This window comes from Mastacembelus armatus, chromosome 2 (genome assembly GCF_900324485.2).
Source record: "Mastacembelus armatus chromosome 2, fMasArm1.2, whole genome shotgun sequence".
Classification (NCBI taxonomy): Eukaryota; Metazoa; Chordata; class Actinopteri; order Synbranchiformes; family Mastacembelidae; genus Mastacembelus; species Mastacembelus armatus.
In genome coordinates this window covers 7,490,695-7,633,383 of record NC_046634.1, presented here as the reverse complement: position 1 = coordinate 7,633,383, position 142,689 = coordinate 7,490,695, and the positions used below count along the sequence as shown (strand labels likewise).

General features: G+C 42.2%; 8 protein-coding genes and 2 long non-coding RNA genes across 15 annotated transcripts; 4 read left to right on the top strand and 6 right to left on the bottom strand.

The window, feature by feature from the left end:
- Positions 1–23,394: 23,394 nt before the first annotated feature.
- Positions 23,395–25,262, bottom strand: atp5pf (ATP synthase peripheral stalk subunit F6). The gene is made up of 4 exons (XM_026301764.1): positions 25,145–25,262; positions 24,377–24,546; positions 24,120–24,244; positions 23,395–23,499 (listed from the first exon to the last, which is right to left on the bottom strand). Exons 1-4 carry the CDS (start codon positions 25,247–25,249, stop codon positions 23,471–23,473), a joined length of 429 nt encoding a protein of 142 aa, XP_026157549.1. The 5' UTR covers positions 25,250–25,262; the 3' UTR covers positions 23,395–23,470.
- A 1,334-nt stretch (positions 25,263–26,596) lies between these two features.
- appa (amyloid beta (A4) precursor protein a) lies at positions 26,597–54,984 on the bottom strand. The gene is made up of 17 exons (XM_026301413.2): positions 54,790–54,984; positions 41,045–41,212; positions 39,600–39,729; positions 39,310–39,422; positions 39,006–39,196; positions 38,428–38,750; positions 37,715–37,882; positions 34,757–34,890; positions 33,555–33,629; positions 33,308–33,466; positions 32,645–32,773; positions 32,350–32,449; positions 30,961–31,173; positions 30,735–30,788; positions 30,227–30,318; positions 28,492–28,638; positions 26,597–28,108 (listed from the first exon to the last, which is right to left on the bottom strand). The coding sequence occupies exons 1-17, from the start codon at positions 54,847–54,849 to the stop codon at positions 28,007–28,009; spliced, it is 2,358 nt and encodes a 785-aa protein (XP_026157198.1). The 5' UTR covers positions 54,850–54,984; the 3' UTR covers positions 26,597–28,006.
- A 114-nt stretch (positions 54,985–55,098) lies between these two features.
- On the bottom strand, positions 55,099–61,560 carry cyyr1 (cysteine/tyrosine-rich 1). The gene is made up of 4 exons (XM_026301414.1): positions 61,214–61,560; positions 59,107–59,206; positions 57,941–58,101; positions 55,099–56,121 (listed from the first exon to the last, which is right to left on the bottom strand). Exons 1-4 carry the CDS (start codon positions 61,296–61,298, stop codon positions 55,988–55,990), a joined length of 480 nt encoding a protein of 159 aa, XP_026157199.1. The 5' UTR covers positions 61,299–61,560; the 3' UTR covers positions 55,099–55,987.
- Positions 61,561–63,932: 2,372 nt separating this feature from the next.
- LOC113127212 (peripheral plasma membrane protein CASK-like) lies at positions 63,933–95,862 on the bottom strand. 3 transcript variants are annotated; one of them, XM_026301596.1, is made up of 26 exons: positions 94,953–95,026; positions 87,753–87,865; positions 83,801–83,906; positions 82,745–82,822; positions 82,553–82,625; positions 78,749–78,851; positions 78,152–78,327; positions 77,873–77,995; positions 77,439–77,522; positions 77,160–77,259; positions 73,365–73,486; positions 73,036–73,113; positions 72,691–72,771; positions 71,254–71,442; positions 70,900–70,978; positions 70,595–70,680; positions 70,267–70,335; positions 70,111–70,179; positions 69,835–69,870; positions 69,366–69,562; positions 68,909–69,024; positions 67,883–67,963; positions 67,495–67,575; positions 67,136–67,338; positions 66,925–67,044; positions 63,933–65,795 (listed from the first exon to the last, which is right to left on the bottom strand). In XM_026301596.1, the coding sequence occupies exons 1-26, from the start codon at positions 95,009–95,011 to the stop codon at positions 65,619–65,621; spliced, it is 2,799 nt and encodes a 932-aa protein (XP_026157381.1). In that variant the 5' UTR covers positions 95,012–95,026; the 3' UTR covers positions 63,933–65,618. The 3 variants fall into 3 exon arrangements, with proteins under 3 accessions (XP_026157381.1, XP_026157379.1, XP_026157380.1); XM_026301594.1 differs by having other exon boundaries at positions 63,934–65,795; positions 66,925–67,032; positions 94,953–95,862; XM_026301595.1 differs by having other exon boundaries at positions 63,937–65,795; positions 66,925–67,008; positions 94,953–95,859.
- Positions 79,956–82,088, top strand: gpr34a (G protein-coupled receptor 34a). The gene is made up of 2 exons (XM_026301597.2): positions 79,956–80,219; positions 80,632–82,088. The coding sequence occupies exon 2, from the start codon at positions 80,679–80,681 to the stop codon at positions 81,921–81,923; it is 1,245 nt and encodes a 414-aa protein (XP_026157382.1). The 5' UTR covers positions 79,956–80,219; positions 80,632–80,678; the 3' UTR covers positions 81,924–82,088.
- On the top strand, positions 89,618–91,488 carry LOC113127218 (uncharacterized). Its single transcript, XR_003295403.1, has 3 exons — positions 89,618–90,107; positions 90,202–90,249; positions 91,120–91,488. It is a non-coding gene; the product is annotated as an uncharacterized LOC113127218 (long non-coding RNA).
- Positions 95,863–97,855: 1,993 nt separating the features above from the next.
- On the top strand, positions 97,856–100,857 carry cenpl (centromere protein L). Its single transcript, XM_026301598.2, has 5 exons — positions 97,856–97,948; positions 98,832–99,006; positions 99,126–99,380; positions 99,849–100,415; positions 100,525–100,857. Exons 1-5 carry the CDS (start codon positions 97,929–97,931, stop codon positions 100,597–100,599), a joined length of 1,092 nt encoding a protein of 363 aa, XP_026157383.1. The 5' UTR covers positions 97,856–97,928; the 3' UTR covers positions 100,600–100,857.
- Positions 100,858–100,915: 58 nt separating this feature from the next.
- On the bottom strand, positions 100,916–105,709 carry LOC113127215 (FUN14 domain-containing protein 1). Of its 4 annotated transcripts, none has more exons than XM_026301599.1 (5): positions 105,311–105,709; positions 104,055–104,220; positions 103,742–103,817; positions 103,130–103,264; positions 100,916–102,493 (listed from the first exon to the last, which is right to left on the bottom strand). In XM_026301599.1, the coding sequence occupies exons 1-5, from the start codon at positions 105,648–105,650 to the stop codon at positions 102,416–102,418; spliced, it is 795 nt and encodes a 264-aa protein (XP_026157384.1). In that variant the 5' UTR covers positions 105,651–105,709; the 3' UTR covers positions 100,916–102,415. The 4 variants fall into 4 exon arrangements, with proteins under 4 accessions (XP_026157384.1, XP_026157385.1, XP_026157386.1 ...); XM_026301600.1 differs by having other exon boundaries at positions 103,136–103,264; XM_026301601.2 differs by having other exon boundaries at positions 102,416–102,493; positions 104,055–104,223; positions 104,504–105,453.
- Positions 105,710–106,569: 860 nt separating this feature from the next.
- On the top strand, positions 106,570–127,052 carry kdm6al (lysine (K)-specific demethylase 6A, like). Its single transcript, XM_026302306.1, has 29 exons — positions 106,570–106,587; positions 110,362–110,470; positions 110,743–110,798; positions 111,473–111,531; positions 112,540–112,660; positions 113,082–113,136; positions 113,897–113,931; positions 114,709–114,802; positions 115,169–115,295; positions 115,463–115,561; positions 115,804–116,023; positions 117,322–117,459; positions 119,427–119,558; positions 119,682–119,753; positions 119,862–119,969; positions 120,363–120,746; positions 121,110–121,978; positions 122,822–122,951; positions 123,096–123,201; positions 123,309–123,514; positions 123,681–123,742; positions 124,001–124,075; positions 124,171–124,319; positions 124,439–124,553; positions 124,669–124,856; positions 125,377–125,518; positions 125,619–125,745; positions 126,611–126,781; positions 127,023–127,052. Exons 1-29 carry the CDS (start codon positions 106,570–106,572, stop codon positions 127,050–127,052), a joined length of 4,197 nt encoding a protein of 1,398 aa, XP_026158091.1.
- Positions 127,053–128,170: 1,118 nt separating this feature from the next.
- Positions 128,171–135,626, bottom strand: LOC113127217 (uncharacterized). The gene is made up of 2 exons (XR_003295402.1): positions 135,396–135,626; positions 128,171–129,534 (listed from the first exon to the last, which is right to left on the bottom strand). It is a non-coding gene; the product is annotated as an uncharacterized LOC113127217 (long non-coding RNA).
- Positions 135,627–142,689: the final 7,063 nt, after the last annotated feature.

The window sequence follows — 142,689 nt, the reverse complement described above, 5'->3', positions numbered from 1 at the left end:
CGGCCTGGCCTTCTGGGACTTCGTTGACTTCAATGTCCGAACCCACATCCCTGTCTTTGTCCCGCTGAGACCATTCATACAGAGCAAGGTAAAGGAGTCAAATATCGACGTTAGAACCTGTTAATCGACAGGTTCTAACATCACCATAAATGCAGCAATCCCCGGGCCGGTCTCAGAAATGTCATGCGTTTTGCAGTTGTTGACCCAGCCTGCCGACTCCCGTCACCACATCGCCGACCAGCTGTAGCGACGTTTCATTCCACGGCCTCTCTGCAAGAGCTCCCTGTTTGCAGAGCCCAACAATGAACTGAAGATCCTTAAGGAGGCTGTGCTCTGGTCAGACATCAGACACAAAATAAAAGACCTCAGTCCTTTTTCGCATTTTTAGTTGAGGGTCGGCCGATTCCTCGCTTACATTATTAAAACCCCAGCTGGCATCATAGTGAAGATTGTACATTTTGAATTCAGACTGAGATGGACATACTGAATTACAGTTTGTGTTTATTTTCCATTTTACCTACCACCACCCAACAGCTTACCAAGGCAAACATCTATCAGCACCGTGGGCACCTCTACGTCAGCATATCGCCTCAGTTTGGCCACGATGTCACGCTCCAACACAGGCACTGGCACAGTTTGGGAGCAGGACAGCCAACCGTCACGACAGCCCTCCCAGGACACGCTCAGTCGCACTGACGAGGACGACGAATAGAGTCAATATCCTTCCCCGTTTTATTTGCCGTTTCTTTTGGTCCATATTCGGTTGGAACAGAACTCACTGCCTACTCAGTACCTGGACAAGGTTAGACGTCTGGAAAACTGGTGCCAGAGGAACAACCTCCTCCTCAACGTCAGCAAGACAAAAGAGCTGATAGTGGATTTTAGTACAAAGCAGGAGAGAAACTACCGGACTCCACTCATCAACGAGAGCCCAGTAGAGAGAGTGGACAGTTTCAAGTACCTCGGTGTCAACATCGCGCAAGACCTGTCTTGGACCTGTCACACCAATACGGTGGTGAAGAAAGCCCAGCAGCGTCTCTACCACCTCAGGCGCCTGAGAGACTTTAGATTGCCCTCCAAGGTGCTCAGGAACTTTTACTCCTGCACCATAGAGAGCATCCTGACGGGAAACATCACGACCTGGTTCGGGAACGGCACCATGCAGGACAGACGAGCTCTACAGAGGGTGATGCGATCAGCTGAGCGCATCATCCGCACAGAGTTCCCTGACCTGCACTCAATCTACAACAAGCGGTGCTGGACCAAGGCCAAGAAGATCACGAAAGACCTCAGCCATCCCAACAATAGACTGTTCTCTCTATTGCAGTCAGGGAAGCGCTTTCGCTGTCTGAAGACCAACACAGAGAGACTGAGGAGAAGCTTCTTCCCGAAGGCTATTCGGTCTCTGGACGAGAACACCACTTAGACCTACCTGCTCTCTCGTACAACACTCTCCCCACTCACAGACCACAACACCTGCACATTTGCACATGAGACTGGACATTGCACATTGCACTTTTGCACACTCAAGCACATAATACTGGACTCATTGTACATTTGCACAGCACAACAGGGGTGCACTGGACATTGCACTCATCACTCCCATCCCTTCCAATACTGTACCCTTATCGTGCCCTTATTTCTATAAAAAAAAATGTGTACGTTAACTGAGGTCATGGGCAGTTGTGCAAGCATTTCACTGCATATCATACTGTATGACTGTGTTTCAATGATCCCTCGATCCTCCTGTGTCTAGATGACTCCATGAGCATTCCCAGTGTGGTGAGCGAGCATGAGGCTTTCCTTCTTTGCGTTTGTGTCCATCTCTGTGATTGAACCAGGGTGACCAGCGTGCAGAGTGAACCTGGCCAGCAGAACCTCCTGATACAACCCCCCCCCCCCCCCCCCCCCCCCCCCCATGTTGAGTCACAGGTAATATTAGTCAAACCGCTTTTTCAAATGTTTTCTTCAGTAATTCACAAACAATTTATGAAACAATGTTTTGATATGATGGCCTGGATCTGTTTGTTCTATAGTTGATGATTTTGTACCTGGTGTTCAGGCAGAGCCCAAAGTGGAGCCAGAGGTTTCACACCAAGTATGAAATGCGATCATACAAAGATATGTAGCCTGACAGTTATAAGTGTTGATCGTGGTGCGAGAATATTAGTTTTTCTTTCTTGAAATGTTAACGTACAATTCTGATCTTGACTTGTTTATGGAATATGTGCAATTAATATTTTGAAAAGGATCAAGCAGCTGTATCCCACAGCCACAGACATTTTTTCCTGTGTATTTCTCTGTTGATTTATAGTGTTTGTTTGTTTGTTTGTTTTAAATAGTAAGAATAGTGGGATGTGAAAAATATGCTGCAGGTTTGCTAGCTGAGGTCAGAGGGAATACTCTGGCTTCCTACCCTCATAAGAAAGGTGCTCAGCGTGGTGACGCTTTCTGTGTGGGTCCAATGTCTCTGTCCCACCAACCCCCACCCTCCCACTTCCTTTTGAGCACTGACCCTCATCGTCTCAGCTCATCTGCTGTGCTATCTAACCAGCCCCCTTCCTAAAAATCTAAAGAGGGCCCTTCAGCCCCAGGGCCAGGGAGCTCTGTCTCTTCTTCTGTGTTAGCTGTGAGTCTTTACAGCTGATGTGCCATCACCAAAGTCAGCCTCTCTCCCATAGTGTTTCATACTGTTTACATGTCTCTCAGGCTTCTCACTAATCAAATTGGGCGTCCTACTGTGGATACCAATCTGTAGGCACAAGGGGGAACTGGGTTGGCAACCATAATGATACTTTTGTTGAATTTTTTCTTTTTGGTCCTGTTTTATGAAATTGTACTTTTGAGAAATGGATGTCAAATCTGTTAAATGTTACCAATAGGCAGAGCTGGGGATGCGGTGGCCTTGTGGTTCCTTTCTGCGTCTTTGCGTTTGTGTCCATCTCTGTGATTGAACCAGGGTGACTAGCGTGCAGAGCGAACCGGGCCAGCAGAACCTCCTGATACAACCTCCATTAGGAAGAAAGCGTGGCCTCAGACAGGTGAGACGCCATCATCGTCCGTCATCTTTTATACAAGCACAAACACGCATACATGCATTGAGGATAATATGGTGGATTTATAGATGTATCATGGTCATCGAGCAAGTGCAAAGGCTTTGGAATAATTGTGTTTGTGTAAACGTGGTAGTGTGGAAACAATTCTCTATACCTAGTTGCTGTTACTTGTGAGTTCTCTGCAGATACGACGCCCCCTGCTGTCGATTCCAAAGAATGAACCACGAGGTCGATCTAGAGCGAGGCTTTCCACAACCCGCAGGAGCATCCAGCCCAAAAACAAACCACTGGGTAACAACCTTCACATGTGTCTGAGAGTTAGCGACAGTAAGGATCGGTGAAAATCTGAAACGATTTTGTTTTACATTTTAAAAAGGGATGAGGCTACACTTATCCCACACTTCAGATCGAGCGCACAGGCCAAATGTGGACTGATAAAAATTGATATTTAGTGTCTGTGTGCAGATTTGAACTGACCTGCTTCATCCCTACACAACCTCTGTGTTTGTTCCTGTGCTATTTGTTGTATCACCTGTCTTCAAAGTGACTCTTCTCACTCTGTTCTGTCTCATGCCCTGTTTCGAAAAAAAGAAACTTTATTGGACTGTGAAGGTGAGACGCAATCCTTACCTTTCCTCTCAACCCTGCAACGGTCCACCCCTTTTATCTGCAACCTCACCCGATAAGGCGCTCTGCATGTCTGTCTTGCATCCCCTCCTAGTCCTTGCCTAGCCCTCCTGTCCCATCCCCGCCTCCATTCTCTTTGGTGGTGCTGATGTGTTAACGAGTTGCGAGATGACGCTGTCATCTCTGTTTTGACCACTCGTGCATGTGTGCCCACAGCGCACGGAGACCAAAAGAGGTTGGTGACCTTTACAGAGAATCAAGCCCAGCAGGCGTCCGTGGGGAAAGGCAAGCCCCTGACTGCCAGCGTCGCGGCCCCTTCAAAGTCTCCCACGCCGGAGGTCACGTCCACTCCCACAGTCAGCGCCGACCTCCACGGCCCTGCAAACAAGCAGGTAGGAGACAATATAAGGGGTACGCTCACTTGAATTTGATGCATTTTCCAGTATCTTAAACCTGTTAATATGGAGACGAAAAGCACTCCTGAAAAAATGTAAATCTTTAGTTGGATAACTAAAGACAATATGCAGTGTGATCCATTGACACTATTTTCTTTAAACAAACTGAACAAGGAACAGGAGAAGAGAGAGAGCAGTGGGGCCTCCGCAGCAGCCTCTCCCCTCCACCCTCCATCTCCAGGCCCTCCACTCCAACACCCCCATCCGGGACGTGCTCCCCGCTGCCTCTTTCCCGAACCTGCTCCCCTGTCCCTTTATCCCCCACCTCCTCCCCTCTCCCTCCACCGCTCCCGGTGCTGGGTACTGCGCCCGCCCCGGGCCCTCCGCCACCACCAGCGCTGCCGTCGACCCCGCTTCTTCCTCCGCCTCCTCCGGGGCCATCCAGGATCAGAGAAAGCCCCGGGGATGAGGACACAGCAGCACTCCATCCACGCAGTGACGCCCTGCTGCGGTTCAGCGAGGACGATGGCACAGAGAATCCCCTTCTCGCCCCCCTGCTGTCTTCTCCCTCACCCCGCAGGACACCCCTGCCCCTCTCCCCTGTTGACCTGGACCTGGATGAGTCCCATGTTTGATGAGGCGACAGGTAGATTGATTCTCTAGCAATTCTATTCTCAGGCAATGACCTGAATGTATAACATCGTTTATTTTTCTGTTATGTTATGTCATCAGTGGTGTTAATGATGACATAAATAAAGATCAGACATTATCAAGTGATTAATATATTGAAGTTAAACATATGTATAGTGAGAGTAGAGTATATACATCTAAGAAGAAGATGCAAAGTTTTATTATATGATATACATGTAGTGTATATTGTATACATTATATACAACAGTCTGGAGATTAGTCATCCAAAGAATGGATTTTTATAAGAAAATATAAGATTTAATTATCGATAATCAAATCAATCAGTATTAATTGAAGTTTATTGTACTTGAATTTAAGTACTATATTAAAGTTTGTATTAGTGATGTTGTCTTATTCCTTATAACTCATTTCACCGGTGAAGCAATGTGTCATCATTAGCTGTGTTTAACATTATGTGAAGATACAATCATATCTTGTGTGTAGTCTTTACAATAGTAAAGTGAACTTATGCATATGGGTTGAGTTTTTCACGCTTTTTTGAAGAAGCGTTACTGTTCCCTTTAAATGTGCCATTTCTGTGTCTAATTATGTAAATGTGTTTGTGTGTAGCTACAGGAATATATGATATACAATAAACGTGATATTTACGATATCAGCGTTGGGTGCATTTTTTGTTATTTTTTAAAATCATGACTTCAATAACTAAACCATGAGTGTTTTTTTCCAGATCATTTATAGCTTCTCAAAGTGTCCAAATTGATCCAAACAGAGGTGTTTGATTTGACAGCCAAACAAAGTCTTCGTATTGTCTCTGCCATAGACATTAAATGTGGTTTGGAAAGTTCCAATATCACATAGACGTGTAATCTTAGACGTCGACCAGCAGATGTCGCCATAGTTGATTTGTCCAGCAGATGGCGCCCTTGTTGACCGGCCAACGCTTGGAAACCGTGAGCTTCTTTGTATCCTTAAAAAGGAAGAGGCCCTTCCTTAAAAAAAGAGTTTCATTTTATAAACCATGAATGTTTTTTTGCCAGATCATTTATAGCTTCTCAAAGTGTCCAAATTGATCCAAACAGAGGTGTTTGATTTGACAGCCAAACAAAGTCTTCGTATTGTCTCTGCCATAGACATTAAATGTGGTTTGGAAATTTCCAATATCACATAGACGTGTAATCTTAGACGTCGACCAGCAGATGTCGCCATAGTTGATTTGTCCAGCAGGTGGCGCCCTTGTTGACCGGCCAACGCTTGGAAACCGTGAACTTCTTTGTATCCTTAAAAAAAGTTTCATTTTATCATAATTCTTGTACATAGAGAGAGCTTAGTGAACCGGAGTCAAATCTCAATCTTGGCCCATAAAGCGGAATGTGATAATAACAGGCTACGGACAGGACCATTGGATCTTTAGTATGAATGGCGTCTGGAAATGTATGTTAGTCGGATAAAAGGAGAGACGGAGGGAGTGACAGCCAGTGACATGGAAGGTGTTTTAGACAAAGAGTGAACACAGCGAGTCATAATAAATATTAGAAATCGGATCTAAATATAGATAATAAGAATAATGTTGAATGAAGTTCACACCGCGGGTCAGTAGGCGGCGGTAAAGCAACATTGGCGAGGCTGCAAGCTGCCATGAGAAAATGGCTGAGGAAGAGAGGATCCACTTCCTCCCATAAATCCCTTCGGAAAGCGTCGCTTCCTCTTTGACATTCGGCGGAGCCAGGCGGAAGAGCCGCAGCGACCCGCGTTTGGCTCAGTAACGGCGGAGATTCGGTGTCGGCGGCGGCTCGTCGTGTGGCGGAGACAGAGGAGACACACTCGGCTTTAGTTGGACGGTCGGACCGCGTAGATGGACGTTTGGGGACAAGGTCGTGGCGGCGGAGGATGGCGGCTAGCTAACCAGCTAACCGGCTAACCGGCTGGGCAGTTGGCAGACGGACGCCACGTGTGAGAGTCGCGGTCACGTCAGGGCGAATTGTCCAACATGTATATGAAAGAAAACGACTCTCTGTACCTTTGTCGTTGTCACGACAATAACAAGAAAGGTCTAGAGAGGCCGGGGGGGAAGACACGGGGTTCATAGTCACGTGCAGTAATTGTTTTCGTGTTTTTCATGTTTTGATGAAGGTACGGAGCACGGGGGACGGAGGGACACCCGGGGCCCGATCCAGACGGAGTCGTCGACCTCCAGGAAAGGACGTCGCTGAGCGGTGAGTGTTAGAGTAAAGGACAGCGTATATCGTAAGGTGTGGGTTTGTAGTTCTGAATGTTTTTGTTCAAACTAGTTTAGGTCAATGCATTGGAATATTTGAGCAGCACATACATGTTATACCTTTATCTGCAGTCATCTCCTAGCGTTAGTCATGTCAGTAGCCCAGTCAGTTAACTATGTCAGTGGTTGTTTCTTTCCAAATCATATGCAGTCAATGTATTTCAGTAGATGTGATAGATGAGCAAAGGTTTGGAAAAGTGTTAAGACTCCAGGGAAAGAACAGTGTAGGAGAGGGTGTGAATAGATGTGCTACTTGTGATGTTTGTTCTTTCTAATAAAGTGACATGTAAAATCTGACTCTTTTGTCCTCATCATTGTAACCAACTGTAGCATGAGACAGCCCTTTACTCTTTCATACTCACATTGCTAATTGTCTAGTTATGTGGGAAAGGTTATGTAGTGGTGGTAGAGGACAGAAATGTGTTATTGAGCACATTGTGTGTATATTAAGTGTTTTTCATTGATTGTGAGCATCATGTGCCCCTCATATTTATATCACACAAACAAAGAATAAAAACCTTAATTTGAAGAAACAGTAATTAGATAAGCAGATGGGATAAGTATAAATCATCTTTATTGGTGGAACAAATGTTAACAGTTTGTGTTGTCCTTGCAGGATCCACTCAGAGGCCTTTTGGTTCCTGCTGCTGCCCCAGAGGAAAAAAAGCATCAAGGTATCCTGAATATGGAACATTGAAAAAATAACTTTAATAAAAACTGAAGTGTCTAAAAATGGAAGAAGTTTGTTTTTTTGTGTTTGGACAAGAAAAATGAAGTTAAATGTTAAACTTAAGTTTAGCATTTACTTAACTTTATTTACTTAAAAAGTGCTTTTTGAAGTGTCACATTCAAGTCAAATCACTTCACAACAACACACAGACCTTTAAGGCCAAAAGTTGCAAAGTCATTTCACTTCAATGCACAAAGCTGCTTCATCCAAATCAAACTCATCTTTGCTCTGGACTGCAACACTGACAAAGTAGCAAACATCCAAGTCAAGTCACTTTGCAACCACAGGTACACTTCCTGGTCTTTGTGTCGCAAAAATGACTTCACTTCGATGGCTGTTCCTTTGTCATCCAAAGCAAACTTTTTTTTTTTTTTTGTAAGGCAAGCATGAAGAGTCCAGGAAACCTGAAATGGAGAAAAAAGAAAGTTTAATTTTACTATGATTGGGGTTGATAAGGGTGAAATGTTTACTTTTTCTGTGATATTGACAATTATCTCTACATGTAATAAAATACAAAACATGTTTCTAAACACTGCTCGTCTTGTACTCACTTTAATAAAAGTTACCTTGCAAACAAGCAGTTCACAAGGTAGCCAACAGCTTCTCCAGGCCTCGTTGTTTCACCTGAAAAACAAAAACAGTATTTCCGGAAGAGGAAGCCTCAGCTACAATCCTGAGACAAAGGAAACTAAACAGCTACGTCGCACGTCTCTGAAATTAAAAACAATTAATTAAATTAACATTATTAAGCTGCTCCAAACACTCGTCTTTCTTTGCCCACGGCTGCGGAACCTGCGACCTTCCGCCACCTCCTGTAGAGAGGACACCAACACTTTACACACACCGATCTCCTTTTTACTTCCTCCGTTTTCCGACACCACCTGTCAAAACACCTGCACAGTTCGTGAGGCTGCTGTCGGAAGTTCAGACTACATTCATTCCTTCCGCCCGTGACGGACACATCCGGTGCCATATCACGTTCCCGACACAAACCCCGCCCTCCTCTACAGCAAAAAAGAAAAACCACGTTATTTCTGCTTCTCTTGTCTGTAAAACAAACAAAGATCTTCGTCCACAACCGCCATTAAAAACATGCGGGGACTCCGGGTCTGCTGCGCGACTCCAACCCGCTTCAGCACCTGAAACAAACTCCGTTAACACCTGCTACAAACATTTAGCTCCGACGACAAACACACACTCTGCCTTCTCCGCCGACCTGTAGGAAACAAACACATTAAACAAAGAAACACTCCCCACAAACCGCCAGCCCCGGACTCCAAAACTGACGCTGTTTGCCGTCGTCCCGCAGTCACACCTGCAAACCAAAAACCAAACCAAACTTTCATGCCGGTTTCGTCCTCAGAGGAACGAACAGCTCGAACTCTGCAAACAAAACACAACATGTCAGAAACAAGTTCAACTGAGCGTCGACTCGTCAAACGATCGACCAGCTCACGCCGAACGTACCGCAACCGTCTGAACCTGGACCTTAAATGAGGCCCGGCCCCGCCCGCAGACGCTTAAATACACGCTCAGCCACGTGATATAGCCGCCGTCCAATCGCACGCGAATCCTTTCTACGCATGCGCCGAAGTGATGTGTCGTTCGTGAACGAAACGGCTCTGAGAGCAGGCTGTTTGACGTGAACTTCCACATTACTGATTATCTCTCGGCCACGCCCCGGCTCCTGATTGGGAGCCGCTTTGTTTCTCTCTCTCTCTCTCTCTCTCTCTCTCTGTCGCGTTTCTCTTCATCGCTTTTCTCTTCAATCCACATTTGATTGACATGTGTGGCGTCTCTGTCTGCGCTGAGCAGAGAGGGGAGGGGCGGAGTTACACACACAGCAAATACACGAACAGGAGGGAGGGACCAAAACACAAACGGACTGGAAAGGTAGAAAAAAGTCGAGAAAATGAGTGACAACAGAAAACGCAGAAAAATCTGGACACATTTCAATTACATTGACCAAACTAAGGCAGAACGTAGAGTTTGCAAGACTAAAATCTCACATAGATCTGGCTTCTACATAGTTAAACGTTTGTTTTTGCACTTTCTAATTCATTTTTTTATCGCTCTGTAGAGTGTATAAATAAAGGTGGATTTATATAATGAATTGTGCATTTTTTTGACATTATTGTTGGTAATAAATGAATTTAAGCACCAAAAAATCTGAAGAGCCACGGAAAGACCCGGCTCTTTTGATGAGCTGAGCCAAAGTAACCAGTTCTCTACAAACAGCCGGAAATCACATGACTAATGCGCCGCAAGTTTTCCACATTACTGATTATCTCTCGGCCACGCCCCCTCAAGAGCCTCATTGCACCTGACCCTATGACCTTCATACGTCTACAGATGACGCCATCTCACTGAGTCTATGGTCACAGGTGTAGTCCGAAATAAACCGACCTATTATTTCTCAGCACATCTACACTAAACCATTTCTTTAACTTTATTTCACATTAAACACCTCATTTTAGTCCTTTATACCAGCTCTTCATTCCTCATCGGATTTTTAGCACTTCTGATACTGATGCTTCAGTTTTACCACACTTTCAGTACATGACCCAAAAATGTTTATCATTCACGTTTCACTTTTCACCACAACTTCTCCACATATTACATTATTGTGTTATTTTCCTGACACATATTAAACTCCCATCCTCCTCATATATATGTATTGATTGTCACTAACTTTGTTTCTCTCTCTCTCTCTCTCTCTCTCTCTCTCTCTCTCTCTCTCTCTCTCTCTCTCTGTACCTTCTGCAGGTGTCCCTGGTCCTGGAGCTGTATATTGCTGATGTGCAGTTACTGGCCCCACCAACCTGCAGTGTCTATTTGTTGTTTATTGTTGTTGTTCTCTTCTCTCTCCTCTGTCCACTCACCCCAACCGGTCGAGGCAGATGGCCGCCCAGACTGAGCCCGGTTCTGCTGGAGGTTTCTGCTGTCGCCAAGTGCTTGCTCATAAGGGATTTGTTGGGTTTTTAGTTTTTGTAAAGTGCCTTGAGATGATTTGTATTGTGATTTGGTGCTATACAAATAAAATTGAATTGAACTGAATATGTCATTTCAATGAAATATTCCCCTTCTGTTCCTTTGCTGATGTTACTGTGAAGCACCGTATTAGTGCCCAAGATCTGTTAGTGTACTTCATTCAGCTTAGCTTTGGACAGGACTTGAACCTACCACATGCAAGTTTCTAGCACCTGACTCTAGTCTCTGACCAGCAGAAGTCAGCAGATGTTACTACAAAACCTGATGAAACAAACCACCTTGTCTTAAGGAAATAAAAGCCTGTATCACTAACACATAACACACAAGTTATTGTACTTTGCATTGATAAACATCTGACATACTTCGTCTTATAATATGCCTACTTTACCCTCTCTCTTCTCTCTATAGTCTTGGCCCCCACTATGACTGTAAAAATCCAGTAAGGTGAAGGAAGTCGGTCGTAGCACAGAAGAGGAATATTTCATTGAAATGACATATTCAGTTCAATTCAATTTTATTTGTATAGCACCAAATCACAATACAAATCATCTCAAGGCACTTTACAAAAACTAAAAACCCAACAAATCCCTTATGAGCAAGCACTTGGCGACAGCAGAAACCTCCAGCAGAACTGGGCTCAGTCTGGGCGGCCCTCTGCCTCGACCGGTTGGGGTGAGTGGACAGAGGAGAGAGAAGAGAACAGCAACAATAAACAACAAATAGACACTGCAGGTTGGTGGGGCCAGTAACTGCACATCAGCAATATACAGCTCCAGGACCAGGGACACCTGCAGAAGGTACAGAGAGAGAGAGAGAGAGAGAGAGAGAGAGAGAGAGAGAAACAAAGCGGCTCCCAATCAGGAGCCGGGGCGTGGCCGAGAGATAATCAGTAATGTGGAAAACCTGCGGCGCATTAGTCATGTGATTTCCGGCTGTTTTTGGAGAACTGGTTACTTTGGCTCAGCTCATCAAAAGAGCCGGGTCTTTCCGTGCCTCTTCAGATTTTTTGGTGCTTAAATTCATTTATTACCAACAATAATGTAAAAAAACAAAAAAAATGCACAGTTTATTATATAAATCCACCTTTATTTATACACTCTACAGAGCGATAAAAATGTGAATTAGAAAGTGCAAAAACAAACGTTTAACTATTTAGAAGCCAGATCTATATGAGATTTTAGTCTTGCAGACTCTACGTTCTGCCTTAGTTTGGTCAATGTAATTGAAATGTGTCCAGATTTTGCTGCGTTTTCTGTTGTCACTCATTTTCTCGACTTTTTTCTACCTTTCCAGTCCGTTTGTGTTTTGGTCCCTCCCTCCTGTTCGTGTGTTTGCTGTGTGTGTAACTCCGCCCCTCCCCTCTCTGCTCAGCGCAGACAGAGACGCCACACATGTCAATCAAATGTGGATTGAAGAGAAAAGCGATGAAGAGAAACGCGACAGAGAGAGAGAGAGAGAGAGAGAGAGAGAAACAAAGCGGCTCCCAATCAGGAGCCGGGGCGTGGCCGAGAGATAATCAGTAATGTGGAAGTTCACGTCAAACAGCCTGCTCTCAGAGCCGTTTCGTTCACGAACGACACATCACTTCGGCGCATGCGTAGAAAGGATTCGCGTGCGATTGGACGGCGGCTATATCACGTGGCTGAGCGTGTATTTAAGCGTCTGCGGGCGGGGCCGGGCCTCATTTAAGGTCCAGGTTCAGACGGTTGCGGTACGTTCGGCGTGAGCTGGTCGATCGTTTGACGAGTCGACGCTCAGTTGAACTTGTTTCTGACATGTTGTGTTTTGTTTGCAGAGTTCGAGCTGTTCGTTCCTCTGAGGACGAAACCGGCATGAAAGTTTGGTTTGGTTTTTGGTTTGCAGGTGTGACTGCGGGACGACGGCAAACAGCGTCAGTTTTGGAGTCCGGGGCTGGCGGTTTGTGGGGAGTGTTTCTTTGTTTAATGTGTTTGTTTCCTACAGGTCGGCGGAGAAGGCAGAGTGTGTGTTTGTCGTCGGAGCTAAATGTTTGTAGCAGGTGTTAACGGAGTTTGTTTCAGGTGCTGAAGCGGGTTGGAGTCGCGCAGCAGACCCGGAGTCCCCGCATGTTTTTAATGGCGGTTGTGGACGAAGATCTTTGTTTGTTTTACAGACAAGAGAAGCAGAAATAACGTGGTTTTTCTTTTTTGCTGTAGAGGAGGGCGGGGTTTGTGTCGGGAACGTGATATGGCACCGGATGTGTCCGTCACGGGCGGAAGGAATGAATGTAGTCTGAACTTCCGACAGCAGCCTCACGAACTGTGCAGGTGTTTTGACAGGTGGTGTCGGAAAACGGAGGAAGTAAAAAGGAGATCGGTGTGTGTAAAGTGTTGGTGTCCTCTCTACAGGAGGTGGCGGAAGGTCGCAGGTTCCGCAGCCGTGGGCAAAGAAAGACGAGTGTTTGGAGCAGCTTAATAATGTTAATTTAATTAATTGTTTTTAATTTCAGAGACGTGCGACGTAGCTGTTTAGTTTCCTTTGTCTCAGGATTGTAGCTGAGGCTTCCTCTTCCGGAAATACTGTTTTTGTTTTTCAGGTGAAACAACGAGGCCTGGAGAAGCTGTTGGCTACCTTGTGAACTGCTTGTTTGCAAGGTAACTTTTATTAAAGTGAGTACAAGACGAGCAGTGTTTAGAAACATGTTTTGTATTTTATTACATGTAGAGATAATTGTCAATATCACAGAAAAAGTAAACATTTCACCCTTATCAACCCCAATCATAGTAAAATTAAACTTTCTTTTTCTCCATTTCAGGTTTCCTGGACTCTTCATGCTTGCCTTACAAAAAAAAAAAAAAGTTTGCTTTGGATGACAAAGGAACAGCCATCGAAGTGAAGTCATTTTTGCGACACAAAGACCAGGAAGTGTACCTGTGGTTGCAAAGTGACTTGACTTGGATGTTTGCTACTTTGTCAGTGTTGCAGTCCAGAGCAAAGATGAGTTTGATTTGGATGAAGCAGCTTTGTGCATTGAAGTGAAATGACTTTGCAACTTTTGGCCTTAAAGGTCTGTGTGTTGTTGTGAAGTGATTTGACTTGAATGTGACACTTCAAAAAGCACTTTTTAAGTAAATAAAGTTAAGTAAATGCTAAACTTAAGTTTAACATTTAACTTCATTTTTCTTGTCCAAACACAAAAAAACAAACTTCTTCCATTTTTAGACACTTCAGTTTTTATTAAAGTTATTTTTTCAATGTTCCATATTCAGGATACCTTGATGCTTTTTTTCCTCTGGGGCAGCAGCAGGAACCAAAAGGCCTCTGAGTGGATCCTGCAAGGACAACACAAACTGTTAACATTTGTTCCACCAATAAAGATGATTTATACTTATCCCATCTGCTTATCTAATTACTGTTTCTTCAAATTAAGGTTTTTATTCTTTGTTTGTGTGATATAAATATGAGGGGCACATGATGCTCACAATCAATGAAAAACACTTAATATACACACAATGTGCTCAATAACACATTTCTGTCCTCTACCACCACTACATAACCTTTCCCACATAACTAGACAATTAGCAATGTGAGTATGAAAGAGTAAAGGGCTGTCTCATGCTACAGTTGGTTACAATGATGAGGACAAAAGAGTCAGATTTTACATGTCACTTTATTAGAAAGAACAAACATCACAAGTAGCACATCTATTCACACCCTCTCCTACACTGTTCTTTCCCTGGAGTCTTAACACTTTTCCAAACCTTTGCTCATCTATCACATCTACTGAAATACATTGACTGCATATGATTTGGAAAGAAACAACCACTGACATAGTTAACTGACTGGGCTACTGACATGACTAACGCTAGGAGATGACTGCAGATAAAGGTATAACATGTATGTGCTGCTCAAATATTCCAATGCATTGACCTAAACTAGTTTGAACAAAAACATTCAGAACTACAAACCCACACCTTACGATATACGCTGTCCTTTACTCTAACACTCACCGCTCAGCGACGTCCTTTCCTGGAGGTCGACGACTCCGTCTGGATCGGGCCCCGGGTGTCCCTCCGTCCCCCGTGCTCCGTACCTTCATCAAAACATGAAAAACACGAAAACAATTACTGCACCTGACTATGAACCCCGTGTCTTCCCCCCCGGCCTCTCTAGACCTTTCTTGTTATTGTCGTGACAACGACAAAGGTACAGAGAGTCGTTTTCTTTCATATACATGTTGGACAATTCGCCCTGACGTGACCGCGACTCTCACACGTGGCGTCCGTCTGCCAACTGCCCAGCCGGTTAGCCGGTTAGCTGGTTAGCTAGCCGCCATCCTCCGCCGCCACGACCTTGTCCCCAAACGTCCATCTACGCGGTCCGACCGTCCAACTAAAGCCGAGTGTGTCTCCTCTGTCTCCGCCACACGACGAGCCGCCGCCGACACCGAATCTCCGCCGTTACTGAGCCAAACGCGGGTCGCTGCGGCTCTTCCGCCTGGCTCCGCCGAATGTCAAAGAGGAAGCGACGCTTTCCGAAGGGATTTATGGGAGGAAGTGGATCCTCTCTTCCTCAGCCATTTTCTCATGGCAGCTTGCAGCCTCGCCAATGTTGCTTTACCGCCGCCTACTGACCCGCGGTGTGAACTTCATTCAACATTATTCTTATTATCTATATTTAGATCCGATTTTTAATATTTATTATGACTCGCTGTGTTCACTCTTTGTCTAAAACACCTTCCATGTCACTGGCTGTCACTCCCTCCGTCTCTCCTTTTATCCGACTAACATACATTTCCAGACGCCATTCATACTAAAGATCCAATGGTCCTGTCCGTAGCCTGTTATTATCACATTCCGCTTTATGGGCCAAGATTGAGATTTGACTCCGGTTCACTAAGCTCTCTCTATGTACAAGAATTATGATAAAATGAAACTTTTTTTTAAGGATACAAAGAAGTTCACGGTTTCCAAGCGTTGGCCGGTCAACAAGGGCGCCACCTGCTGGACAAATCAACTATGGCGACATCTGCTGGTCGACGTCTAAGATTACACGTCTATGTGATATTGGAAATTTCCAAACCACATTTAATGTCTATGGCAGAGACAATACGAAGACTTTGTTTGGCTGTCAAATCAAACACCTCTGTTTGGATCAATTTGGACACTTTGAGAAGCTATAAATGATCTGGAAAAAAACACTCATGGTTTATTTATTGAAGTCATGATTTTAAAAAATAACAAAAAATGCACCCAACGCTGATATCGTAAATATCACGTTTATTGTATATCATATATTCCTGTAGCTACACACAAACACATTTACATAATTAGACACAGAAATGGCACCTTTAAAGGGAACAGTAACGCTTCTTCAAAAAAGCGTGAAAAACTCAACCCATATGCATAAGTTCACTTTACTATTGTAAAGACTACACACAAGATATGATTGTATCTTCACAAACTTGGACACATAATGTTAAACACAGCTAATGATGACACATTGCTTCACCGGTGAAATGAGTTATAAGGAATAAGACAACATCACTAATACAAACTTTAATATAGTACTTAAATTCAAGTACAATAAAGTTTAATAATGAGCCACTTTAATTAATACTGATTGATTTGATTATCGATAATTAAATCTTATATTTTCTTATAAAAATCCATTCTTTGGATGACTAATCTCCAGACTGTTGTATATAATGTATACAATATACACTACATGTATATCATATAATAAACTTTGCATCTTCTTCTTAGATGTATATACTCTACTCTCACTATACATATGTTTAACTTCAATATATTAATCACTTGATAATGTCTGATCTTTATTTATGTCATCATTAACACCACTGATGACATAACATAACAGAAAAATAAACTATGTTATACATTCAGGTCATTGCCTGAGAAAAGAATAGATAGAGAATCAATCTACCTGTCGCCTCATCAAACATGGGACTCATCCAGGTCCAGGTCAACAGGGGGGTGAGAATGGGATTCTCTGTGCCATCGTCCGCACTGAAACGCAGCAGGGCGTCACTGCGTGGAAGGAGTGCCGTTGTGTCCTCGTCCCCGGGGCTTTCTCTGATCCTGGATGGCCCCGGAGGAGGCGGAGGAAGAAGCGGGGTCGACGGCAGGTGGTGGTGGCGGAGGGCCCGGGGCGGGCGCAGTACCCAGCACTGGGAGCGGTGGAGGGTAGAGGGGAGGAGGTGCGGGATAGAGGCAGCGGGGAGCACGTCCTAGATGGGGGTGTTGGGGTGGAGGGCCGGGAGATGGAGGGTGGAAGAGAGAGGCTGCTGCGGAGGCCCCACTGCTCTCTCTCTTCTCCTGTTCCTTGTTCAGTTTGTTTAAAGAAAATAGTGTCAGTGGATCGCACTGCATATTGTCTGTAGTTATCCAACTAAAGATTTACATTTTTTCATGAGTGCTTTTTGTCTCCATATTAACAGGTTTAAGATATTGGAAAATGCATCAAATTCAAGTGAGCGTACCCCTTATATTGTCTCCTACCTGCCACTGTCACTGACTTCTTTTGGTCTCCGTGAGCTGTGGGCACACGTGCACGTGTGGTCAAAACAGAGATGACGGTGTGATCTCGCAACTCGTTAACACATCAGCACCACCAAAGAGAATGGAGGCGGGGATGGGACAGGAGGGCTAGGCAAAGACTAGGGGGTCACAGTCCAATAAAGTTTCTTTTCTTCGAAACAGGGCATGAGACAGAACAGAGTGAGAAGAGTCAGTTTGAAGACAGGTGATACAACAAACAGCACAGGAACAAACACAGAGGTTGTGGAGGGGTGAAGCAGGTCAGTTCAAATCTGCGCACAGACACTAAATATCAATTTCTATCAGTCCACATTTGGCCTGTGTGCTCGATCTGAAGTGTGGGATAAGTGTAGCCTCATCCCTTTTTAAAATGTAAAACAAAATCGTTTCAGATTTTCACCGATCCTTACTGTCGCTAACTCTCAGACACACGTGAAAGGTTGTTACCCAGTGGTTTGTTTTTGGGCTGGAAGCTCCTGCGGGTTGTGGAAAGCCTCGCTCCAGATCGACCTCGTGGTTCATTCTTTGGAATCGGCAGCAGGGGGCGTCGTATCTGCAGAGAACTCGCAAGTAACAGCAACTAGGTATAGAGAATTGTTTCCACACTACCACTTTTACACAAACACAATTGTTCCAAAGCCTTTGCACTTTCTTGATGACCATGATACATCTATAAATTAACCATATTATCCTGTCGTGTGTTGACGACCTTGATACTTTCCGTGAAAATTTCAATCTGACTATACTATAACTGAGTCAATTTTCCTAAGTATAGCTGGCAATGCTCTTCTATAGGATCACAAACAGCAGAGACACAACTGGATCCAAGTTCACAGGTGTTTATTCACAAATCATAGTACAGACAATGAGCTACCCCAGGGTATACTACCCGTGTTCTCCTAAACTCTCTACCTTTATACTTTTAGTCAGAGGGATGGATTCCACCCCCTTAGACCATCTTTCTTCATTTTAAGGTTACACAGGTTTGTCACACAGGTTTTTCCATTATTAGTTTCCCATGCCATTGATCCCTTACATACATGCCATTACATGCCATTGATCCCACCTGTTCCCGTAGAGCATTTTGGGACTTACATGAACACGTCTTCAATCACATGTACACAGAACCCAGTCTACTCATGGCCTTAGATTTCTGGCACAATACACAACAATCCTCAATGCATGTATGCGTGTTTGTGCGTGTATAAAAGATGACAGACGATGATGGGGTCTCACCTGTCTGAGGCCACGCTTTCTTCCTAATGGAGGTTGTATCAGGAGGTTCTGCTGGCCCGGTTCGCTCTGCACGCTGGCCACCCTGGTTCAATCACAGAGATGGACACAAACGCAAAGACGCAGAAATACGTAACGGCGAAGGAACCAAAAGGCCACCGCATCCCCAGCTCTGCCTATTGACGACATTTAACTTCAACGTATACCCATACACAACACAAACACTATGCTACAAGATGCCCGGTCGGGGCAGATTGCCATGATTCATACACCGAAAACACAACAGGGGACAGTAGGGGCTGGAGTAGCAACGCAGAGAAAAGAAACTTTTGTACTAATAACTGGAGGTGTCTAGCTTTTTAAATCCCCCCTTCATTCCTTTTGAAGTGTGTAGGATAGGGGTTAAAAAGATTTGACATCCATTTCTCAAAAGTACAATTAGTTAGATAGCACAGCAGATGAGCTGAGACAATGAGGATCAGTGCTCAAAAGGAAGTGGGAGGGTGGGGGTTGGTGGGACAGAGACAATCACATTGGACTCACACAGAAAAAGATAGACAGGAAAGTGTGGGGGGGGGGTGAAGGGCCAAGGCGATTTGGATGCGGATGAGTGATCGACGGCGAGGCGGCCTGATATAATAGGCCGTCCCGAGGCGATGCCCCTCCCCCTGGCAAACAGATGCAGAACGCAGACAGAGAGAGAGAGGACCACTGTACCTAGAGAGGTTACCCTCCTGCAGAACTGGGACTGGGACTCATCTAGCACATTGGGTTCACTGTAAAAAGAGGGGCGAAGGGGGAGAACGGGAGTTTAGGGCGTGTAGTCGAGATGCGTCACCACGCTGAGCACCTTTCTTATGAGGGTAGGAAGCGTAGTGATGTGTCGTTCGTGAACGATTCAGTCAATATGAACTAATCTTTTATATGACTCAGGAGTAATGAGTCCTCTCAGTGAGCGATTCGTTCATTGTCATGCAGTACCTTCTCTCGCCACATGGCGGCAGCTGCACAAGCTCAGTCAGCAGGACAGGAAACAGAAATGATGAGTTCACGACTCACTCAACTGCGCGTCCGTCCTCAGGTCCTCTTCTTTTGTCACGTGACAGCCAGGCCGCTCAGGCTCTGTGGCGAGCAGCAAGCACTACAGTTCTTTCACGAGTCGTTCATACGGATCGTTACGGATCGTTCTTTCGTTCGTTTGTCACGTGACAGCTGTAGCTCAGCTACGGGGCTGTGGACTGAGAAACAAGGAAATGGATGATGTCTGATATCTGACGTTCAGTTTGAATTGCTTGTGGCATTTTGTGTATTATAATATGTCAGCTGAAGCAAACCATGTTGTCTTCAGTCTATAGTGTTTGAGAACCGCGGCCATTTTTACAACGCCCACAAGAGGGCTACAGCTGTAAAATGAACGAAATGACTCAAAATGATTCGTTCAATTTACTGTTCAAGAGTTAAAGATCTGAGTCAGTTAAAAGAATCGAATTTCCCATCTCTACCAGGCCCGCCTGCCCGCAGACACTTAAAAAGACGCTCAGCTGCGTGATTGAGCCGCCGTCCAATCACACGTGAATCCTTTCTACGCATGCGCCGCAGTGATGTGTCGGTCGTGAACGAAACGGCTCTGAGAGCCGGCTCTTCGACGTGAACGACGCACTCTCTCTCTCTCTCTCTCTCTCTCTCTCTGTCGCTTTTCTCTTCAATCCGCATTTGATTGACATGTGTGGCGTCTCTGTCTGCGCTGAGCAGAGAGGGGAAGGGCGGAGTTACACACACAGCAAACACACGAACAGGAGGGAGGGACCAAAACACAAACGGACTGGAAAGGTAAAAAAACGTTGAGAAAATGAGTGACAACAGAAAACGCAGCAAAATCTGGACACATTTCAATTATATTGACCAAACTAAGGCAGAACGTAGAGTCTGCAAGACTAAAATCTCATATAGATCATCTCAAGGCACTTTACAAAAAACCCCCAACAAATCCCTTATGACCAAGCACTTGGTGACAGTGGAGAGGAAAAACTCCCTTTAACGGAAGAAAAAAACCTCCACCAGAACCAGGCTCAGTTTGGGTGACCAACTGCACATCAGAAATATACAGCTCCAGGACCAAGGACACCTGCAGAAGGTACAGAGAGAGACAGAGAGAGGGAGAGAGGACAAACCAGGGGAGCGATATATAACCTGCATGTCTTCCCTTGCTCCCTCCCCTAATTTCCTGTCTTTCTCCACTGTCCTATCAAACAAAGGCAAAACCTGCCCAAAAAAAAAAAAAAAAAGTAGGGGTGAGAGAGAGCAATTCAAAGGACATAGATTCGACCCCAGGTGGAGACAACAATTTTATTAGTGCAACTAAAATAGATGTTTGTCTGTTGCCCGTCCTGTGTATATCAGTGTGTGGACTAAATAAATAATACATCACGACAAAGTGCAGCATTTATGACGGATTGGATTAGAAAGTGTTAGGTCTTTAACAGAATAGCTCATGGTTCGTATGTGTTTAAAGTTTGAGGTTGTGGTTTAGGTCCCCACTAAGATACTGCATTTTGTTTGCCTGTTTCCCATATAGCAGAGTAGCTTCGTTGGTTACAAAGTGGTTTTTCATACGTGAAGGTTAGGGGTTCAATTCCAGGTGAAAATAACAGCTGATGCTGGAATGTTTTTGTTATATCAGACATGAGATGACATCCTGAGTTAAAAAAAACAGAACGAAAAAAGCTAATAAATAAATAAATAAAATAAAACATTACATAAAATAATATCAAAGGCTAGGAGAAATGCTAATAAAATATAATAAAAATTATATAAAATTCACCACATATTATATTTAGATTCATCACGTATTAAACTAAGACATCAGATTCACCACATAGTTATTTCCTTCTAATATGCATATGTAACATTTAACTGGTATAAAAGCCAAACAGCAGTGTTCTCGTTTATAGCTTGATGTACAAAAATGTAATGTTCGGGTTTGACCAGCAGGGGTCATCATTGAACCAGTATCAACAAAGCTGCTGCACATTGATTTAGCGCCTCAATAAGCTTCGTTTTACCCTCCACTATGTTACACCACTTTCCACATTTAACTCCACGCTGAAACGTTCATCCCACTCATCCGTGTCTTTGTTTTGCTCCTCTGCTGCAGAAAATCCCCTCAGTTTAACTTTTAAATCCACCATCGCGGTTTGTTTACATATCGTCATGTGCTCTCGTTATTTCTTCCGGTCGGGGACTACACTTCTGTACAATTGGTCCCTCCCACAGGTGCGTTTTATGCCAAGTCCTCCAGAGTAATCATTCCTGGTCTGTTCGGATTCAAGCTGGGCTTCATTCCAGACTGTAGAACAACCAGTGAATCCAGAATGAACCTGGTACAGGTTTCATCGGAGACGTGCACATCAGTTAATTCGACATTACTTTAGTCATGGCCTAGGATAGGGAGTCGCACGTAACCCAAAGGCTTCGGGTTCGAGGCTCAAGCAGGAATTGTCGGTGGGGCGGGTGAATAGCCACCGCTCTCTCCACAGAGCACAAATTCCGTGTATGGGTCACCATACTTGGCCACAGTCATCAGTCATTATCTGATCATTTGCTGACAGTCAAAGTGGCGACATCTGCTGGTCAGACCTTTGCATTACACTTCCATCTAATTTCAGAGCATAGTGCCATGTAATTGTGATGCAGTCCTCAGGGATGTTCTTGCAAGCAGTTCATGAACAGCCTAAGCCATTTGGTCAGTAAATGAACTAATAAAGGAAGAGACAGCAAATACATGGACTTGATATTTGTTGTTCTTATACATCTACCTTTGGCTTTATAAATCCTGAAATGGTTTAGTGTAGTAATAAAAAATAGATATTAATGCTTTTATGCAGATATTTGAAATTCACAGGTAAATTAGTGAGTCAGATGTTGGCTGACTTAAATGGGAATGGGCTGTCATACTGAATTGGACCTCAGAGTGCTGTATTATGACAAGGTCACAGATGCATTTAAGCTTCCCCAGGATAAATATTTCAAACTCAAAATAGCACCACAAAGACTAAGTTCCTGCTTTGAAGATGCTACAACCAAGCTTTAATACAGAGTTCAGAAAATGTACCAGTCTTGGCTCATTGGGATGTAAATTTAAAGTTTTGCCATACTGTAGAAAGACAGTAACACAGTCCTATTGTCTGCAAACGCTGGAGTGTTTATTTATGTAAGCAAATAGTATTAAGTCCTATTTTTAAACTAGGAGAAATGACATTTTTTAAAATACTGGGTCCACAAATTGTTTCATGGTATTAAACCAATGGAAATAAACCATAAGATTTGTTTGTTCACTGACTAAAATGTTCTCTCATTTTCACCTTTACTATTTCCTGACTCGACTTTTTTCAGTACTGGTCACCACGCACGTGAATCCTTTCTACGCATGCGCCGTAGTGATGTGTCAATTCGCATTTGATTGATTTGATTGACATGTGGCGTCTCTGTCTGCGCTGAGCAGGGGGGGCGGAGTTACACACACAGCAAACACACGAACATGAGGGAGGGACCAAAACACAAACGGACTGGAAAGGTAGAAAAAAGTTGAGAAAATGAGTGACAACAGAAAACGCAGCAAAATCTGGACACATTTCAATTATATTGACCAAATTAAGGCAGAACGTAGAGTCTGCAAGACTAAAATCTCACATAGTTCTGGCTTGTAAATAGTTAAACGTTTGTTTTTGCACTTTCTAATTGATTTTTTTTATCACTGAAGAGTGTATAAATAAAGGTGGACTTATATAATAAACAGTGCATTTTTGTGCATTGAATCAGACTTCATGCTCTCTCTCACCCCTATGGTTTCCAGATAAATATTAATATCTGACATAATGTAGTAATCACCAGAATTACTGAATTAATCACCAGTCAAACATTTTTCACTCCACTTTAGTTTTTTATTAAATATGACAGATTTGTGACATGAAGCAGATATACAGCTTGGCCATCATTCACTTGGCCCCTTCATCAAACTTCGGCTCTGGAAAAAACAGAATAGTAAAGAGAATCAGTAGTAATTCTGAGATTTGCAAGGACACATAGGCAAGACAACACAAGGTAAGGCAAAGTTATTGGTATAGCACAATTCATACACTGTAATTTAAAGTGCTTTACAGAAATAAAAGACAAGTTAAAAGTACATAGGCAAAAATGTAAATAAAAGCAAATAGCCCAGAAAAGGTGTCTGGTGTAGAGCAGACATAAAGGACACTGTGGATCTTAACCATTTTCAGACATTTGCACCCTGCAGTTTGTACTAAAACAATTAAGGAGTACACTGTCTGGGTCACTTTGTCCTTCAAAAGCTGGGCACTTCATCAGTAAGCCAGGGTCAATGTTAAAAATTAGACTATATGTGATCTGCCAGCTGTGTTTACTATGTGTATAATATTAATTTCAGTAATCCTTTTACTTCTTTTGAAAATTTTTAAAATACAAAAAGCCAGAAAGCCTTTAAACCTTCACAGAGCCTTTGACTCTTCCTTTTAGAAAGAGCCTTCAAAAATGCAATATCTTATTGGGGACTCAAACCCACAACCCCAAAATTTAAAAAAAGGTGTTGGAGCACTGTGAGCTAAACACAGATCAGCCCAAACCCACCTGGAAATTTGAAATCAGGGAACTTGGTCATGTCTCCTCCACCATATAGCCTCTGTAGTTTGGTGACCTCTTCAGCCAGATTCTTCTGGTAAGCAGGACCCGCATCCACGATGGCACCAGAAGATCTACAACATCCAAGGCATCAAAACATAGTTGACAAATAAGCATGATGGGGTTTAGCAGAGGACGTGCCAGTTGAATATAAAAGACGTGAAGAGAAAAACAGGCTTTTCCATATTTCACTGTTTTCAACTGACTTGCTCTTGGTGTTGTAGTCACGGATCTTGTCCAGGAACAGTTTCTGGACAGGGTCCAGTTCCTTGGCGCGGTTGAAGAGGACAGCAGAGATGCCAATGTTCCTGCGCAGGGTCAGGCTCACAGCAGACCGCAGCACAGAGGACAGCTGGAATAACCTGTGAAGTGCCATCTGAAAGACAAAAACACAGGCAGTTAGGTTCTTATCAAGACAAGGGGCTTTGGTTCTGTACCAGACAGCAGGACATGCACAGTGGGAAGTCACATTGGAAGAAAACATCTCCTTCAATGGGAAAAATCTATTCAATCACATGGCGTTGTATTTAAACGTGAATTATAATCGTTTTATTTATAGGAGCATTTGTATGATCTGGGAATAAAGTGACAAATAGGTCAAAGGTTTTATAGTGACTTATAAACACAATACTTTAACATCGACATGTAGGACAGCCCTTCTCATATCTGACACAATACAACACCGCATATATTGTTTCATTCAGCGGCTCAACAGTAACTCGGTGAACTCTGCAGGATTATTCATTTACCAACGATGCTGCTCTGAGACGTTTTTCAGTCCGTGAGACTGAAATGTCACTTAGAAACAAAACATAAATGCTAATGCCAATGCTAACATGCTAACAGCTTCAACGCGACTTTGCTTTGTGCCGTGGCTCATGTTAACGTCATACAAAGGCACGAACGCGCAATTACCAACACACGATGGAGTTAAAGGTCGCGTTACGGTGTTTCTTTTAAAACACAGGTCTCACCTTGGGTTTGACACTCAGAACCGAGCCAAATGTGGAGGACCGCGGTGACTTCTGGGAACGTCCGGGTGACGTCAGTGAGGTCAAAGTATCGCTTCCTCTGCGCATTGGGTTCGTTCGTTCTCTCTCTCTCTCTCTCTCTCTCCTCTCTCTCTCTCTTTATATCTATATCTTGTCTTTATATGTGTATATATATATATAGTTATTGTTGTTATTGTCACAGTACAGTGTGTACTATAGGTGTTTTACAGCTGCCACTTGAACACTGACTATCTTTTATTTTTTAACTACAATTTTAGCTTCCAAGACAAGTTATCATTTATTTCATTAGCCTCATTATGGTTCTTACTCGTGTCATTAAATACTGAAGTCTCCAGCTATAATCTATTTCATCTGCTAAAATAATGGGCCATATGTGGTTTGGATGTAACGATGGACTGGTTTCAGTGTAATGCAAAATAATGAAGCTTCAGTAAGAAGGCCTGTGTTCATCCATGTCATGGAGGTTCACAGTATCATTTTCTGATAGATAATCACAAACATGAAAGATGAAAGATGCATGAAGGTCAAACCACATTTAAAAACACACAAAACACAACATTTGTATGTACATTGAAAACTTTATTATGGAATACAATGTAGAAAGCGTTTTCCCAGTCAATGCAAATGACTTGCACAATATTACACAGTGGAAAACAAAACCAGTATATAACCCACAGAAAAAAGAAAGATAATCCTGCTTCTTCTTCTACTCTACTGCCCTCTGCTGGGTTTTTAATGAAAACTATGGACCCACTCCACCGCAGCCTCCATATGTACATTTCAATCACATTTCCTCACAGATCTTACTCACCATTAACAGTGAGAGGTCACACTGTAGTTCGTTTATCATTTTGAGGTGGATTATTGACTATTGGATTCTTTCACATCCTCGCCCCCTTGACTTGCTCTCAGATCTCTTGATGGTGAATGCCTGTCATTCATATACAGACTACAGTGCTCTGCCTCTGAGGAGTCAAGGGTGTGTTGATGACAGCGAGGTGAGTAAGTAAAGGAGGCTGAAGAGGGAGGAAGGGATAGGGAGGTGCATATATATATATAAATACATATACATACACAGGCTGTCTACTTCTCTGGCTATCCATCAAAAACCACAAAAGTCATTTCCTCTCTACCTCGCCCTCCTTTTTCCTCCTCCTCTTAGCCTTTCAGCAGAAAGAAACTTAAAAAAGGTGACGTCAGCTTACAACTGGACCAAACAGCACACTGAATAAGACAAAACATATACATGGATATTGCTAACCCATCCCGCATGCCAGGGTTCATACATCTTCAGCTCCCTTCATGCTCTCTGTATATCCCCACAGCGTGCCCTTTTAAAAAAAAGACAGTAACATGATCAAACACAAAAGCAAAAAGGAAATGGGGTGATTTCTGAGAACCCCTACACAGAAGGTTTTTTTAACACAATTTATTTCAATGAAGTGGAATTAAATACAGACGGATGAAGCCAGTTCCCCTCTTGTAGCTTCAGCAAGGTAGCATGGTTAAAAAAATTAAAGAAACACACTTAAATTCCAAAATCACAGATCTCTTTTAAATGTGTATTTTACATATCAATGCAGATCCCATTCATATAGATTTATATATATTTTTCATCAATTTGAAGTCACGTTATCACGAGAAGATACTCAATGTACAATCCTGCTAGAATGACAATCTATATGTGAGAAAGGATCTGAAAAGAGCAGCTTTAAGATTTAGTTTTTTAGTTTCTCCAAATCCTGTTGTCATGCACTACAAAGAAACAGCTAAGACTTCAGCATTACTTCATTAACAATTACACGCGATTTTAAAAAAAGCTTTACATTGGTTGATTTTTTCTCAGTTTTCATTCTTTTTTGAAAAACAAAACTGGATAGAGAAAAACTCTAAAATAAAAACAGATCATTCAGAATACAGAATTACTACCATCATCATTAATATATTCATTATCATCAGCATCTCCAGATATCCTTTAGAGCCCTGTGTGATTTAACACAGCCCAGCTGTCATAAGAATGCACAAAGAAAATAGGATGGAGGGAGGGATGGAGGAGGAGGGACAGGAGGCTCACTTATACTCCAGTGTAAACTGTAGAGTGAGTGCAGTAGTGGTGCAGTAAGTAGGGAAACACTGGGCTTCACTTATAAAAACTGTGCTGCTTAATTTAAACCTGTTTCGGTATGAAATAATTAGGAAGAATATCATAGAAACAAATGAATATGTCCAAATGCTGAAGTGATTGATTGACACACATGAATGCAACCAGTTTTTATAAATGAGGTCCAGATCAGCATGCATCTCTTCCTTCTGATCAGTGGTCAGATTTAGCTTCACAAGTCGACACCAAATCTTTCCTAAATAGAAAACAATCCAACCATTTGCTGGCCCTCAATCAGTGTGGAGAGAGCACGCTTCTTTCCCCTATGGGTGTGTTGGTTTTGATGCACTGGGCGGGGCCTTCTTTCATACATCAGCAGGCCCAGACGGAGCAAAACATAAAACCTCTTGTCTTCAATTAATAGAGGTTTTGCTCTAATAAAGTGAACATACTTTGTGCAAACTGCTGTGGCCAGTGTCCGCCCAGGCAAAAATGAAAAGAACCCTTGCTACAGGCGCCCCATAGGCTTGTACTTGACTGTTTCAGTCAGTGATCTAAGCCACACTGCTGAGACACGGGAGTAGTCAGATGGGGGTGGGGGTGGGGGTGGTGGTGGGGAGGAGGAGGTGTGTGAGATGTGTGGGGGGAGATGTTTTCTGTGTGTTTATGTTGGTGTGTGTATGTGTGTGTGTGTGTGTGTATGTGTACATGTGACATTCTCCTCAGTTCTGCATCTGCTCAAAGAACTTGTAGGTTGGGTTCTCATAACCATTCTGCTGCATCTTAGAGAGGTGGCGCTCCTCAGGGGTGACAGCAGCATCCACCTGGACAGGAGCATGAGAGAGGGGGAAGAGGTTACACTTCAATAGACACACACACACACACACACACACACACACACACACACACACACACACACTTGGATCTGATTGTTTTGCTAACTGACAAAAAATAGAGAAATAAGGCTGCCCCATCGACTGTCTTCTTTAATTAAATGGCAAAAGACATTTCTGAAATGATAGATGAGGATAACTAGAAAAGAAGAGCTGGAGATGAATTAACAGCATGAATCTAATTATATTCATTAAGTAGATGCAATTTAAAGTATCATCCCTGGTCTACAGTTTTAAGTCTTAAGCTAATAACAGATATATACCATGACACACATGTATGGGACACACACAAACACAAGGCCGCCGTTTCTCACCTCAATGACTCCATGGTGGATTGACGTGTACTGCTTCTTCCTCAGCATCACCAAAGTGATAACTATCACAGTTGCTATGACGACACCTCCGACCATCAGGCCGATGATAGCCCCCTTGTTGGAGCCTACATCCTCTGCGAAGAAGACCTGTGGGAGATGAGAGATGAGCGGTGGTCAGGTGACCTGTCTGTCACACAGCAGCACCCAAACACTAATGAGGACAATTGAGTAAAGTGCTTGCATTTCTGCAAACTCCACCGAGGTTTTCTGTGCACAGCTCTTTTTCTCCCAGCATGTGTGAAGGAAATGACTTGTCATTATGTTTTTGTGACACTTCTCAGTAATGAGTGTGGCTTCAGTTTCCAGCTCAGCAGGCAGAGAGTTAACTGTGCCTAAAAATTGTTTTGATGTCATTTCCTTCAGGGAGCCAGTGGTCCCTTGTAGATGCTACTACCAAAAGCTCATTTACTTCTGTTTCTTCCCAGTTTTCATTTACTCAAGTGGTTTTGCAGCGCATGCTATGTGCAGTTACATGCACTATCATTACAGAGTCAAATTTAGCTTGAAAATAACTGCCATGTTGCTGAAGAACAAGAACTAGATATGTTGTTTTTTTGTTTTGTTTTTTTTTTTTGATGGGTTAATATCCTGGTGGAAACTCTCATTTCTTCCTGGAGGTCTCAGGTGAGAAAAACGGAGCGTAACATAAGGGAGCGCTGCTGCAGCATGACTCAGCTCCAACACAACACAATACACAATTTAGAGAAATTCCCCAAACCAAAAGCAGACTTTATTTTCTCTGTGATGTTTCGTGCTGCTCTGTGGAGCTCATTTTTCATAAAGCGCAGGAATAAATCCAAGCAAAGTTCTTTCAAGGGAGAAAAACAAATTCTGCTGTTTTCACCTACACCAGCAGGAAGAATGGGACAGAAACCTAGTCAACTGGCACAGACGTCAACAAAACACTTAACCACAGAATAATATAACGCAATATATCTTATGAACACAACAATTAGTGGGGACTTTCAGGCTCCGGCGCCTCCTCCAGAACTATCCTCCAAATGCTGAGTGGGGTTACACTGAATATCAAATTAATAAGTTACGGTTAAGGAGGCAGCCTGACACAATGACCGCTCACTGTACATCCAAGAAATGTGATATGTAATAACATGTAGGGATTAGCAGGTTTAAGTCTTCAGGTGAGCAGAATAAAGGCATGTGGATTTGGATTTGAGGCTGGACAGAGATTTTTGAGCTGGTGTTACAGTACTGGATGAGATTAATGAACGCAGGACTGGTTTGGAGCCTTATTATGTTTAGTACAATAACTGGTTGAATACTGACAGATACACACAAAACTGAACTCTGATCAGAGTACAGTGGATTTTAGAGAAGACCAGGCAAGCGTGACGCAAGCATTACTGTGGTTGTCTCCATGGACACCTGTCTCCATGGTGACAACCTTGGGACTTTACCAGGAGGACAAAGTGGAGACATGGGCCGACTGTGTGCACTTGAGGGCTGCAGGAAGCAGAGGGCAAGCGTGCAGCTTGAACGCGTCAGGAAATGCATCTTTTATGTGTGTGTGTGTGTGTGTGTGTGTGTGTGTGTGTGTGTGTGTGTGTGTGTGTGTGTGTGTGCACTTCTCTGTTTAACTAGTCTGCATATTTATAGTGAATTTCAAATTAGGCTGCATGTTTGTGAGCATGTTGTCCTTAAGTGTGTGTGTGTTTACCAGTTTCTGGTGGTGAACTTCATATTCAGTGCTCTGTCTGTCCTCTGTCTCCATCCGCAGCTCAGGAATAGCTTCCATCTTCATTCCAGTCACTGACAAGGGAAGGGAAAAGTAATATCTATTATGGATGGTGCCACTTTTTCTTTCTCCCCTCACACACACTTGGGACAGACAGCAGAGTTGGATGTTACAGCAGCATGAACTGAATACAGTACATATAGCACAGCATATTCTGTACAGTCTGCATAGACCCTGCAGCTGCATCACAAATTTTGTAACAACCACAGCTGGACGCCAGAGAGAAGGACAGACACCATCCTGACTTTACAGAATGTCTTTGTCAGATCTCCACTTTTGCTGTCCCTTATACATTAAACACATATATTTACCTCTAGCAGTTTATTTTAGAATTGAATCAGTTGTTTAGAGCTACTTCAGTTCACCAAACTGAACAGCAGGCTTTAAACTCAGGGCATCTGATTTTCTACAGACCCTACATAGCACCTACCTGGTCGTGTGGGGATGCCTCTGTCAACACTGGGGCGAGAATCCACTGGCTCAACTAGAGGGAGACATAGAAATGATTCTCATACTGTTTTGTAGCACAATCTGAGGATAAGCAATATGTTTCATGCCACACAATCCTAAACTGTAACATATGTAATGCATGCTGCCTGACGGACATTTTCTAATCTTAGATTGTGTTATCAACAACCCAGTGCATCCATAGTTACCCTGGTTCTCAGTGTTGGGCTGATTGAAGCTCTCAGGGTGAATGAATCCGACTCCTCCCAGGCCCATGGTATCTTCCTGGGGCAAAAGGTCAGTCTGGCCATCTCCCATCTCCTGGTCGGGCATCAGGGCATCATTGCCGTAACTCACCCTCACATCTGTCTGCAGGTTGGCCAGTTGCTGGGCCATCTCCGCCTGCTCCCTCTGCAGAAGCTCTGGATGGACATGATGAGGAAGCAGGAAAAATGGTGATCAGAGGAGACAAGATGAGGGAGGACAGAAGAGAGACAGAAGGGGCGGGAGGAGGGGAGATTTATCCAACTATTATTAAACTACTTCAATGTTGTTTCATTTGATTCAGCATATAAAGTTCTGTACAGTAAATATAGTGCTGTGAATTAGAATCAATAATCTGCTCGTGCTTGTGTATAAGTCTCTTCAAGGCTCAGCTCCGCAGTACATCTCTGACATGTTGGTGTCATATGAACCATGTCGGACTCTGAGAACATCAGGGACAGGCCTTCTGCTCGTGCTCAGAGTCAGGACTAAACAGGGAGAAGCAGCGTTTCAGTTTTAACTGGTCTTTTATTTCTGTAAAGCACTTTCAATTACCCTGTGTGTGACTTGTGCTATATAAATAAACTTATTCGTAGGTAATTAGAATCAATTTTCAAAACTGTCAATGTGTATATGCTCCAACGTAAAGGAAATATTACATCCCACACAATGACTCACAAATGCTTCTGTATCACAGCAGACAAACAGCATCCAAGAAACATAGTTTAGCTCAGTATTTTTAATAGACTTGGTGCCTTGCACGAATGGTGCTGTTTCTTCTGTGTATGTTCCTGTGTGTGTGTGTGTGTGTGTGTGTGTGTGTGTGTGTGTTTTGCTGGGCAGCACAGGCTGTGACAGTCTCTGAGACACAGATGGCTGTGTGACGCACACAACTCCAATAAACCCAAAAACCCTAGAACATGCAGGCAGGGAGGAAAAGGGAAAGGAGGGAGGCAGGGGATTTATATTATTAACAAACAGTGTCATTTAACTCTGAACAGAACAATCAGGCCAAAAGGCTCCAACGCTCTTATCAGCAAAAAATGCTTTTTTGAGAGACTGTGACATCTGGCTCAGTCCGAACAGTGTCTCTTCCCTCATACCTGTTTCATGCAATATGAGCAGGAAAAACAATTAAAATTCATAGAAGAAGTAGTGTCATGTGATTCTGAAAGATTTTTTTTTTGTTGATCAACTCTCCTGTGAAAAAAAACGCTCTGTTTCTACAATGAAGTGGATTTTATTTTGGAGCTATTTTAGGTCACTGGCAGAACCAGATAAAAATAATTCTTCACTGTAAAAGTTTGTCTTAAGTGTCAAAATGACAAACTCACCAACTTGGTCCTGAATGTCATCAGCCACACCAGGCACCTTATAGAGAAGTCCCAGAGACTGGTTCATACGCTCCTCAATGACACGCAGGTGGGTCAGCACCTAATGCAAAACCACACACGCACGCACGCACACACACACGCACACACACACACAAAACATACATTAGCTTGGCATCATTAAAAAATCATTATATTTATGTTGTTTTTTCTATTACACATTTATGTAAAAAACTGCTTTATATCACATTAAAACAGTGAAGAGTTCATTGTCTGTGAACTGTGTTTCTGACGCTACCTGAGGTCGAATCTGTGCTGCCTTCTTAGGATCCACCATACGGACGTGTTCAAAGTGTTTCAGGGTGTGCTGTCTGTCCTTCTGCTCAGCGCGCACGTACCTCTTCAGCAGGCTGAAGACATGGCGAGGCTACAAAGGACAGGAAAGGAGTGTAATGCACATATACATAGACTGGTTCAAAAAACACATTAATCTCTATGAAGCTATTTATCATGATCCAAAATCCATAATCCATCAGTCAGTTACGTCATTTTGCTCTAGTTCCCTGCTGCCTATCAGAAGATGAGGTTATAATCATATGATTGTTACATTAACTGATAGCCAGTGTACATGTTTGGCCTTTAGATAATTTGAGCATTTGTCTGATTTTTCCAGGGCATGTGCTGTTTAAAACACTGTAATCACACCATGAACATTGTAGAGATGAAGGATGAACAAAACAGATCATAAACAGAAGAATTATTCATGTTTTACAGTAGGTCAGATGAAAATATCTCACTTCAAACATAACATGACAGATTTGTGGACAGGAATGCAGGAAATGGCAGGACAACAACAAGCTAAAAAAATACTACAAATGCCACATTAATTGACTTATAATATTTTTAATATTTAATATTAGTGTAATATTTTATAAGACAGAAATACAGCCTGTGTGTGTACCCTGGGTGGGTCCTGCTGCAGGGCAGTCAGGTAGCTCTCCAGAGCCAGACGTCGGCGGTCGTTGAGCAAAGCCTCCACTCGGGCCATGTGGGTCTCCACCAGCTGCTGGCGCTCGCTGGCTGCCTCCTGCTCCAGCGCCTCCACCTTCTCCTGGAAACGCTGCATGGATAACAAGATAGACAGCAATGAGAGGACACCAAAAACCTTGAGGGGTCTTGTGTTCATGTCCAGTCAGTGCATGCGTTACCTGGATGACAGCCTTCTTGTCAGCACGTGGAAGATTTTTGGCTTCTTTCTCAGCCTCCTCCCACTCTCTCATCACCTAAGGAGAAGAAAAGCAAGGAAAGGCATTAATTGAACCCATTTGTCAATCTACTTTCTCTTCTCGTATGTTCCATGATGCTTCATATGAGTGACACACGGCACTGCTCTTTGTGACACAGATCTTCACAGCTGTACAAATGGAGAAAATCCAACACTTTACACAGCCATGAAACGCTAACATTTGGTTTGCAGAGTGTAAATATCAGCTTGTTTTGTTCTGGGTAATTAATCAAACTGAGAATGTTGATATTTTCTTTTTAAATCGGGGGGGGGGTTTGTTATTTTCTAAGTCAAACTGAAGTACGATAAAGTCAGAGGATGTTCAAAATCAGTTTCTCTTCCCTTTTGGACAGTCTCATCCTCTTTAGAAAGAAGATTTACATCCTGCCTGAGCTTCACACTCTGACTCACTGGGGGATTTTTGATTCAACTCGGGCCTTTACCGGACCTGACCTAACAGCATGTGTAAGGGTGCAGTCGACTGTATGAAATTAGATGATGGCCGGTAGCTACCTGCACAAAACAGAGTTATCCAGAGCAGAGAGCAAACTGGCACAAAAACATGTTGCTTTATGTGCCATGCAGGATTGTTAGCGTTCTTGTCTGATGCTTTGAAAATGTGCTATTGCTGTGGACCATCTGGCTCTCTGCTGGAGACCGACAGTCGGCTGATTAAAGCAGGGGTCACCAATCCTGGTCCTCGAGGCCCGCTGTCCTACTTGTTTTACAGATATCCCTGCCCTACATGCTGCTGATTACCTGGATCAGGTGTGTTCAGCCAATCAGAAACTGAAAGAGCAGAGATAGTTGGAAAACCAGTAGGACAGTGGGCCTTGAGGACCAGGATTGGTGAACCCTGGATTAAAGAATACAACTAAAGTTGAATTGGCTCAGTTGGCTCACATAGATTTATTTCACACAACTTTTTTCCTTATAATTTCTACTCAGAGAAATATTTCCTCTCCCTGCTAGAAAGACAGTCCTTTTCTCTGTTCTCTCTACACAGCAACAGTTTCTCACTGATGTTTATCTGTGGACTGCTGATCAACCTTTAGTCTACTAACCATCAGCAGTAAAAACAAACTCCTTCCTCCTTTTTACTCTGTTCTTCTTCTCTGCCAGTACCTGAGACATCCTCTCGCGGTGCTTGGCCTCCAGGCTCTCTTTGGCCTTCTGGAAATGGGCATGTTCATTTTCGTCAGCAGGTGTCTCCAGGTAATGGTCCACGGCATCGGGGGAGCTGGGTGTTGCTGTGGGTACTGCGTGAAATAGAAGATGAGAGAGGAGGGGAAGAGTCAGTGAGGCGAAAAGATCTCAGCTGAAGCATCTTGTTATTTGCAGACTTTAATTTGCTTGATCTGGGACGAGCTGTGTCACCTCAGCAGATTTAGACACAAAACGCAGAGCCCGAGATGGGTTAATAGGGTTAGTGTGAAAACAAGAGGGAAAGAAAACAAGTCAGCAGCTACGGCTGGAAACAAGCACCTTCCAATAGCAAACAAATAAATGGCTCAGATGACCCGCAGCCCTTGTAGAAGACAGATAAACGCCTCTCTCATTTAAATAACTTGATTCAGAGCTTTCCTGCTAAAACACTACAGTGCAATTCATCCTGTAGGCTTAGCACAGACTGAATTGTGGCCAATTTACCAATGAGACATATAAGTGGATCATATTATTATTATGTTCTAGGAAGATTGTAAATGCCCATTAAAGCAACATTGATATATTTTATTTGAAACCTTCAAAAGCAACATCTATTATCAGAGAACCTGCTGTTTTCACACAGAAACTATTTATTTGGTGGAAAGTGGCTCCAACAAACATCAACTGAGTCTCTGTAGATTATCCAGAGCAACAGGGACACATCTGCTTTTATCTCCATTGTGTTGGGGCAAAGGCAGGAAACTCAGACAGTGATAGCAAACCTGGAGAAATGCATAATCAGCAGGGCTTCAATCCATTAGAGGTAAATGTGAAAAACTAAATCTTTAATCCCTGTCCACTGTATTTGAAGTGACAGTCCACTAATTCCCTGTTTTAACTTTTCATATTATTGATTTCTTCTGTCATTGCTGTCAAATATTCATTACTGTAGTGTTTCTACAGTTACTTTACTACTCACACAATTTGACACTATGTCCCACTGATGTTTTTAGGTTACAGTTTTGTGAGGCTATAACCTGTCAGTAAAATCTATTAACTTCCAACTGGAGTCACTTCACATGGTTTATTATATAGCGGATTATTATAGCTTATGCCATCTATCCAGTCACTCAGTTTATTCCACACAAACTACCTTTGTTGATGACTGAAAATATCAAAAACCAACCTTTTAGAAAAGCACGGGCTTTCATTACCTGGACAAATGTTGAATCAATATAACACAGAGAGCAGCCGGAGAGAGGAATGACATTTGCTGAATAAATGTCACTTGGACAGTCACTGTAATTATCAGATGCTTTATATAAACTATACTTATAAAAAACTGCCATTTGCCAGCTGCTTTGAAAGTGAATGATTGATAAGTGACTACATGTACATTTACAGAGCATGTGTATGTGCTGGTGGTGGGGGGGACGGTGGGTGGGGGGGGGGGGACGACGACACTGCAGCACTTTTTCACCACCCCCATGCTCAGCACAGCAGAAATCCTATATCAAACCACATGCATTTACTCAATCTCTCTCTCTCTCTCTCTCTCACAGACACACACACACACACACACACACACACACATATATATATATACAGACAGTAGATAAAATCAAATCAAAATATAGGGAGATGGAAGTACCATGCCTCCCTTTTGCTGCAAGGCAAACATGCTCTTTGCAGCTGAGATGCACGTTCACATATGGAGCAAGGTCACTGAACCTTATACAACACTTCAACCGCCTTCCACTGCACATCTATGACAAACAACTCTCATCAGCACACACTATTTGAAATCCAATCAGTGCAGTTTGTGACTGAACGATCACGTCTGGCTCAACAAAGAGAGACGACAAATGCTCAAAGTCTCCATTATAATGAAATTGTAATGGACAAATGTAAACAAGGTGAAAGAAATCCCCCTGCAATCATCCCTATTTTCAGTGCTGCCACTGATAATCATCACAATGTAATGTAATGGCGGGTCCTGTGTGCTTTGGGAGTATGTAATGGTGTATTAATGGGTCTCTCCTAACAGCTGTGCAGGAAATACATCACATTTTCAAAATTACAGCGGGATAGTTTGACATCCAATTTTAGTAAATTGAATGAATTAACGAGAAGATTTTTCCTTAGTGATAAGGGGAATAATGTAAGTAAGCCTGCAGTATGCCAGGGACCCAAAGGATAATGTGCAGTGAGGTGAGGATTATTGCAAAAATAACACCTGCTTGGATGATTATACAGCTCATATTCATGCTAAAGTGATAAAAAGATGATGCAAAACAGAACAGCATCTATGTAAAGAAAAAGCTAGAAAATGTCATACAGCTTCGAAAGCAAATTGTCCGTAAAAAGGAGCCCTACAAATGGAGTATGCAGCTTTTAACATGTTTCACTGCTACATTCAACAGAAATCAATAAATCCATATACAGAAGTACCAAACCTAGGAGTCTAAGAGAGAGTGAAGTCCTCAGTGAAGAGATAATATCTTTTTGTTATAAACAGAACATAGGAGCTATTAAAACCCCTTACCAACTCTTAAAGGCTTTTCAAAACAAAACTAATACAGAAGAAAAGTGCAATATAAATGGTCAATACTTCATCAAACTAGATGTTTCACCTCCACCAACTAAGCCGAGTGTGAAAAAACACGAAACAAGCGATCAGGTTTAAGGGAAAGATAAAGTCTGTTTTCAGTGCAGCATTTGTTTGAGTGAAATACATTCAGAGACAAACAGGAGGAAACAAGTGTTAGCCAGGAATGGAGTGGGCAGGTAGGGAAGGTCTAGAAGAGCAACACACCAAGCACGAAACCTTTGAGCAGCTGTTAATAGCACACAGCTCGGACAGACCATAAGTAAGCGAGGAGATGAAAACAGCTGGCACTCAGATCAGCTGCTGGTTGAGCTGCTGTCAGGACTTACTGACTCTTCTGCAGACAGACAGGCAGTACTCCTCTGACTCAAAATTATTCCTGTTGCCGCCGCAGCCCCCGTAGATAAACTGAGCACAGCGGCCCTCCTGTCGGTCAAAATACCAGCGGGGCAGCATGGCCCGGCATGGACCAGTCTCAGCACTTGCCCAGCACACATCTTGAAGGACACACACTTGTCATCATCCACAATTTTTGTAGTACTAAAAAACTACAAAATATGTAGTACTTATAATGAAGGAAAGTATTTTACCAAAGTAAAATACTTTGTGTGACATAACAGGGTATGTGAAGAACGCCAGGTTTAAACATTTTAATGCTGTGGGAATTCATTTCAAAATGAAGAAACAACCATTTCTGATTCCAATGAAACGTAGCTAACAAAAGCTGCGACATGATAAATGTGCCCAATATGAAACATGACAGGAGGAAATTAATTGCTGAGGAATAGGATGATCAATTGTTTGGCAAAGCATAAAAAACAGGAAGAAAAACACATTTTAGATGTTGTACTACTAAGTTTGTCGCACACCACTCCAATTAAGATCAAATCTGATTATTGCATTTTAGATGTCAACATTTCTTTAAAATAAATTTAGAAAATGCTGCAGTTTTTTCACGGGCCTTCAGATACCCTGTTGATGAATTCTAACAACATAATGATGTATAGCTCAATACAAACGCTCAACATTAAATGTTCCTCACCCCTGACAACTTCTTCCACAGACTCCGTGGTTGTGGTGGTGGTGGTGGTTGTCATGGCAACGTTGGTGGTGGGCTCATCGGCGTCATCGTCATCGAGCGTGTCAACAATGTCGTCATCTCCCTCCTCCTCCTCTTCCTCCGCCACCTCATCATCCTCCTCTCCATCTCCGTCCTGGTCGTTGTCTAACACGTCCTCTTCCTCCTCCTCTTCCTCGTCATCTTCCTCAGCCACCTCGTCTTCCTCCTCCTCTTCCTCGTCCCCCTCTACCACAGATGGCTTGTATTCCTCTTGCTGCTCTGCTGGCTCTGGCTCCCGCACCATACTAGGAGAGAAAGTGGGAGAGAGAGAGGGAAGGAAGACAGATGAGACATATGGAGATGGGTGGAGCAATTGGGGGAGGAAAGGTGACAGAGAAGGGGGGATAAGAAAATGAGGAGGATGTATGAGGCAGAAAAACAGACTTTCAGTTACCATCAGCCTTTAATTTCAAAGGGAGAAATTTGAACCTTGGGGCTAAAAATGTAAAGTGGCAGTATGTTCGATCATCTGCTGCTGCCTTGCCCTTATTTGTGTGTACCTGTTGTCAGAGTAGTCAGTCTCCGCTCCACCCCACCACACATCAGAATCATCAGGGTTCTGCTCGGTGCTGTCGGCCTCATGCTCCGCCTCAGCGGGGCAGCACACAAACTCCACTCCTCGGAAACGGTCGATGCCGCATGGCAACAGCATCCCGTAGTCATGGAGATTCATGGTACGATCTCCACAGGACTGCAGAGAAACACAGCGGCACACAGAAAGATAGAACATATGAGTACATACTTCTGCTCATCATTACATCAGTGAATATGTGTGTGTGTGTGTGTGTGTGTGTGTGTAATAACCTCCTTGGCCACAGTGTGCCAGTGCAGGTGGCTCTCACACTGATCCATGCGTTCCTGGTGCAGGAACTTGCACTTATCAGGAACGAGCAGGGCGTCGCTCACAAACTCTCCCACTGCCACAAAGAAAAAAAAAACCTCTGTACTCCTTGGTTGCTATGATAACGCATGTAATCATCAGAGTAAGCTCTTGTTGTTACTTCTCCTGCATTTAACTCGTAAAAACGACTTCACAGAAGTGCTTTGACAGGGGCCCTGAAAACTGACTCAGTAAAAACACACGGTGGACTCACCCAGGCAGCGATAGGGCACCACGATGTGCATGTGACTGCGACACTGCTTGCGTCCCTTCTTGCACCAGTTCTGGATGTTCACTGGTTGGTTGGCCTCCACCACATTGGTGATCTGGAGCTCTGGGTACACCTACACGCAACCGCACACCCAGCATCATATATTATAATGAGGTTAAAGCATGACAAAGCTGACAAAGAGCAGAAAGTTCCTTCAGTATTTCACGCAGTACCCAATACTTTTTCATTTTCTCTCTCACAACACAGAGGAAAGAAAAATGCCATGGTCTCCTGTTGGTCTCGCCTTTGCCAAGTCGGCTTTTCTGTTTCTCAATCTGTCTTTTTAAAATGTTGTTATGTTAAGATCAAAATGTGCTTAAAGCGAGGACCTTAGAGTGACTGTATTGTATATCGTACAGTACGTTCTTTTCAGAGAAATCTCATTATGCATCATCACTTTCTCGTATCACACAACTCCCAGTTATCATCTCTGACACAGTGCTACTCTACACTGCTGGAACAGTCCCAAATTAAATCATGTGCTTTTGTTGTTGGAGAAGACAGAACTGAAAAATCAGTTTTAGTCACAACAGTTCCGTAAAATAGCGGTGCTGACTCTTAGCAGGTGCTTTGCTTAGACTCTCACTGCCCTATTACACAGTAACCCTAACCCAAGTACGACTTAAGCAGCCTGTTTACTAAGCACTGTTCTGGCAACATGTCATAAAAACAAATCTGCTTGCAGACCCTGTAACCTGCTTCTAATCATACTTCTCTGTGCTTCTCTAGTTCCTGACACAAACAGGAACGAGCCCTCCTGCCTCTAACAAAGACGTCTTTGTGTTTTGATGTAGTTTACAGTTTTTAGTTGAGATTGTAAAGAAGCCATGTTTTTCACAGAGGAACACTCTAACTCTAATATTAAGGTATCTTTGCATGTATTTGCTATTCTTGCTTGTTTTAAACTCTCAGTCATTGTTATTTGCTTTAAAGGTGGAACGAAAATGATCAGAACAAAAAAAAAGAAAAAAAAAAGTACTATCCAGGCTCACACAAAACAAAATGAAAAACTGGATAATTACAGTTTAAGCAGCCCATTTAAAATGCCATACATGGCCAAATGTAAGCCATTTTCAACCAGTGATGTATTATAATGAAAACTGGTCTGGGAGGAAATCACATCTCTTATCACTGCTGTTATTCACCTTTAAAACATTATTACTTTTTCTGCACTATCCTGATATTCAATATCTCCATCCTCCTTCTTTCCTACACCCCTTCAGGCTAATTCTTTTTTATTACAGTACATACAATAAAGATTCCTATCAGCTTTAAGGTTAGATTAAAATGATTATTATCAGACTTAATTGATTCTGCAAGGAAAATAAACAGTAAGCAGCTTGTGTTGGATATATCATCCACCCCGCAATACACTGCCCACACTTTACCTCTTGGCAGTACTGCAGGATGCCCTCTTTGGTGCCGATGCAGCTCTTGGTGCCCGAGGGATCTGGTTCCCACTTGCCACTCTGTACATTAATGTGCATGTTGAGTTTACCACAAAACATGGCTACCTGGGGCTCTGCCAGTAAGCCCACTGAAACATCTGTCGGCACCTGGATGTGGAGGGAGACAGAGAGAGGAAAAAGAGTGAGAGATTTGATTAGATATACCACTCGTTAAAATCCTTGAGCACACACGCTGAAAAATGCACGACAGAGACAATTTAATTTTATTACTTAAACAGAGGGGGGCCAGAACAGGAGATTAGCGTGTCAGATGAAAAGTACAATGAGGGAAGGTTTAGGATGAGAGAAAGATGAGCAGAGAGAGGAGGGAAAGAAGAGGATCAATTATAAAAAAGGCAAATTTCCGGTCTACATTTAATCACTATTTTGAGTGTGACTTCTGTGTTTTTAGAATACTAATCTAACCCTGGACTCCCATGTGGCACTGTTAGCACTGTCTTTGCTCATATTTGCTTCTTTGTGTTTACAAATGTGCAAAGGATCTGGCTGAAATATGCTGAAAAACAAAGCAAAAAGTGATGGCCATTAAACTCAATGGCCTGGGAGAATAAATGACTCAAACAATATACATCAAACATCTGTGATGTTTGTGCACAAACGCACACAAACACAACTGCCCTGTGCAACACCATTTACAGGAATAATGTAAATATGAGCTCATGCAAGCCCATTTCCAGAACATATTGTATTTATATGGGCTTTCATTAATTTCTCTCTGCTGCTGCAGCACATAGTGAGCAGGAGAGCAGGCCTGCTGGAGGCAAGAAGAGTGTGTGTGACAGAGTCACTCCGCCTTTGGCATGAATGTATTAATTTTAGCATTAACGTATGCTCCTGTGTGTCTGGGTGTCTGCCTGCATAAGGAGGTTTGTGCTGAGGTTCCCTTCGGAGTGGAGGCGCAGACAAACCACTGAATGTCTGCATTGTACTGGCAAATGAGCTAGAACAAAATGGGAAGGAATATGGGAGAAAAAAGAGAAGGAGACAGAGGGAGGGAGAAGAGGGACTGTTGCCATTGTGTGCTTCCTAATCTTGTTAATGGTTCTGAAGGCACTGGCAGGCAAACAAATGTTGTTTTGTGAGATGGATAGCATATTTTTTCCTCCAGACTCAATTCTCTCCAAGCACCCGGGGGCATAAAGTCCTTTTCCAATATGAGAATAACAGGTGGGGGCCATCAATTTGGATTCAATTTGAAGCTGAAAACTCAAAACTTTGGGTCGATTTAGCAGCAGTTTGTCAGTCGCAAGATGGACTTTATCAGCTTTCATTATATTCCATTTATACACTGGCTGTAGGGGAAAAAAACTGCATTCTTTGGAGCTGTTAGCTGCTGTTCTATTTAAACCTGACTGCACCAAGAGAACCGACACAAACCAGCAGAGAAGGCTTGCCAGGAGCACAGGCATGAGGTGAAAGCAATAAAATCAACACCTGTATGATGCAATGGAGCACACGGTTACTGTGCACCAGTAAGTAGACACTTGTGAGACTTGTAATGATCATTTTGCAGCTGTGAAAGGGACATAAGTTCTTTCAGTGTGACTTTACTGCAGCTAGCAGTCTGTTGAGCCCTGACCGGAGAAAGAACGGGCGGATGTGTGGGTACAAACAAAAAATAATATACAATAAAATTCACAAACACTGGAATTAAAAAAGAAAAAACAAACATTATGAAAAGAAGCAGGGTGAAATATTTCATAATACTGAGCTCAGTTTTAATAGATGGTTTTACAATGTTATGGTTATATTACACAATTTGTTGTTGTTGTTATACACCAGTGTGTAATAAAGACTATTATCTATGTATATAAGCTAGTCAGTCATGGAGCACTGGTACAGTAGTGACAGGGGGCATCTGTAATACTCTGAGCTCATTTCCGATATGGGAAAACTAGACTATCAGATGATAAAGTTTAGTAATGTATTTGGCATTCAGCTGGGGGGATGGAGGGGAGGAAACTCTTGTATGGGTCAAATATGCACCTACAAAGTTGAGATCCCTCACAGGCCGACATGATGCGTCAGTAACACAGAAATCAGTAAATCCTCCTCACACTGATCTGAGACACATGAATCAGACCATAAAATCCCCCCACGCCTCCAGTTCTCCTCAGCTCCAACTCAAAACAATGTACCACTGGTGGCCATCAGTCCTGATACACAGCCATCTGCACCACACAGGGGCCTGCTGCTCAATGCCCATATTAACATCTGTGAATGAGTGGTGCTAATGGCTGTATATCAAATTCCTCCCTTCTGATTAATAGTAAAACCGAAGGCAAACTCAGAGCAGAAAGTTTTCAAATAATCTTAAAAAAGCCGTTTCCTTGTGTGCTATCTTTTAATTAACTCACTTTCCCTGTGCCAGTTTCATTTTGACCTTATCTGCCCATTCTCTGGCCTCTTCATGTCGCTCACTGAAAGAGATAAGCCAAATTCCCCTCTGCTTGGGGCATAGGTAGGCAAATCTGTTCCAAGTGGTCGTTGACATTCAAATTTTGTGTGTCACCCTTTTCTGACTGGCAAATCGTATCCTCGCCAATCACCCTCTCCTCTCCTTCCTGCATCTCAATGTCTCAAGCTGCTATCTCTCCTCCACTCCATCTTCTGCCAGTGGGGGGAGGTTGCAGCCAAGCCTTCTCTGAAAGCTTTTAAATCAGAGCGCCAGGGCGGCATGGTGACGGCAGGAGCAAGAGGAGAAAGAAGAGAAAGAGAAAGAACAATAAGCACAATGACGGCGGAAGATGGGGCAAGACTGGAGAGCAGATGAATTGCACAATAGGCCTTTGGGGCCTGAGCAGGAGGTCAAGTGCTCCGTAAAAGAGAAAAGAGGTCTTCAAACAACTGGAGAAAAGCGGAACTGCACACAATTTGAATTTTGCAAATCGTCTACAAAAAGAAAAGATAGAAGGTTGGCTTCGTTCTGCCTCCTGCAACAGTGCTGTGAAGCTGGAAACTACCCTGGCCGTGTAACTGATGGACTAACAGAAAGGCAGACTGACAAATGGTAAAACACTTCGGCAGCACCGTGTTAGACAAATGTATATTCTAGTATAAGACACCAGATTTCCCTCCCTTCCTCCTCTGCCCTTATCTTCTCTCAGCTCGGGCTCTGGGAGGGGCAGTAATCTGTGCACTGAGGATTAGGACAGCAGCTTGGTCAGGAGAAATAACCCCCTTTGGTGTCAATCTGCCATGATAGCTATCACCATAATGACAGGGAATAACCCAGGGAAAGAGGAGGCGGATGCTCTATGAGACCGACCCTGAAAAGATAGTTCAATTAAAGTCAGCAGAAAGCAGTGATCCATCAAAAATGTTCCAGCTTCTTGCTGCTTTTAATAATCACACTGGCTGATGGGAAACATTTGTAGTTTGACAAGAGGGAAAATGAGATTCAAAGACTAAAATGTTGCAGCCATGAAAGCACACAAAGCCATAACAATAGACACAACTGCAGCAGGGTGAAATTCATGATTACTTTTTTGTTTGCTATGTGCAGAAAATACAGGCAGCGTCATGTCCAAAATCACGTGAGTGAGAAAAAGACCTGAGCGACCACAAACTAATGTCCAAGTTGTTAAACCTTGTCATGCAAGGCTGGTTTATAAAACATTCAATATTCCCATGATAACTTGTGGATGAAATGGATTTCGTTTTATTCCAAGGGAGGACAATAAAGACAGAAAAACCCAAACAGGCAACAATCTAATATCGTAATGTAATATCATACAAGTTTGTAGGAGCAAAGCGATTAAAGAGATTATTCGATGCTGCAATTTGATGAAGTGATTTGTTATGGTTTAGGATGAGGATGTAAAGCTCACTGACGCAGGTCACATGAATCTCCTGCACATGTCTTTGTCAGGGACTTTGTTACACTGTAATTCAAGTTCCCATCTCAGACAGGTGACCTATTTCCACAGCTGGAAACCATGACCCAAATCACATCCAGGCAAACAGCAGACACGTGCAAAGTGCTCTTTGCTTCACCATGTGTCTCAGTGTCATATGTTGGGCCTTAAAGGATATTTCCAAAAACCTCAGGTCTTATTTTTGTACTTTTTACCCATAATGCTTTCCCAGGTGCACGCACTTTGGCTTAATATTCAAATAAAGTAAAACATGTTTCCAGATTCTCACCTGAGAAATGTTTCTTTGTTGGATTTCAAATCAATCCCATATCCTAATATTACAATTAGCATTTTATAGACCAAATGTTTTTAAGAAATCTAAGAGAAACATAATGTAAATGAATCAAATACGAACTGACTTGATTCTCAAAGTAATAATCATTCAAACTGATCTAAGTGAAGCTGCTCTTCCTACATCATAACTCTTCTGCCCATTAAAATAAACTGTCTAACCGTTCCCATCCCAAAGTCACTTGAATGCACCAGTATGTGTGAGCGAACCTGCTTATGGCTGCTGCATTCACAGATGTGAACAGCAGCACTAAAAAACAGGACATAAAGCAGGGAAAGGTTTATTACCCATTACATGTAAATGGGGGGGTTGTCAGAAAAAGAAATATTGCACCACATGCATACAAACTGCAAATAAATCCATTCTCTCACACACACCATGTATCTTCTGGCTCACACAGAGGCCAAGAAACAGCTTAATGTATTCCTGTGCATCACACTCACTAACACATGCACACCAACACACACAGTCTTTGAAGTGTCCCTGTGGGCGCTGGTCCTACGGTGCTATTAATTGTGCAGTCTTATCTGAGTGGCCCAGGCCAGCCATGGGGAATTTGGAGAAGGTGGTGGTGGTTGTGGGAGGGATGGTCTTAGATCAGCTCTCATCCCAGGGGGGAAAACTCCCTGGAGAACATGATGTGTCACAGGGGCTATTCAAATGCACACACACACACACACACACACACACACACACACACACACACACACACACACACACACACACACACACACACACACACACACACACATACACACACACACACACACACACACACACACACACACACTTTGGCTACATCTGAGCTAGTAGGTAACAAGACAAGTCTTTCATTGTCCTGTGTGGGACATGCTGCACTACAAAAGATAATGTCACCTCCTGAGTACTAGATGTAGATGATTTCAGATACACAACACAAAGTAGAAGAAAAAGGCAAGTGGCAGAGTAACATGATACATGTAAGGACTTTACTGTGTTATCACTGGTAACCTTTAAACATTTATGAGAGCGATAACATGTTACAATAGACTTTTATTGCTTTCTTTGGAGTCATTAATCAAGTGTGGCGGAATACAGCAGAAGCTTCTGTTATTTGTTTACAAGATGCATCACTGAGAATCTGCCTGCTTAGCTCGGGAGCATATGTGATGGCTGAATTAGATAAGACTGGCGAGGTGACAGAGATGCTCAGCTCGCTCACACACAGAAGCAATGTTAGTGCACAAAGCTTGTGCATCACACACACACACACACACACACACACACACACACCATAATCACCTTGGTAAGTACACCCCGCTGTTACTTAAAACCATCAGATCATCTTTGACTGGACCTAAAGTATGTGTGTGCAGGGCCTTCCCACTCTAGTGTGTGTGTGTGTAATTATATCTGTGCCTGATGTTAGGGAAGTAGATCCTGTGGATATTGTGTTGCACTGATTACAGAGCAGCCAGACACTCTTCCCTTTCCCTTACACTCCCTGTGGGCCAAAAGTTCAATTACAGAGTGGATGTAAAAATCAGAGAGCAAAGCTTCATCAACAAAATAAATAAATGCTGGGGCATAACTGGCCCAATTGTGACAGATGTATTAAAAAGGAGTGGGAGGTGGGATGGGCTGCCTGGCTCATCCTGTAAGCAGCGCTGGCAACAGTTCAAGTTGGGTTAAAGTGAGGTGAAGGAGTTCATGCTGAACACATCTCATCACAGTGGTTCAGGTTTTTCTTAAATAAACAAAGTCTCAGATAAATACCGATATTTGGACTAATTTGGGCTTGAAAGGTCAAACTGAGGCAAATACCTTGAAACCTGGTTCAGTTGATAGACCGGCACATTTAAGATCAACCACACTACATAGGCTATTTTCATTTATATGCTGTGCCAAATTTAATTCTGGCAGTCCTCATTTTCAAAAGTTTTCATTGAGTCTGTGTGGAGAACTTAAGTTTGTTTGAAGAATTATCTTCATTCATATTCAATGCGATTAAGTTTTGTCTCGAGGGGTTTCTAGGGAATTAGCATCTGAGGCAATCTGTTTAAAATCTGATTAGAAGTGTGTAAGAAAAGCAGTTCTAACTTCTTCCCATTTAATTTTTTGTAGATGTGATGGAGAGACTCTGTGTTTCCTAGTTATCATCACCATGGATACGGAAGCTGCTCACATCCCTGAGGACCTGTTATAACCACCCTCTGTCATCGCTGTGGGGACCAGAGGCGACAACATTATCCAAGTCACCTGAGAGCAGGAATTTCATCATCAGGTTAGTGTGCATGTGTGTGGATTTTTAACGTGTCGCTGGGTGAGCATGCTGGTGCTGCTGTGTTCCTACAATCAACACGCATCCAGTGTAATGGGCTTACTCAGTACAGGCAGACTGAACTGGCTCTGACCTCACTGGTATCCAGCTGGGAATAACTCTGCACTGGGCTGCCAACATACACAGATGGAGCTGTGCAACCCACATGCACGGAAGATAAACTCGGTAGCATTTTGTTCCTAATACAATCACTAGTATCCATGTCAGAAAATCCTGCTAAAAGCACCAATTTTCTGTCCTTGAAAGCATCAGAATCAGATTACATTCAAAGAAATGCTGAAATTAAGTATATATATTAACCACAAACCTAATATCTATGTTCACACCTATAAAGAAAATGATTCCACAGCTGAATGTGTGTTGAGGTAATCTTTCATCACAGCGGTCACTGGGAGCCATTTGAGACTCAAGGCCCTGGGGTGCTGCTGAGTATGAGTATCTGTAATCATCAGTGGTTACAAGCACTGCTTCCACACAGGGCTGGCAGGTAAACTGAGAACAGTCAGTATTTACAAAAGAAAAGCCATGACTAACAGAACAGTACTGATTGTTTATACAGTCCTGATTTCCCTAGTAGGACCTTAATTTAATTCTAAATTAAATGCCAATACTAAAATGACTGTGACATTATAGCATTATGATTATTGTCAAATTAAAAAGATGAGAAATTTCAATTGCACAAATTTCTAATGGATTTTTTTGTTTGGGTTTCCTGCAAAGCACAGTGTCATTTTAAACACAATGGTTTCCACGCACTCGCACGCGCACACACAGTAGTTCTACATCACTTCTGTCAACTGTACAAACGAAGGAAGTCCATTTCTATCATGGAGTCCAAACAGGAAAACAGATCCAGAAATAGCAGGACACAGTCAAGAAGACCCATCCACTTTCTGACGCAAATCTCCATCTTATCCCTCTCATTTGCTCCATCTACCCACACACACACACACACACACACACACGCACGCACGCAACTTGGCATTTCAAACAAGTGTTCCAATTTCACACTTGGACTCAGAGGACTTGTCATCTACAATTGATGGTGTGTTGCCTGACTTGAAGAGGTACTGGTTTCAAACCCTCTGAAATGTGAATCTCAAGCTGAGGGCATGCACTGCATTGGTAACATACTGTATGAATGACACAGCCTTTCAGAAAAAAAAGCAGGGTGGGAAAGTGTTTTGGTAGAAAACAGTAAAAGGCTACCTCCACTTAAAGGGAGGAACGGATGAGAAGAGCGATGGGAATAACACACAGCAGTCTAATTATACTCCAAGAACCAGGCACCTGGGGAAGATTCGACTGCTATGGCAACCCTGAACACCCAGAACGGCGAGACATGGGAAGAGCAAAGCGAGAGGGGATGAGATCATTTCTGTAAGTGGAGGAATATAACTGTGGAAAAACAAGGACCCTCGTGGGTATTTTTATGTTTATAGCGGCGGTGACAGAAAAGAACTTCACCGTTAAGAAGAAACTTTCCTTCTTTCCACATCTTAAAATAATGAGTCAGCAATGTCTGCAGGAATCAAATCTACCCAGGCGCAAAGTGGTTTCATGAAAAAATTAGGAGGAAGATGGAAACTAGAAGAGGAAACACAGAGATCCACCATGGTTCCAGGGAATACTTCTATCATTCATACTTTTGATACTGTGGGTGTCACAGATACTGTAAATGTAGATATAATTACTACACTATGTCCAGATAAATCCAATTTTTATTATCTTAGCCTTTGTACTGGCAGCCAGTGGGCAAACAGGAAGGAGGGGAGACAGAGGCCTCTCCACAACTAAAGCTTTCAAATTAAACCTCGGATGCTGTGACTAGGCAGTATGCATCTTAGCTGCTAAACAACGAGCTGGTTTTTCATCCACATTTTCTAACCCACTTGGCTGTAAGATTTTTAATGACACAAGTACATACTGTGGTATATGTCACTCTGATTTTATGTAGGAATTTCTAGACTGTCTGAGTTTGTGGAACCACTTCTTATCAGGCTTTAAGGCACTCAACACAAAATAAATGTCAAAGCTCCCTGGCACAGATGTGGGGGCACGACCTCTGCTGGGCTCCTCTCTGATAAATGAGAACTTAGAGGTTAGCTGCTTTTTCTGTGGTTCATTACACAACTCCAGTCTGGATCCAACAGACAGTACACAAAGGTCCATGATTAAAGCAAACATCTCCAAGTGCCAGGCAAGTTGGCCAACTGATAAATGCAATGTAATACACAGATCCCAGCACCATCCGACAGTCACAGGGGCATGAATCTACACATAGACAGAGATATTTCACAAAACTACCTCATCCATCACAAATGCTGCACCCATGTGACCAAATCCACCATTAAAACTGAATCATACTGGCCTTGGTCAGATTATCACACTCTAGGTCATAGCTCCGTGAAAGGTCAGTCACACACACACACACACACACACACACACACACACACACACACACACACACACACACACACACACACACACACACACACACACACACACACACACACACAAAAACAGATACTACAGAGCATATATAACACACCATGGCCCTGACACATACAGCTTATGATGGAAATGTGACTGTAAAAGCACTGTGGTATTAATGCCTGGACAAGCTATAGCAAGAGGTGCTTTCTAATGGAGGCTTGGTATGTGTGTGTGCACTGATGAAGTGAAAATAGGGTGCAATCTGAGCTGCTGCTGCTGAGTAATTGTGCAGGTTAGGGTGAGTTGTTTCTTGGCTTATTATTCAGATTCTGTACCAACAGCTGCTTACTCAGCAGCGGTGAAATGAAAAGTGTCTTCATTGCGCACTGCTGATATTTACAGATGGAAATAGCGGTCCAGTGGTGATGAATGATGCTGCCTGATGGGTGAATCACTCTTATGTGAGACGTGGGAGGAAGAATGTCATGTTCCTTGAAGACAAGCAAGCAATAAAGCTGGGATTTCGTACAGGTTTGACCTATTGGAGCTAATTATGAGCCATTTATAAGGAGATGAGCATAATGAGGTTATCAAAAAAGAATGGCTTGCAAATCCACATTAATGAATTCTCTAATATCTTTTGCACAAGCTGTATCTTTCCCATCTACATCTTGGCAACAAAGATGGCACCCCAAGTCATAATGATCAAAAACTGCCAAATTAACCAGATGTCAGCTCAAGAGAAACCACTGTAAAAGCCATCCTTCACAGCTCGGCAAAGTCTGTCTGGCACTGCTCTTGAAGAGCAATGGATGCTTGAGGCCAGTGAATCAAAACCTTAACCTGATCCCTGATCTCTGCACTGGCTGATGCACATGCATAACCTGCTCAGTAGCAAGTGTTACTTGGCTGCTTGCAGAAGAGTGAAACTTTTCCATCCAGACCACCACTGGAGATCTGAAACTTCACTTCAGGTCAACGAGAGAGGAAGCCCAGTTGCTCACACTTATTCTGATCCCATTAGATGCTTGCTAGATCTAATAAAACCTTCTGGCATTTATCCACAGCATCTCATTCAGAGGTCAGATTGCACTGAACAAAGCAGGCCTTTCAGTTATGTACTGGCCTGTTACCACTGCGATCAGCACTACCTGATTCCTACCAGCAGGAAAACGTGGTTCTTTGTGTGTACAAAGACATAGGACAGTAGGAATGACAAAAAAAAAAAGACAAAAAAGAAAGGTAACATTAATTTCTGTGTAACATGTAAAACAATTTCTGGCATTTCATTAGGCAGACCAAAGAGAAGCAGTGGACAGGCAATTAAAAAAAAAAAAACCCCCACAGCATATCAGCGTCATCGCGTTTCCAGGAACCAAGACAAGAGAAACAATGGTATCAAAGGGTCAGGAGTTTTTTTTCTTCTCTGGGACAGACAGAGGGAAATGCAGCGACATTAACTGGAAGTGCTGTGGTGTTATTGTTGTTACTGACACAGTCATGATGGACAATATGTTCTGTTTGAACGAAGACTGTACAGCCAACATTTTGCATCACTGGTTGGACATGAAGCATTTAAAAAAAAAATAAAAAAATTATCAGAGACAATAAAACAGGCAGTTCTGTGGCCAACTGGCTTTCATGTCATTATGAAGAGAACAGGTTTTGCCATATGAGAACAGGAGAAACTGTTTACTAAGGGAAGGACAGGCAGATAGAGTGTATTACTAATTAACCACACCACAGTGACTGGCATTATTCCTAATTCTGTGGCATAATTGTAGTTGTGAAAGATAAATGAGTCAGAAAACTATGTACACACACACATATATATATATACACGTACAAACACACCCTTTTTATGTGTGTGTGCGCGTATATATAAGAGAGAAGTTCTAAGAGCACAAGGCATTTTTTCCAACCAACAGTCTACAACCCAAGGATATTTAATTTAGAGAGGTAAACAATTGACAAGATTCTGCTTTTATTCTGATGCCAGAATGAAAGCAGAACCCTGGTTTCTCAGTTACCAGGTCAGGTCCAGTGTCAACAAGCAGGTAAAAAAAAAATCCACAGACTGAAAAACGAAACAATTCACTAACATTTGCCTCTTTTGGCCTGAATATGGCTCAGTTACAAGCCAATTTTGATTAAAAAAAAAGGGTTTATCAACTGCAAATAGTCTGACAACACTTGCTTTTCTATCCACAAGCAGTTTCAAAAGAAACCACTGTAAAAAGCCATCTGTCTGTCTGACACTGCTCTTGAAGAGCAATGGATGCTTGAGGCCAGTGAATCAAAACCTTAACCTGATCCCTGATCTCTGCACTGGCTGATGCACATGCATAACCTGCTCAGTAGCAAGTATTACTTGGCTGCTTGGACCCAGAAAGTCCTGGGTTAAGCACAAAGTTAAAAGTTTTTTTCATGTAATTTTGCTGATGCTTTTCAAAACCCCTCAAACTGAAGCATATATGTGGAGGTGAGGCAGGTCAAAGTGGGTACAATAAAAACTAAGAAAATACCAAGCAAGAGCCGATATATTAGTGCTGAATGTAACTCTCCCTCAAAGAACTGAAACTGCAGTATGAGCAGCAGAGAAGGTGCCAGAGAAACACTGGCAGTGCCAACAGGCACAATGGCATTAAGGCTTACTAATAAGGGGAGAGGGCTGGTCCGCCCCAGGCTGAAAGACTGCAGTATGCACGCAAACAGACCGACTGCACCCATCCATGAGCCATTTCCCAAGGCCTTACAAATACACAAAGGCTGGCATCCCGCTCCCACAATCCACAGCACAGCCCGTGCACACAGGGCGGGCCTGTTAGGAAGAGACGCTTCCTAACGTGTGTGTTTGTACAGGACAGTAATGAAGGCAAAACAAGCACTAACAAGACCAAAAACTGGCAACATCTCATTTTCAAGTCAGGTTTGATCTCGACTGTGTTACTCCTCAAACTTTAAGCAGCTTCTTCTATTCATTTCATCTTGTCAGCCATGTGTTTTTATAATGTAAATACAGGACCCAGGAGGTCAAGACTGCCTTCAGCAACGTGCACAGTGGTTTATGAACAAAGCCAATGGTTTTCTATTCCAAGTACAGTAATTACAATACAAGGTCAGCTGCCCCCTTTCTCCACTTTAAAGCTGACCTGAAATGATCAAAGAGGTAGAAATTGAGTACAGACCCACAGTTTGTCTATACTGACTGATTATTATCATCTTTATCATGTATTAAAGGTTTAATGTTACAACCAGAGATCCCACAGACAGCTCTGAACTGCAGCTGCACCTCAACCATAATTACAGGTTTTACATGAAACTATGTGAATGTGTAGTAAAAAAAAAAAAAGGTCACAGATCAGTAACATCCAGCTAAACAAAACCACCATCAATAGCATAACTTCACATACCAAGACCTCTCATTGAAATATAGGAAATCCCCACATTTTAAATGGTACTTCATTTGTTTTGGGTAATTTCCTGAAACAAATCTGACACTGAAATTAAGGAACTAAAGCGTAAACTACTAAATAACATGTCACATCAATGGGGGGAAAAAAATGACTCTAATTATTAATTAAATGACATGTTAAAACGATATTTATGCAGAAAATATTCACAAAGCACTATTTTGTCAAAGAATGGCTGAGCAGTGGTTACATGAAGCCACATTCACTGTAAAGACATTTTTATAAGACGCATTATAATCACACGAAACTACACAAAAACAAGCCTGAGACAACAATGACTGTCAAAGATCCCAGTTTCCTGAGCCTCGATAAATGCTGCAGTGAGCCGCCGCCATCTTCTCTATTCTCTCCCCTCACTGAAACATAAGGGAGAGCCTTAATAATATTTATTTAACATTTATAGGCATTTATTTATTTAGTTTGAACCAGAAACAGGCGTCGAGTCTTCAATAAGAGAGGACTAGGTGTCTTACTGACTTATTTTCATTCCCAAAACACGCCCACTCCCCTCAAATCAGCCCGTGGGACATAGAAACAATACCCGTTTCATTTATTTACTGTAATGACTTTAGATTTGCGTCTTTAGGAGATTTAATTAACCCAAATGTCCAGAAAAAGCTCGCAGCCTTCGGAACAATGTGCGCAGTCTCATTTAGGGTAAATTTGCAGACAAACATAACTAGTTTGTCACATTTAAGATCTGAGAAAGACGCGTCTCGGTTTTTACACAAAGAAATGGGACAAATTATCCGCACGTCTTTAAACCAAGGGTGTCACATGGTCCCAATAAATCAGCACTTTGACTGAGAAAGGGATTTAAACCAAACACTGTCAATATGTCGTGATTTGAGAATTTAATTACAAACCAAACAGCCAAATATTTTCCGATTACTCCGTGTGGTTTACAAATATCCAAGTATTCACAATCACTGCCAAACCTTTCAACATAAAACGACTTGAAGAATTATGTCCCATTATTTTAAGTCTATTGCACCAATATAGAAACTACAAGAGTTTTAGTTCTTAAAAAATATATATATATTTGATTTTGTTATAATTTAGTGCACTGGTTTTTAATTTTAACCTTGGTCTGCCCCCGTCAAATACAGTTTACGCTTTAGCTCTGAAAAGACAACCGCTACGCTTCCGGTCTTGTTGAATCTGACTCCCAACAATATGGAGGAAGAAAAACCCACAAATTCTCACACAAAGCGGATGTTTCTTACCTCGGCAGCCAGAGCCGAAGCCGTCAACGCCAGCAGGAGTAAAGCTGCTCGGTCCCCCATGTCGTTTGGCTGACACAACGCTCCTAAAGGCGGCGTTTCACCGGACGGTTTCGCGTGTGCGTCGGCGGAGAAACGGTGCGTTCAGCGCCGGTGACTCCCGTTGTCTGACGGTGAGACCGAGGCTGCACAGCTGCTCAGAGCCGGGTCACCTGACCGCAGCCCAGCGGGACTGACGCGCACACACACACATACTATTATGCTCGCAGGCGCACGCGCCCTCGTGCACACGCATTCTCACGTGCATGGTTCATTAATGGATATTATAAAAGTCAATGACCACATTTCTTCTTCTTTTTTTAAAAAAAAGTCACGTTTTAATCAGATATTTCCCAACAAAGTCACTGAAACAGTAAAGACTTAAAATCATTCACAGTCATTAATGTGTTACAGCACAAGAGCAATTCACATGACATGAAATGGGATTTACAATTTTTCCCCTTTACTGACTTGAACCCTCCCCACCCCACATTGTTTCAAGTAAGGTAGTAAAACCAGTTCATCCTGATCCTCTGAGGTTGTTCATCCTATTAATGTCAGTATTGTTATTCCTTAGTTCAAGTTTGTCTACATAAGACAGGTCCAGTCCTGACTTGTTCAAAACAGCTTTAATCATCGACTTCAACCCCAGTCACTGACATAAATCAAGTTTTTTAATAGAGAGAAATAAAATAGATAACTGTGCATAAAAGCAGAGTCCACATCATGTCCTGGAAAGACATTTCCCCTCCAGGGACGTGAGGTTCCCCTCCACCCTGACAAATGTGGTCTTCACCTTCATCAAAGCAGCAAACTGCCTTTGATGTGCACAGGCAGGGACGGAGAAGGATATTGGTTATTAGTGGGAAAAAGTAGCAGCTGCAGTCTAGTAGGGCTGTGAACAGCTAAACCTGTCAGAACATGGATGTGTTGAGCTACCAGACCCACAGCTTGTTAAATCACCCTTTATTTCCCTACTATTCGCTCTAGTCTCCTGCCAAGCAATATTGCACCGGTCCACCCATTTTGTTTCAATGTGGAAATATTTGTGGGTCATTGGAATTGTCTTTAACCCAAACTGCTTCAGAGTCCAGAAATGTACAGCATTCTGCGGGTCTGGAAAACCAGGTCATCAGTTTCTTCTGGTCTGTGCAGCAGGAATTCACTTGCGGGTGTAGCCAGGATAAGGAGGAGGGGGGGAGTAGTTCGCTGGCTGAACTTGAGTTGGGGTGTAGGGTGGGGGGCGCAGCACAGGTGGGTACATCTCATAGTCGTAACTGTACGGAGGTGGAGGACCTGAGATGAAGAAATAAACAAACAAGTGCTATTTCAGCAGGGTACCCAAAAAACCCTTATTTCCTTCTGCAATAATTCACATGGTGTGATTGAAAGGAGGCCCAGTTCAGCTCAGGACACCCGTCCTCTTTTTCTTTTTTTTCCCCCAAGGAGTTTAATGGTGCAGTTGCTCCCTCTAGTGGTCGAACTGAGAAACTACACTTGGTTAAGAAAAGGCCTTGAACTAATCCTGAAGGTAATAAATATATATATATATATATATATATATATATATAGCAAAGAGTCGTTTAGTTGACCAGAATGCATCGGTCTCACCAGCAGGGCCTGCATTATTCATCGCAACATCAAAGCTGGAGCGATGAAAGAAAAGATGGATGCAGCCCAGCCCTACACTAAACTCTAAACTGATGAGTTACATCAGCAAAACCTCACATTTATAACTCTAGCCTTATTAATGATTCACCGTCTAATGTGTTACAGGAGGAGCTTTGCTTTAAAATGTCCAGGGTTAATCTGAAACTGCTGTGAAGACATTGTAAAAGAATGAGACTTAGCAAGATGACAAAAAAAAGCAACTTAATAAATATTTTACGTGTTCAAGGCTTTTAAAAGGAACTAATAAATAACAATTTAAGCAGTAATGACTAATTTAATTAAAATCACACATAAATACAGATTATATGGGAAAATATAAAAACTACGCCTGCACTGCTTTTCATGTTTGAAGTCATGTGTATGAAACATGATCAGGGCTGCAGGGCAGAGGGAACAGTGGTAGTCCACTGTAGCATGAAGGTGATACACAGAGGAGAATGAAACATGATAAATAAATGATGAGCCCCAGAAAAGCCGCCATTCCTGGTACAACAGTGTGTCACAGAATATCTCCTCTTATACAGACAAGGCATCTGTGTGCGTGACGTGAAACCAGCGTCACCATTTTCTACCTTTAAGCAGGGCCAGCATGTAACAGTCATAGAAGAGTCAAAGTTAAAACATGTAAAACAAACAAAAGAAACATGCAAAACTGGAAGTAGAAGGTAAAAGCTGAGGAAATGAGGCATATTTCAAAAGGCAGTTATGTTTTATATGACAGAACTGAGCTTGTGATTCACTGAAGACTTAATATTCTGAAAACAATCAGCTCTTCAAGAGAAACGAGTGTTGCCAGGCAGGAATAACGCTCAAGGCCAACGTGGACCTGGTAACAGCTTATACCCATTGTTCCCCCCCCCCACCTCTTTTCAGTTCAGGTGTCGTGAGGTCAGGGGATGAAGTTTCATTGTAGCAGGACTTTTGAAATGGGCTGCTGTGTGTGTGTTCAATGTAGTGCATCATCATAAAGCCACTAATAATAACACCACTTTCTAATTAGTGACATTGTATAAAGTAGGGCAGCAATAATTGATTTCCAGCTGCTTAATACGCCCATTATTTTGTCCAGTAATCAGTTCTCAAAAACCTGCAGTTGCTGCTATTAAATGTCTTGTCTGACTAACAGTCCCTAACCCCTAAATGTTCAATTTACTAAAAAAATCTAAAAATCCATCAAATTTAAAAATCATTCAGTGAACATTAATAGTTTAGAAACAAATGGTGATTAAAGAAATGTTCCTCAGAAACTTTCAGATCAGTTATTTAAAGACATATGTTGTATCTAACACTACAAATAATAAACATTTTATTTACTTTTCACTACTTTTACTTTAATAATGTTAAGAGATATTGGATGTATGTTTAATAGGACAGCACTGACAAACTATTAAAGACAAGATTTGTTGTGTCAAATGGTTCTGGTGGTGTGTGTGAGTAGACCCACCTGGGTAGCCCTGGGTCACAGTGTTGATGTAGGAGGTGCTGAACACGCCGACCCGTGCACCCTGCCCATTCTTCATGCACATGCACACGCACAGGAACAGGGCCGCCACAGCCCCCATCAGAAACACCACGCCGAAAACTATGCCAGAGATGGCAGTGCCCCTGCAACACACACACAAACACACACACACAAACACACACACACAGTTAGCCATCCAGTCAAGTGTGAGAGGAGGCAGCTGTCTCACATAGACATGCTACCAATACGTCTAATTCGCTGCCATGGAGATGGACCGCAGCATCTGATGTAACTCAGTTATGTGATGTGTGTGTGACAGTGTGACAGAGTGTGTGCGTGGTGTGCTGCAGTGCAGAGGAGTCTGTGAATTGGCACTATAAAATAGAAAAGCAGTCATTAAAAAGGTTCTTACGTCTTCATGATCAGCGTTAGTCAGCATGTCAGATTCAGCCATGGCTGTATATTTTCCCATTATTCAATGTATTACTCCAAACACACAGGCCGCTGAAGTGTTATGTTTGAGAAGTGAGTGACAGTGGTAAAGCAGCTGTTGTGAATCAGGGCAGGCAGAGGTCAAAGGTGAGATCCTCTGGAGAGGCCTGCAGCATGTTAAGACAGCTGGTATGCGAGTTAGCTGCTCTGTCTCATTTGAATCTTACCCCCATAACTGCAGACAACCTAGGTCTTTGTGGATCAGCCTAAAAAGACGTGACACTGAAACATTAAATAAGAAGAACACTCAAAGGTCCTCAAAAGTTTAGCAGCGTTTGGGAATAGAACAGATTCATGATTCTGACAAAAGACCTGATGACGTTCTCCGTTTTATTTGATCAAGGTTATTTAGGCTATTGCAAAACCAAGGCTGTTGAGACTCAGACCAGCTGCACTCAGACCTTGAGTCACTCACTATTTTATCCTCATGAAGGTGTGTGACATCAAACACATTTGTCAGTGGTGACACCTGTTTTGTGTGACCAGCTGCTTTAGACACAGAGCTCGTGGATACTCCAAGAGACCATTTGCAGGTTAACAACATAGTTCAGCTGTATTCATCAAAGTTTATGATAACGACCCGTACAATCAAAATGTGTTTTACATTTGCATCCAAGTGGTCCACATCTGCTTATCGTGTCCGTGTGTTCACTTACGAGAGCACGTCCCCAACATAGGCGTAGTAGGAGCAGCAGAAAGGCGGCGATCCATCGCAGCAATACTCTATACAGCCTTCACACTCGGCGTCACTGCTACCTGCAACACACACATGCACACATACACACTCTTAGCATCTGCTAATTCTGTGCAACCAGGAGTCACCATCATTTCAGATACACAGAATAGAAAACAGAACATTTGCAACAAAGTCGTGAAACTAGTAAATAAATGGAGAACAAAATAAAATGTGACATTTTCTTGGAACAATGGGTTACGAGAAAAAGAAACTTGTTCACTACATGACACTGAAATATTTCAAGTTGTTAAGAAGTCTTAAGTCTCCAATTACAATAAAAGAAGCTCTTAAACGAAACCATTAACTCAGGTCTTTTTATATAAGAAACTTTTAAAAACCTTTCCCTTGATGAAAAAATAACCTGAACGCTATAATAAAACCTTTCATGAAGTAACCTCAAAGCGCCCAACCTCTATTTTATTTTCAAAGACAGATTTATTACCAAGTGTTTGAAAGAAGAAGCAATCATATCTGTGGAGAATAAAGAGATGTCTATAGTAAACTCACACAGGAACCCAGTCACCCCTGCTGCTAGCTATTTCCAACTTTTGTTGAATCTAAAACCACATTAAAAATGGACTCAAAGACAGCTTTCTAAACATTTAACATATCATAAAGATTACACGGCAATGAGCGACTGTTGCCATGTAACAGCTCTGCAGCATCTCACTGAATTAACAGCAGACATGCTTGATTTATTTTTCCATGTCCAGAGTGACTGAGGCAGCAAATCAGCCCACATGGGCGACCAGCTGAATCAAACACCGTAGGCTGCAAACGGCCCCGGTCTGACAAACACGTCCATTACACCCCGACACCCTTCTGTCCGCAATTCAGAACAACCTTGGGTGGTGAAATATTTATTTTCATCGTTTTCTGACATTTGTTTCCCAAACCCTCAATTACTGTATCAAGGAAACAGGTGATGATGATGGAAATAATAACCAGTTGCAGCAGTAACAATTGGCATTATGGGAAGTGTAGGATTCTGCATTTTTGAAGCCTGATCAATAATAGAAAATAGAAGTCAAGGTGCTTTAATTGTCACTTAAAAGAAAAAGATGATTGAGGAACTAACATCTACCACTGACAAAAATGATGGTCCAAGCATAATGTTTTAAACCCAACAGGCTCAGTTCTTCTACAAGCAGGATCTGTTACATGCTTTTATGTGTGTGATTAATGTGGTCCACCCCCCCGCCCAGAGCCTCCATATTCAAAAGCATTGTGCACGCGTCCGTGCCTCTCTGTGTGTACTCGTCTCAACCTGCTGCCACAGCACAGGCCTTTCATCTCAAGGTGCGATATTTGTGCGTTCCCACTGCCGAGTACAATCCAACCCACTTCAGCTGGAGAACAACAAGCTTATGTGCATACGTGTGTGGTGTCATTGCACAGGATCTGCTTCCTCTATTGCTCACTCTCAAATGATGTTTGCCTGGAGGCGTACGTGCACATTTTGAGGTGTGCGTCCACTCAGGTAGGAAACTAAGAGGTTTTCACAACTGATTTGATGTGGATGCGGTGGAGAGAGAACACACTTTTCTCCTGCAAGAAAAAGTTTTTACATTTAAATAAAAAGAAATCACATTAGCAGGGGATACCATAGTTTGATGGATGGATCCAGAGTCCCCCTACTTTTTTAACTAAACCCTCCATCCCTGCATGTGAGCAGCCATATTTCCATGTAAATGCTTCCAGGGACGGCCCACAGACAGACCTCTGGTGCTCTTTCTGGGTGGTCCTCTGAGGTCCTGGCTCCTGTCTCTCCACACGCTGGGAGACAATGGCACTATGTCCTTCACACCCCCACCCCTTTCCACGCACACGCACGCGCACTCACACTGTACCGCAGGCCTGACTCAGATGAAAAGTTTCCAGCAGTTTTCATGTTTGGATGGGACTCGGTGATTCCCAGAACGAGCTGACTTTTTAAGGATTTTTTGTTTCACTAAACACTTTAATCTGATCTGCAGGTCTCCTGAGCCTGGAAGAGTCATGCCATTCATTAAAAAAGTGCTACTCACCGGTGAGTAAACAAAGCAGCAGCGAGTTTCTCAACAACTCCCATCTCACCGCCTGCGTCCTCCTGCTCCTCCAAGGGGTTTCCATGACCCGTTTGTCCCCGGGGGCCAACTTTCCGGCTTATTTCTGAATAAACGAGAGAAGATGCGACCAATGAGAGCCTCTTTCTTTTGCTTGTAGCAGTCACCTACTCGGCTCCTCCAGGACCAGGACCATCGCTGGATCCCTCCCCGCAGACAGCGGCGTCCTGCTCGGTTACCACTTTAGGTTCCTCCACGTGTGGCTGCGCGTCTTTTGCGCGGATCTGTTCCGTCCTGATCCCGCACCTCTGACTGACCGCTGAGGTTTGATTCCCTCCCCCCGTTTGCTCAAATTACCCTGAGTTAGAGAGAGAGAGAGAGAGAGAGAGAGAGAGAGAGAGAGAGAGAGAGAGAGAGAGAGAGGTGAAGTCAGCTCCAGAAGAACAGGACTTCTGGTCGACACTTTCAAAATAAGACTAATTAAAGCCATTGTAGTATATATAAAACGATACTTGTTCATTTCAAAATATATGCATTTCTATATGGTTATCATTTATTAAGTAAATTTTTTTTCTGTCTTATTTTTCAAGTATAGACTTAATTAAGATGATACTCTTTCTTTAACTATTGTCAAACATATTCTAGGCTTATAGTTAGATTTTCTGAATAGTGTTATATTAAATAACCTCTGAATAGTAATATTACAGCATCGCCTGTTGATTTTCTTTTCTTCTGAGCGTGTTGTCAATGAAAGCAGGTAATTATGGTCGTGCTAATGACGCCGTTTGAATTTCCTCTCAGGTTATATTTTTAATTAGCAGTCACCGTCTGTGTATTTAACAGCTTCCTCAAGTCTACAGAACAAGAACCACAGCTAATGGTTTAAATGAATTCCTCTCACATAATTACCAGCAGTCTGCTCGCTATTAATAGACTAATTAGTATTTCGCTCCTGCTTTTATTTCGAAGGCATGACATTCCTACCTCCTTATTTGTCAAACGCGTGCGCGTTGGGTCAGGCGCGTGCTCGGGGACGACCAACACTCACACGGAGCACCGTCACACCAGCACACCTGTCCTGGGGCCCTAATGGAAAAACTGGAAAAGTCCATCCCATTATCGCTCCTTCATGTCAGCACCTCCCCAACACACACATTAGAACAAGGACACACACACTTCACAGAGGGTGCAGGTGATCTCAGTCCAGATCAACCCACGAGCACCATAATAGACAAACCATGAGAGAGTCCATGGAGCTGTGTGTGTGTTTGAAGTGGGCAGAGGACAGTCCCTGTGTTAGATGAGGACACAGGGTCAGTACCTGTAGCTATTAACTCTAAATGACTTTGTCCAGCAATATGTACAAAACCCACTGTAAGTGGACCAAAAGGGCAGAGGCCACCACCCCCACACACCCCCCTCTGTGCTGGGAACACTTTGGTTCAAAGACGCCACTTGTGCGAACCTGTAGTGACTCAGCTACCCTCATAAACCTGATAATTACTGAGCTAAATTATAGTGCTGCCACACCCCCTGCAGGGCTGTGAACATTCACAAGTTCCCCATTGAGAATGATGGAGCTTGTGAGAATCATGTACAACTACGATATTTTGCAACCAAACATATTTTTGCCTGTGCAGAAATAAGCACTGTTTTTTAAATCAGTGTTTTGCCTGAACCTGTGTAAAACTGATCAAACAGATACAATAAAAATTTTGACCACAATGGATTTAAGTTTTTAAACAGTGTCTTCTGAAGCAGCAAACAGATCAGATTTACTATAGTTTACAGGAAATCAAGGGTGGCAAAGGAAGAAGATAATTTAGCTCTTGGAAATGCCACCTACATAGAGCAGCGATGATTCATAATTCCTTCCAGATGTTGCTTTTGAGCAGAAATGAAGGCTCATTAAAGGCAGACGTTTACTGGTGACGTCGCTACAGAGGTTTTGTGCTTGTCAACGGTAAAGTCAGGAAAAAATTATAGATGAAGCACATGAAGATGGCGTATATCAGCCTTGTCTGAGACACATTTACGCAGATTTAAGAGCTGGTCAATCTTCTTAACCCTCTACAATTAGAGGATAATGAGTTCCTTTGTGCTGCGAGCAGCGGCCCAACAGGAAGTGCCACACAGGCTCCAGTTTGTAGTAACAGTGTGATGGTACTTTCTGGTCCCAGCTGGGGGTTGAGACTATTTAGGGGAGATGTCTGGCTGCAGAAAGGCTCAAACCAAACTATGAACACCCAGACAGGGTGAAAAACAGGGACATCAAATTAACATTTAACAGCTGAAAACGTGATTATGAAGTGAAATAATGAGTTTTAAATGTGCTTTTGAAATTGAAGTCCTCTTTTACTGTCAACAATGGTTAGATTAATACAAGGAAAAGAAACTTCTCTTATTGATCCCTAGGCCATTTTTAGGAGCTCCAGGGTCTGGAAACTGCTGAACTGAACTGTATTTTATCTGAGGTTTCAAACAAGGTCTGATGTGGAAAGAGGGATTATGACTACAATACAGTGCAGTATTGGATCATTTATGACAGGAATGTGATTTTATATAGACCACTATGGTGTCTGTCTGAACATAAAGTAGATTTACATGCTGTCTGTGGAGCTCATCTCATTTAAAATGGAAATACATTTGCTACATCACCATCTCTGAGACAATATCCATATTTTTAGAGGGCAGTGAAATGTAAAATAACTACACCCACACATTAAGTTGCACACACGATTGCTCACAAATCAAACAGAAGACAAGGCAGTTTACTTTAAACACGTAAAAGGAAATATATATTTTTTTAAAAATGAAATAACAAAAAAGAACATTTCATACAGAAGAGCTGCTTTTGTCATCTGCAGAGGTAATTTACACAGGACTTGAAACAGAAATACTTCACCTGAAGTGGCACAGCAGTCACCACACACACACAGCTGGTTTTGTTTTGATTTTTTGGACCCTTCGACTGATGTGTCTCACTTACTGAGTTGCTGTTGGTCAGGGAGCGTTGTGCCAGTTCCGGTAAAGCATGGAGAGGTTATGTCACATACTGAGCTTCTTTTAAGGGTTAATATACACTGGCTCTTGGTAATTCACTCTTATGACGTACGCACCATTGAAACATTTACACACGTAATTTTGTTATTTTCTCTCATTCAAAACAAGAATACTCTTTATATTTTTAAAGACAACAGTAAAGAGTTCCAAAATGGTGGCTCTAGGATTAGATTTATCCCACCTACACGAGGCCCTCCCCTTCCACGCACACATTTCTATGAACACTTTTATCTTAACAAGCGTGGCTTTCTGAGTGTGAGAAAAGAAGAACATGGTTGTCGTGGCGGTCTGCCTGGCAGAAACCAGGGGTGTGCATAGGTGGTAGCGACTTCTTCCCCGAGGTTCTGATAAGGCAGTTTTCTCTCCTTTCCATTTTCCTTGTCCTCCAGTTCAGGAGCTGTGTTCATTGGTGGATGTGAGCACCTTCTCACAGCTGATCAGGCAGGGGGCCAAAGACAGTCAGACAGAGTGGGCAAGACATAATGAAAACTCAGAGGTCAGATGACATAGTACATACGTCTTCTTCATTGTCCATTTTGTGCAAACTGAGATGTAAACAAAGACTACCAGAGGCTTGGTGGGTAAGGAGGGGACAACAGGCTACAGCAACACAGGGGGACAGAATAGAGGGATGCAGTGTGCTCCTTCAACAACCTGACAGGCACAGAGGGCCAGTGAAATAAATAAAAGGAAAGAGTTTCCTGTGCTTTTCGTTTCACTCACACTTGCAGTTGGAGCTGAGGGAGATACTCGTCGCCACTCTAGCAGCTTCTAATGTGCTTCAGCATTTGACTTGTTTGTCACAGGGGACCGAGGAAATGAGGGGGATGTCGGGGAGGAGGACACAGGGAACCACAAGAAGTGCCTTTAAAAAGGGTCATCACACACACAGGCACCCACAGGAGATTGCTTTATGGTCATGCTCACTATTGCCTTCCCAATATTACCACCCATCCATCAGTTACAAAAGAAAAGTACAAAATATCTACCACATTGCCCCCCCACTCCCCACCCTTCAACTATATGAGGACAGAACCATATTCACTTTGTTTTTTTGAATCATTTATGTACCATATGTATATATGTACACAACAATATGCCTTTGAGGCTCCAGAGAAAATGAGCTTGGGACAGGACAAAGTCTGTTAGTGAGGTGTCAAAGTCACTAGTTTCCTTGTTTCCCTCTTTTTCAACTGCAGTTTATCTACAGAAATGTGTGATTCCGATGAGACGTGATTCAAGTGGATTGGACCAAAGTTTAGCATCCATGTTGGATCAGATAAGGCCCGTTCAGGGCAATGAGATAATTGTTGCTGATTGTGTGTCAGTAGACCCAGGAGACGGGAACCCACTGAGGAGTGGTGGACACCAGGTCTACAGCCTCCTCCAGCAGGCGGATAGTGTCATCAATTTCATTGTTGATGATGGTCTGGTCAAAGTAGTGAGCGTAGGTCCTCTGCAGCATCTCTGATTCCTTCACAAGCCGCTGAAGAGAGTCATCCTGACGGGTGTGTCGAGGTAAGAGAGAGGGAAGTCATGTCAATATGTTTTTAAGCTCCAAATGTTTGTGCTCAGGTCAAGACTGTTTCCCTGATTCCGCTGACTGTAGTATGTTACTGCCAGGACATCTGAAATGTCCTCATTTGGATAATTGCTGAGTAATGATCAGTAATAGTGTCTATAAACTGACCTAAAATGATTTTTTAGGAAAGTAGCTAAATGCATAAACAACATACAGTACAGTCTGTAGCTCGTGTTTAAACTCTGTACACATTTGTTTTATTTAAATCTACACATGGAAAATTCAAAGAAGTTTCCTATTGACCAAAACAAATTCCAATGACATTTTTCCCCACAAGCAATCCAGGATAAATGAAGGAGAGGAAAAGTGACAGACAGAGGTAGAGTTAATACAACATTGCATGAAGATGCACTACTGAGAAAGAACATTAAGAGGGATCATTAGAGTAGTTACAGGAAATGAAAAGGAACGCGTGGATAAAACTAGACTAAACAGTTAGAGCTACAAAGACACAGGGCAGACATGCATTTCTCTAAGCTTCAAACACTCACACCACTTCATCAGTACTTACAGGCAGTTTCCTGCACCACTTTGGAACCTTGAGTGCAAATGAAAACAGACATGCCAAAGAAAATACAAACATGCTTAAAGCAAAAGGGATGACAGGGACAAATTAAGGCTGTTTCCACACTGGATTTTGCTCGTTTGAATTTAAGTGCTGCCCCAACCCTGCTGGTCTGCTTTCAGATTTGTTTACAGCTGCTCCTTCCGTCAATGAAGTGTGGTTGTCTATGCCACTGTTGGCATTATGTGCCAAGATTAGTTGATGTTTTGAGGTTGGCAAGAAAAACGGGAAACAGAGCCTTGTCAACATAGAGTAATTGAGTACACCTGAAGTTTGTCTATTCACAGACAGCTGAATGGATGGCATTCTTGTCTGCAGTGCAAGATTGGAAAATGTTTTCACTGTGAAAGATATTTAGGTCATAAACTTGCCAGTGTGACTGTGCCTTAAGTTTGGACTGTATGAGAGTTAGTGAGTACATGCAGATAAAGCAAACATGAACAATTAGTATGAGAAGAGACAAGAAAGTACTTGTGACTATACCTCAGTCATGCCAGGGGTTATAGTGGGGGCTGCGATGAAGACGACATAGGGAGCAAACTCAGCTGTCCTGAGGATCTTTAGAGCCTGATAAGAGACAGAGAAAGAAAACTGTCCCCAAATCTGTAAGCAAATTTTTGAAATGGTACACCTGCAGAAAAAAGTCAATTCAGTGTTTCAGCAAGAGCATGTTTGAATAGGTCCTGAAACTTACCTGTGGCTCAACATCCAGGATGGAGATCATGCCCTGGGCGTGGATCTGTCGGATAGTCTCCAGTCTGGTTCCATACATGGCGTCTTCATGGCTGCCATACTCCAGGTAGTCATTGTTGCTGATGTCCTGCATCATCTGGTCATGAGACACAAAATAGTAGTTCTTTCCGTTCTCCTCATCCTTCTTAGGAGGCCGAGTTGTGTCTGAAGGGAGAAACAGACAGATAGTTGGGAAAATCCCAATTCCTGTGTTTCCTATAGATTCCCTTTGCTCTCCAGCACACATCTGACAATAATGTAAGTCTAAGCATCACAATAGCATTTGATTTCTATGGTGTGTGTGTTCGTGTGTCTTCTTACGAGGGATAGGGTAGGCAAAGCGGTCAGGATGTTTGGTAATGAGCGTGTTCTTGATGTGCCTCCTACCAACTCCATGTGCACCTGAGTGACAGGAGACAGCAGAGACAATTACAACAACAGTAAAAACAGAAACAGAAGCTGGTCTAAGGTCTTCTAATGTTCAATAATGTCTCAGTACTGAAAAGTATTTTAACAGTCTTGAAGCAATAGGGGTTTGTTTAGTTGTGATGTGGTAAGAGCTGTTTGTGTATCAGGAGAGACAGTAGCCTGATTGTTTTCATTAGCACAGTGGATTCTGGTGTAGGGATGCGATGGAAACCTGCAGACTATAATCACTCCCCTGGCCTTCACTAACAAGTCACCACCACTTTTGCTGGATTTTACTCACCAAGCAAAACCAGTGTTTTCCTCTTGAATGATGGTAATTTAACCACCTCCTCATAAGTCACCAGGTCTAGTTGGTCAAACACTGCAGTGGGGAGGAGAAACATTAGGTTAGCTGTGGAGGGCTTACAGGGGGATCACATTAAGGTCAGGGGATACTTCAATTACGACAGTCTACAGTAGGCTTTTCACAAAAATCTGTCATGTGGCAATGATGTGATGGTCATTTCCTGTGGCCATTTGGTTTTCAAAAACCCAGTTGCCAGGCCAACCCTAATGGTGTGAACACAAGTATAACTCTTATTCCAGTTTGTCCCTGTGGGTTAAATCAGATCCCCAGAAGGTTTACAACTGAGTTATTTAAATTCTGCCATCATGTACGCCACCAAGCCGACCTGCTGGAGGTCACGTGCTTGAGAATACATTAAAACTTACTTAGCTGCATTAACCTTAGTCAGAAAGAAGCCAAACAATTCTAAGCTGACTATCAGCACATCTATTTGAATTACATTGCTCACAACAACCATAACAAATCAGACATTGTTTAAAAGTCATGGAGACATGGGGAAGAGGAGAAAGAAAACACAGAAGCTGGATGCCAGCTGTCTGGAGTTACTTACATGCAGCCATGTCATTGGGTAAGAGACAGCATGAAATATGGACAGAGGGTTGGAGCGGAAGGGTTAATAAAACGACACCAGAAAAGAAGACAACTTGAACAAAAATATAAACATCAGAGGCTGTTAATTGCACTAACACAGTTAGTCACTAGAAAGCGAGGGAAAACACAACAGGTATTTACACAAACCTAATGTGACAGGTGCGACAGTCTTCTTATTTATGCCACCTGCCACTTAAAACATCACATTTTTCAACACTACAAAAATCCTCTCAGAGGAATGTTCCTGCCAAAAGTACAACTTGTTGTATTGGTGCAACTCCAAAGTGGATGTCTCACATTCTGTTAGGGTTTACTACATGACCAGACAGATGTTTGCTCTGAATCAGTGCTGGTAGTGGGCTAGCTTACCTGCATTGTGCTTGGCCAGGTACTTGTCTTTGTATTGCTTCTTCTTCTTGCCAAACCAGGTACAACTGGCCTGCTGTTCCTGTTTGGTCTTCTCCATGGCTATACATGCCACACGCCTGAACAGAATATATGTACTGTTAAATTAAATGTGTGACTTATGTGGCTTCATATTATTATAGATATTTAAGACCTGAAGATGCAGTATGCTGTCCATACACAGATACATGGACAAGTGTTATGGCTGTAGCTTTGGCTGTGACACAAATACACCCTGCATAGCATTGCACTGAGATGGTCTAGTTGGCTGAGCCTCGTAATGAAGCTACTTCTCTTCCTGTGCCAGACTGGTGACATGTTTATCTCATGTGACTGAAGAACCAGGTTTAAGTCCTGGAAGACGTGTGTGTCTTTACAATGTACTCTTGGCCAGTGCTACAGGTTATGTTCTTCTACCTACCACTCCTGCAGTTCAGGTGAGGGGATGAGGCCTGCTGTGCCATTCTTGGTATTCTCCAGCTTTCCCTGCCACCAGTTGTGGTCGTCCTTAGAGATGATCTGAATGATGTCACCCACCCGGAAGCGAATGCCCGCCTCTTTACATGGAATAAGGTCATCTTTTGCTGGATCATACTCAAACTGAGCACGTACATAAATCTAAGGGCATGAGACAAAAAAATGTGTTGACATTGTCAGAAAAACATTGCAATCATAGTAAAATACTTTGGGAGAAATATAACTCACTAAGCTGCCCAGATGAAGAGCAAACATTTATGTCATTTATATCAGGCTGAAATCAACAAATGAAAAATGCATGAACAGGTGACTGAGACAAATCAGTGTTCATAACATTTTTACCTCCATTGTTGTTGCTGGAAAATAATGTTTGACTGTATATGGTTCTAGTGTAAAGGACAAAGAAACCTCACCTGACGGCCTTTGGGCTGAATCGTTGATGGCAGGTCCTAGGGATGATATGAAACTCTCATTGATTTTTTTGCTTCACTTTAGTGCACACAAATGAGGCAAAATGGGGTAAAATGGTTTTATGATGGCACTATATGCTTTTATTAAGTCAAAGATGTGGTTTAGGGTCAGGAGTTAGGGTAAGGGCAAAGGGATGCATTATGTCAATGTGTATCCTCACAACTATAGAAAGACCAATGTGTGTTTGTGGGAATAAAAATTAAAATGAGGAAATATACCAGGATGGAGCTGGTCACACTAGCATGATCATTTGCAGGCGACTGCTGGGACAAATCTGGTGACTCCTTCTGCAGTAGAAAAAACACAACACTTTTTTTCTTCTATAAAATCTGTCAAAAGTATTTAAGCAAGTGTATGAGTGTGTGATGCCCTACCTCACAAGACATGGACTGGGACCGATAACTGGGTACAATCTTAAAGGTGATACTACCCCTCATTTCTCTCTGTGTGGAACGGGAAAATGGCACAAGTTTGGAATGGTAACAACATCTTACAATACAATAATGCAACCAAAAGAGAAAACAAAGAAAGTGATAGAGCTCAACTGGCCCAGTGCTATGCCTGCTACATGTATGCTTCTGCTTGGTTCCATGAACAAGTATATCAAGATGTGATATATTATAATGCAGTTAAACAAGGAACAAGGAGGCTGTCTGACTGGTCTGATTATGCAGGAAAAAAAGTTTCATGTGTGTGACTTACCAGCATCTTTTGGAGCTGTTCTACTGTCTGATTGGCAACACTGATGCCATTGATCTCTCTGATCTCATCTCCTACATGTAGAGTCCCTGAAGCAGAAAAATAAGAAATTAATAAAGGCCACAGATGAGGCTCTGGGTGTTAAAACATCAGCTATTCACAAAGCAGACGACAGAAAAAACCAAAGGGCTTACTGAAAGGGCACACACAACTAATGAAAAGAAGAGTTACATTTCACTGTTACTTCAATTGCAATTACTTGCAGGAGTTGTGTGAGTTTGTGCATAGTGTTATTAGACGGTGCAGACCTTGTCGATGAATCATTCCACCATGCATGATGCGCGCCACAATACAGTGGTTGAGGTCGTTCATTTTCAGAGTAATGCCCTGGAGGAGACAGAGAAAAGATCACAGAGAAAACTTATAAGAGATCCTAATAATAAAGCTTGACAATATCTTAGGCAGGCTGGAGCCATAGCCTGACGTAGTTCAACTGCAGTCTAATGCATTTTTATGGTTGTGGCTCTGTGGTTTCATAATAAAACCACTTGGCTTAAATGTAGAGTTGTAGGGTAAAGTAATGTTTAAATAGAGTAACATGTGTCCCGCTGGTCACATGACAAGAAACAAAGTATAGATGTCAGTTCTTTCAGTTTACGCACCATGGGCTCATCAGTGTTCTTCTGAAACTGGACCAAGCGGACCCTGGTGACGTTTTCTAAGTCCATTTCTCCGTTGGTGCTGTCTGGGGAGTCTCCATTCAGGTAAGGTGAAGTGGGTGGGGGGGTTACCCTCAGTGCCTCATCGCTGTAGACCTCATGAGCTACCACATCATGGGTCTGCAGCAAAGCCTTGAGCATACACAAATAAACCTAAAAGTTTAGACTCTTGGATTCAACTGAAAAGCATCTCAAGTGTGTTTTGTAGATGAGAATGAAAAAGTGAAGAGGCAGGTACATGTAGTTGCGTGCACAGTATGTGTGTGAGTGGCCTACTCCAAGAGCGAGGTTTACACTAATCCTGACACTAATCATGTCACTGACACTTGTTTTTACAAACACTCACTAGCTGCATTTGCCAAATGATCACATCTACTCATCGGCAACATTTCCACTGATGCAACACTCATGAAGACTTGATCCAGCTGGGAATACAGGCTATGAATTACAGTGAATTTTAGTGTGGCTCAGTTTTAAAGATATTTACAAAAGACCAACAAGTGTTTGACAAAGGAAACCCACAAATGAACTGCACACTAAGCTTAAATCACAGGAACAAAACATGTTTCTGAATCACTGAATCAAGGACAAAGTTAAATAACTGGCAGGTAAGACATGCATGCTACTATGTTAAACTGCTATCAGCACTCTTAAATGTCAGTGAGAGCCAGCCAGGTCAGAGACCAAGGCGGGCTAATTGGATTTAACCAACGCTAAGATTGTCTGTGTCACAGACTGAATCAGCAGAGGGAAGCACCCTGGCTTCTCGTGCTTCTAAATGAATATCACCATCCAACATTTACCTGAAATCAAAGGAGTACAACCAAAAAGCAACAAACACACAGTAAATTCTAGTGCTGCTGAACTAGTAATTAGCTATACTGTTATTTCCAATAACACTTGAAAACTGCAGCCACAAAGCACCAAGCTATACACCTCTGGGTAAGGCTGTTACAGAGCCCAAAACTGTTTCATAAAATCCACCACAGATTTTCTCCACCTCAATTTGCTGTTTCCAGGTCTGTCAACAACTTCCATCCAAATTACTCTTCTCTCGTGTATGCTCAAGCCATTAGACTCACTTGACGGAAACGGTGGTATTGACGGTCACTGCAAAAGTTACTGTATATCCACACCGAAGCCATTTGCCACACTGTTTGTACTGTTCTAAAGGCATATGTCTCTCTCTGCTCAAGGCTCATCAAGCTCAGTTGCTAAGCAGCTTTGTGCACGAGGGAATTTTGTGGATTGTCAGAAGAGCCCTATGTCTGACACAGTAGATTGGATAAGCATGCTCTACACACACAGGCAAAACACATGATTCAGGGATAAAATTAAGAATATGTATGTTGATGTGCATGTGCTTCTGTAATACCTCACCATAAAGTGCGGCTGTGTAAGGATCCTCCTGAGCTCCTTAGCCTCCATGTTCTCTGGGTAACAGGAGATGGTTTCCAGTACCTGAAGGGCAAAGGAGAAAGAGATGTGAAACTCTGATAAATAAGTAAATATGAATATCACAGCACTGTTATGTGCTTATTTACTTCCTTTAGAAAGCTTTTTAAGTAAGCACCATCCATGATTAAGTAGTAGAAAATGCTCTCCTGCAAAATTAACATTTTTGCATTAATAAACAACATTAAGGGTCTAAAAGCCCCATAAAGTAGAGTCTTGTTTGCAAATGGTATTTGTTTAGTGAACTTCAGGGAGCAGAAATTCAATCACCTCTTTGGCTCTCTGCACACCATCACTGGGAGGATTTCTGATTTGAGGGGACGACCTGGTGTTGATTTTGTCATAAAGCTGAAATGACATAATGAAAATAACATAATTAACATAATTAAGCTCTACTGATAATACAAGGGATGAAGGGAGCGGAACCATTTTACCTCATGGATGATAAAAAACCTAAACAATGCTAAGTGTATGTCACAGTAAGTAGATGATACATATCGGACAAATAATTTACATAGCTGACTGTTGACTTGTCATGACACCTACTGGGCAGTTTTGGTAATGCACAGATAGAGGTGGGGATATTATGGTTTACTCACATCTAGCAGGGTGTGGAGGTGCTGATCTTGAAATACACTGTGCAGGAAGTCCATGTCTTTCTCGCTGCAGTCTGTCAATGCATGGATCTCTTCTAGACTGTCTAAAACCTGTGAGACTGCTCCTGTACACACAGACACACGCACGTCATACACACAAATATTGGTTGAACCAATGCACATACAAACACAAGTACACCAAGCAGTCCCTGAAACATTCAGCCCAACATAAAATGCAAACACTGAACATGACAGACATATTTATCCACACACACACAACCTGTTACGCTTCAACAAACAGGCAAAAAAAAAAAAAGAAATGCCAAAAAGACACAAAAAAAATTCACAAACAATAGAAGTCACAAAAGAAAACACATAACAGACACAAACACTCAGAACTATTTAACCCCAAGTACCTGCTGCATCGCCCATACATGCAGCAAAACCAGAGAAACAGCGGTACATGGCATCAATACAACATCAGAAGAAAGTTACTTCAGAAAGTCATAGTGTGGATGATGGGTTAGGAGAAGTACACTCAAGAAAACAAATGCAATATAGAAATTTAAAACATAATTTAAAATGTAGGGCAGACGAAGCACAGAAGTAAGTCAAAACTGATATATAATGTTATTTATATATTATCTGATTATACAAAAAAAGGTCTTTGGCCAATCCCACATATTAAAGATGGATATCATATCACTTCTCATGAAAAGGTTTTAGCAGACATCATAGCAAAGCAGCTGCTTGGTGATCAAGAGTGTGGGATGATGGAGAACAGAGCTGTGTGGTCAGAAGACACTTTCCTCTCTCACAGCTCTAACGATGTTTTACTTGAAGGGGTAATGTTGACATTAGTGACACCCTTAACTGAGTCATTACATTACCACAGAGTTCATTAGTGACAGGTCAGATGATAGGGCATGAGTTCTTAAAGGCTTCCACAGTAGGGCTGTGCAACATGCACAAAATAATCATATCGCGATTTTTTAATGAATATTGCATTTGAGATTTTATTTGCGTTTTTTTTTTTTTTTGCTTTTGCTTTTTCAAACATGCTACAAATGTAGTTTTACTTTATTTCCAAGTTATCATTAATTGTAATGGACCGTCAAACTCATTGTTCTGCTGGACCACATGTCTGTGGTCGTGGCATGGTATTTCACCTGCTTGAGCTCACATTCAACGCCCGCATTACATTTCTCATACATGTCGGGAATAGCAGGTCGTATGAAATGAGTGGGAGATGGCAGCTGGTATCTTTTGTATTAGTCTAAGGGAGAAGTCTTTACCGACGGGTGCGCAGGCACCATGTCTTTGCATATATGTTCCGTGACCGCGTCTGTAATTTCTCTGTGCCGACTGGATCCTCCCTCATAAGACACGACGATTGTAAACGCTTTAACGATGGATACTAGTTCAGTCGGTCCAGTCTGGCTTTGATATGAGCTTTTGTTAGTTTCGATGGATTTTGTCGACATGCATTGGTCACAGTTTTTTACGGCGCTGTTTTAAGTGCTGGAACAGGTTGCAATAATCGTTTCACGAGTCTGTGACTTGTATTGTGTCTTGCTCTGTGACACATCCTCTCTCCTGAATCCAAAATCCTCCCAAACCACTGATGCTGAATTTCTCTTTGGCACCAAATCAGTTTTTTTAACCTGCATCCATTAAATCGCGGCCTTATGCGCTTTAGAAATCGCAAATGCTCAAATCGCCATTATTTTGCGTTTTGCCATTAATTGCACAGCCCTATTCCACAGCCAAGCCGGGGGCTGTACTCTCTCCTACAAATGATTTACTTAAGATTTCATTTTAAATATAATCCTGTACTGAATCAGACTTTTTTAGTGCAGATGCTGCAGAATAGAATAACAATTAAACTATACTGAGATTAATTAACATGACAACTGTAGAAAGAAGTCCTGTAATAACAGATGAAAGATGGATATGGTGAAAAAAATGCTTGGGTTTCGAGTAAACTAATCAGACTTCAGTTAAACTATGACTGTGAGGCAGAGAAGACACAGCAGAGGAGGGAAGATGCTGTGAAATGTATTCATAAATTTAGGGAAATGTAGTTTTACTTCACATGCATCATACAACTTAATTTAGGAAATACAAATTTTACACAATATCAAAATGTGTTGTAGCCTACAAATGTTGAGTAGGAGTAAAACTCATCCCCTAAACAATCAATCATAACTATCCTTATAACAACAAGCTTTTAAAGCGTAAACTGCTTTTGAACTGATATACTTGATATTGTGAAAAGCTTCAGCAGGAACCTGAATGTATGGAAGCATCTTGTCCTCTAAAGCTTTTGTTCCTTGCACAAGGTAACAATTAGTAATACATTAGTGAATTAACAAATAGTGACACATGCGAACAGAATATCACATCTTAAAGATGAGGAGGAACCTTTTGGAATGAAAGCACATTTATCAAATCAAATGGTTTTCTTGAAAAGGAAACAGAAGAGAGAGTAGAGGAAGACAGAGGAAACCATTTTAAAGAACCAACATAATCTAACACCCTTTTCAGTCACGGGATCTGTCTTTAACACATAGGTCACTGTTAGACTAATGTTCCTTATGGCTTCATACAGACATACCTATGACCATGACGAAAAGAGTATCATTAGTACAAGAGTATTATTTGCCATAAGCACAAGAGTAGCCTACATGCAGTTCAGACCCGTAACTGTCACTAGGCTTTCCTAGTCCATCAGGACTTTTACATAAAAGTGACCAGGGTGTTCAGACATGAAGTTGACATGTTCAGATTCCGTTGTCTGAAAGGGACCAGAAAAAAAAACAAAACAGCAACTAAAAAGGAAGTGATGGTGTTGATGATAACACATATCAAGAATCTATTGGGGGGGAGGGGGATACGTACTTTCAGCAGCTAGCAGTCCTAGAGACAGCACAGCAGAAGAAAAACACCAAAGTAAGAGAGGCAGAGGTTAGAGGAGTTTTATAGCAACTACAATGAGAGTTTTACATCTCAACGTAAAAGAAAAGAAAGAAAGAAGGGAGACAACAAAGAATCACAGAGCCAGCAGTGTGAGGAAGCAGGAGGGAGGACAGGGAGGCAGAGGGAAATAAAGGAAAGAGCAGCAGAGGGAAAATAAGCAAGCAGCAAATCTATGAATAATCTGCCAAGCTGCTGCAAGCAATCTATGCTATGTAAGTCCAGGACTGGAAACATGTCTGGTGCCCGACAGCAAAAATAAACCAGTTACCAAAAAGATTGCAACAGACTGCCAGACTCAGCATAAAGGGCATACAGGGTGGTATATCTGGTGTAGTTGCTGCTAAAAACTGAGCAGAAATGTGAAAAGCTCAGTTCATTCACCAATTCATCAGATGATGATGCAACACAGTGCAAATCTTCTGCTGTCTACGACGAGGACACAAGTGGTTTCTATATGCCTATAATGATCAGATCAGGTACAATGAGTGGTCTTCATATCAAGGGAAGTGAAAGTCCTGACACAGGGAAGAGAGGCTGTTGGACTTCCTCAGAGGAAGTCCTGCACAGACAGCTGGAGATCACAATAAAACACTAGAATAGAAACCACGAGAATAGAAAGTGGGCTAGATAGCGAACATCCTGATTGTGTTTGGCACAGAAGTTTCATCTCTTGCCATTAGATATTTCACATTTGTTGGGTGAACTACATATTTCCCTATTTCGTACATTACCACCAATTAAATGATACCTGATTTTAGTGAGATTATTTCATTTTCCTCTTCCTCCTATATAATCAAGGATATTAGCTATGTGATTTACCTGAGGAGGTGGGGTCATCTGTGAAGTCATGTAGCTCCTCTGGTGGGTCACCATAATAAGAATTAAACTTGTGGCTTGAAACAGCAGCCAGCACTGCACCCTGAGATACGAGGTAGATGTTAGCAAACAACAGCTATTAAACTAAGTCTCCAGATGGCCAGACATTTAACCAGAAATGTATCTGGATCAGTGATCAGGAGCAGCTGCACAGTGTGGAGGAGGTCACAGTGCTGAACCTGCAAATTTGTTCGGCAGGTTAAACATCAAGACAGTGCTGACCTTCAGCTTCCTCCTGGCATTGAACTTCCTCAACTGTTCCACTGTTTCTGGCAGGTGGATCTTGTAGGCATACCTGTCCCTCTCCTAAAGACACCAAAAACACACACACAGTTACCAAATAAGCACAAGTAGGACCTATAAACACAACAGCGAGCACACAAACACTCGCTTGCTCATGTGCCCGCAAACAAACATACACACTAGAAAGTCACAAAATGGATGTGAAAGCAGAGCTGTGGTTTCAAGCAGAAGGAAGTGTTACTGAGTCAGCATCGAGGCCAGTGTTAAAGAGGTGACTTTGAGATAAAAAAAATTGTCACACATGATCACAAAAGTTGTTCAAGTTCATGAAAAACAACCTGCTAAAGTTGGAAACATCTACGCTGACAGCCAGAACCATAGTGATGCAGTAATGTGTGTTTGTGTGAGCTTGCCTTCAGCCAGGGGTGGTTCAGGGCCTCGTAGACAGTGATTCTCTCAGCAGGGTCCAACATCAGCATGCGTCTCACCAGGTCCTTGGCGCTCTCCGAGATGTGGGCCCACTGCCGTGGATTCATCTGGACAAACACACAAAGAGGAAGACAGACAGACCCAGCTTTGTGTAATAGCAGATAAACCTTTTGATGTATTTCACGTGACTATCGTGCTTAGCTCCAGCTAAAGAGCACCACTCTGGTGCAGTAATGAATGAGGGCCTTTTGTCATTTTCTTACTTTGTATTTCCCCTTAATAATGGCCTCAAACAAGCGCTCCTTGGTGCCATAGAAAGGCAGGCAGCCGGACAGGAGGATGAAGAGGATGACTCCACATCCCCAGACATCCACCGGTTTGCCATATGGCTCCCTCTTCACCACCTCTGGGGCCATGAAGTGGGGAGTACCAACTCGACCTGAAGACATCAGGCAGAGAGAGAACATTAAGAGATACAAGCATTAATGAAAAAAGTTGGCCCTGGTAGAAATTTGGTGGCTTTGGTGTTACAAATGTACATGTGTGAAAGGCTTCGACTAAGTACTTACATTTTTTTAATTCATTTCTAAAGTTTAATCAGTTATCAACATTTTATGTGGTTTCATTTTTAGCTATTTGACTAAGCAGTAAACTGTTTTCAGTAACTATAATATCCTAGAGCATATCATACACAACCTTTATATTTATATAATTATTCTTCAGTTAGCAATAATTCATTCATTTTAGTATATGTGCAAATGTCTAGTGGGAAGGCAGACATGAGTGTAAACTGGTGGTTTTTTTTTTTTTTTTTTTTTTTTGTGCTATAGAGGAAAAAAGCGCTGACTGTCCTAATATACCTCCAGCCACCAAGCCAGACTCTCCCAGCTGTATTGCTACTCCAAAACCTCCCAGCTTGACGGGAGCAGAGTTCTCCTTCGAGGCCAACAAAACACAGTGAGGCTGCAGAGAAATAAGACAGACAGGTCAAACAGTGCATCAAAAGGAAGAACCAGCAGACAGGTTAAATTATTAAACTGTAAGAGGTACTGCTCAAACTCTGTTTTTGCTGACGCAGAGCATTTTTTGAAGTCCACAGTAGGTCTGCACAGCATTGCATCGCTATACTGTGCAAAAGTGCATGATTCCCATATGTTTGATTACTGGTGAGCTTTGGTTTCACAATGACACAACATCTTGTTCAGTTATAACCACAATTCTGTCATGACACTTACACAGACAGGACTAATTGCCTTTTATATCTTTAAAGATCAATATGTGGGTCTGAAAACTTGTGTGTTATAGGCGAGAAGAAGATTTTAGAAAGGCAACATTTCTTTTCTCAGAAAGTATTCATCCATGCATCCAGGACCTCTGGTGGCTCCAAACCTTTGCCTCCATTTCAGAGTTATTGAGGCCATTGTGCTTCTGCGAGCACTGAAAGCTTCAGACATGTTTTTATACTCTTGCCTTAATCACTGCATTGCCACAACTTTATTACAGAGGTCTAAGAGAATTCCTCAGACTTCATGGCTTAGTTTTTGTCCTCACTTTCAGCACAAGGTGCAGAAACTGATACACACTGATGTGTCTTCTCAACTCTTTGCCGCAGGACTCCAACAAAGGCCTAGACACATGTTATTCTGACTCTTCATCTGATTCTTCATGAATCTGAATCTGTTCGTGCAGTATTAGACCCAAGTCCCTTAGAGAAATAAATAAATTTGGTACAAATATAGGATTTTTGGTTATTAGTTTCACTCTGAAAGTGACAATGTGAAGACAGCTAAGGACAGATGCAACTCAGGAAAATGGTTAAAGTGTAAGTGGCTGTGGGGGCCTCATTTCCTGTCGTCTCATTTTCATACAGTGAAACAGACGCAGAAACAGCAAAAATAAGGCAAGAGGCCAAGCAGAGCAAATAGCACTATGGGTTAGAAGGGGAGGATACGGTAAGACTTTTTTTTTTTAGAGAAAAGATAAGAACCAATGCAGAAAGACTAAAAGCAAGCTGTGAGCTGAGAGCAGGACTGGGAGGAGCCCTCTTAAAAGGATGTGGAAATAAAGAACTGCACAGGCTTTATGACTCATTTGGAGACTGAAGAGAAAGGTGAAGATAGCAGATGAAAGGTGTTAAGAACTGTAGTTTTTTATTCTATTTTACCATCTCTGTAACTCAACTTTGATGTAACAAGTCACTGTTCAACAAAGTGCTTCCTGCTTTGGAAGTTTGATGGAGGAAAACAGACACTGGACTACGGTGCTATCACACGTCTCTGCACATTCTCACACATTTAAACAGCAGCGGCAGCCAGGGATGTGATATTACTGGTGAGTGCTTTGCTTTAATCCAAACATCTGTGTGTAGTATTCAGAGAGAGTGTGAATGTAAGTCATATTTGTGGCTCTAACTCATATTTCACAGCTCCACTGTAATATTGTAAAATTAGAATTAGTATTACAAAAGAATTAAATGTTAAACTAGTCGCGACTCCAGTTCTCTGACACAAAATTAAACTTATCAACTACAGAAATCTGTTGTTCAGGGGAAATGTGAACACTTTTTTATTCTATTTGTGACCTTTAAGGGTACATACCACATATTATTCACCTGTCTGTGCATTACTCACAAATCATATAACTGCAGTTTCACAATGAGGAATTTCCACTTTATCTTGCTTTTAATGATGTTTAAGATCAGTATATTTATATAGTGACTAACAATGAACTTTTTTATTTCCAGAGCCTAATTTACAACCCTGAATTCATCACTGCTGAGACACAAAGACCATGTCCTCTTCTGCCTCTCCATCATCTAACTCCTCATTTCCTATCGCCACTTCATCCCTGCCTGTTTCAATGTTGTCCTCCTCGTCAGCTATGGCTCTTCCTCCTCCCTTCTCAGTGGTCACTTCAAACCAGACTATATGCTCATTGGATGACACAGCCCTTCGCCTCCCGCTGGTAGTCTTCTACTCCCTATTTTTCATCTTTGGACTGGTGGGTAACCTGTTTGCCCTGTGGGTCTTTCTTTTCATGCACTCAAGCCGCAACTCTGTGCGAGTGTTACTCATTAACTGTGCTGTGGCTGATCTGGTCCTCCTGGCATGTCTGCCCTTCAGGGTTTTCTACCATGTTATTGGAAACAAGTGGGTACTGGGATCTGTAGCCTGTAAGCTGGTGGGGAATCTATTTTATATGAACATGTACATCAGTATTACATTACTGGGCCTCATTAGCCTGGACAGATACCTGAGGCTGAAAGGAAAAGGACGAGCACGAAAAGGCATGACAATGAGGCTCTGGGGCCACAGCCACCTGTGGAGCTGGGTGGTCTGTGGGGCACTGTGGGGTCTGTCACTGATGGCACTGGTGCCCATGATTGCCACAGCAGAGGACAGAGAAGACACTGAACAGTGCTTCCAGTACAAGAAGCGCCAAATAGCCAGAGGGAAAGCCTACTTCAATGGGGTGCTGGTGTTGCTGTTCTGGGTCGTCTTCATCATGCTTGTGGTCTCCTATGCAAAGATTGCCTGCCAGTTACTCAGAGTGTCACAGGATAAGCCGGACCTTCCCAACGCACACAAATACAAAAGGACTGCTAAGAAGTCCTTCTTCGTCCTGTTTCTGTTCACTGTGTGTTTTGGACCCTACCATGCCTTTCGCCCTTTCTACATCTTCTCCCAGCTCAGTGGAACTCTATCTTGTGATTACTTGCAAAGGGTGGACCACATCAATGAGGTGATGCTGTTGCTCTCTGCTTTCAATAGCTGTTTGGATCCCGTCATGTACTTTCTATTATCTGGCTCAGTGCGCAAAACCGCCCTCCGAGCACTTGGGCACCGACTGGGCAACAGGCTTCCCTTCCTAAATGACGCAACATCCAACAGCTCGACAACTGAGTTTAGACGGCCGTCTGTGCCTATGGCTTTGCCTCACTCTCAACTAAACACCCCAAGAAGCAGCATCTGTGTCATCAACTCCACCCTCCGCCGCACTGGAGTAACCATGCTTCCACCAACTGAACAACAGTGATTATAAGTTCATCCCACTGCAAAATATGGTAGAATGAACACTGGATAAGTACAAATCTGACATTTCTAACACAGGATTAGTTGGTTATGTCTTTGTAAAAATGAATGCACAGTTTCTACACATACTAACCTGTACTTACCTATTATGTTAAATAAACTTTGTTACTTCTGAGCTGTGTTACTGACTACCCTTAGAACGTCTGTGACGTCTGCAGCTTTTTAAACAATACCTGATGTGTGTATTTGTCATCAGGAAGAGTGCTGTAGATCTGTTTCTGAAAATGTAAATCTGTATAGTGATGATAATGGATTTTGTGTATCTGATGAATAATCTTAAACATCATTACCATAAATCTAAATGCATTTTTCACTATTTTGTTGGTAGTATTAACGAGCTTGTATATTTTATAGAAAACAGGCCACTTCCACTTTCACACTCTGAGGTGCACAGCAGCTCAATGTGACATCATGTACACCACAGTGACTGAAGAAAAAAACACATAATATCTAGAACTTAATATAAAGATATGAAGTCAACAGAACTGGTATGTACTATCACATATAATAATAGTCCAGCTTTTTCTGCCCTTTGGTGTCAGGTTCATTTGTGGTTTCAATGACAGCTCTCACCTTTACATCACGATGAATCACATTGTTGTCGTGGCAGTAACGAAGTGCCTCCAAAATCTGCCTCATATAGTGGCTGTATGAACAAAAAGCAAAAACAGCAAAGGGGGAGATAATTTAGAGCATCAATGAAAGTTGTTTATCTCAAACTTTACTTATATTTCAAATGATCTACTCCCAGACTGTGTGTCATACCTGGCCACTGCTTCACTGTACACAAATCCAGCATCAGCTCGCTTCACAATTTCAAAACACAGATCTGCTCCATCCATACTAATAGAGTGAAAGGAGGAGAAAAAGGCAATCAGGACAAAAAGAGGTTAAAATTAAGTTTCTATCAAGTACAGATAACAGTTTACACAGGAACAGATGAACCAGCAACTCTCAAAATAGCATTTCAGGGAGAGTGTAAAAAACTACATTGGTCAGGGAGGAATTGAATGACCTGCTGTCCATGGTATAAACACAAAGGAACAACATTATCATTAACTCTTTTTAATGTAGTACAGTTCCAGGGAAGCTTGCAGGAGTATATGTGATATAGTTATTAACAGCAAGAGGCTGGGGGAGAAGAGAGAATCAGCTGTTCCCTGAGTGCTCAAAGACTTTTGTGGGTTTTATGAACACTGGTGCTTTAAGTAACAACATGTTCATTTTATTCATTACATTGCAATGAGGCAAGACTGCAAACTAACAGAAATGTATATATTCAGTGTCATTTTGTTGCCATATAACAGGCTTTTATTTCAGCACCTATTCCAGACCACACATTTATATTACGAAGGGCAAAATGTCTCTGTCAGAATGAAACAACTACTATAGATACATACAGGGCTGGGTGATATTTAAGCAAATATACCAATAACCTGATGTTTTGACCAGGCCTATTTATGTTTTCAAATACATACCACTATAAACCACAATGACACTAATATGTACTACATAAGCTTTACTTATCACACATACTCTGTTTCTGCCAATGTGTCAGGGTTCTTGATAAGTCCGAAACCACAAAAGTGGGGAGGGCTGTTGCTTTTGTTGTTTGCAGGCAAAATTATTAGCAGCAGCCATCTGCCAACTGCCAGCAAACGTGTGGTCAATTTCTTACCACTGGTACATTCCTTCTATGAACTGTAAGACGGTGCTGAAGGGTTGCTGATGGTTTAACCATAAAGTGCTGCAAAAATGCACATGCCTCATATCTGATTACATAATGCATTATAGCAGACAGAGTGTGCAGCATAGACTTACAACTCAAAGACCATGTAAAGCATGCCATCAGAGCTGTAGGTCTCCAGCAGCTCCACAATGTGAGGGTGCTTCAGCATGTGACAGATACTGGCCTCTCGCTTCAGATCTGACAGACAAAAAATTAGGCAGGGTTATTGTGACACATCAAACAATTCAGCTTATTTTCTCAGCAGGGTTACTGCTGGATAAGACTTTATGTACATAGTTACATCAGTAGCGCTAGTGCTTTTATAGGTATCTCTTACCTGATTATTTGTCATTCTGCAGCCACTCTTTGACTCACACACACAGACTCACACAGAAATTTAGCAATATAAAAAACCTAACAAACAGTGGAGATGAAGTTAAGATAAGAAACCTTATTTGTCCCGCAATGGGGAAATTTCATCGTTGCAACAGTAAGTACAGCACACAGCAGAGTGCCAGAAGTAGCAAGATGTGAGATAAATAAGAAATTAAAAATATTTAAAAATACTAAAAAATATTAAGTGGAATAAAAATATGAAGCTACAAAAACTATAAGTGTGTAGATATGTGCCTATGGGTATGTACAGTACATGGACATCTATGGATAAATAAATAAATACCAGGTACAGTGACTACAGTAAATAGTTGTGACTACAAATTGCATTAGAGAAATATCAAAGCTGAGCAGAATGTAATTAAAGTGGACTTCTTCGTTTGTGATTTAATCAAAATCATATATTTATTTTTATTGCACAGTGACAAGTCACATAATGAGAATGAACCAAACAAAAATAGACCAAACATGAGAAACAGAGACAATGAGATACTGAGATGGTCATTTGTGTTTGGATGCTGCCCTGGTAAGTGCTTTCGCATCCTTTGGGGAGAAGCTAGTGAGATCAAACACAAAGAGAACATGGCCATGACCTCAACTACACCACCAGAGGGAGATACAGAGCAATTTGTTTATGGAAAGGGATCCCTTCCTTATAGACAGAAGCAGACTGAGGTTTCATGTGCTGGGTAGACAGACAAGCTAACAAAAAGACAAGAAGCACCAGATGCAGCACCACCAAAATACTACTGTAATTGTACCTTTAAAGGAACATTTGGTCTACAGCAGATCACGCTGCACCTACAACATTTCTGTGATTCTTCATCTTTTAACTGCATCATTAAGGAAAACAGTACTGAGGGAAAGGAGTGTGGACTGTCTCCCTGCTAAAGAAAAGGAATGCACAACACTGAGCAAGGTGAAATCACAGAGGCTGAGGCAGACTGACAGACATGTGGTGATGTGCTGTTGTTGAGCTGCTCACTCCATACAAACCTCATTTAGACACTCCTCTCCCCGTCTGCAAGTCTGCTCATCTTTGTGTATGTGTGTTCATTGCCTTGTGACAGACCAGTATCATTATGCAATACAAAGAAATGGCACCGTCTCCCCACTACAGAGCCCCTATTCTAATGTTCCTCTCTTTTCATTATTTCTTTGTACTCCCCTTCACACTCGTCCTCAGCCCATTGAATATGTATTCTTGAACTTAACAAAGCTGCCCAGTGTCTGCACAGCAAAGAGGAAACCACCCAGACAGAAGGAGCCAGAATGGCCTGGAACAGTCTGAATGAACCCAGTAATATTGACAAGGCCACTTCTACATCATTCTGAAGTTTGTTATACAACCATCTGGAGTTTTAATTTTATAACATAATGATCATATAATAAAACAAGCTTATAGAAATCACTCCAAAAAAGCAAAATGCATATCATGCACCAGAGCTAGTTTGTCTGGTGTACTGATTCATTATATTCCATCCATCCATCCATCTTCTATACCCGCTTTTCCTGTTCAGGGTCACGGGGATCCGCTGGAGCCTATCCCAGCTCTCTCTCGGGTGGAAGGCAGGGGTACACCCTGGACAGGTCTCATTATATTCCAATATGTTAATTAACACAATGTACAAAAACATTTAAAATAAAGTTGCTCTGTTGCAGGTTTTGTTCAAATTCAGTATAAAGCTATAAAGCTTTAGTGTTGACCTGACAGTGCTCACTGGATCTGTGTCTAAGTTCATCTTCATTCCTTTCTACAAATCCAGACTCTCTTATTCAGCTTTTGTTCAATTCTCCTAAACTCTTAATTATGCTATTAGTCTGTTGTTTGCCTAACCCCAACGTACACCCGCACACAAATATGTTCATACATTACTACAAATGTTTGTTAATCAGTTGCAGCTGAGCCCAGCCTTCACATTATGCTGATGCAGATTCTTAATAAGCTATGGTATGTAGTCTCAGGAAACCACTCTGCAAACCTGGCTGCACTCCAGGTCTCCACCTTATCTGTGAGTGGCCACTCCTTTGTTTCTTCTCATGTGGTTTTTAAAGATGTGAGAAATGTGGTGGGCGACAAAGATATATTTTTCTAATTACAGATTAGACTTTTACTGTGATTCACAGCTTCAGGTTTTATTTAGATCACAATGATTACTTTATAATTTGACTTTAAATAAAGAACCTATCCTAAAAATGATGCACAGCAATGTTATTTCTATTTTAATCCATGGCCATATACAAGCCGTGGGAAACTTAATTCTTCAAGAAGAAATGAAATATATATACTGTGACCCAAAAAAATGTCAGGATTTGCTGCTTCTCTCGATTTTATATTGGTATATATTTGAAAACTGGTTTTTGGACTGCTGGCAAAAGAAAGCTACTGATCTGAAGACATCTCTGGGCTCTGGAAATTTGTGATGGTCATTTGGTGAAGTAAATTCACAATTTATTATTACCCACACTGTAGACACATTGCTTGTATCTGGAGTACACTTTTGGATTTTTTTGGAAGTTTTCTGGAATTTCTTCTGAATGGCCTACAACATTTTATATACTTTGAACATAAACATTTGTGACAAATGATACCAATTTTTTATTGGTGCTTTTAATTGATTCATTGCATTATAACCACATAAACCCAGTTTGATGAAGCATATAATCAATTATTATTGTAATTCCCTGGATGACCTTCACATGACAATCATAATCATTTATATGAAGACGTCTACATTCTGGACATTGTTGTCATTAGATTTACTTTGGGTCATTGTGGGTAAGATAAATATCACCATGTTTGGCACAACTGACCACAGGATGAAACATGTTAGCACTGGCTCAGGAGACACACTATTCCAAATTTCTAGGCCAAGAGAAATGTTGACAGTGTTTGGTAAGTGTTTATTTGTCAGGACATGACATTTAATTTGAGGGTGATGAAAACATACTAATATCCAAAATGCAACTTTGGAGGACTGTTATGGGAAATACTGGTGTGAACCTCCACTTTTACTGTTTCCCCTCCCATGGGTCACTTCCTTGCCTTGCTGTTATTGGCTGCCAGACTGATTTCTGACTGGGACCTCACAGATGGCACATAGTGAACGCCAACATCGCGCACACACACAGGCACCTATGATTTTTGTCTCCATCTCTATCTTTGTAAGACACACATGCAGGCCTCAGCATGACAAAGCATGAAACCACATGGAGAGACATGGTAACACGCACACTCACCATCACAACTCGTTCAATACACATACAGAACAGTCCACACACAAACGAGCAAACACATGCAGTTCCAACATATTATTCATCTGAGTGCAGCATGTGTGACATTATGCCTCATTTATTTGTGTGTGAGAATGCCATTTTGTGCACATTGGTATTTGCAGATAATTCCCAACATTTGTTTGAACACACAAGGAGAAGTAGGTGGGTCAGTTGGCAAAACAACATAGACAACTGTTCGTCATTTAAAGTTTTCAAAGATTAGGTGTAATTCGCTCCGATTGACAGCAGGCCTGGCAACTATCCTCTCTTGTCCTGATTCTCTTAACCAGCGCCCATCTGGCACCCCATGTGAAGAACAACAAATGCTGGGATTACCATGGTCACAGGTCAAAACAGGTCTGCTATGATCCTCACCTTCTGTGCTGAGGCCAGGGCTGGAGGTGAAGCTGGCCACATCGACAATCTTTACAGCAAACTGCTGGCCCGTGTCCCTGTTGATGCAGCGTCTAACCACGCTGAAGGGACCCCTGAAACACACACACACACACACTGAGTTAGTCACAGAAATCTACAAAAACACAAATTTCTGTTGTGCTTTTCTAAAACACAGAAATAGTTACCAGAAACCGATGTACCGGTACACATAATCACATGCACACCACCACACAAAGCAGAGACAGCGCTGTTTCTGAGAATATAGTGGGTTTACAGTAGGTAGTTAGCTATGGATCGTAGCCTCCATGCTCTTGCCAGTGAGAATTATAGAGCAGTGATGTGCAGTACAGCTGCAAAAGCTAAAATAAAAGCTTTATTATGGAGACCTGAGCTAGGAAGACCTACCCTACTATAAAAAGGAAGCTGATATTAAATTATATATAGGGTTCTGTTTCCTCAGTGAGGCCGACATATGCAAGCCATAAGTCGTGTTTTGTATTAAAGATGAAAAGAGCAGGCCAATAAAAATAATTCAGTACAGTTTCAGCATTTTTCAAAGATGTAAAACATGTAAAACATGTACAATATAAAACTTTCTCAACCAGTGAACTCAGTTCAACACTAATTCATCAGCCCAGTCACAAGCTTAAAACTACCTGCAATTTAGTTGGTTCTTCATTAATTTCCCTTTGTTTGAATAAATTAACTTATACTTTATGTAATGGAGAAACAACAATGGCATGCTTCTCATTAAAGGAATCTATGCCTATCTATGCTGTCACATGGAAACAAAGCTTAAGGCCATATTATAATGCATTTCATTAGTCTCACAGAAGTATATGATAATTATTTCTCATTATCTCAAAGCACCAAGCAGGAGATTAAATCAGAAACAAAGTGGTGGGAACAGACACTGAAAGCTGAGACATTTGCACATTTTCTGTCTCCTGGCCCACTCAGGGCTGCAGACAAACACGCACACACGCACGCACACACGCACGCACACACGCACGCACAGACACACACTATCATGTTACAGCTACTCTACATCTCCCAAGTCTACAATCCTCAGCGGTGGAATGAAAGCTAATGGAGAGACACCCCTACCACCACCCCCTACACACACACAATTTTGCAAACACAAATGGTGGCCAATAACAAGCTTTGCTTTAGCTGATTTAGCAAATGGACCAACAGAAAACCCAACAGTAAAAGCAGTTTAAGCATTTATGAATGTGGCAGACATAGGAGCTGTAGCTAATGTAGTTTCTCACATCTGCTGTAATGATCAACCCATACAAACTGAGGGACGTGTAAAACACAACACCCTGCACTGACCTTTGCCCTGCTGAGATGACTTGCTGTAGCAGCTGTGGTTTCCATCTTAAAAAAGGTGTGGGTTGTTGCTAGAGTGATTCTGACAACCCCCTTCCAACCAAACAACAGTTTCACATGCATTTACCAAGTGAAGAGTTGAAGTGAGGGAAGTTCAAAGCTGCAACTGCATAGATACAAATGATGCAGTAAGGCCATCTTGGCACTGATCTAAAGTATGTCAATAAAACTCATTACAACCATTAAGCACTGGGGTAGGATTGGGTGGACCTGTCAGATTTTAGACATCAACCTCATTTGTAATCTTGGCTGGCAATTCAAAGTAGCTGCATGGAGAATCAATTCACCTTTGGGGCTATTTTCTGATTTAACTCTGTGTTGGATCTGCAAGGGCGCTGCTACAAAATGTCACAAATTAGAAAGCAATTCATCACATCACCTCAAATAAAAAAAAAAATTAGATGACCATTCAACCATTTATAATTATAAATATTATAGAGGCATTAAAAGAGGGCAAGTGTAAGGGACAGGGAGTGTGTGCCTGAGTGTGAGGAAGCAGCAAGGCTGCATGCTGTACTGACATCACCACAGCTGTGCTGAGTGGGCTCATAGAAAACGCCCACACATGGCTCACATCCGACAACGGCAGTCATCATACATGAACCCAAAGTGGCAATCTTTGCAGCCCACTCCTTGGCTCATTTCAACTCTCTGCTCCATGTAAGAAGAAGACTGGATGCTACTGGAGGAACATTTTTAACATCCATGTTGGCCATGGGCCTAATTTCCTTTTAGGTCTCCGTGTATTTTTTTTCCTCCCAAACAGGAATAGGACACATCTGTAGCTGCAGACTCAACATTACCAGTACTGTTCTCCTGAGATCAACCGTCTTTGCTGAAAACAGCTTTTTGTAGCATGGCTGTGGCCAGCATCTAGCACAATTCCCTGTTAGTCCAGCCCAAAAACTGTTGTGCAGCTGGGCACTAATAGGGAGTCAGGTAAATTGCATCTTATTTTGTCTCTGTGCACATTATCATGAGCGACATACAGTGACGAGGCTAAACCAGTAATTTTCTCCACACTGTCATTTAGCCCTTTACCGAGAAAGCATGGCATTTAACAAAACATCTCTACTAAAAGGTGAGACCGAACTTTACAAATGCACAAAAATAATTAGCAGCTCAAAAACGTGGAGGTGATATAGTTTGTGACTGCTTGATGTATAATAATACGGAGTGTTATCATGTATTTTACTGCTGAGATTATAGTTGTGGTAAAGTCTGTCGGTCTCCTGCTTTCTATGAAAACAGCTTTGCTGAGTGTCTGACCAACATGGTAGAGCTAAAGTTAGTCCTAATACAAATTTCTACAAAAATAGGTGGTTGGGAAATTTTTTTAAAAAAGCTCATGGTAAGTGATTCCAGCAGACTACTTTCCAAATAAATTGTGTTTGCCCTACTGCCCAAACTGAGCTCAAATACAAAGCTATTAAATTAACAAGTTCAACAAAGTTCAGTGCAGTTCAACCGTAGCCTGAATGTCTGAGCAACAACAATTCAGAGTGCTTCCTTATGCAAATTAGGGAAACAGTGGGGGATATTAGCATTCAGATTGCAAACTGTAATTCAGAGCTGTTTTACTCTCAGGAGTGTCTAAAGATTTGGTGGGAAAATCCTTTCCTCTACACAAGCCAGAAGAGGACACAGATCTATTTAAAGCACCCTGTAGCATCTGGCCTTGTAGTCTGAGAATTTAACTTTACATATCCATTCACAACAATCGATCTGCTGTGTTTGGGCAGCAGAAAGGTACACACACGGTGAGGAAAGCTCAAACGGAAGGCAAAAAATAAAACATTTCATCCACTTTGTTACACAGTGCCACAACCTGGCACGGACGCCACATTAAACACATTTCACTGTTCAAACTAATCAGACCTTGAAAAGACTAAATTACTTTATAATGATGTCAAAATGTCTCTCTCTCTTGATATATACGGCTACAAACCAGATGGGAAGATGACACATTCAATAATGTGATACTTTACTGATCACAGCAGGAACTCAGTGTCTCACTTCAGGACACTTCAGCTGCGTGGATGTTTGCCAAGCTCGGGGCCTGAGCCCTGGGTTATCCAGATGAACAATTCTCTCCAGCTCCATTTACATAGATGAGGCAACAGAATATGAGAAAGATATCTTCAGTTGCAGCCCAAAATACACCAATTATGGTCTTGCAAATCACTACAGAGATTAAGTAACACCTCCCTGACACAGTTTCAACAAAGAGTAAACTGTAGCTTCAACTATATTTAATGAACAGGTAGGAACAGTCTAAACATCACCAAATATTCTCCGCCATCTGAAAATTAAATTTCACTTTAAATAACACACATAGATCGTAGATCGTGTCATATGTCACACGATGAAGGCTTTATGAAACCAAAAGGAATATTAAAATCCTGAATAACTGTCCTTTATTCATTTTGATAATTAAACCTGCTTGAAGCTACTAAAAACACTGGTGCTCAAACTTTTGTCTTCCTGCAGCAAAGATTTTTTGTGCAATATTTGTATGTTCAAGATTGGATCCACTTAGACCTTAAAAACTGTAAAACAATCAATGAATATTTAAGATTTAAATGCCATCTAAGCAATTTAATTACACAACTCAGAATAAGCCAGAGGACTGATCACTTCATTGGTTTGGAGTGAGCTGCACATCCCAATATCCTCGGCTCTAATGAGCACCCCAGGGCTGAAGTAAAGAACACCGTGACACCGCTAGTGCTTCTCAACAACCCCAGTCCTATTGAAACAAAATCACTACAGACAGAAATGGATTAAATTGCTTCAGTGCTCTGCCAACACTTCAACTGGAGCTGAATCCCAAAAACAGGCCTGTGGTTAGCACATTATGTTCACAACACATTATCATCACATATTTACTATGTGAGCTACAAACAATGAGCCCAGTCTGCACAGCCCACGTATGTTCAATAGCCTGTGTCATCTTTCACTGGCATCACAAACTGACCAGCAATGGCTAGTATGACCACAGGGGAGTTGAATGAACGTTTACATTCATGGGCTGTAAAATCAGACGGAGTCCATGTGTCTCTCTAAAGAAATGATACACACAACATATAGAGCTCTTACTGTTGCCATGCAACTATAAACCCCGGTGAATAAGGGGTCCGACTTGCTAAAAGTGCAAATATGATTTATTGTGCTCCGTCTCTGCTCTGAAACCTCACAAACCTCTTAGTGTTGCAAGCAATACAAAAAGCTAATTTTCCTGTCAGAACGAGAAGACGACAGCAGTGCTGAAACGAGAGGATACGGTGCCTTAAACACAAACTACACTGAATACCTGTGCCATTACTGGTTACATGTTGAAGGCATTATCAGGAAAATAAGTTCAAAGTCCATAACCTCATAACAAAAAACTTTCTCCAAATGTACTTACTGACCATCTCTCAGTAGAAGCAACAATGAACATTAAAGGAGATGATCACTGAACAGTGATGGGGAGCTCTATGCTTCCAGACAGCTCCCTTCTCACAATAATAGACAAAGTCACTCACAATACAACTCTGAAGGAAGGTCAGGCTGGATGAGAGGTCTTATGTACAAGTATGAAATGAGCTGAGGTCAGTGGTCAGCAAGAGACACACAAGCATCAAGATTATCCAATAATATAATACAACTGTTATGTTATATGGCAGGAGATAAAGGACAAAACTAATTATTACAAATTTATTAGGGATTAGTTAATTTCACCCATCTCCATTACAGTACTTTTTGAATTAGCGTATCCCGAACAGACGCTGTTGATAAATCATTCATCTCAGTGCCAGGGTTTAGAAAAACATATCCACAAACAAATTGGTTGGTCAGATATTTCTGCACTGACAGTCAAGTCACAGATTTAGTCAGACAGAATTTAATTTTTGGTGAATGAAAATCAAAGACACACAAGCTGTGAGGGGGATGAATTGAAATTACACTGTCCACCCATTTAACCCTATCAATGGACAAATTATTATCCAGCTTTCAGTCCAATTTCTGTGGCAATAAGTCGAGCTTTCCACGTACATGACAAAGACCTGGCTTCTGTTACAATATGTACTTGGGCTAAAATGCAGGAGCAGAAATACTAGAAAAGATTTCACGCAAAATGGTTTACAACTTATGGGTATAACATGTTTCCATTTCAATTTTTAATTTTATATGACCACTGGTTTCTGCTGTCCACTACCTGCAGTAGTGCTGACATTAAAACATGAGGTTATAAACAAAGTGAGATGGCAGAGTGCTGCAGTCAATGTCTGCTGGCATTATTTATATCCTTAGCCTCAGGGCCATGCCATTCCCAACTGTACTTGCCTCCATTGATCTGCCTCAGCCTCCTTTCCCATCCCGCTTCAGTACTGAGGAAAAACGACCCCCCCCCATCCTGCAACACATCCCGAGATACTAGGGTTCAACACACTGAAACCATTAATCCATCAACTGCATTTTCACAAAAGAACTGTCAGGATAAGAGGGATTTTCTGGGCTTTTCTGTGACATAAATATGGCATCTTGCTTCTTTACTAAAGCTTAACATATTCTCCAGAGTATTGTTCGCTCTTGTGCTTACCTGGCCTGAATTACACTACTTTAAAAAATGCTCAACACGCTCAAGAAGTATTTGCAGGTGGGGGGTCTTATATTCTGGTTATAAGGGCATCCTATACAGATTTTTACCATGCAATTACCATTTTCAGAAAGACATTTCATGACAACTATTGCACAGCTTGGATGTCAAACTCTACTCATCTGCCAACTTAGATGGGTAAAACATTTTTAAATATTGTTGACCCAGACCTGGGGTTTAGCAAAATAAATTAAAATGGGGACACACATTTTATCAATCATTCACAACAGCAGATGGAGTCAGAGAAAGTCTTTCCACTTTTATATATGTACTACTGTGGATGATTTATACTGACAAGCAACTGGAACAAATCATGTCAGTGGTTTTCTTGTATCTGTAACTGGGACTTCAAGGTAGTGGTCTCAGACCAACCATGCCAACAGGAAGTCTCTGGGCTCTTACACATTGTGAATCTTATCCCTAAAACCAACTTAATGGATCCTCAGACCTCCAGTGGGTGATGCCTGCAGGAGGGAGGGGACTGACTGGTAGTCCAGGACTGGGATGGGCTTGCAAATGTTTCCCACCTCACTTACAAGAGTGGGAAAGCCATGTCTGACAACTCAGACACAGGCCACAATGAACCATTTAATCTTATTTTTTAAACATACTGTTTAAACCTCTGTCATTCTCCTGCTTTCTGTGAAAACACCTTTGTTGAGTGTCTGACCAGCAAGCCAGTCTGCCTGTGAATGCATTCAGGTATGGCTACTGTCAAAAGGGAGAATTAGGAACAGGAAAATCTTGTATTCAGATCTGACCATTGTTGATGTGCAGCCAAATGATTCTTAGACATTTCAAACTATGTTTAAAACCAAGACTTGTGGCCTCTCAGATAAAACTTGCAATACACTTCTTCTAAATCTGTAATAAAAGCATTATAGTAGACATAGAGTAAAAAATACACAGTATATCAAATATCATGATACATATTCTTTATACTTACTTTGCTGAATGGAGGTCATGATGTCAAGTAGTCTGGGTGACTGACATTAACAAATAATGTGCTATTTTAACATTGGGGGGGGGGAAACAACACCATCCTGCATGTGTGTGGCTAAATGACAGTATGATGTAAAACACCCTAAAATAACCCAAATCAAACAAACAAGGCAGGTGGACAAAGGAATGACAGTACTTACTTTCCAATCACCTCACACAGCTCGTAGACATCCTCGAACAGCACGTCGTCGTCCGCCATGGTCACACAGGTAAACGAGGATGCTCTCCACAAGATATCCCACCCACACGGCTTATGGAAGAATCAAAGATGAAGTATTTTCCTCCTGAATGTGGTCCCTACTGTGCCAGACAGCACACTCCTGTAAACGTTAAACCCCCCAGCGTCGGTGACAGTGAAACCAATGACCGCTCAAAAGTCCAACTTAGCGGGCTAGCCACGTTAGCTGTGGGTCCAAGGCTGTCAATCCGCGGCCCCACCTTCTCCCAACAAGCTAACTCCAAGTAACCACAGACCAGACCCCCGGGCTAACAGATTTCCTCGCACTATTGCAGAAAACACCCTCTTTACATGCTCGGGTTTGGCTCTTACTCTTGGAGACTGCCAGGTAGAGGTCTCCCTCACGGACACGTCCCGCACCGGCCAGAATCCTCTGTTCACCGCAAGCTAACGGGTCTGTTGAAAATGGTTGGCTAGCTGGGTTAATGTGAGCGACCGGTTGGCTCTTATTGCGGTGTGCACACCCAGTGTATCACAGATGGCTTATCCCACCGAAGACGTTATGTGGCCGGGCTACAATATGCTTCAGCTTCCCGAGCCCAAATGGAAGCTCTTTGTGTTCATGTCGACGACTCCTATGATGCATTCCCCGTCAGGGTAGAGAATATTTAAATTATATCATATTCCAGCACAGGCGAGCCGTCGTCCAGCGTCGCTCCAGTTCATACGCTGGCTCAGATGCTGGCTGGCTTTGACTGGCTGTTCCTCCGACTTCCAGAAATGCCAGGTTACTCCCTCTATCGTCCAGGAAACTGGTCTGACCAGAGCCCAAATGGCCCCGGAGAGCGGACCCTCATTCGTATTTCGGCACCAATCGAGCCAACATGGCGGTCGGTGGGGGTCCGATCTAGGCACAGTTTCCTGACGGTTTCATCCAGTGCATCCCGCGCAAGCGTCGACCATCCAAACCCCATCCCCTTACGTCAGCCTTTTCTTATCGCCATCCTTTTAACATGCAGTTTATTCCTCTTCTCCTCTGACACAGACTCTCCCTCACATATTGACTACAGATCCTACAATGAATAAAAAGAGGGAAAATATAATTTACAGTAACCCCGACATTCCCAGAGCTCATTAGGGAGATTCCTTATCCATAAAGGAGAGCTATATGTCCGTATTATCCCATTGATTTTACAATGTTATCATGACGCGTGGGTATATTGTGACATTACACTGTAATTCTTGGAATTTCTGTGATTATATAGCAAATCTAAAGCCATTTTGTTTACTTCTCATGTCAAAGAGGATCCGTGGTAGAGACGAGCTATAATGCTGGGATCAAGTCTATTTACATTACATTCATTTTTTCTGCAGCTTCAGGAGTTTCTCAGGTGCAGGTGCAAGAAAGCATATGGAATTTCCTCAGGTGTGAGAAGACCTGAGCTGTGTCTGTGATGCCCCCTACAGCTGATAAACGGAACCATATACCTCGCCCTGTTCCATTTTGTAGTCTAAAGCTGCAATACATACACTACAGGTGTAGACAACATGAGAAAAACTGGAAGAAGTCATTGGGGAGCTCTGACGGTAATTTTTAGATCAATGAAGCAAATATGAACAGGAATACAATCACTTTATAATGGGACAATGGTCTTCATCAGTTTTTATCCACTTTATTGGGAATAATGTGTTACATTTATGTATTTATATTTTCTGTATCCAATATGTAGTTATTTTTCAATTAATTTAATAAAGTAAAGGACATAAATGTTTGCATGTTTATTTGGGTATATACATATAGCAATGAAATACAATCATTTTGAATGTTGAGACTAAACAGTAGCAGAGAAACAAGAAAATACTTATCAAAAGCGATGAGTTATTACACAGAAAGGGGGTTCAGTCACGTAGACGGTCATAAACAAAGACATCTGGTGCCACTAGAGTGCGCTGTTCTCTTATGGCACCCTTTGCAATTTCCACGGCGCTGCATCCCTTCTGCGCACACACACACACACACACACACACACACACACACCATCTGCGAGCTTCGCCCATTGGTTAAAGCCCACCAGAAGCTACCCATACTGCGATTGGCTGTTGATGTGGTCATCATGATGCATGCATGGCAGTGTATCTGCTACTGAACTGCCCTCCAGTCAATGCACACGTCTTTGCAAAACATACTCTTGCATGGACATGTATGAATAAGCTTAGACAAATATAGAGTATAGGCAGACGGAAGACCAAAAACAATAAATGGAAGTATGTGGTAAGAAGGAGAGAAAAAAAGAAGAACAGAAAGAAAGTGGAGAGACAGAAAAAAGAGCGCAGTTTCCATGGTAACAGGGAGGGAATGGTTTTGGTGGTTGCATGTGAAACTGGCAGCTAAGTGACACATGCACTCGCTCTCATACACACATATACACTTGTGTTTATCACTTGGGTGGACATTGCATTGACCTACACTCATTCCCTGACACTTTATGTTAATAAAAAAAAATATACCTTTACTCTGAAATGCAACTTCTAGGCTTGTCTTGTGGGAATGTTGTCCCTAAACGAAAGGTGAGTTTCAGACATACATGACTGTGTGCAACAGCACATTTTATGGATGTTCATTCATTTACTTCTTTTTCTTCTAAAGTTAATTGGCATCAGTCCAAATTGTTATGTATACATTTTGAATTTTACCCTAGAACTTTGCTGTGCATGTACAGGATTAGTACAGTCCAGAAAAAGACCTTTTCAGTTTGTGCACAATTTATTAACGCATATTAAATTTTATATTAACTAACACAATATTTGCTTTATTGTGAAAAATATTTGTAAGTCCACTTCCTGTTTGGGTTTCTGTGATTGGCTGATTCCAACCGCGCAGACTCCTGGGAAAGCGCGATGTTCAAATTTGTTTCCGGTTTCGTTCGGTACAATAGACATGGATCGACATCCTAGCGGGTAAAACTCTATTTTTTTCATAGTAAAAAGATTTTAATTCTACATATTATGAGTCTTAGCAACAATAAAAACAGCACAGTTCAGTTAACCATGCATTACGGCTCAACTGGCCTCGAAATGTACTGTTGTTGCCTCCACGAAAAGACCGTCACGTTAACTAACGTAGCTAATGTTACATTTACCTTCGTGAAATGTGCAAACATGGTAGATCGATATACAACATATATTGTGCGCCAGACGTGTATTATGTTAAGTAACACTTAAAAAACGGGTTTTTTCTGAAGTACGGTATCTGAACTGTCCCTAGTTTATTATTTTACTGTGAACGGAACGTGTGTTTCTGTGCGCTTTAAACAGGTAACACAACATTGGCACTGTGATCTTACTGTAGTGTGTAACTAAATCTTTCTTAGCTTTAATTATCCACATTTTGATCAAATGAATAACAAAATTTAGAAAAAAAGTTGTTGTGGAATTTACCCATTCAATGTGAGATATCAGTGTCTGAAATTTCATCAGTAGACCTCCTTATGTTGTCCCCAAGGGCTTCTTCTCAAAAAACATCCCCATGGGCAGACAGAAGCTGCAGTACCTGTTCAGTAAAGGGTTCCTCCACTTTCTTGTTCAAAAGTTGGTTAAACAGCTTGATCTGTCATACTAACATTAATATGGAAGGTTTTACATTGAGTAACATCTTGTCTCTGTCATCTGACATGGGCGCTTCTTGGAAGAAACATGTTTATAAGTAAATTCATCTACAGTCGACCTAGAATGAGCAAGGAAATGAGCATTGTTTGCAGTACATTTTGGCTGCAAGTTCAAGAGCAGTATAATGACTACTTGTATTACTAATTGGAACAGTAATGATTTGTGTGATTGTCAGTGTTCTGAGGACTCCCCACAGCAGTGTTGCAGTTCAGATGAGGGGCAAAAGAAAGAGCTGCCGACAGTCCTACAGCAGTTGTTTAGGTGCTTCTTCACGGCTTGGCTTAAAACCAGTTTTGACAGGACGGAGGCTCAACACCAGCAGAAGAGCACCAAAGTCACACAGTATCACAGTGAGTCAACACAAGCATTGTTGTCCACATATTTAGCCCAACATACATATAGCTACACAATCTTTTCTGAAGGAGACAAATATACAGACTGATTATCTTCTCATCTCTCCTTATCAAAGGAAAAGGTGACTCCAGAGCAGCTGGCCTTACTATTGAAAACAGAGTGGAAGCTGTCATATGTAACTCCTCTGTATCAGTTTAGACACACCCAGCTGAGGAGCTATTGCAGGCAGCTGTCTGCGTTTATTGCTGCAGAAAAGCAGCAAGGCTTGGCTGTGGAGGTGGAGGGGATGCAGAGCGGCTACAGAGTCTCCTTTTCTGCTGTGCAGGGGATGGCAGAGGCAGATGATGACGCTGAGACTGTCACCATACAGGTAAGCGCAAGATTCTGTTGAAGCAGAGGAAACCTTTGAGGCTCACTTTTTCCTTCAGTGGTAGGTCCTGAAAGTGTTTTTCAAAGTTGGATTTTTTAAGCATAGTTTTTAAATGCTCAAGTGAAGGTCTGTTCCATTGGAATCACTCAAAATTAATTTATACACATCATGTAAAATCTGAAAGTAATTTAGTGTTATGAATTGTGGCTAATTTCATCTGTGAACTCATCACATCTTGAGTAAATGTTGGATATAATTGTGATTCAGGCTAACAATACAGTATTCTTCAGTAGCTTCAGTAAAAAATGATGTCAGAAAAGGGGTTGGTGTTAAATCTTCCACTTTCCCTAAAGTAAGGAAATTAAGTCTTAAGATGTATTTGTGTATTTTGTATCAAGCATGTCTTGTGTTCTCTGTGTTAGGTAAAATTGCATTTACTTTTTCTGACAGTCTCTTTTTGCATCACAGATCCATTCAAAGTCTATGTTGGCCAAGCAGGATGAGCCTGAGAAGTTAGTATGGAGTGGCTGGCTAAGCTGCATCAATGGAAACCCTGATTACCTACACTCACTTCCCAACGATTTCACCTGTCTGCCACTCTTTGGTAGCAGTGGGCAAGAGGTTTTCACTTTTTTGGTCCAGTCCTGGTTCCAGAAGACCTTTGACTGCTGTTTTGGCCCTCTGGAAATCAACCATACCAGCTTACAGTGGCTGGCAGCATTATGGACTAACTGCCACACTGAGTCCAGTATCCAGCACCTCAAACTCATTTGGACTCTTCCAGTTGAGCCACAGCTTCAAATCACCTATACAGTTAACCCCCAAGATGCCTGGTCTCTTTGGAGCAGTGTGAGAAAGGATCCAGAGGAGGAGAATGAGGGAGAGGAAGAAAGTATTGATTTTGAAGAGGTTGTAAGGTTCATCCAGGGACTGAAGAACCACTTCTACAAACACTTCAGGCTTGACTTGTCAGCAGGAACCCTTAAACAGGTCTCTACAGCACTGGGTTCAGCCAAGTACAGTGGCAGAATCAAGGTACCATCTGACAGAACCAGCTATGGTTCCTTTATAACAGATATTTCAGTCTTTTCAACACACACAGAAAGATTGGTGTTGTATTAATACTTGTTTCCTATTGTTTCAGATCTCCAACAGCAGATATATGATCACCACCCTTACTCTACTGACAGAGGCAGCTCTTCTCAAAATGCCCATCTGACGAATAAAGACTTTAAACCAACAGGAAATGCAATAATGCATTAGCAGAACTCATAAAAAATAGTTACTGTCTGGAAACACTGGACATGTAGCTTTATTCTTGTTTTTCTTTTTCTCAGCACATAAACAGCAATTAACACAGGTTATCCTGCAGTATCTTTTGTATGGAGGAAGAAATCCTTATGCCCCTTGTTTACCTTGTGTACTTTGCTGGAAATATGCTTAGGCTCCAATCCTTCTTGTAAATAAAATGTATATAATCAAATGTTAGTTTTTTTTTTCTTTTTTCAATAAAAGCAAAAATTGATACAGTTTGGTGATTTATCATTTCGGGATGGGTTTAATTTAGTTTTTCTTAAAATAGTAGTCAGGTGCTCATATGAACAGTGATCAGTTTTGCCTTGCTGTAGTCACCGGTCCTGTTCATGCAGCTTAAATTGTTTTAGCTCCCATTCTACCATCCAAAAATATATAAATACATATATTTACAAAAAGACAATCATTGTGAAGCAAAATGAGTTCTTACACATACTAGTCTACTTATTTTAAAATTCTTAAACCATGTTTAATTACGATGACGTCAAACATATTTCTTTTTTAACTTAGCGATACTCAACATTAGGCAACTGTACTTCAAATATAACACTGAACAAAGTCAACAGCTCAAATAAAGTTATCAAAATAAAGAAAATACCAGTTGGAGACATAAGCTCAGAAAAACATTACTGTACATTGCACTGGTAGAAAAAGGCAAATAAAATAAGTAACTTGTGATCAACTTAACTAGACTCTTATTTGAGAATGTTCTATCTAGATAATTAGCATAACACACAACTTGGCAGCATTGTTATGTTATCGCTACAGTGACACTACTAAATGCACAATGACAATAGCGAGGGCGTAGAAGTCAACAGTCGCTGCTCCGTTGTACTCTTTAATGACAGGACTGGTGTCTCTTTTGGTGTGCATCTTGTGATGGTGGCAATTAGCGTACAGCAGACGCTTATCCTGTCATTAAAGGGCACTGCTAATCTGAGTATTATGGGAATAAAGGATCTATACTTAAGACTCCTTATAATCAGTTTGAAGTAGAGCATATTCACATAAGTTAGTGATTTATGCTCATGATATGTGTTGTATATCAATACAATCTCCTGCTCACTTTGTTTAAAGCCCCCAGCCAGTGTGACAAACTTTAAAAACTGATTTGGGTTTACTTCCATGCTAAAATGGCACATAAACTTTCCAAATTTCACAGCTACATAAAAATACCTCTAAGAACTATACTGGGGGATGGTGAGAACTTCCCACTCTGCTGTCTTCCATGCTGTTATATAATATTTACTCGTGTGGGTATTTGTAGCTTTGAAAAAGTTGGCTCTGTACTTACAATAGTACACACATGCCAACAATCTGAAATCACCATCCACCATGCACATACACAAGAGGATGGACTATCAACTTTGGAAAAACAAAGAGGTATCTGTGCTAGTTTGTGGCAGCTTGACATGGTTAGCAGTCTGGTAAAGATCCATCATGAGCCCCATAAGACTTTCCACAGTACAATTCTCTACTGAACCCATACACACAGAATTCAGCAGGTGCACTCAATCCTCTCTACAAGAAATAGTTAATAGCACTGTCACCACAGATCATGCTCTAATGTTCAAAAGAAACACTCCCTGTTCAGTTCATTAAAATATAAATCAGTGCACACATGGGGTTCTGGTGGAAAGCAAGGGACATGGAAAGGAAAGTGACATTTGTAGTAATGATGAATTTCACAGTAAGTGGAGACATTAGTGTTTGCAGCAGCTTTAGGAGGCCAAACCCAGAAAGAAGCCACCAACGAACCCACTGGACAGGACAATGTTCCTCTTTATAAAGTCTGTGGCCTGAGTGAGAGGGGAGAGAATAGACAGTGAATAAGTTGACAAAATAGTTGGGAAAAAAAAAAACTACACAGACTGGCAATCTCTCCAGAGTGCAACCTGCCTTTTGCCAAGTATTACCTGGGATTAGCTCCAGACCCCCACAACCCTTGACATGCCAGGAAAAGCGGTAAATAATGGATGGATGGCTGTATTCTACTATCAATAGGTTTTAACTAACAGTGTTAGACTGACATATATATGAATATTTACGAATGTGGAAACACAAAACAACTGTACTGGTACCAAAATACAGCTAATATCTTTCTTAGGCCTGCCATGCAATAGGTATTGGGCAACTATATTTGTGCCAAAATGTACCTAATATCTCTCTAGGGCCTGCCATGCAATAGGTAGTAGATGTAGTTTATCTAACTGTCCACTAGAGGGCAACATTGGCTTGTGGATAAAGAACAAAATGCTCTCCACCAAAACCAAGACAACAAAGAAAAAATAATTCATTTAGTTCTAAATAAGTATACTTGGTGTGGGGTGAGGAGTGTTTTTCTGGTTAATAAACACAAAGGTCTGATGTAGTTTTAGCAATATTCAAGCAGAAACCAAACGCATGAAGGAAAGAGCAAGCTTTATTACTGGTACCTTTACCTCCTCAATAAATGTATTTATTTCAGGGGCTGCTTTGTTTGCCTTCTTCTTCAGGTGCTTTTTTGCTTTGTTCATGTCCTTCTCTACCTTCTTCCAGTCCACTTGCACGTAGCCACTGTGATTGGCAATCTGTAGCAAAGAGTCATATTTATAACAGTTTCTGCATAGATAAATTGATTATATTTAATAATGCATTGTTTTGTACTGCAATGTTTTATCTCAGATTTCGACTTTGAAGCACAAATCTCTTTTTGAAAACAGCTAGTATAACATGTCTCACTCTTCTGGACTGATTCTTGTCTGGTCTGGTCTTTTTATGTGCTACTTTGCATCAGCCTGCGGGTAAAGTTAATTGATCATCTCTGTTGTAATCTACTTGCAAAATAGTTGCAAGATCATTTTTAAGAGAAAATATTACACTAATAGTATTGCAACACCCAATAAGCATCCAGATGGCATACACCAAACAGAGCCAGCTGACACACAATGCCTGTCTTTCTGCTGTAGAGAATCAGCCTGTGGAGCATCATACTGTCCAGCTGGCATCTTCAGTTGTCAATGAAGTTGGCAATTTGGGAATCCTTCAAACTTAAGGATCACCTTTACCTGTAAAAGGAGGAATCCTCCACCAACAGCAGTAGCAGTTATTTTCCCCACTCTCTGGAAGAGGTAACCAGCACACCTGGTTATATCACAAAAACAAATGCAAGCATCAGACAGTATAGACAATTGCTGAAAGGTGATACTTTACATTATAATCATTTAATTACACACCATAGTCATGCTTTGCTTTAGCATTGGCAGGACTTTCATATTACTGTGTTCTTTCTAAGACATTAATAAACCTAGTCATGTTGCCTTAATATTTGTCAGTGCTTTCAGATAAAACCCATGAGCAAAATGGATCCTCACGCCTCACCATCCAGTCACCCCTCCCATCATGAGCTGGGTGGCCACAGAATACTTTTCAGCAATGGGCCCCGAGTTGTTCCCAAACACCCTACTCCACCACTGGTGCCTCCGGGCATACTCGGTCAGGTCCACCACCTCATAAACCTCATCTTCACTCTCTGGGTCGTCCTGACCTGCTATATGACAGTAACATTTCAGTCTATTCAATTCCTGCCTGTGCCCTATAATTGGTAAAATACTGACAGGCTCTGACGGCTGCACTTCATTCAATGTAAATAATTTTAAAAGCTAATATTAGCTGCCTAACTTAGCGTCAAATGGCAACCAATCAAATACCGTGCACATATACGATTTGCTTTTCGGACTCTTAGAAGCTTCGACGTCAAGACAATGTTTTATTTTCCCACTTTAATAATGCTAATAACGCTAATATTTGCAACAATTAAAATCACTAACCTTCTCCCCGACCCACCGTCGCCATTTTGGTAGTTATGTCGTTATGTCACCAGGATGTTGACAACGCTAAGCCACGCCTACGTGATGACGCTGTGCCACGTCAGTTAAATGATTTGATGTCGCTTGATTGGACTGAGCCATTTACTTTAACTTTATTACTAAAATGCTGCAACTTTTTTCGCATGAGGAAGCTGTCACACAAATATGATGGGCCTTTGGAAAGTGCAAATTATGTGAAAGCCCCCGAAAGCATTGCAGCCGTCGTTTAACCACCCAGTAGAAGAAAACGCCTAAAAACACCTATGTGTCAATACATATTACTAAATGCAAGATATTTTTGTGGAACTTAATGCATTTCTTAAGGAAACAAACCTATTTTACTACGAACATGGGTGACAGACATGTTCAGACAATACATATTTCTGAATATGCTTCCAGAATAATCGTGGTATGAAAGATTAGTGGTTTTCAGGGAAAAATGTGGATATTTAGGATAAAAGAATGATAAAGCAGGGAAGTCATATGGTAGGATGCGGGAACTCCTATTGGCTAAAGAGGGAGGAGAGGGCGTGGCTAGAGCGGCGCGTGGGTTCGCTTGGGTGACACAATTATAACAACTTTATCTTCGCGGCCGAAACGCGTTTTATTGTGAAATACTCACATCTTGGATATTCTACTTAGTTACTTGCATTCAAAGAGCGACACGATATCACTTTGTGATGAAAAATGTGACGTTTGAAGATCTACCCGGAGAGCGCTTCTGTCCCCCCCGAAAGGATTTACTATATCGAATCGCATCTTTTCAACCTGGGAAAAAGTTTTTGAGCATTTTGTTTTCTTCAGTTTTTCTTCTTTGATCCGGTGGAGCAAGCCGTTTGTCCCCGCGTCGCGATTTTCCATGCAATCGTGCGGAGTGTCTCTCGCCGTTGCTGCCTGCACTGCTGCTCGGAGTCTCGGCTCGGCTTCTTCTAGTGGTGATGAGGGAAAGAAAATGGCGGCGGGAAAAGCGAGTGAAACAGAGGAGGACTTTCCGACACTGACAGCCCAGGAGAGGGACAGTTTGGTCGGGATCGACAGGTCGGAATAGTATCCCCATGCACTTATACACACGCACAGTATAAAAATAAACTGCTTTCTTTTCTTGCATGTCGAAAATGTGTCCGCGCCGCTCTGCAAGTGATACTAAGCCGCCTATGTTGTCTTCTTGCTTGCAGCTCACTGTTTGGATTTCAGAAGCTTCATGAAGATGGCGCCAGAACGAAGGCCCTGTTAATGAAGGTAGCAAATCTAACAGGATGTAATTTACAGTCAAGCAACTCCCTGGATTGTAGGACTTACTTTAGCGTCCTAACTATCGTGCACGGCACGGAATTTGCTCTCATAGTAGCAATACAGTCTGAATGCAAGTGGCCCAGTCGCTAAACAGACCAAGGCCAGCTAGCCGCAGCCCCTCTTTTAGCCAGCTAGCTTGCTAGTTAGCTCCTCTCATCCGATGAACAGCGACCCTGCACCTGCACCAGCCAAGTCGCCGTGGCTCGTTTGATTAACTAGCTTGTCGTGGTTAACATAACGTTAACATTGTTATTTGGCTGACTCTCCCCTTTAGCTGGATAGGAGTATCCCCACCGTGCATCGTTGTGTACTTGTATTTGTATGACAAACAACAACGTTTTCGCGGTCATGTGTGACAAACCCATTACTAGAAGCACTGCACACTAATGGGGAAAGTTTCATGTCGTGAAACTGTTGTATTACAAGCACTAAACTCTCACATCTATCCTTATTCACGTAACATTGAGTATCATTACCGGGCTACAACGTTGGTGGAAGTAACGTTAAAGCCTTCTTTACCAAATACAGCCCGTTTTCGGTATTTCTTAAGGTTAGATGTTTGGCAGTGTCGTTTACATCAGTTACTGTCCAAGCCACTTTGTGTTCGGTTGTTTTTGTGATCATGGCATTGGTGAACTGAACGCACTTTGGGTGTTTTCTGGACGTTTTTCGTGTCTGGGTGAGCGAGTTGACAAACGTTACAAGTAACGTTAATGGCTGGCTGCCTGTCCAAGATGGCGGGACATGGCGGAGTGACACCGATGGCTATATAACCAGTTTGATATCACACTATCCGCCCTAATCGTTTGCGTCTTGCTGAAGTGGTTATTAAGTTTCCCCTGGGCTTTTGCGTCTTTGTAAAGTTGTGTTCCTCTTCTCGACCTAGGTGGTGTCAGGGTCCTTTGTTTACAGTTTTCATTGGCCGTGTATGGCCCTTCATGTGCTCCCGGACTAGGAAGCTACACAGCCACAGTCTACCTGTACGCAACACACTGCCAATATAAGGAACAACAAAGCCTGTCTCCTGTGAATTTACTTCCAACTGTGTGTGATCTAGAGAAGATGGTGCTATTAGTTTGGTGGGCCATCTACAAATCTGCTCGCTAGGTGGTGTGGGATATCTAGGAAGTGTAACATTTGGCGTCAGCACCACAGAAGCAATAGACGCCACCAGTGCACTGTACTTATAGGGAATATCGACTGCATGCAACGCAATCAGTATACTGCTGTTGGATTAAACTGTACACTTCCCAAATTCAAAGTAGAGCAGGCTTATCACCATACAGATTGCTTTTTAAATGCCCACCTTTTTGTATAAATAGGTTTGTGTTGTTGCATAGCATATGGAATTAGTTTGTCAGGTGTGTAAATTATGGAGAACTGTTAGGAAAGCATTTGTATGTCTCTTAGAAAACACTGTCAGCATAGACGCATTATTTGCACCTTACATGATCAGTGCGTTGATGACAGTAGTGCTATGTTGGCAGTAACGTTTGACATTGTCATAAGGCAGATCTTGCCCCAATTTCTGTTGGTAGATTTTTACACCTTGATAGATATGCACACAGGTCCTATAGGGACTTGCCCGGTCCATCTGACTCACAGCCTCAAGTGGACACAAGAAAACAGTTGAGAAATAATGTTATGTTACTTCCAGGAGAGAATATAGATTTAGAATCAATAAAATAGGTATTTGAAGGGAATTGAACACTGTAATATGTGGGGGGAAATATATTGGATCCATAATGTGCAGCAGAAAGTAGATTAAATAGCATTACTATCACACTGAAACCAGACAGATGATATTAAACACTTTATGACACACTGTGGGGAATTGCTAATTAGTAGACCAATAACTTATGTCAGCTATAAACGTCTGTAGTTTTTGCTGTCTAGCTACCTTCTAGTTACCTTTAACTATGTCCGACTCCATTGGTGTATATTTTATCTTTGAGTGTGCTGAGAATGATTTAAAAACTCAAGTTGTACCAACCGTCTCATTTTGCTGCATTAAAAAAACATTTAAGTTTATTGCTTTTGATTTCTGTGCACTGCTTATTAGTTTTGAGTGACTAGCCTCTTTGGTACAGTGGTTGTGTCTCTGCACTGTTGCTCTGTCTATATGGAAATAACATATAGCAGTTAGCATGTTAACATTGCTGACAGAACTAGGTCACTGTATCACCACCAAGTAACTATGTGGCAATGACATAAATTTGAAATATCTAGATGGAAAATGAGCTTTCAACTTGAGTGTCCTCTTATTTTTATATTGTAGCAGTATTGGGCATCCTTATTTGCATTGCATCATGACACATTACACAGTGAAAAGTGTCCTTGTGTGTAATCCTCGTGTTCTGCTGATTGGGCAGATTGTTATGAGCAGTTTACATATTCTCCCTGTGTTTGCAATCTCTCCTCGAGGTCAACAAGGCCATACCAAAAGGGGGGCTACACGTCAGGTGTTAGAACTGTTCTTGCGTTTGCACTGGAAAGGCGCTGAACTGTAACTGACATCTGCTTTGAAATAGGAGTGGTCATTTGCAAAGGGCAGTTTTTTCCTGCAGGGATTAATAAAGTATAACTTAAAAATACTCATTAGCATCTGCACAGGGTAAATATGTTATCATAGAAATATTGAGTTTGACACAGTGGCTCTAAGTTGACTTGTACTATTCTAGAGATATAGCATAAAAATGGTACCCTTTGTTTTTCTACATTTTATGCACTGTTGCCTCATGAGCATGGCTATGAAAACAATGCTGAAATGTGTTTAATCAAACGTCTTAAAATAAAAGGCATATAAATTTTAACTGGAGTCACTGATGTCATGGTGGATTTGTATGTTTTTTTTTGTTTTTTTTTTTTCAGGTGTTGCTGTTATCTGAATGATATCTATAAGTCAGTAGTTAAACTACAGTATAGTGTGATGTAGGACACGCAAGCTTTAATATGTACTATGGAGGGACCCTGTGTATGTGATGATAAAACAGCTGAACAAGAATGTCCATTTGTTTTTAGCTAATCCACTGCATTAACTGAGACGTTAATGTTGTCTCACATGAAGTGTCATCATTAAGTCTTCCTGTGAAGGGTGATATGATTCTTGAGTAATGCTGCCTAGCTGGTCGATTAGTGACCGTTTGATCCAGTTCTTAACTCATGTTAGGAAGTGTAATTGCTGATACCATTGTATACCTTATTTGTTTGTGTCTAAAAGGGTGTGTATATTTCCAAAGTTACCCTAGAGATTCCTGCCCTTTCCCTAATAATTCAGAACAAGTATGTGACACTATGTAAATACATGGTTGGAAATAAATGCTAAGTTAGACTACACTACACTGCACTGCAAAAACTGTGATGCCTGAGCTGCTTGTGTTTTGTTTTGCATTTTTGATACTAGTGACGATTATGCATAGTAACAGTGGAAATCAGTGGTCACAGTTGATTGACCATAAAATCTAAGATGAGGAATGAAATATTATCTGCTTCTTTATAAACTTGGAAGCCATTTCTCAGTTTTACCATCTCATGCTGCCGCTACCCCCTGTTTTTGGCCTGGGTGAACAGCACTGAGAATTAGGGACCAACTGAGCGGTCTTTGATGTGATCTCTCGGTGGCACCATAGGAACTTGTGTTTTTTTTTTTTTTTTGCTTGAATGTGGAAAGGGTTACGGACAAAATGTGCTGGATTTCTTCTAGCTTTTATGAGCTTAATTTGTCAGCAACTTCTCATTCTTAGTGCATAACCTGGGATAGTAGAACAGCATCAGGGGCATCAGTGTGAGCCAACCACTGCCACAAACAAAAAGATGCTGCCATGTTAATCAGCGGTAAGGTTCCTGCTGTCCTTAAATTCGCTCAGAACAAGGAGTTTGGCAGACAGTGTTCTCGGGATGATCACTTAAATTTTAAATAACCACTCTATAGCAAGCCATGTAGACTGTTTGTGGTTCAGTGTTTTTTGGTTTATTTCTTATTGATTTATTTTGCGCTAGTAATATTTTCCTGGTTTTTTATAATTTTAAGAGAATGGGGAATTGTTTTGAATCCAATATACATGTAAATAATATCTTTCAATCTAAATATAGTAAAGAGACTGTAACCATAGAGAAGAATCTGTAGGACCAGGAATATACCTGTGTCAGTATTGGATGATGTTGCATGGCTACACCCTACACCCCACTGGCCAGTTGTTCAGACAGCAACTGTTATCTTTTTATCAAAAAATCCCTTTAGCTAAGTCATTATCTGCAGCAAACTTCATTCCAGAAAGTTAGTGTGGGCTGATATTTATCTGCTGAAAAGAATTGGAGTCTGCTTGGTCAAAAATAGAGCTGACGTCAGCCATGCTGTGACTTTCAAAAGTTCTGTGTGACATTACTCTCTGTGATTTTCTCCCCCCCCCAATGTTTCTTTTCTTTGCATAAAAAAGACATGCATGGTTTTCCAAAACATCCTCAAGTGCTGTGGATGTAGAACAGATGCACACACTTGAGACCCTTTGTTTTTGTCTTGTCCACAGGCTGTTCGCTGCTATGATTCGCTTATCCTTAAGGCCGAAGGCAAAGTGGAGCCTGAGTTATTCTGCCAGCTCGGCCACTTCAATCTCCTCTTGGAGGATTACCCAAAAGGTGAGTAATTTTTCCTTTTCATCTGCACTGAACTGGTTTGAACAGTCACCCATTCATCTGAGGCCTTTGTTCAGAAATGCTTGGCCAGTTGTTCTGTCTAGTCTTCATCCTTGACTTTCTTCTGGGGCTCTTCAATATTCAATTTCTAAATATTTATTAAAACTTTATGGACTTGAGTTAAATATGTGGCTATTTTTCCCATAAAAAGCATAAGCATTTGCAAACATGCAGCTGGCTCAACAGTCTGTTTCTTATTGGTGCTGTGCTGACAGGGGATAATACTCATCTTCCATCACTTTATAATTACAGCATTATCGGCATACCAGAGGTACTACAGTTTACAGTCAGACTACTGGAAGGTATGACACATAAACACACACACACGTGCCTTACTCATTTTCTCATTCTGTCAGTGATACACTGAGGTCCTGTCAATTACACACACACACACACACACACACACACACACACTAGCTCTCTTTCCCACGCATTCACTTACTGATACACAGGAAGCATGTATGGTCTGAGGTGGGTTAGGTGCCTGTGTAAGATGCAGTTTCAGGTTTCATGTTAGAGTCATTTTGAGCGTCTTGGTGACATTGTGGTGAGATTGATTGCTACCTGTTGGTTTTGCTGATTGCTGAAGTGTACCAAATAGCCACAAGGTTATATAAATGTCTTTGTGTGTTGCACATTATTATTTGTAAGTTTTTGGATCAGCATGTTTGGTTTTACTTACCAGTGTAGAAAGTTGACTTTTTCCAGAGATTTTTTTTTTTCATGTAGACAGGAGTTTTTGCTTTTTGGAGAATACATCACTAATCAATGAAACTGCACATTAGCAAATAAATAGTTAATGCTTGCCCAGGTAGAGCTGTAGTTACTTTTTGAGTAAGTTTAATTCTTTAGATTGATGATCAATATTAAAATGTTGTGGATCTGAAATCTGTTAATTTCCTTTAATGAATATTATTGGTAATAACCTTTGTCCATCCCATCCAGAATGCTGCCTTTCTGTATGGCCTGGGAATGGTCTACTTCCACTATAATGCCTTTCAGTGGTGAGTACTGAGTTTCTTTTGTGTCATATTCACAGATCATTTTACACTGATGAGTCGATGTTTATTAATTTGCTGACATCTTTATCTTTAATTGAGAGAGCATACAGTGTAAATAGGTGGCTTGTGTGTTGGACTATTTGGACATTTGCTTTTCTGTCAATTAGATAAGGAGATCATTAGTCTGTGCTGGTCTATATGGTAAATGTGGCTGGAGCGTCAGCAGCTTGCTTGCAGTTTTTACAAAGTAGAGGACAAAAGGTGGATAAGAACCATACCAGATACAACTTGCATACTTAAAAATGGCAACGCATATCAGTCATTCTGTTGTGCTTTTTATTGCAAACAGCAGAACGACCTGTTGGTCGGCAGCTGAGCACACTTTAAACAAGACATAATGTATGAAGAGACAAGCCTGTTGCTTATCTATACAAACCTGCCTTTGAGTGAAGGTGTCCTGTGTTTTTTCCTCATTAACAAAAAAAGGGCTCTGTTCAGTGAGAACCAGCTTCCTCACACCTCTGGACAGATAACAAGCATTAATATGAAAGCATCAGCAAATCTGGCCATTGTTCTTGATTTAGAAAATATGAAAGAAATGGTTGAAATTCCCACTTTCCTGCTACAGTTCTTGTAAGCGCACCCCATTAAAGTACAGGCAAGTCTAGTTTGCGCCAGCAAGCGCTGATTTAGCTGATTGTGGTGCAAACACAGCAAAACAAGTTAATAACAACCTGTGTATTTTCTCAGTTACTGTGGATGGAACATCTTTAGTATTCACTTCAAGATAGCACACATGCAGCGTGACTTGAATGAGCGCCAAGTGTCTGAACAACAGAATGTGCTGGAGCTTAGTTTGTGTTCACACCTGTTGTTTGGATCTTTTGGTCCAGGACAAATAGAAAAACTGTTGTGGCATATTTGTCGTTCATGCAGGTTTCGTACAGCTTGTCCATCCTTTTATACAGTCTTACTTCTTTTTCTTTATCGTTGTCTGCATTTCTCCTACAGGGCGATCAAAGCATTCCAGGAGGTGCTGTACATTGACCCAGGGTTCTCCCGGGCCAAGGAGATCCACCTACGACTGGGTCTCATGTTCAAGGTCAACACAGACTATGAGTCAAGCCTAAAGGTAGCTGTTGTGAAACTGATTTCCTTTACTTATGAACTAAAGTTAAAACACTTTCTAAATGAGTCAAAAAACGTTTAACCCAATTGGTATTATCAACATTTCCTGAGGTGACTTCACAATAAAAGCGTACCACTGCCTTCACCGCATAGTGTGTTTATTATGAAGCACTTTCGAGGAGTGTCGAGTTATCATCGGCATCAGCTTTATGCATCCAGCTTACAGACAGGAGTGAGAACACAGAAAACGACTCGGCTCCCACTGCAACAGTGCAACCAAGTGACTGAATTGCTGCTGGCAGCTGTTGATAAATAAATCAGTATAATGCACAGGGGATTGCTCTGGTGCTGAAATTCAGGCAGTCATGAGAAAATGATTTGTTCTTTGTGTGCTTTTGCTCATTTCTGCCAATGTTCTTTCACAGCATTTTCAGCTGGCTTTGATTGACTCCAACCCCTGCACTTTGTCCAAAGCTGAAAGTAAGCAACCTCCTTATTTTATTATAGACATTTATAAATGTTATGGTTAAGACTGTAACGTAGAACACTTTCTGAAAAATATATGTTACGCTGTTTCTAAGTGTAATATCAGTCTTTCTTTTATTGATGATTGTAATGGGGGGAAAAAACCCAGTACATCCTCTGCCACAACATCTTATTGCGTTTACCGGCTTCTGTACGCTGTTAGATTATGGTCAGTTGCTGGGGATCAGTCTGGGTAGAGTACTGGCAGTATTTGATATGCTGCTGTCATCTCATCTCTTCCGCCCCGGCACCTTGTTACCTTGGCGACAGCAATATCCATTTAGCCTTCTCGCTGTTTGCCTTTGCCTCATTGTGTCCCCCCTCATTCCTGTTCCTCTCCCGTGCGCGCGCACACACACACACACACACACACACACACACACACACATATAGCAGGGGCAGCCCCCGTCTTTCTTCCCCTCTCTCGCTCTCTCTCCTCTCTCTCTCCCTCCATCTGCTGAGAGTCACTCAGGCAGCTTAGATCAGACACTGCAGCGCTCCAGACAAAGGAAGGTGCCGCCAGGAGCACAGCTACCTATCTGCTCTGTTACACTTAATGTAGATAGACAACCTAGCATTTCTCACATCTATTTGACAATGCAGCACTACTTTTCAGACTTGACCAAGCTATGAGAAGGACTAACTCCAAGAAGGGGTAGGAAATAAATGCTGAATAACCTTTGCCTAACATTTTGACTCTTCTTTCCTTTTGCAGTTCAGTTCCACATTGCTCATTTGTATGAGATTCAGGTAAGTGCTCACTTCTTCTATTCAACCCAAGTTCCTTTCATGCTTGCTCCCAAGGACACAAGACATTTTGTTTTTTTGTTCTGCCATTTGTGATAAGTGCTGCATGCTAATTGAATTTCCAGATAGCTTGTAACCTAGCTACCACAGTGAAATCACAGGGCATTTGCCATGGATAGCCTTTTTTTTTTTTTTTTTTGTATTTTCAACCAGGTGCTGACAAATTGAAGAGGGATCAGGGTGCGGGAGTGGGTGGTGTGTAGGTTGGGTTGGGGGGGGGGGGGGGGGGGGGTGTAGGAGATTACTTTCAGCCGATCGACAGGGTTGCCACGGAAACAAGAAAGTCTGTCTCCCCTTATTTTATATGCTGGTGGTCTCTCTCTCTCTCTCTCTCTCTCTCTCCCTCTCCCTCTCCCTCTCTCTCTCTCTCTCTCTTCCCCTCCCTTTCTCTTTATGTCAGTTTCAGTGGAGAGGTACAGTAGCTCTCACCAGCTCTGAGAGTAGCTTAACAACTGTGGTTTTTGTGCTGTGTCAGAACACAGCGCTGCAGTAGAAGTCTCAGGCTTCTGATGTGCACAGCCACCGAGCAGCAGATCTTTGGATTTATGCTGCACAAGAGTATTGGAATCCATGACGCTATAAACAACTTCACCCTTTGTCATTTTCTGTGTTGCTCTCTCCCTCTCCCCTCACCACCCTCTTCTAAACCCACTCTGTTCTTTTCTTGCTGCATTTCTTCTCCCGCTGCTCTCTTTGGCCTGTTCCGTTCGCCATCTTCAGAAGAGATACCGGGCTGCCAAGGAGGCCTATGAAGGCCTTCTGCAGACTGAGGATCTTCCTGCACAGGTGAAGGCCACTACCCTGCAGCAACTCGGTAAGACTACACAGACCTAGCTTGGCAGAATTTTAAAAACTAAGATTTGAATCAAAAATAATCAGTATTTAAGTGATAAAAATAAAACAGGAATGGCTTGTGTATAGTTTGTGGGGACAGTGAAAGCAGATGTTGTTATACTGTTTTAGAAGTGCTTCCTTTTTCTGTGGTCACCTCAGTTTCTCTTCTCTCTCAAAATCAAAAAGATTTTCTTGGTGTTACATTTCATTTAACTGCATTTACAAGAACCTGACTTCAGTCATGGACTTTTAAAGACCACGTCCCTGAAGATACACATTTTGGATTGAATGCACTGTTAACATCTTTAAAATAAAATAAATAAATGTTTGATTTAACATTTTCCAGGCTGGATGCATCACACAGTGGAACAGCTCGGAGACAGAGCCAGCAGGGACAGCTATGCCATCCAGTGTCTGCAGAAATCTCTGGAGGCTGACCCCAACTCTGGACAGTCCTGGTACTTTCTTGGCAGGTATGTTGTTCATATGTACAGTATTTGAACATGATTTTAGTTAGTGTTATAAAATGTTAATTATGTCAAAGCCTTTTCATCCAGTGTACTCTACTTAATATGTTTGATGTCTTTCAAATGTCTACCATGTGTGGAAGAACAGCCATGACAGCTTGTCTATCCTGCAGGTGCTACTCTAGTATTGGGAAGGTCCAGGATGCCTTCATCTCTTATCGGCAATCCATAGACAAATCAGAAGCCAGTGCAGATACGTGGTGCTCCATAGGGTAAGGAGTCATTTGTATTTGCAGAGAAAGTGCCTGTACCACAGACTGTTAAAACATCAATGAAAGTCTCTTAAGTTTAACAGATGCAGGCAGGTTTAACAAATGTTTTGGAGTGACCTATACTCTAAACTTTTTCTTTTCACTTCTTTTCCACATTTGTTTGCCCATTTTGCCTACAATCTCTCAATGTCACTATTGCTGCCATCATCAAAACACCCTTATTTCTCATTCTCCCCCTTTAGGGTACTGTATCAGCAGCAGAACCAGCCCATGGATGCTCTGCAGGCCTACATCTGCGCTGTGCAGCTGGACCACAGCCACGCCGCTGCCTGGATGGACTTGGGAACACTGTACGAGTCCTGCAACCAGCCGCATGATGCCATCAAGTGTTACATCAACGCCACACGCAGCAAGGGCTGCACCAACACCACCGCGCTTACCCACCGCATCAAATGCCTGCAGGTGGGTAGAGAGTAATTAAAAGGAGGAGGTGTCCATACAATAGCTGTGTGGATGCAGCAGCAATATATGAGTGACAAATGTATCAGTACACTGAAGTATAAATACAAAAGCATTTTACAGGTTGGTACACCTGTAAAATGTGGTTAAAACAATGCAAAGTGAACACAGACACACCAGCAGCCTGGATAGAATTGATTTAAAATACGGGTGCCCCCCATCTTTAACACTCCACATTGAAACCACTGTGTACTGGGGGCTGTGTACTGGTTCATGTTGCTCTGGGTTTCACTCAGTTGAAACTGTCTGTCTGAGATATCTTACATGTGGTCTGTGGGCAGTGGGCAGTGCCACACAATGGAGTCAACAAACCTGTCATCTAACCAAATTATTCTGTAGAGACCCACTAATCATGCAACTTAAACTGGGCCCTGAGAATTACTGGAAAAAGTTGGATCAAAATCTGTTTGAAATGCACTGACATTATCTTCCACTACTCTAGACAGGCAAAGTTGTTTCCTCTGCCCCACCATCATTGCGTTCTCCTGCCTTTTGCTGTTCTTTAACATCCCTGCAAGGCAACTACTGTGTGGAATCAGCCCATATATTTTTCCACTGGGATGTGATTACCCTGTTAGGCTCAAAGGAACCTTTTGAATGCAGGGAGCTGAAATCCTTTGGGGATTAAAAATGAATTCAGGATTCTGAATAAACTCCAGGAAGTGTCTGATGGCATTTTATTTTTTCTGGGCTTTAAACCTGCCATTTGTTCAAGACCTGGGGAATAATGGGAGTAAATTGACTTGTTTAAAGGACCACTTATCAAATTTAGCAGAGGACATATTTTCTCGTAGGTTTAACAAATGGGGTTGTAACAATCCCCATACTTCATGTGTCAGTTTATTCATCTATATTTTTGTCTGAGCAGTGTCATTTTCCTTTACACATGCATGAAGGAATGTTGCATTTCCACCAGCACAATTTCATGACATTAATTCAAGCTCAGAGGCTTGTTTTAATGGACCTGTGCCTGTGTTTGAGACTACTTTTGCTTAATGCCATCCAAACAGTAAATGCCTCGTTGTGTGATTGATTCTGTACATCATGTAGGCATTTGAGCCAGCCAAGACATAAGTTGTCGCTTAGTTTCAAACTGAGCTTCTCTTGTGTTATAACCTCTACCTATTTACCATTGCTGATCATTTCCTTGTTTTGAGGTCATTTTTTTTTTTTCTTTTTTTTTTTAAGCCTTGTGTTTTATTATTTTTTTTGTTTTTTCACGTCGTTTTCCATTCCCCTAGGCTCAGTTGAGTAACCCCCAGCTCAGTAGCCTACAGGGTAAAAGTAAAATGCTCCCTCTTATTGAGGAGGCATGGAGTCTACCAATCCCAGCTGAGCTAACCTCCAGGCAGGGAGGCCTGAGCAGTGCACCACAGCAGGTGAGAGACCAGATAGAGCAACTTACACCAACCCTCCTCCCCCCATCTTCCCTTTTGACTGAGTGCGCACTCAAACACCAAGTGGTAATGTACACACTAACATACCTGCAGGGCAGCACATGTGCATGTTGTACATATTGAGGGGTAACATTTGGGCTCAGCTCCACCCTACACAAGGTGTGTGCGGGTGGGTGTGTGTGCACACGCACAAAGACAGATGTCTAAAGAAGCCAACAACATGCACAAAAATGCTCCCAAATAAATGGCTTTTATTTACTCTTTTCACTCTGCTGATCAGATGGAGACCTGGACTTCATTCTTAGCTTCACAGCAGCAGAAACTGAGTACTGTTTAATTTCTCAGACTCTGTTTCAGTTGACTACTATAATATCCATGGCTGCTTTACAGCATCTGTTTTGGATGCGGAGGAGTCCAGTCCAAGTGTTACCCAGTCCTGCAGTCCCTCTCTTCTCCACCTCACAGTATTCACTCGGCTTCACCCATCACGCTCAGCTCAAGTCAAACTAAAAATAAGTAAATCGACCTTGGTCTTAATTTCCCCTTTTTATTAAATTCTGGTTCTAATCAAATATGGTATTCAGAATTACAAGTCCTACAGTTTGTTGCCAATCCAGTTTTAGGTGGCGAACTTGAACCTGCACCATGTTGTTTTTGCCCTTAATCTGCTTTGGTTTAGACTGAGAGACTGCCTTTCTGAAGAGGTGCAAGTATAATTCTAAGTGACTGTTTCTAATTCTCTTACTCTCTATTACATTTGGCCTTTTTGGTTTGTGACCATGCCCCAGTGTGATCGGTGAGGTCGTGCTGCTGTAGAATATACCAAGGCTTCCCATTTCCCCCCTCCCCATTTAGTAGTTGACCCTAAATGTCCTGCAGTAGCTCACAAAGCTCCAGCTGCGCCCCCTAGTGTTCGTTCATTCATGTTCCTCATTCTGTAGGTAAGAGTAGATCTGTTCTGTCCATGTTTGTGCGTGATTGTTGTCCTGTTATTGACATTGTTCTAGCAGCTTTGACTTGGTGATTCAGTTCACTGTAGAAACTAGTCCAGTGTGAATGAGTTTAGAATGCGGGCATTTTGGCTGGATGGATTTTAAATGGGTCCGATGTGACTTCATGTCTTCAACCTGATACCCAATCACAAAATTATATTTGATGTTTAACTAAACACATACAGATTGTAGCAGCAAGGCCTGATAATCTTTATATTTAAGGCAAACTTCTGTTTGAAAAGCGGTGAGGTTTTGTTCAGGAATTTTCTAAGCAGTCACATCTGGCCCATAGACTCGCTCAGAGGTAATGGTAAGACTCCCAGCGTGTGAAATGTGTTGTAGCCTTCTGCTCAAGGTCGAGCTTTGCTGTTTTGCTTATAGACAGCTGCCACTGCTGTATGTTGTCTGAACGTACAATAAGGAATACAGTGAATTTCAGTAAGTGTCACTGTGGCAGTTCCGAGTGCTACAGGTGTTGATGTAGCAGTAGGAGTGAATTTCCACCAGCATTCCTCTGCACTGGAGAAATGTCCTGGGGCTGCTGTTGCCCTCTGAAGCAGCGCCTTCAGATACACAGGAATGTTTTGCTCTATATGTCCTGCTTGTTTGGTTTTTTTTAGGCACCAACACAGAATTACATTTTTGTTCTCCTTTTTTCTCTTTATTCCCTATCTCCTGCTTTTCTTTGCCCTCTGACCTCACCCACTTGCTGTACTTTTTCCTTTCTTTTCCCGCTCGATATACAAACATGCTTGACTTTCCTCCTGCGCATTCTTTTGCAATTTACTTTATTTTTAATGGGTTTTTGTCTGTTCTTGCCACGTTTTCCCTTAATTTATGACCCCCTCCCTTTTTCCATGACCTTTTATCATCCTTCCATTTACATCCCTATTCTCTCCCTCCTTGTGGTGTTTTTGCTTCCCTTTCCCTGCACTCCTGGCAACCCTTCCACTGCAGGCTTGTAAGCCCAATCACAGTGCAGAGGGCGGCGGCTCGGGTCCATCTCTGCCCCCTCATGTTGGCTCACTGGGCCCAGCAGAGGACCAGTCGTGCCCAGCGAAGAGGATGAGAGCCTCTAGCCCTGCTAAGGTGAACACAGCAGTGACACATCATTTACCTGTTTTCCTCTTATACCAGGTTGACTTATACCATATACATTTGAAAGTGTCTATAATTAGGTTTTTACACTTTAAATGTTTTCTTCATCTTCAGAGTGATTCATGGGCCAGTAATCCAGCACAGCAGCCAGTTCCCAACTGGTACCTCTCCCCACAGAAATTACAGGTTGATCATATCTTATTGCATATTTTATTTATTTTCTCTGTGATTTGTCATCAGAGCAGATGTTTCATTTAGTTTTTGCTAAACTATGGCTTTTATTTCCGTCTTCAGGTGCTGGAGCAGTTGCGGAGTAACCGGGCCAGCCTGAAACCCCCGCAGCTTCAGATGCTGGAGCAGCTGGAGGCTCAGCTCAACATGATGCAGCAACACCAGCACCAGGTAATAATCAGTTACAGGCACACAAAGACATTTTTTTGAAAGAGCCTAAGGCATGATATTAGAATAAATTAACTCACTAAGCCCGAGTCTATAAACACTGCATGATTTATGATCCTGCAATATTATGCAGGCCGACTTGCACCACTTGTGGTGTGTTGTGGCATGTGTAGGCGTGTTAAACTGTTGTGCTTTGGCACTTAGTGCACTTCAGATGAGTACAGAAAAAGTTAAAAATTGACAGGTAAGAATGTGAATGTTAATTATATGTGTATTTTGCTGGCTGGTTCTCCAACCAGGTTTAAACAGACATAATAAATCACTGACAAATACTAATTTAAAGTGAGAACTAAATGTGAAACTAGTGTTTTATGGTTGTCATTTTTTCTTTTCCAGATGAGACAGAATGCCTCTGGAGGTCAGGTGCGCCCCTGTCTCCCGAATGGCCCTACCACCAACTCTCTCCCCTCCCCCAACCCCAACCTCCATCCGCTCCGACCCCACCTGGGACCCCACAGGCCCCCATGCCCACCTCAGCCACTGGCCAATGGGCCCGTGGGCCCTGGGGCACACAGACCCTTGGCCCCCCTCCCTGTGGGTGACAACAGTAAAAATAGTAGTAATAATCAGCCAGGGCCCACGGCCGCAGGACCCAATGGAGACGTGCCTTACCTGCAACCTGTCGGCAGCGGCGATGCAGCACTGCTACCTCACACCTGCACAAGCACGCAAACACAGGACGCCGCGCCGTGCCAGGCCCCGCATCTAAACTCCTCTCAGGTTACACCTCACTCACTACTCCTCTTTTTTAATCCTTGTTGCATAGCATCCTCATCCCCTAAAAATTAAAATTCCCTTTGGCAAGTCCCCCCCCCCACAGAAACCACAGAGAAAATCCAGATGTAGGTTTATGAAAAAAGTCTCCAGTAATTTAAAGTTTAAGGAATTCTTACACACAGTCTATGTTGAGCCACAAGGTGTATTTAAGAGATGAAAAAGCAGAAAAGGGTAGGGCTTGCTTCTCTTTATTCATTTAACTCACCTTAATTCAAACAGGAGTCAGGATATAAGTATACATACACATTTATATAATGTATATAAGAGATGAGTCACTCTGCATGTTTTACTCCTTTCTTCCTTCAGGGCCTTCAGAAGGGGTCTGTTCCACATGTGACGGGGTCCAGAAGTGAGGGCACCCCCTCTCACCCCCAGACCCCCAACTCCACCGCTCCTGTGCACCCCAACAATCAGGTTGGACATTCCACTAATGCCCCATCGCCACGGCAGCAGCCTCACAACCACCTTCCGTCCCCTCCCTCCCTCCCGCCTTCCTCTACCTCAGGTGGAGCAGCACCTGGCGCATCCGCTACCAAAGATAGCAACACCACAGCCACACCACTCGGCCATGGAGGCTCAGAGGGCAAGACACCATCACCGCTGCCATCAGCTGATGGCAGTACGGTACAAGTAGATGGCCTGACCAATCACAACCACACAGGGGATGGCGGCAAGGTGGTAGAAAGTGGCGAGAATCCAAGCCTTAGCGCAGACAATCCTAAACTACCTACCCTGCTTGAGGAGGGGAAGGGTCCTGAGGAAGGCGAGGGACCATCACAAGGGACTGCATTGAAAGCATCTACCACACCTGACTCCCACAAGAAAGTCAACAACATCCACCCAGCTGTCTTGCCCTCCATCCCTCATGCGCAGGGCAGTTCGGCTGCCTCTTCGCCCATCTCTGCTATATCCACCGCCACACCCTCACCCAAATCCTCAGAGCACACCCAAACAGGCGCCCACAGTCCTGCAACCAACACATCTGCCGCACCGGCAGTGAACGGTAATGGCAAAGGAGGCATCTCTGAGGACTCTCAGAGCCCGCTGAAGGTTGAGCCACCCGTTGTCACCAGTGTCAAAGCTACGCCTCCACATGGACACAGCTCCTCCTCCTCATCTTCATCATCTTCTGTATCCATCTACCCCAGCTCCACCAATGTGCTGAAAGCCTGCAGGTGAGACTGAGCTGCCACAGTGTTTTTTCTTTCACATCATGGTGTCCTTAATGCTGCCAGACACTACCCTGCCGCTCCTGTCTTAAGGAAAATGCTCTTGGCAAGGAATATATTGCTGTGACAAAATAACACTTACTCAGGTCATAGAGCTTGAGTTCTGGGTTTCCGACATATTACTGTTTGTCTTTGTAGCTTTATAACACAAGCAGGGTTTCAAATCTCAGCAGAACAGGTGGATCTTAACAGGAACTAAACTGATATACTAGTAGAAATAGTCTTCATCAGTAGAAACAGGTGGCCGCTTCATCTGCATGTCTGAAAAGTGGTACAGCATAACACTTTCAAATCATAATTAACAAAACATAATGTACACAAGACATTTTTAGAAGAAATAAGGATGACCACACTCTATTCTTATATTACTTGTATATGTTTTCATTTTTTCCCAAATGGTCTGGAGTTGAGTTTGGTACTTATTTGTCTTTAGTGTTCATGCATAAGTTGAACTGTGTGGGTTGTTTTGAAGATGTCTCCTCCCAGTGGAATTGCAAAGGAACTACAGAACCAGTGGAAAATAATTATGTAACTGTAAACAACAGTGAAGGCTACTGGGCAGTCTTGTTGCCATGCAGAATATTATTCAGTAGAATAGATTGCACCATTTGGATGTGCTTCGTTTATCAAATGCAAATATGTTTATCCCTATTTTACGTTTGGTTGATACAATGTGGCTTCACACCCTACATTATTCAGTTAAAGGGACACCTAAGTAGGACTGTCAGTAAAGTGTGTCTGCCCTGGCTGTTCTTGTAACTGAAAACATTCTTTGTGGTGTATGTGCAGGAACCTGGGAAAGAATGGTCTGTCCAACAGTAGTATCCTCCTTGATAAGTGCCCCCCACCCCGGCTGCCCCCTCCACCCTCACCAGCCCTGCCCAAAGACAAGCTCAACCCTCCCACCCCCAGCATCTATGTGAGTATTATGCAAAGGAGCAGTGTACAATTGAAGCAAATAGTTTTTATTTTATCAGTCTGTTTCATGAAAGCAAGGAGTGGCAGCACGTTACAGAGCCACTGTGTGGTGTTAGTTAATGCCCTCATTTCTTTCTGTGTCCAGCTGGAGAACAAGAGGGATGCTTTCTTCCCCCCACTGCACCAGTTCTGCACAAACCCCTCCAACCCGGTCACTGTCATCAGAGGACTGGCTGGAGCACTCAAACTGGGTAAATGCAATGTTGATTAAATGTCATGTTGTGATCTGATCATGTTTGGCTGGTAGATGGGACATTTTCTTTAAAACCCAAACAATGACGTCCATATGTCTCTGCAGACCTGGGTCTGTTCTCCACAAAAACATTGGTAGAGGCAAACCCGGACCACCTGGTGGAGGTCTGGACTCAGCTCTCTCAGCCTGCTGATGAGAACTGGGACCCCACCGGCACCAAGAAAATGTGGCGCTGTGAAAGTGCCCGTGCACACACCACCATCGCCAAATACGCCCAGTATCAGGCTGCTTCCTTCCAGGAATCCCTACGGGTAAGTTACGCTGTGTTTTTGCCTTGTGGATTCCACTTTAACAAAACATATTCAAGATTCAAGTTTGGCATCCAAAGGTATGACAAAAACATTCATTTGAAGTATACTTCAGGGTTACTGAGTTCTTTGCTTTTGTTTGTTTGTTTGTTTTGTTTTTTTCTTGCAGGAGGAGAATGAGAAGAAGGCTCTAAAGGAACCTTCAGACACAGAGCCAGCATCAGCAGAGAGGTGCCTAATGGTCTTCATGTTTAATTCTTGTTTGATTGCTTTGCTGCATTTCCAGTAGTCACTTTGGTTTGAATGAAATAAACTATCCAGTCTTACTTTTGGCATGCAAAGTACCTCCCAAGTAATTTGATTTTGAACATTATGTTGTATTTACTGGCAACACTTCTGTCACAGTCCCGTTTTTATTGAACTATGTGCAAAATCTGTTTATGTATGTAATTGTCTTTTTTTGTCGTTTTATTTGTTTTGTATTGTCAGTGTTGCCCGGAAAAGGCGGGGACCCTTAAAGCACATCAAGTTTGGAACCAACATTGACGTGTCGGACGAAAGGAAGTGAGTGAATTTTCAGCTGCCATGTCTTGAAACTGTTACGGTTTACAACAGTTAGGTTTTTAACAGTCCCTTGTCCCGCCCTGTTGTCAATCAAGGTGGAAACAGCAGCTCCAGGAGCTCAGTAAGCTGCCGGCCTTTGCTCGAGTCGTATCGGCTGGCAACCTGCTCAGCCATGTTGGTCACACCATCCTGGGCATGAACACGGTCCAGCTCTACATGAAGGTCCCTGGGAGCAGGATACCGGGTTAGTGCAGTCACACTTAACTTCCTGGGACAAATTATAACCAGAATCAATACATTCATTTCTCTGAATTTTGATGTGTAGAATAGTGGAGTGAGGAGGTTTCATGTTCACTCCTTCAGGTCACCAGGAGCACAACAACTTCTGTGCTGTCAACATCAACATCGGACCAGGAGACTGTGAATGGTTTGCAGTGCCTGAGCCCTACTGGGGAGTGATGAGTAACTTCTGTGAAAAGTAAGATGAGCTGAACTGTTTTCCCTTCCCACACCTCTAGTTCCTTTTTTCTGTCATTCACACTAGATTCCCTTCACATTCCCATCACAACTCTGGTTCTTCTCCTCACCACCAGGAACAACATCAACTTCCTGATGGGCTCATGGTGGCCCAACCTGGAGGACCTGTATGAGGCCGACGTGCCCGTTTATCGGTTCATCCAACGTCCGGGTGACCTGGTGTGGCTCAACACTGGCACCGTCCACTGGGTGCAGGCCATCGGCTGGTGCAACAACATTGCCTGGAATGTAGGACCTCTCACGGGTATGCATGGGATTATGGGGATATATGTTAGTACGACAGAGGGAGGCACAGGGCTGTTACAGATGTGGCCTTAGCTGTGTCGAAGCAACAAAATGAAATGTAGTTTACACATGTACTAGTGGAAAAGTGTGTATGTTTACCTATCAAATAGCAGCTAAAGTTCACATCCCTGTGGAAAAAGAATTATTCCTGATGTGATGACCTTTAGTGTGATGTTTGAAATGCTCTTTAGCTGATTCTTGACCTTTTTAACTGATTACTGAGCTGATTGCAGCAGCATTTTACTGCCCGTCTTCACCAGGTGCATTTCAGACGCATCGTTCTGTCGCCTGTATGACTCAAATACTCTGCCATATCAAGCAGTGCAGCTGTTGACACTGTCTACATGGCTTGCATTACACTTAGTCCTTTTTGTTCGAAACACAGGACTTAACATCAGCTGGTTTCTTGTGTGAATGGTAGTGTAAACTCATTTACCACCGTGTAGCTGCATTTAAATCTTGACACCTGTTTTTTTCAGCTCACCAGTACAAGCTGGCTGTGGAGCGTTACGAGTGGAATAAGCTGCAGAGTGTCAAGTCCATGGTTCCCATGGTGCACCTCTCCTGGAACATGGCGCGCAACATCAAAGTGTCCGACCACAAGCTGTTTGAGATGATCAAGTCAGTCACAGGATCAGATTTGCTTGGACCATAATGAGTTTGTTAGCATAACATGTAGTCCTTATTCCCTTTATCTGACATGGGTGTTTTCTCATCCCAGGTACTGCTTGCTGCGGACGTTGAAACAGTGCCAGTGGGTGAAAGAAGCCTTGGCGTCAGCCGGCAAAGAAACGGTCCTGAGGCCGAGGACTAGGGATGAGCCGGCCCACTATTGCACCATCTGTGAGGTCAGTCACGTACACCAGGACCATTTCAGCAGGCGTGTGAATTTTAACAGGATTTCACATTTCCGGAGCTCACACTTACTTTCAAGTGGAAGATAATTGTCTCCCCATGTGCTTGTTACTGCTCACATCATGAGTAATACTTGACACCCTACATGTTGGATTAGAGCCTAATGTATTAGTCTGAACATGATACTGTACTGTTTTCAGTGCATTAAATGGTGATGTACGTCATAATTCCCAAGGAGAAGTATCTGGTGTTAGTGCTGACCATGAGATATTGGGATTAGTAGTAGTATGTTGAAATTATTACATTTTACCCCACAGCTCAGAGCTTCACCCTGTTGACCTTTGAGCCAGCAGATCTGTATGAAGTATAGTGAAGTATTTCCAAGTGGGAAAAAAGTGTACATATTGGAAAAAACATGTAGTAAATGTCAGGCCAGAGCTTTAGTGAATTTGACCAGCACTGAGACTTGTGATCAGTGGGTCCACTGGCATTAAATTAAAGCTCAACTCTGTTTTGCTTCGAGATGGTCAGTGGGTTTCTTAATGGGTTATGTCTGAATGCAGGCCTGTCACCCGTGTCCCATTGTCTGCTGTTATTGTGTATCAGTAATTGTTCTGTCATTTGCTGCCTGTGGAGAAGCTCCAGGATCAGCACTGCCTCTGTTGCTCAGCTTCAGCTTCCTGCACAATCACAAATCCCAGCTTACACTTACAGCACGATAGAAATGACTGGAATTCTGCCTCAGGATGTATCACTGCCACCCTTTTGTGTGTGTGTATGTATATATATATATATATATATATATATATATATATATATATATATATATATGTATATGTGTGTATATATAATCTGCAGGTGGAGGTGTTCAACCTGCTGTTTGTTCGCCGTGAGCTCCTGTCCAAGAAACAGTATGTGGTCCACTGCCAAGACTGTGCCAGGAAAGGCAGCGCCACACTGGATGACTTTGTGGTGCTGGAACAGCACAGGATGGAGGACTTGATGCAGGTCTATGACCAGTTCACATTAGTAAGTGGCTCCTTTTGCTCTATTTGTAGGTACCTCTGCAATCAAACCCATATTGTGCGTCTGAAATTTCCCTGTAAATGTTGTTGTTGAACAGTGTGCTGCAAATGCTCATAGTCTGGAAGTTTCCAGCTCAAGTGATGGTAATACTTCACTGTGGTGTGTTGCCCTGTTAACTGCATGGGCCTCATACAGATTTTTCTGTGACCCTGACTAATTCTTTTTTTATGGTGTTCCTCCCCAGGCCCCTCCTCTTCATTCATCTTCATCTTGACATTAGGTGACACGTCTTTCTTGTTCTGCTGCGGAGCCGTGAAGCGCGTTCACATGAACTTGTATTAAGATGAAAACGAAAGAAAAAGAACAAAAGGAGCATCTACATACACGGACCATTTCTGATATTCAGGAAAGCCGAGGCCGTCTCCCCGCCCTCACTGCCGCCCTTCCTATATGGCTGGTGTCCATAGCGACAGCTGGAGGCTGAGTGTGTCTGTCTATGCAACCTGTTTGAAGTGCTGGGGCCGAGCCCTTCCAGAGGGGGGCGCCACCAAGCTGGCTAACAGGACTTGTTTCTTCTCTTTCCCTGCCCCCCTGTAGAGGTAATGGTTCAGCCCTGTTTTAACAGAGGACTTCATCAAAATGGATGTGAACAGGGGGATGAGGGGGAGCACTGGGATTCTTTGAGTGATAAAATGTTTTGTAGATATTTGTTAACTGTCACAACTGGCAACACCACCCACAAAAGACTACTGACCCCCCTCTCTTTCTCTTTTCTATTCTGGTAACAGGATGAAATGTTGGTTTAGATTTTTTTTAATTTTTCTTTCTTTCTTTCTTTCTTTTTTTTTTTTTTAAGACTTCTCCCAAATTTTGTTCTGTTGTTTCTTCAGTGAGACTAGCCTGGTCCTTTTCTATAATAGATAGTAATTTTAAGACTCTTTGGATAAAATCTCAAAAAAAAAAAAAATTTGTAATGTGAAGTTAGGTGATTTTATTTTTTCTTTCTTTCTTTCTTTTTTTTTTTTTTTTACAGCTTTTATGTCTGTCTTGTTCTTTTCAAAACAATGACATTTTGTTTGTTTCTTAGGTAAAAAAAAAACTTTAAAAAATTAAAAAACAACTTACTAGCCAAGTCACAAAGAAAATGGGTTGCACATAGACTTACGGAATAAAGTTTGTGATTTTTTTCTCGTTATGTTTCTAATCTTGATGTAAATTTACACTATTTATAAATACATATTTATTGCTTGAAAATATTTGTTGATGGAATGCTGTTATTTTTTCCAGAATACCTGCCATTAAATTTGAAGGAGTTTTGTCATTTTAACACAACTCCTTTTACATTTTCTATATATAAATAAAATTGCTTAGCAAGCGTTGTACAGAAACGGACATTTAAAATTGTTTTATTGTTTGAAGAATGTTTTATGAGTCAATAAACAAAGTTGTCAAATTACGAATGTCTATTCCTCAGACACACCACAATAACCTCTCATACATATATTTGATATATAAACAGTAGAACAATGGAAACACTTTGTAAGATGTGGGGATTCATGTGAATGAGTATAGGCCTGAAACCCAGCAGACAATGTAGCTGTAGACTGACACACACAGAATCCTACACTGTATGCCAGGTCCAGAACTCACCCAGCTTCATTTACACGTAAGAAATTTAAAAACTGCATGGCAGAAAAAATAAATCATGGAGAGGGTGTGAGAGAAAATAACACAACCAAACCTGTGTTAAGATGTTCTACAAAGCATGTGAAATATCATCCAAACATACAGTAAAGGTGTATGTCCTCTTCATACTGTACATGGCTGCCAGCAGAGACCCAGTAGCCAGATGTAGCTGCTGCCAGCCCCACAGGATCTACACTGACTACTGAGCAACCCCTGGGTGCCATGTGGGTCTGCAGCTTTGAGCCAAAATGGCTGCCCAGTTTCCACATTTCAGCCAAAACAGTGACGGATGAAGAGGGAAAGGACCTCACGCTGAGAGAATATGACAAGCAAGAAGGATCCCCAGGATATAAGGTGCGTTGTCATTTGAACTGTTGATATAATGCAGGTGAAACATGTTCTTTTAAAAGGAAATCTGAAATTTCACAAACCACATGTGGTACAGCTCTAATACAAAAAAAGGTCTTCAAGGTGCAGCTGGATACAACACAGCAGACTCTTTTCCCATTTGCACCCAAACCTACAAATGCTCTGCCAATTTCCTTCACACGTACAGAAAATGTGCTAATGTGGACAGAACAGTTCTTTTAGATGGCTCTTGTAAGTTACTGGATGATTTTAATATTTTAAACTTATTCTTATAAAAGAAGGGGAAAAAAATCCTCTGCAAATTGTGCACATACTACAGTCTGACTGAGTGGCACACTGCTGCGTTCAAAAGCCTTCAACTTTGACAACCACTCATTGAGATTGTGGGTTTTTACACCAATTTGCAGTAATTTGCAGTGCAGTTATCAGTGTACCTCTATCAATGGAAATGATGGTTGGTTGGTTGGTCCACAACTTCTCTTCAAATCAAAAATTTAAAAAAAGCTAAAGTGCCCTTTCCCTCTCCTTCTCCTTCTTTTCCTTTCAGCTCCACACAGTCCTTCTGCTCCCAGTGCTGCACCCAAGATGGCCGATCGAGGCCGGCTCCTGCAGCTTCCATTTTGCCTGCCATGGCTGAATGCTGGAGGACTTTCCACCGCCTTTCTTGGAGCGTCAATCTGCTCTTCTGTCTGACAGAAGACCTGCAAAGGAAAGACGCTGGGATGAGAATCACTTTCTTCATACAAGGGAGTCAGTGAGCCCAGAGGACAACAACATACAGCCTTCATGGAGAACAGGTATGTGGCATTTTGTACTAACATTTGAGTGCATTTGAGAACAGTTCTGAGAGCTGAATCCTCCAGCTGTTCTGATATTCACGGTATGAATTTAGCTGCTGTTGTTGCTGTTCCCTCTCTGAAAACGTTTTGCCTCTACACCCACAAACTCTTACTTTGGTGGAGGCACACAGGAACAAGTGTGGGCTGAAAAATCGTGATTCTAGGAAACAAGATACCAGTTTTAATATGCATGTCAGTTAAGAAGATGAAGACTTCCTGCTGGCTGTCTGAAATGACAAAGGCAGGAAACATGAGTTTTGCGATAGAGTGACAACAGTGTTACATGTTCTAGGGGGAGGGGGACATGCAGATGGCACAAAGGCTTTAACATTATTCACAAAAATAGAGCCATTTTCTCACATTTACTTGCCATAATATATGCTTACACACACCACAGAAAGCTGTCTACTGCCAAAACTCTGTCATCACACAAGCTGTTCGGTGTGATCAAGGATCACAGTGTTGGAATAGTCCTTTAACTCTCCTCTCCCTATATTTTCCACCTATGTTCCCTGTGAAATCTGGCAGGGGTCCAACACAGAGGTATGTGAACTCTCCTTGGCCTGGACCGTCACCAACCCCCTGTCCTTAAAATGCAGACCACCTAACAATGTCTCACTGTGTGGCAGTGGGGGGAACAGTGGAGTTAGAGTAGCACAGTGATCGTCCCTCCCTCCCTTTTCATCCCTCTTTCCACCCATTTTTTTTCCTTTCCTGTTCCCTTCATCTCTGCCCCGGCTGCTCTCTCGTTTCCGGCTTTGTGAGAAACAGACAGGTGGCCCTGACTGTTAATTTTAACCAGGCCGATTGTCTGCCCGCTTTTCCCACAGCTATGTATAGACGCCTGCAATAAACTAAGTAGGTCAGTGTGTGACACCAACACACACACATAAACACACCTCCAGACGCACACACCAGGCCCTGACCTCTAAAAATGTCTGACACATCCATTCATCCACTCCCACCTCCTTTGCAAATGATCTTCCCCGATTGGCTGTCACTTTTAGCCAATGGCAGAGCTTCCTGCTGCCCATTCATAAAACCTGGGGTCATAGATGTGGTATTAGGGCACATGTGGTATTAGAGGAGCAACCTAGACCCACTTTTTATTCCGCCTAAGACAATTAAACTACACTTCTTGTTAGATATTAGAGCATAGATATTAACTCCTAACAAATTTCTCAGTTAAATATGGATCAAAGCAAAAATAATAAATAGATGCTTTTAGGGGTTAATTGCTGATACTGCATATGGTATGAGCATTAGAGGTACCTGTGTCTCTAAATTAACAGAAATGTAAGTGCAATTCAATCATTTAACCTGAAAGTTTTAGATGTTCGGGTCTTCAGCCAGATGCAGAGACAACACATTCCTCTGTGTTTAATCAGTAATGAACCAAGGGCCACTAAGACAGGCTGTTGTACTCTCAGCCCCCCATACCTCTCTCAGGTACAACTCAAAAGCGCTAACACACACACTCCAATCAGTGCTGCTTCTTTCCCATTATTAGCGATTTAATCAAATTTGATTGGCAGTGAGAAACTAATAATCCTTTGGTACAAATATTGTTAAATCCTGATTGGTTCATATGAGACATCACAATTTTGCCCTGAGCCTTTCTAACATTTCCAACTTGGATTTTCATGCAAGTGAGACGCCTGTGAAGAAAATGGCTTTTAACACTGTTAAAGAAAGAGCTGATTTTTACTAAATTGCAGTGGAAATTATCCAAAAAACTGGAATTGCCTCAATGGACAAAAATACAACCGACTATTTTGTGTAAGTGGTGGAAAACTGTTGCTCTCCTCTTGATCTTACTTTTTCACCTACTCACACTGTAACCTGTTGACAAATTACATCTGGGGAAATGTAACTTTCTAAGGTAGAACCACATGTAGAAGCCAAGAAACACAATACTTAGGATGCACATTGGACCATGTATTGATCAGGATGTAAAAATCTAATGAAAATCACTTTTTTTGCACATGCTTGTTCATTTGGTGATGAAAAAAACATTAGCGATGCAAATTAAAAATCTATCCACTTGAGAAGATCTAGTGTTGCCTCTGTTGAATGATGTGATGCGAGACATGTTTGCGATCAGTTATCCAAGTAAGAAAAAAAAAAAAGGTGCTACCCATTGCCATGGAAACAGAGAGTAATTAGCCCAGAGTGCTGTTCAGAGAGAAGGAGAGAGTGAGAGGGAACATGGTTTTGTGTGTGTGGGATGTTGGCCCACTCTCAAGAGATGAGCAATGAGAGCAGAACAGGGAGGAGATGAAGTAACGGGGGTCTCAGTGCAGGTTTCAGGTATCGTTACACAGACAATAACTTCCTCTGTGCTGACTCAAACTTCCACATCTGATTAAGAAATTAGCGCTGTTGCTGGAGGAGAGAGGTAGATTTCATCTATGCTGCTTTTGTCAGCACCCCCCAAAAGCTTTGCTGCATGTTTAAACAGGGACTGTAACTCGAAGGCTGGGTTCAGCTGTTGGTCTGGCTCACGCTGCTACAGTCTCCCATACTGCGGATATGTCTGTCCATCTGTTAGTCATGTGACATTACTTCCACTGATCTGATTTTCAACAAAAGCTGGACACAGGAAGCTTTTAATTTTGTGTTCCAGTATGTGAATGAAAGGCTCCAGAGCTGAACATCAGGGTCTGAAAGTCATAGTCATAATATATGTTTAATAGAATATATATATATATATATATATGTGTATATATGTATATATAAATATACTATATCTTGATTAGACATTTTGATATAAAATACTTTTTTTGCATTTAGTAAAAAGTCACATTTATTCTGTATCAGCCCACTATTAAGTTTACATTTCAACCTGTGTCCGACTTGGAGGAGTGACAGCTGCAGCCCCACTGCCCCTTCTAACACTGCATCTTGTCATTAACAGAGGATGAAATATTTTCATGTATAACCATCATGTTTGACTCTTTTTTTTTTTTTTTTTTAGACCGGTGACTCAGCATGATGCTGTTTACCACAAATATCCTCATTCAAATTTAGATATTTCCACTTATTTGTGCAGAAAAGCTGCACCGAGATGCAGGTTCCATGTTCCACAAGGGCCCTTAAGTTGATCCCTGAAAATAAACTCTGCTCCATTCACCCTGGTCATAGAGCTGTCCCCTGGGTCAGTCAATACCAACTCAAATCTAAAAACAATATTTTTACAAAACAATGCTTAGCAAATCTCCATCCAGTATAGACTGTATGGACGCACACACACTTAAAACACCCACACAGTTGGCACACAATTTGCCACTGTTCTTGGAGCATCGAACAACTCCTCAATCACTCTCTTCTCTTCAACAGCTAATGGCAGCCCAGGAGCCCACACAGGCGTATATGCTAAGAACAATTATGCAGATGTGTGCTAAAACCACTTTGGCAGTATAATCCAACAATCAGTCCATTATAGTAATTGTCGTTAGCGAGTGGGCGATTACAGTTTCGACAGAGATGCTGAAGAACAGGCAGAGCTCTGCAGGTTTTATGCAAATCTTTCAAGCCCCATTTAATATGTCAGATGTAACATTGCTGTATTTCTGCAGGTAATGCTGACTTGGTGCCTGTGTGTGTGTGTGTGTGTGTATGTGTCCACCTGAGGGGCCGTTAAAGGTAAAAAAAAGAATGTGGTAGAATGTGCCGTGAGTTTTCAAGGGGGTGCACATAAATGATTAGAGGGAACGTGGGGTCAAAAAAGCAAGAGGGTTGTGCATTTTTTTATATTTGCTGCAAAGTTGAAGGTGGTCTGACCTTTTCGGAGCAGGATAAGATCGTATATGCTCCTGATTTATTTAGTTCATTTCAATGGTTTTGTGCAAGTTATGTCAAAAACATTGCTTGAACATTATCTGTCTAACGAACACATATACTGTAAACGCAGCACAGCCGTTTATTTATCTGTTGCTTGAAATCAAGATTTTTTAAAAGTATTATTGGGGGTGGGTGTTGTCCAAACCAAATAAGAAAGTCCTGCTTGTTTTATCAAGTCAAAGGTTCATCAACACCCCACCCCACACAGAAGTGGTTTATTGTGGAAGGTAGTTCTTTCAAAGTAAAACTCCATTTTTATTAGAATTTGTAGTTTATCTGTATCGTGGTTGTCAGTGCAGAGGTCATCCGACCACTTTGTCCAGTTGCAATGCATCAGGTAAGGAGCTTATGGATGTCAACATGTCAGCAGCTCCAATAATGTGGTTAACTTAAAGAGGAAGGCGAGGAATGTATTCTAAACCCAACCCCAGTCCTCCTCCACCCCTTCAGTCATGGGTTCTCCGCTGGGTAATCGCATACCACAAACACAAGAATTTCCCCCTCTCTTCTCTCCAGGCAGGGGCTGCTCCCCCTCCCTCTACAGCGTCAAGCCTGCGGGGGTTCAAGAGGCGCAGACCGGACACTGGGTGAGTTTCTGCGTTCAAAATAAAACTGTGATTTGCGCTAAACTGAGGAGCGTTAAGGCCAAAACTGAACAATGTTAGTGGTCTGCAATAAAATAAGAAACATTTTAAGATTGTGGACTTTTGCTGCTGAGCATTGTTGCTAAACATTTAAAGCATTTCAGGCTGCATAACTTTAATTAATAAACCAAAATGATATAAAATAAAAGTAACAGCCCCGTGTCATTATGCATAGCACCTATTAGAGCTGTAATGTGTTGGTGCTTATCAATGAGAGGATATTGGTCCTATGTTGATAATGGTAAAGTTTTGGACTGCTGATCAGTTTTTAAAGACAAGCACTTTTTATCAGCAGTCACAATTAATCTTTAGATCGGGAACATGTTGTTAAATCACTTCTTTAAATGCAGTCGATGTATTTACACTATACAACAAATAGAAACAGTGTTTTCTTTGTTGCTTTTGTAAATCAGTGCGAGTATTATTTTGACAGTGTAAGCGGAAGTGTAAGTTGTATTGCCGCTCACTTGGCGCTGATGGCAGCGGTTCAGAGAGCGGCTTTGAAAGCGGTTCCCAAACTGCTCTTAATGTGAAAAATACAGAGAAAACGCCGGGCGCATTCCTGAGACCCAGAGACATGCCCGACCGTGACACACTGAGCGTCTGTGTGTGTGTGTGTGTGCGTGCAGACATGTGCGCGCATAGCCTATGTTTGTGTGCGCGCAAACCGTGCGTCTCTGCGGGGGTGGAGAGCTGGAGACCACACACTTTGCGCATTGCCCCCACACACACACACCAGACCAAGCAGCTCACTTACCACTTAAAGTAACGAAAGATTAAAGTTGGAAAAAAGAAAAACACGACTGATTGTTCAGCAACACTGTTGATGCGACTCAGGGTTTTAGAAAACTACACTTTTCTGCGTGAAAATCCCCTTTTAACCAAGTGGAAAGACTGAAATGTGGTCCCTGGATAAGCCCCGCATGGCCAAAGCAAAGCACAACCGAGATGATGAGGTGGACTTTGACCAAAGCGAGTGGTCAGTAAGGACACTAGTGCTGAATAAAAACAACATTACTGTATTGTTTTCAGTTTTTAGCCCGATCACACGCCGCGTTGCGCAATCTGCATGGAAAGGCTGTGATCGGCGGAATGGTGCCGACGAACGAGAAAAAGTCTGTTAAACTTCCCATTTTCCAAAACGGGCAACAACAACAACGACGCACCGAGGCAGGAGAAAGTTTGCTAAACCCTCCCTGGAAATAAAGCACCGTATGAAAAACTGGCTCCACTTACCGTGGCTGCGTCCGCTGGCCGCGTGTCCCCATGAGAGTGTTGTGTGCGTGCGTGAAGAAGACGCATACCAATACTAGTGGTCGGAAGCGCAGCGCGACACGTCAACGCGTGTTGACTCCATATGATAAGGGGGATTCTTCAGCTGCTCCCTGCCTCTGTGGTGCACATACTGGGGTCCGGGGGCCCCGATGTGGAAGACATGGAAATCTGTTAGTCTGCACTAAACCACGAGTGGCTGTGGTTTAAGGCGACGTAGAGGGACTCAGAGGCGATGGTGCATAAAATCAATGTCAGTTAATTAAAGTAGGAAGATATTGAAATCCCTGCATCTAATAGGCTATTATCTCAGCCAGAACATCCAATGAAATTTCCAGAGACAATTGGGATAAATGATTGGCAAGATATGTGACCAGTGTGATCATTTATGTCTAGAAACCTTAGGGGCAAAATCAGACTCTCGTAGTTTTTGTGTGTTGTTTGCTCTGTAAAACACAGACACACGCTCTTCAGACCATTTCACTCTTGTTCTTGGCGATTTAATCTTCAAATAAAATAGAAACGTGAGTGTCGCATTTCTTATTGGCTTCTGCTACTTTTTGCAGTTGCAAATACACTATACTTTTAGTGGCTATGTTACAGTAGCTCAGCCAAGTAGGAAAATGCAGCAAAAACACTCGTTCTCCATATCTCACACTTCTTACCTACATCATATGCTTCACCAGCCTCTCATTGGTTGTATTACATGAGATTAAAGCTGAAATGTGCTTCAGACTGGGGGGGTTACATTGTAATGCAGACATGTTTCAGTGTTATGATTTAGTGCTTAACCTTACTGTTGATAAAACTGACCGCATCATCGCTGACTGCAGCTGTAGCTATTACAGCCATCCAGTGCTACTGTATCTAATGCTACTCCACCAAACAAAGAGAAACACTACAGAAATGTGACCAGAAGCCTCTGCAAGACACAAGAGAAGTGTGTGTGACTGAGGCACTGTGGGAATATTACAGTGATTTATTTTGAGTTGTTTCAGATTGGCCTGCAGCACAGGTCATTTGTATAATGACTTATTTAGGATGTGTGGATGTGATGGAACAATGCAAAGCGTCACTCTGTACCTGTCCCTCCTACTACAGCACATCAATCTGACATTTTATAGAAAACACTAAAAAGCCACTTCATGCACGCACACAAGCTGTATCTGGGGAATATCACTCTTCTTTTCCTCACAGGCGACAACTTGAAAACACAAGCAAGTCTGTACGGCTTTCCCACCCTAACACCTTCTTAAACACGCACACACAGGCATACGGTCTGAATGAATCCTGCAGCAGTGGCAGCAGCCGCAGCCCGGAGCGCGCTGCTGTTTTTAATTGAACAGATAACTGACTGAATGGTTTTGTCTGCAGTGGAAGGAAGCCTGAAAGATGTGTACTCCTCCTGCTGCTGCTGCCTGCTGCACTGGGGAGACAAACGCCTGGCATCCCTCTCTGCAGTGGCTCAACACTGAAGCACGGGCTGCATGAGACACAGACAGGCATACAAATGGGCACCCGGGAGGTATGTGCACATACATCGCATGCATAACCACAGAAACATGAAGTGCTTACCAGCAGGCTTCATCCAGACTGTTAAAGCCCAGGGCAAACCCAGACGCCGTGATCTGCCTCTTTATTTCTCTCCTCGCCCTCATCTCTGTCTCTCCACACACTTATGTCTTTCTTTACATTTCTTTCTTTCTCTTTCTAGCTTCTCCTGCCCTATTTTCTTTCTGTCTCTGCCACAGTCTGCAGGACCCCAGTATCCTCCTCTCCATCTCTCTGTCTGCTCTCCACTGGTCTCTACACTGATCTTTTAAGTCTACCAACCTCTCCACTGATCAATGGACAGCCGGTGAAGCGAGCTCTGCTGCCTCCACCTCCCCCAGCTTTGTGTGTGTGTGTGTCTGTGTGTTTCACTGAGAGGAGAGGAGGCTTCCAACCCACACACACCACTCTCCAGAGCTCTCAGCCTCCACAGTGCCTCATCAGTTGACCACTCCACACCCCTACGCATCAGTTGTGTGCATGTGTGTGCACACCTACACACACAGTAGGACCATTAAAAGCAAAGCCCACATTTCAGTGTCACCTGAAGTTGATTTTTTGGGGGTGGGGGCATGTCTTAAGAAGAGCAGCAAAGCATCCCCAGCGCGAGCTCTGAACACCTGTGACTCATGCTGATTCCCACAGAGCAGCCGGTAGTGGCAGTAGTTACATCCATTTTTTGGATAAGCAGCTGACTTAGGCAGCTACAGGTCATCCTACAACTTTGGTGAGCGGCTCATTTTGCTGTCAGCACAACAGAACACATCAGAAACACTCAACTGTACCTATATCGCTGCACCAAAGATTTTAATCACACCTCCTCAAAGACATTTCAGAGATAACCTTTAAAAAAGAGATGAGGAAACAGGCTCAACACAGCGACGCATTTCTCCAGTTTGGATCATTCTGCAGCTCAAGTAATTTTAAATTAAGAGAATGTGAGCAACCTGCACTGCAACAGGGTTATAAATAGTGATCTAAATTCATCCTGAGCCTGCTGTGTGAGGCGGAGAAGCCATCAGATGAGAAGAAACACAGGCGATTCAGCAGTGGCATCACGAGGGGTTAAATGTAATAACAGCAAAGAAATTACTGGCTTGTGGTCCCAGATTGGAACTTTTGACTGAAAGTAAGCAAACTCAGAGAAGTGGCATTTCACAGCTTTATATTGGTAAAGATAGTCAAGCATATTTGGTATATTTTTCGTTTCCTGTAGCAGCAAATATAAGAAGTGAGAAATGATTGGCACCATGGCTGCAGTGGTGAGGAAACCTAGCGACAACTCACAGATACAGTAAGATATGGTGACAGTGCAGGTGAACAATCTGTGGCATTTATTAATAAGAAAACTACAGAAAATCCCCAGCCTTGTCCTTTTAGGCTCAGGTCTGATTACACTGAGAGCACCTCTGTCCTGTTATGCTAATGAGAACGACAGCATGCGTTTCGTCACTGTTTTGTTGCTGCACATTAGGCAGGTGAAAATAAATCAGCATAAATAAAAGCAAGGACATTTTGAAAAGCCGCAGGTAGTTGGTGGTGTGTGGGTGGCTTTTCAAGTTGAAAACAATTTCAAACTGCTGGAGCTCATGGAGGCTTATGTGCTCGGGTGTTGCCAGGTGTTGGCTCTGATGAACAGGACAAACCAACAAAGAAGAGAGAGGGTCAGACACAGATTTCATAAATATTCACTTTATCAGTGAAATGCATCAGTGACGGTGCAGAACATAAAATATATACCAGAATGAGCTGCTTAGACCAGTTTAGCTTTTTAGGACAGATGTCTTTGCTCTATTCAGTTTCCTATCTGTCAGATACAGCTTGACTCAAAGGGCTGATATTTAATCTTCTGCCCTGGAAGCACCTGGTGTAGGAGCTGAACTTAATTGTGGTGGTGTTTTGGAGTGTGGATACTGAAGGCACTTGTAATAATATTAGCCTCAGCGCTACCTGCCCTACTCACAGGGCCAGACCTGGACCTGCTTCATTAATAAACTGGCAATTGTATTTTGAAACTGCTGAATATCTCATCTTGAAAACCGAGCATGTGAGATTAATGGCTGGATTTACAAGGGCAGTAAATGAGTCTTTTAGTGATTTTATTCTCTAAATCAGGAGACTCTGATATAAAAAAAATAGAAGGGTCAAAACTGAAAGAGATGAGGCCAAGATAAACTGACTTTTAGTCTCTAGGGTGGTTCAAGCTCCAATAACACATGGTCCTACATGTCCCACAATGCAACTCGGTAACACCTATCATTAAACCTTTTTAAATGCCCACTTCTTTCAAACAACGAGACTCCAGTTCGCAGTGCAGCTTATTGTTACAGTGTCCAGACCCAAGCAGAGATAACCTGAAAATAATCCAGTGATGTCACAGCGATGTCATCAGGGTTATTTTATTTGAACTTTGGAGAGCCCCGCCCAGGGCCACACGTATATGACGCATATGACGTTCTGTGCCAAATGAAGTGAACTTTATTTTAAAAGCCTGATTTTACATACATTTGGGAGTCTGGAAACTCATATCTACATTATTAATGAGCTCAGTGTAAAAACTACTAGATGCTCATATGTGTCAGTAATAATTGGTGCATGTAAACACCATTTAATGTTCATATCCTTTGAACCAAACATTGCACGTCTGCTTCACACTCATTCATGCAAACTGTATGTGGGTATTTGTAGATATGAAGAAACACATTTCCCTGAACCTAAGCAGGGATAGGATCTGGTATCCTGTGTGCATGTTAAAGCACTCATTTAGTCGTGGCATATGAGAGGTGGCTCTGTAAACCGCCTGTCTGAGCCTGAGTCATTTACATAGGTAATGGTAGGGGTAGTGCTCAAAAATGTCCGGGGGTGGAAAATATACAATCCTCCACCAGCATACAAAAACAGCCAAAGAGACAGAGAGAGAGGGGGAAGAAAGAGAGAGAGGCAGAGAGGGAGATGTAGGTGTCAGGATCCTGAAGCACTCTAAAATGATGGGTAATTACATTTCAAATCACCAATGGGAACAAGAGTGAACTGCCCGACTTTGGTGCACAGGCAAATGCATTAAGAGCTCTGAAATCAGTGAGCAATAGGTAATTTGTAGAATTCCTGAGTTTTGGTCATGCTGATTTGCATAGCTGAAAATACCAGCTTTAAGGGATGCTTCACTGAACAACAAATCAGATTTATTTTGCATCTCATTTTGGATTATTCCCAAAAGATATACCCCTTCTTACACTATTTCCCACAGACTTCAAGTTAGACATCCCTGAGTTGATCTTCCAGAGATAAATTTCAAATATTTCCATCGCATCAGTTTAAAGATGACCTAGGAAGGATTTGACCCAGTGTAGGTACACACACAGATGCTATAAACATACATACACAATCACTTTTAATTTCAAACTGAATACAATAAGAATCCAAGTGCTTAAAAACAATCATAGGCACTGATCATATAATGAAAGTGCTGTATGAGCTTCAGCAATTTCATTATGTAATATTCTGAGTGTTGGCAGTCGGTGTTGTCCATGTATCCTGCTGCCTGTAGCAGCTTTAATATACAGTAATTATGTCAATCAAACAATATTACAAACAGCGATATAATGTTATTAAAATGTATTAGTGGTTTAATGTAGTCGGACAGCTAAGAGCTTGTTAGTAACTGAAATCGAAGCATGCAACGAAGCTCTCCACTCAAACAGTCGAGGAAGAAATAACCACAAAACCACATTAATACAGTCCAGTCAATGTTGACCACAGCAGGGACCACAAAGCTTTTAGTTGCAGATTTATATCCTGTACATAAGCTTTTATGAGTGACATGAGTCATTTGGTGATTTTTAATTTTATGTTTTTTTAAAAAATGTAGTTAAAATGTTATTTGAAAATGACGTAGTTAATATTGGGAAAGAAAAATCTTTAATCCTTTTGTGACATCGAGGCTTCCAAAATAAAAAGGAATCTGAATCTAAATTCCATTGAAGCAAGTCTAATAAAAATTTGAAGAATTTGTTAGAGGCCTTTGGGAACTAAAATCTGTGCAATACCAGTCTGAGGTAGGCTGTGAGTTTTTTTTCTCTATATTTCTTTTCATTTTTGTGGCTCCCTGGCTGACTGGTTGGATTGTTGCTATGGAATGTGCTGTGGGACAAAAGGAGCGGAGATGCAGAAACTCAGTGACCTCCTGAAAAGGCCTCACTCTTTTTCTCCCTCTCGCTGTTCATCTCTTCTCACTCGAATTGTCCACTCTCTCCCTCTGCTCGTATCTTATTCGCTCTCTTCCTCTCTTTTTCAATTCGAAGCTTGTTTTCCCTCTGCACTTTTCTTGCTTTCTCTCAGTTCTCACCCACTTTTTCTCTCTGTTAGGCCGTTGTACTTTGATGTGGTGCTGGCCCAGGTACTCTCATTTGGCCTCTTTCTTCAGTCTCTGTCTCTCTTGAACACACGCACGCACACACACACTCGCACAACATGGCTTTATTCTTAGCCTGCAATAACACAGGCTTGTGCATGCACAAAATCACACAAGCACAACCTTAAACACACACTTTCACAAATAGGAATGTGTGGGAATCTCCCTCTGGCTACCTCTGTAACCTGCATCTGAAGCTGGTGAGGGGCCAAGAAGCCAACAGACCCAGGAGACTAAATGCAAATACTGGAGAAGCTGGTTGGCTGCCTGGCTGAGATCAAAGATCCTCTGCACATAGCTCAACTCTACTAGACATGCATGAACAACATTCACTTCCACACACAGTCTGCATGTGTGTGTTTGTGTAGGTGTGTTAGCATGCCAGTATGGTGAGTTTATGTATCCGCACGTGCATGCATGCCTGGTGTATCGATGTGTGTGTGTGGGCAAACCAGCAGCAGGATTGTTGGGGGTGCAACCGTTAGAGCAGTAACATTCATTTTAACATGAGTTCATACTTTTAAGGAATTTATGCTTTAGGCAAGGGAGTCATGCTGAATAAATGATTGCTGACCTTGGAGGAAGCAGTTTCAAACATGTGCTCTCAGGTAAATAAATAAGATCAATCAAATCTTTTTTGTTCTCTGCAGAAATATGTCTTTAATTATGGCCAGAAGCTTTGCAATCTTTTTATCCTTGTCCAACTTTTTACAAAGTTTGCCTACAAAGATGGAGAAGGTAAAGTTGTTATTTTGCATTGAAGTTAAACTGAAACATTTGCAAAGTGAACATTTAAGGATGAAGCTTGAGAGTAGCTGTAGCATAGGTGCATGCAGAAAGGCGGAGCTAAGTAAAAGGAAAACAGTTGGATGAACATCTGCCACATTCCTACACTTTCATTTAAATCAGCATGTTAGCATTATCACTGTGTTGGCACCCTCATGTTAGCATTTAGACTCTTAGTCTTGTTGTGCAACCATCCCATAGAATATCCAGTTTAACAATCATCTGATTCTGTTCATTAAGGTAAAGAGAAAATAAACAAAGGTGCAACTGTCTCATAGTCATTATCATACAGTACCTATCTCTCTGTAGTGCAATGCTTTGGCAGGAGTTTCAAGTGCATCCAATAATAACACTGTTCTCTCTTCCCCCATAATCGCTTGATGCCCAAAGTTTTTCAGCTTACAAACACAAATCACAGTTTTTCCAACAGTTATGGTGTTTGTGCCACCTATTCTCTAGGCAGTGCCTGTTGTTTCTAACAACGCATAAAGACTATATGAACTCTATCTT

Excerpts from the sequence above, each read along its gene's own strand:
- cyyr1 (XM_026301414.1), bottom strand. The coding sequence starts at position 61,298 with ATGGAAACCCCTTGGAGGAGCAGGAGGACGCAGGCGGTGAGATGGGAG. Across the intron at positions 58,102-59,106 it reads TATGTTGGGGACGTGCTCTC|GGGCACTGCCATCTCTGGCA; the intron begins GTAAGTGAACAC and ends TGTGTGTTGCAG. Across the intron at positions 56,122-57,940 it reads TGTGACCCAGGGCTACCCAG|GTCCTCCACCTCCGTACAGT; the intron begins GTGGGTCTACTC and ends TCTTCATCTCAG.
- kdm6al (XM_026302306.1), top strand. Across the intron at positions 113,932-114,708 it reads CTCATTTGTATGAGATTCAG|AAGAGATACCGGGCTGCCAA; the intron begins GTAAGTGCTCAC and ends CGCCATCTTCAG. Across the intron at positions 119,559-119,681 it reads GAGCCTCTAGCCCTGCTAAG|AGTGATTCATGGGCCAGTAA; the intron begins GTGAACACAGCA and ends CTTCATCTTCAG.
- gpr34a (XM_026301597.2), top strand. The coding sequence starts at position 80,679 with ATGTCCTCTTCTGCCTCTCCATCATCTAACTCCTCATTTCCTATCGCC.
- cenpl (XM_026301598.2), top strand. The coding sequence starts at position 97,929 with ATGGATCGACATCCTAGCGG. Across the intron at positions 99,007-99,125 it reads CAAAGTCACACAGTATCACA|GAAAAGGTGACTCCAGAGCA; the intron begins GTGAGTCAACAC and ends TCCTTATCAAAG. Across the intron at positions 100,416-100,524 it reads AGTACAGTGGCAGAATCAAG|ATCTCCAACAGCAGATATAT; the intron begins GTACCATCTGAC and ends CTATTGTTTCAG.
- LOC113127212 (XM_026301596.1), bottom strand. The coding sequence starts at position 95,011 with ATGGCGGACGACGACGTGCTGTTCGAGGATGTCTACGAGCTGTGTGAG. Across the intron at positions 70,180-70,266 it reads CCCAGTCCATGTCTTGTGAG|AAGGAGTCACCAGATTTGTC; the intron begins GTAGGGCATCAC and ends TTTCTACTGCAG. Across the intron at positions 67,964-68,908 it reads CCTGGCCAAGCACAATGCAG|TGTTTGACCAACTAGACCTG; the intron begins GTAAGCTAGCCC and ends TCCCCACTGCAG.
- LOC113127215 (XM_026301599.1), bottom strand. The coding sequence starts at position 105,650 with ATGCAAGAAAAGAAAGCAGTTTATTTTTATACTGTGCGTGTGTATAAG. Across the intron at positions 103,818-104,054 it reads ATGGGAGGGGTGACTGGATG|GTGTGCTGGTTACCTCTTCC; the intron begins GTGAGGCGTGAG and ends TGATATAACCAG. Across the intron at positions 102,494-103,129 it reads CATTTATTGAGGAGGTAAAG|GCCACAGACTTTATAAAGAG; the intron begins GTACCAGTAATA and ends CCTCTCACTCAG.
- atp5pf (XM_026301764.1), bottom strand. The coding sequence starts at position 25,249 with ATGCGCAGAGGAAGCGATACTTTGACCTCACTGACGTCACCCGGACGT. Across the intron at positions 24,245-24,376 it reads GACTACAACACCAAGAGCAA|ATCTTCTGGTGCCATCGTGG; the intron begins GTCAGTTGAAAA and ends TGGATGTTGTAG. Across the intron at positions 23,500-24,119 it reads CCCTGATTTCAAATTTCCAG|AGCCGAAGTTTGATGAAGGG; the intron begins GTGGGTTTGGGC and ends TGTTTTTTCCAG.
- appa (XM_026301413.2), bottom strand. The coding sequence starts at position 54,849 with ATGGGGGACCGAGCAGCTTTACTCCTGCTGGCGTTGACGGCTTCGGCT. Across the intron at positions 34,891-37,714 it reads GTCTGTCTGCAGAAGAGTCA|TACCCACAGCAACACCCAGC; the intron begins GTAAGTCCTGAC and ends TATTTCACGCAG. Across the intron at positions 28,639-30,226 it reads AAGTTCACCACCAGAAACTG|GTCTTCTTCGCAGAGGATGT; the intron begins GTAAACACACAC and ends CATCTCCCACAG.